The sequence below is a fragment of the Tiliqua scincoides genome, chromosome 4 (genome assembly GCF_035046505.1).
Source record: "Tiliqua scincoides isolate rTilSci1 chromosome 4, rTilSci1.hap2, whole genome shotgun sequence".
Lineage (NCBI taxonomy): Eukaryota > Metazoa > Chordata > Lepidosauria > Squamata > Scincidae > Tiliqua > Tiliqua scincoides.
This window is the reverse complement of record NC_089824.1, coordinates 9,459,379-9,603,557: the sequence shown is the minus strand read 5'-3', so window position 1 is coordinate 9,603,557 and position 144,179 is coordinate 9,459,379. Positions and strand designations below refer to the sequence as shown.

The 144,179-nt window shown below is 44.9% G+C and overlaps 1 protein-coding gene across 1 annotated transcript; it reads right to left on the bottom strand.

Moving 5' to 3' along the window:
- Nucleotides 1-40,160: 40,160 nt before the first annotated feature.
- Nucleotides 40,161-128,003, bottom strand: ZFAT (zinc finger and AT-hook domain containing). Its single transcript, XM_066623885.1, has 15 exons — nucleotides 127,850-128,003; nucleotides 125,028-125,294; nucleotides 108,867-109,040; nucleotides 102,023-102,176; nucleotides 99,065-100,503; nucleotides 97,805-98,037; nucleotides 85,860-85,947; nucleotides 83,396-83,545; nucleotides 80,029-80,202; nucleotides 76,643-76,731; nucleotides 70,387-70,525; nucleotides 64,564-64,682; nucleotides 60,831-60,954; nucleotides 58,667-58,797; nucleotides 40,161-41,205 (listed from the first exon to the last, which is right to left on the bottom strand). The coding sequence occupies exons 1-15, from the start codon at nucleotides 128,001-128,003 to the stop codon at nucleotides 40,960-40,962; spliced, it is 3,681 nt and encodes a 1,226-aa protein (XP_066479982.1). The 3' UTR covers nucleotides 40,161-40,959.
- Between the last annotated feature and the right edge of the window lie 16,176 nt (nucleotides 128,004-144,179).

Genomic DNA, 144,179 nt, shown 5'->3' with positions numbered 1-144,179 from the left:
CTTGTTCCATCTACTCCAGCTTTTGATTCCCACAGTGGCTGAACAGTATCTCTGGGAAGCTCTCAAGCAAAAGGTAAAGACTTATTTGTTTTATTGTCTATTTTCATCTTTCAAATTTTTAGACCATGTTTCACCTGGGGCACCCCAGGCTGTTTACAAAACAAAGCACAGAACAACATTCGGTGAACATACCACACGCAAATCACAACTGCCAGTGACAAATCAAAGACCAACGACTGAGCAATAAACCCAAACAGAAGGCCAGCATATCACACAACCTACCCTCCAAAGACCCACACTAATAAGATGGTCTCTTGTAGTCTTTAAAAAGCAAGAAGGTAGCATCCTGGGAGGGAGTTACACACTCTTCAGCTTGACACAGCACATGGAACAAGTCCCCTCCTACCCAAAGACCATACTTGGTAGGTAAACTCATTCAGGAGTAGTTGGTCGGGTCTCTTACCTACCAACGTCCCAAACCAATTAGGATTGTAAAGGTAAGAATTAGCACCTTGAATTGCACTTGGAAATTGGGAGCTAAAGTGCCTCATCTCAAAAAAAGACATAGTGGAAATGGAAAAGGTGCAAAAGAGAGCGACTAAGATGATTACTGGGCTGGGGCACCTTCCTTATTAGGAAAGGCTACAGTGTTTGGGCCTCTTCAGTCTAGAAAAGGGGTGCCGGGGGGACGGGGACGGGGACGGAACATGATTGAGACATACAAAATCATGCAGGGGATGGACAGAGTGGATAGAGAGATGCTCTTTTCCCTCTCGCATAACACCAGAACCAGGGGACATCCACTAAAATTGAGTGTTGGGAGGGTTAGGACAGACAAGAGAAAATATTTCTTTACTCAGCATGTGGTTGGTCTGTGGAACTCCTTGCCGCAGGATGTGGTGACGGCATCTGGTCTGGATGCCTTTAAAAGGGAATTGGACAAGTTTCTGGAGGAAAAATCCATTACGGGTTACAAGCCATGATGTGTATGCGCAACCTCCTGATTTTAGAAATGGGCTATGTCAATGCCAATGCAAGGGAGGGCACCAGGATGTAGGTCTCTTGCTATCTGGTATGCTCCCTGGGGCATTTGGTGGGCCGCTGTGAGATACAGGAAGCTGGACTAGATGGGCCTATGGCCTGATCCAGTGGGGCTGTTCTTATGTTCTGTTTTAGCTCTTTAAACTGAAATGACATTTCCAGGGGCTTTTAATGGCCTTTCTCAGCCCTCTTTGTTTTCAATCTCCTGGCTTTGTGTTTTTCTCTGTTTTGTTGCTGCATTTAGCTTGTTGATCATGTTTTTAATATGATTTCAAGAGTTGTTAACAGCTTTGATCATCTCTTTGAGAATAAAAACCAGGATACAAATTCTGTTAAGACATCAGTTAGTAACCAAAAACACACATCTAGGTTCAGAAAATAAGGTTTTCTGGCTATTAGCCATGTGGGAAATCAATCTCTACCAGAGAAACAGCTTCAGGCTGCTCTCCTTCAGGACAATCGTCTTAGGGCGCAATCCAAACCTGCGCTGGAGCAGGCAAACCAGGAGGCTTGTGCTGCATCCAACGCAGGTTCGTTGGCTGCAGTGGCTCAGCCAGGGGCAAGGAGAATCTCTTCCCCTTACCCCTGGGTAAGGGCTGCTTGTCCCAATAGGTCTCCTCGGACTTGTTACTGCCTCAGGAATTCCCTGCTCTATCATATTTGAAAGCACCAGTGTTCTTCAAGTATTGCTGCTGAGAGAGAGAGAGAGAGAGGCCCACAAGGTGAGGTGACCAGGAATTGGCAAAATAAAGAGACAGAAAGCTGGTGACCAAAGGGGGCTGTGGGGTCTTACTGATCCTGGATGTTGGCTGGCATGGTGAAGCTTGGATGGTGACTGGAAGGGGATAGTTTAATGTAGCACCAGCGGGTTAACATTCCACAGGCTAGAAGCAAGGCAAGATGCAATTGGTAAAGGGAGAACAAAGAACATGATGCTCTGAAGCCAAGGGTATTTACAGGTTTTTGCTCCATAGAATATTATGGGATTATAGATGGACTTTATTCAGTCATGGATCCCTATTGCTAGTTGAGGATCCTTACTAGATTCCCTACTAGATGCCTACTAGATTCTGCCTTTTTTTTCCCACCCAAGTGGGGGTACGGTGGCTAGTTGGATGGCTATTGATTTGCTGCTAGACTAGATTCAGTCATGGGGTTGGTGAGGACCATTAAAGGTGTGAAAACTTTCCTTTGTTTTACAAAAGGTTTGTCCCTGAACTTGGAAGTCCATAGGGCATGGCTATGATCACAAGACTTACAATCTGCTGTTCCAGTTGGATTTAGGGATGGAAGGCTTCACCTGAATTTTGGAGGCATGGAAACTCTCTTTGAATTTAAGGAGTAAACAGGTGTCCATTCAAACACTGACCCCCATGGATTAATTAAAGGGGTGGAGATTACATGGTTCAGTGGGGAAGTGTGGGCTTCCGGACCTGTGGATCTGTGACCTCTGGTCTTCAGTCCTGCAAATAACCATGTTAGTGCCCTTTTCCTTTGTTCGCCTGGCATCACGCACCCTGTGCTCAAAGGCATGTCTCCTGTACTCCTTGATTCAAAAGGAAATAAACAGAAGTCAAGTATTGACCATGTGACAGTGGGCAATGGTCCAGAACAGCCAAGGTCAAGTTCTAGAACAGCAAACACAGTCAGATGGGCCACAGGCTGTGTATAGTCAAAAAACCAAGACAGAACGTGGGAGCAGGTGCTTAGCCAGCCTGAGCAACTTCTGAGGGATTGACCCCTGGGAACGGTTGCTGCCATGTCCCAAAAGGCTGTCTCAAGGCACAGAGCTCAGTCAACCAATCTTTTATGGGAAAGAGCTCTGGTGGCCAAGGAGGTGAGGCAGTGAAACTTGGCTTTTGGGAGCCCCAGTCTGAGATCTCCCCCGCATCCCTACAAACATAGGAAGCTGTCTTCTATGGAGATAGACCATTGGCTCACCCAACTTCTTATTGACTACACCGACTTGCAGTGGCTTTCTGGGCTTCCTCTTTCTCAGCCCTATGTGAAGATACCAGGATCCTTCTGCATGCAAAACACATGCCCTTCCACTGAGCTATGCCCCCCACCCACTCCAGGTTAATTGTCACAGACCATAGTGTGTTGGCAACCTTCAGTCTCAAAAGACTCTGGTATCGTGCTCTGAATGGTGGTTCTGGAACAGCGCATAGTGTGGCTGAAAAGGCCGATTTGGGAGTGACAATCCCTTCCACACCGGGAGCAAGTGCAGTCTGTCCCTGGTCTGTCTCCCTGGCTATGGGCCTTCCTTCTTTGCCTCTTTGCCTCAGACTGTTGGCCAAGTGTCTCTTCAAACTGGGAAAGGCCATGTTGCACAGCCTGCCTCCAAGCGGGCCGCTCAGAGGCCAGGGTTTCCCACTTGTTGAGGTCCACTCCTAAGGCCTTCAGATCCCTCTTGCAGATGTCCTTGTATCGCAGCTGTGGTCTACCTGTAGGGCACTTTCCTTGCACAAGTTCTCCATAGAGGAGATCCTTTGGGATCCGGCCATCATCCATTCTCACGACATGACCGAGCCAACGCAGGCGTCTCTGTTTCAGCAGTGCATACATGCTAGGGATTCCAGCACTTTCCAGGACTGTGTTGTTAGGAACTTTGTCCTGCCAGGTGATGCCGAGGATGCATCGGAGGCAGCGCATGTGGAAAGCATTCAGGACGCAAGCTCTGTAGACCTGGATCTTGGTATGTTCCGTCAGCTTCTTGTCACAGACCAAGCTTCTTATCACAGACCAAGCTTTTATATTTCCAGTTAGTAACTCCAATACCTTCCAGTTCAGAAAATTCACAAATTTGCTCCACATTCCCAGGCCTAAAGTGTTTGGTGTGAGTGGCTGTTTGAGGATGGAGCTGGAGAAACACCTCATTTACTTCTGCCCAGCTAGGGTAGAAGAGGGTACAGTTCTGCTGGGCACGAGGGAACAGACAAGGCCCCAAATTGCCCTTTCATCCAGCACTGAACAATCACAGTGGGAGACAAGAGATTGACTGGTGACCCATCATAGCAAATTCTACCTTTGTTGTATGGCAGGATTATAGCAGGTCCCAATCAATCGATCAAGCACCCTAACCTAATTTGGCTGGCACAGGTGCAACTTCAGGTTGACAAATAACACACCACCTCATTTTAATAGGTTTTAATTAAAGGAGGAACATTAACATGCAGAAGCCTAATTTACCATATGTCCTGGCAATAATTGAAGGTCAGGAAAAGGGTAAGTGTGCATTAGATCAAAGGAATGAGACTCCTTATCCCTAATAAAAAACATTCGTGTCAACAGACTCCCTGGGCGAATCGACCATCATGGTCACAACCAGTCCTCCAGCATCTGGGATTCAATTATCGGCAGTGCAGCAGGTCTGTTGATATTGCTTCGAGCTCTCCTGCCTCAGGATTGTAGCCCTCACAGATTTTGCAAGGTGATCCAATTGAAAAAGTCGGTACAAAGTAAATGGATACTAAAGAAAAAAAATCATGTGGGGAAAGAAAATGGCAGAACCTTTTTACAGGAACTTGCACAGTGCCAACAGGAAACCTATTTGTTCATCCCATTGTAGCTGATGGGCAGCACTGCTGGGCACCAGTACACACTGTTGAAGCGCCAGCAGGAAGGCTGTAGCCTTCCATGCACATCGTTGCCATGCTGGCTGCCTAATGGAGGAGGTGAACCAGCATGGTACGCAGGAGGAGAGCAGAACGGGGCAGAGAGGGTCCAAATGGGTGAGAAGTGGGAGAAAGGGGGCTGGGAAGGGGTGGATATGGTGTGAACTGAATCCTGTCCTCCTCCCTGCAGCCTTCCTGCCCCCTTTCTTTCCTCAGATGTGCACCAGCGAAACCACTGTCACTGGTTGAAGAAGACCCATTGTGAGGCAGGAGGTGGGATGTAAATCCCCTTTCCTTTCCAGAGCCTTCTGCTCTGCCCCACCACTTGATCCAGAGTGTGCTTTTTCAGTATGGCTGCACCAGCAAGGGAGGGAGGGAAGGATAGGATTGGGCTATTAGAGCAGGAACCAGTTTTGGAAGGGGGCTTCATAAGCACTTTCTCCAAGCATTATATAATGAGGGTGACTCTTTTCTTATTTATTAAGTAACTTCACTGCCTTTTCTGCAAAGAAACTTGTAAATCACAGTCTCTGCCTTAACATCTCATGAGCCAGATACCATTTAGTGCAGCCAAAGATGATACTCCCTGCAAAAAGTATAAAACAACAACCACTGAAGCCATAAAATCTCACATGCATTGTTAAAGCCATGGAGCAGCAGGCTTGAAACCTAATTATGGAAGCCATAACATTTTCCCCATTATAGAGGTCAGGGAGCACTTTCTAAATAAAAATCTGTTCACATGATGGTGGCATGAGATCCATGGAGTGGCCAGGCTGACCTCTCTTTGGAGAGTACTCCAGAGTAAGTAGTATTCCAGTATCCAATGTATAGATGGCTATAATTCCATGGAAGAGTAGAGCAGGCTTTCCAATCATAGAAGAGAAGCTCATCTTACACTTGCACATGAGTGCACTACTTCAAGGGGGGAACTGTTAGCAGCATTTGCCTTGACTTTCAGTTTTTCCAAACACAGGTACAGATCTTCCCAAACAATATGCTTTTGAGGACAAAGACCTGAAGGAAAAGAGAATGGATTTATGCTACATCGAGCCTCTCAGCTGTTAATGATTCAGTGCCTGAATGAATAATCTTGGCTATATCTCCCTCCAAGATTGATGAGTTGTCGTGCTGGTATTAAAGATATTTAAGAATTACCATCTGTGATATAAATCATCCAGCCGCTACCAGGACACCACCATGCATAAAAAACTGGGGGTGTGAAAAATGAGAAAGGAGATGGGTGTCATGTTCGGTTACTTTTGACCTTAGAACAGTTGATGGTTAGCACCAATCCTGGCTTGATTTTCCCAAGCAAAAGGCAAATTGCTTTACAGAACACCCAAATGGCATGTAATGAAAGATGAGATACTGTAAACATTTAAATTAGTCTGTCTACTTGCTGTGTCCAGAATCAATGCATAAATGTCAGCCATTAGCATCTGAAATGCAATCGCCCCATCTAATGAGAAGCCTCTGCCTTTTAATTTTGTTGCGGCTTTCCTTTTGGTTTTTCAAATGGCCCCAGTGCTCAACCAGGGCTCCAAATTTCATGGAGGAACATTCAGCTTCACTTCTTGCAGACGTGTGCCATCACATAAACCGCTAGCTCAGTGGTTCCCAAACTGTGAGCCAAGGCTCCCTGGGGAGCCACAGAAACCAGCCAGGGGATCCGTGGAATCCTTGTGAAAAACCCACCGCCCTATACAAAGTCTAAGATTGTAGCCCTTAATAAGGAGTTGCAGTCAAGGGTCCAGTAAGCCAAGGGAGCTGTCAGTCTAAAAAATTTGGGAACCGCTGCACTAGCTAGTAGACTCATAAGAGAGACAGACATAGAACATAGCTAGCTAGTGCGATCTTATGTCTGCCTTGCCTCCCATGTTTGCGGTATGACAGTATGTTGCCCAAACAGAGCTCCCGAGTTGGTGGTTTGCTTATGGTACAAGATTAACATTACACGCAGATAGAATCTCTACCCACTGCATTGCACTGAGTGCTGCTGACTTATTGTACACTTCTGAAAAACTGCTTTTTTCCTTTAGAAAAATCCAAGCAAATAATTCATATTCCACAATACTTTTGCTGTGTATTCTTTAGACCAGCTACTTTCAAACTTTTTCATCTCATGGCACACTGACAAGGCACTGTGGGCCCAATCCTATACAGTGCGCACCAGCTCACTGCCAGCGTGCACTGTTGCAAACATGCCATAAGGCACGTTTGCAGGCCCTAGCGCTGGTGGAGTGCTGGCTTTGGGCTAGTGCTGGCCGGCAATGGGCAAGCACCAGAGCTCCACTCTTTGGCGGTTGTGTGGACTATCAGGCAGTGAAGAGATAGGTGGGGGCATGGAGGGAGGAGGCATTCTGGGGCAGGGGGAGGTGGGCGGAGGGCAGGGAGAGGGCGGGGAGGAGTTGTACCAGAGGGAGGGAGGTGGGACTGGTGGAGTTGAATTGACAGTGGACATGGAATTGGGTAACCCCATTGTGGGGCTACTCTGCTTATCCGGGGGATGGAGACAAAAGTCCCCTTCTCCCCAGGAGCCGCCGGCACTGCCCATGATGTGAACAGGATGCAGCCGCAGCCATTTTCAGTGCCACATCAGCCCTGGGTGTCAGGAGCACAGGATTGCTGTAAGTTGTCAAGGTACAACATCAATTCTTTAACAATTGGCAGGGCACACTACCCTGCCAACTGGGGGGCTCACGTCCCCTAATGACCTTACTAATAAATGACCCTCTCCCAAACTCCTGCAGCATACCTGCAGACCATTTGTGGCACACCCATGTGCCACAGCACAGTGGTTTAAAAACCGCTACTTTAGACATATTTAAATGAACATATTTTAGACAGTTAAAAAAAATATTCAGGACTTAAGCACTTTCACTTTCCAGTTTCCAGCCTTTTTCACAGAGTTGTTTCACTGCTTGTAGCGAACCGGCAAAGCAGCCAAACCCGCGGAGCTCAGGATAAATTGGGAACAAATTTAAAGGATGATATGATGACCTCCCTCTTTTGACTTAGATCTGCCCAGATTTGTAGCTTGAAATAAACTGGGTCATTAAATTAAATGTGGCCTGGCTAATGAGACATTTGGTTTAATTACATGAGAAAATAGCTTCTAATCATTGGAGGGTAGCTTTTTTTTCTTCTCAATCTCTCTTTTTTTGGAAAAAACAAATTAACTGGGAACAGGCTATCTGCTAGCTTTCTCAGCATGGGAAAGCTTCTATTAGATTCGTCATTTGCGACACCATCAAAAAAGTTAACGCAAAGAATTCCATAGGCATCTAATACCAAATAGAACTGTTAAAAGATGACATTAGACTTAGAGATTTTCACTGTGAACAGACGGGGTCTGTGTGGGTATAATTGGCCCGGGTGGCAAGCTGCATCCATTCAGTGGCATAGCTAGAGGAGGTGCAAAGTATTAAGTTTTCCGAGTGGTGAAGACCAGAAGAGATTGTGAAGAACTCCAGAAGGATCTCTCCAGACTGGCAGAATGGGCAGCAAAATGGCAGATGCGCTTCAATGTCAGTAAGTGTAAAGTCATGCACATTGGGGCAAAAAATCAAAACTTCACATATAGGCTAAAGGGTTCTGAACTGTCTGTGACAGATCAGGAGAGAGATCTCTGGGTCCTTGTGGACAGCTCAATGGAAGTGTCGACCCAGTGTGCGGCGGCAGTAAAGAAGGCTAATTTCATGCTTGGGGTCATTAGGAAAGGCATTGAGAATAAGATAGCTAATATTGTAATGCCATTGTACAAACTGATGGTAAGGCCACACCTGGAGTATTGTGTCCAGTTCTGGTCACCACATCTCAAAAAGGATATAGTGGAGATGGAAAAGGTGCAAAAGAGAGCAACTAAAATTATTACTGGGCTGGGACACCTTCTCTATGAGGAAAGGCTACAGCGTTTGGGCCTCGTCAGCCTAGAAAAGAGGCGCCTGAGGGGGGACATGACTGAGACATACAAAATTATGCAGGGGGTGGACAGAGTGGATAGAGGGATGCTCTTTACACTCTCACATAACACCAGAACCAGGGGACATCCACGAAAGCTGAGTGTTGGGAGAGTTAGGACAGAGAGAAGAAAATATTTCTTTACCCAGCATGTAATTAGTTTGTGGAACTCTTTGCCACAAGAAGTAGTTATGGCATTTTGCCTGGATGCCTTTAAGAGGAGATTGGACAAATTTCTGGAGGAGAAGTTCATTACGGGTTACAAGTCACAGTAGGTATGTGGAAGTTCTTGGTTTTAGAGGCAAGCTGCCTCTGATTGCCAGATGCAGGGGAAGGCACCAGGGTGCAGGTTGTGTTTGTTGTCTTGTGTGCTCCGTGGGGCATTTGGTGGGCCCCTGTGAGATACAGGAAGCTGGACTAGATGGGCCTTTGGCCTGATTCAGTGGGGCTCTTCTTATGCTCTTAAGTTTTGCAGGGAGTGCAAGCAGCCCCTCCCCCTCGGAGCCATTCTGGGCAGCAAAACAGAGGTGTATGCCTCTGTTTTGCTCACACTGCCCAGAATGGCTCTGAAGGGGAAGGGCTGCTTGCACACCGCAGTGAGGCTCCCTGCAAAACTTAGTGCTTTGCACCCCCTTAAGCTATGCCACTGCTTCCATGGCCTATGTGCATGCAGTGTATTGTCTACACAGACCTTGTGTGTGTACAAAGCGCATAAACATAGGTTTGTCTCTGTGATCAGGACCCTTTCTGTAGGCTTCCTTTTCACATGAACAGAGATCTAAAACATGCATAAAGTCTCTGAAGACAATACATTGAATATTCATAGGTTAGAGTAGTATCTTTCAACACAGTCCTAGTCCTCCACCACCAGCTGTACAACACACACACACACACACTGAGCATCTGCCTAGGTTCTTGATTCTCTCTCCCTCCCTCCCTCTCTCTCCTTTAGGGCTGCCCTATTCTTGCTGGTCTTCCACAGGGAAGATCTTTTTTTTATGTTGTACTGCTTTTAATTAAGGTATTGCTAATTGTATTGACTGCTTTTAGTGATGTTGTTTATTGATTGTTTTAGTGTTTTTATTTTGCTTGAGCGCCTATTAATGTGGAAAGATAGCATATACATTTTTTTTCAAATAAATAAAAATAATGAAGAAATAAAGTTAAGAAAGCAGAAGGCCTTCAGCAGATTGGGGGTGGTAGGATTGGATAAGTCAAGTCAAGGGGAAAAAAGGGATATGAAAAAATAATCATTTCTGAAAGTGCCTCTGAGCATGTGAAGGGTGTAACACAAAGTAACTGCAGCTTATTCCCAAACTCTGAAGATTAAAAAAAACAGGGCTTTTCAAGGCCGATTTGAGCCAAGAACTTTAAAAAAAGAGAGTAACCAAATAATGTCAGAAAGGATTTGGTTTTTGGAATCATCTAGCAATACTGACCTCCATTGCCCAACTGGACATCCAAAATTAACACATATTTTAAATTAAATTTATTTGGAATCAGAGTAATCTTTAGGCTAGGAACTTCTTGATTGCCTATACCCAAGACTCCCCCCTGCTATCCCCTTTTTCTAACCACATTGAGGGATAGCAAAAAGGTTCTAACAACTTTCTGGGGACTGGGAGCCATGGGAAATGTAGTTCCCATGGTTCCAGGTGTCCCTGGATCCTCGAATGGGTTGGATGCCCAATCATTACAGAATTCAGAAATTTCCTACTATTCTTTCCTCTACCCTGGTGATTTTGGAAAAGTAGGAAAGTATGAAGAGTTCTTAGGAACCATTGCAAGTTTCAAATGGATTCAATGAACTCTGGCAAAGTCTGAGCCAGATCTGAAATGAATCTGGGGTGGACAAACTGCAAATCCAATGTCCTCCACCACCCCATTTTTAGAGTTTATTCTATTCCTAGGAACATTACAGAAACTTCAGTTTCTTTCCAAGCTTCTGCACTGACCAAAGTATCTTCATTTCTGTGAAGGGCTGGTCTTAGCTAAGCTCCTTTTAATGAGCTCAGGTGCTTCTTGCTCCTTCATCTGGTCTCTCTAGGAATGTAATGTAATTAACTGTCTGGGAGGCGTAGGGTGTCACGAGAAGGCATTAAGCAGTGCGACTTTGTTGGTATGACTTGCGCTAAAATGATTGCCTAGATTGGAAAGTCGGATCAGATAGCCTTTTATGTCTGCGTCAAAAGCTTAAATGAGATCTGAAACTTTAATGGAAAAAGAAAAGCTTCCTGGATGTACATTAGCAGCACTGTAGGTATAAAACTTATTTGGAAATTGATTGCCGGGGCTGTCTCAAGATTTTGAGAGGCATGTTGCAAAATTGGTTAGTGAGGTTTCTTGTGCACTCAAGCTTTCTTTTGGCACTTGCATTGCCATATCTGCATAACATATGAATTTGAGACATTGGTCCATCTAAGCCAGTTCTGCACAGATTGGCATTTCAGATGGGGGGAGAGGCCCTTTCCCAGCCCTATATCAGGGATTGAATCCTGGGCTATCACTGAGCTACAGCTCTTCTGTTACGAATTTAATGGGTGACCCAATCCTACGCAACTTTCCATGCAGTGTTGAAGTCACCCGCAGGGGGATTTGGGACCCTGGAGACCTCCTGGAGTAAGCCTGTGGTGGCCCACAGAGTCTGTCACATTTTGTGTAAGAACGGGGAACGGGGTGTTAAAGGGTTGAGATAAGGGGAAAGACTGTAAGTGATTTGAAGGATGGTGGACTTTTTGGAGAGTAAAGAGAGGTTGGTAAGGTAACAGACTTTAATGTGGAATTGATAACAGGTGCCTGTAGGAGGGACAAAGAGTATTTCAGTTAGTGAGCTGTTGCAGAAAGAGGAAGTCATTCAGTTTCAGCTATAAGCCCTGCTGGTGGTGAGAAGACCAAGTGGACTAAGAATGTAGGCTGGTAAGAAGACAACTCTAGCTATTTAGATGCTGTTTGTTATTTTCTGTGCTGCCCTGGCTTATGTGCTGTTAGTGGAAAACCCCTCTTGTGATGGCCTTATGTAAAGGTAGAAGGATTGTTTGTGAAGTATTGTATGTGTTTGTCTGAAAAATAAAACGTCCTAAATAAAAGCTTCTTTAAAGCAAGTGGACCATGGGTTTGCACTGAGTGGCCAACGGCAAAGCCAACAAGACTGTGTATGGATTTGTAGACTTGGAGATAAATGTGAACAATGCAACAGGGTCTATTTATACCTGTGTACCAGCCATTTCACTTGACCTGGGTTGGAGGATCAAGACTGGGAAGGGGAATAGTATATTAGTGGCAGCACTGTGGCCAACACTGCCCCTTTCCTGGCCTTGATATGCCCTCTTCCCCACCCTGTATCTGCCCCATTCCTTCACCCCCCCTGCTCCATTCTGCTTCCTCTGGGGGATGCCCCTTGTGTTGACTTCTGGTGCTGGTGGGTGTCTCTCCCTGTTGATATGCAGACCCAGCTGTTTGCAGCAGTAGGCTGTGCTGAATGGTGTATCTGTACTGCATTTTGCAACAGCTGTAAAGGGTCTTGTGCTGCCAGACCCTTTTCATTCTGGCAGCATAAGACCCTAGTAGGAACAGGTTAAGTAATCAACTAAGTCACTGAATTGATTTGGTCTCCACGCTTTCTCTCTTTAACAGGAACATTTTTTTTTCCAAAGTCACCCAATGGGGGGTGTGGAGATATAAATCTAATTAAATAAAACTGCAGTTTGGGACATTGGCGGAGATGCTGAATCCTGATCCAGAGTTCCAGTCCATGTTTTGTTAGAATGTATTCAATAATGAAGTAGAACACTTTTATTTTCTTGGGAATAAATTGTGCCTAATGAATGTTTATGGCTAGGAGGAGGCAGTGCTTTCTGCCACTCTCCGCTATGGATGCTCACTCCAGATTCTGTACAGGGCTAGCATAACAAGACAGTGGAGAAGTTTCAAATATTACAAATGAAGCCCTTGGGTAATTAGGCTCAGTGAAGTACATTCCTGCAAAATCAAGGACAAAAGTTGCTTTTAAAAATAATAAAACTGAGCTATTGGAATATTCAGACTTGTACAGAGAGAATAGCTTGAATCATTTGTTTCAACAAGCTCCTTATTGTTTCAAGAGGCTATTTTGATTAGTGTTCCATATTTAACAAGGGACTTGCAGTTGCACTCATTTGCTGATGACTGTGATCTGAAAGGGAAATGCAAAATACATTGATTGTGATTCAATTAGAGCTTGGGCGCATTTGGGGTCACTCATAATAAGGAGAAACAGAAGATAAAAAGAACAAGTTTGGACTTTCCACAGAATTAAATTTCCACAGAATGAAATTTAATGGCCATGATCCAGTCAGCAGAGTTCACACTTAGAAACACTTAGATTTCATCAAGTAGGTCCTTCTTGTCACACATGCAAAAGCCTCTTGGGGTGGAGAAAAGCCCAATGTACAGGGCTTTGAAGCATAACATACAGCTGCCTTTGTTGCCACATCTCCTCACTCCTCAGCTCTACCTGAGGAATGGGTCTGATCTGGACAAGTTGGGTCACATGAGATTAAACCTGCTTCCTCCTGGATACCATTGCAAGCAGTCATCCTTTGTCTACTACCTTTGGGCAAAGAAACTCCTGGTGGTCACCACCCAGGTTAAGAGAGAAATGGGCAATGCAGAGGGAGAGTCCAGAGAAGATGCTGGACCCCTAAATGTTTGTGAGGCAACTGACTTCATGACTTGTAAGCAGCACTCTCAATTCTTTCTCTTTCATTGGCTAGCAGCCCGCTGGATCTGCAAAGATCCACTGGAGCAGGTATGTCCAAGCAGGGGGTGGAATGATGGGGGGGGGAGAGGGTGGAACAGATGATGGGGAAGGGAGAGGGAAGTCCTGGGAGGGGTGCAGTTTCAGTGGCAGCAGTACAGACCAAATCCTGACCTTCTTTCTGGGCCTGATCCACCTTCATAGTTCAACTCCTGATTTTTAGAAATGGGCTAAGTTAGGATGCCTGATGCAAGGTAAAATTCGCTATCTGATATACAGCTTCCCTCATGGGACAAACATGAGCTTCATGCCCATAGCAAAAGGTGGCACACCATAGAGTACAGCCTGGCAACCAACACCAATAGTGAGCACCAACAGAAGCCCCAGACCTGGTAAGTTGGTATGGAGTGCAGGTAGTGGAATGAGATGGGGAGAAAGAGGGATGGGTTGGGGGTGGGGATGTGCTGAGGAATGGGGCTGATATCCTATCTCTCTTCCTGGCCTTGATCCACCTATCTGGGTCCACTTGTGCCAGCAAAATATCTGGCTCAAGGCTGAGTAGACCCATCAGGGCAGTGGAGGCTTGCTCCGGGCCAAGGGAACAAATGTTCTCTTACCTCAAGGAGCTCTCCAGGGCTTGAAACTTCCCCGCAGGTTGCAGTATGCAAACCACTGGTGGGGCTGCATTGGGGTAGTTGACATTGCATTGGATTGGGCTGTCAATCAAGGGTCTTCTATCTGGAACTGGGAGTTGTTCATCACTCAGGATGAAGCAGCCCACCCAACATCTTGGTACTCCTTTGGAAGATCTACTTTCCTCTTCCTTTCCTGAACCTGATAAGCTACACTCTTACCATCACCCAAGGAAAGGGTTGCCTGGGAACCTGAAGATCCTCTTCCCAGCTTCCTTACTTGATTGTCTTGATCCTCCTCTTACCGGTCCAACACAGACCCTAAGCCTTGTTGATTTCACTGAAACCTTGCTGCCATTCCTTGCTCTTCTCTCTGCCCCTCCTTGGGATTCCCCCGCTCTGTCCCTCTTGTTTACTTTGAGACTTGCTTCTCAGAGAAATCCAGTATACTCCTGGGAAATTTGGTATTTTACATATTGGCCACAGGCACCCATTATCTCCTCAGTTCCCTGGTCAGTTAAAGTAATTGGTAGCTGGTTTTTTTTATTTAATATGCTATTCTTTTTGGTTCCCTGTTTATTGTGACCAATTCCTGACAATGAACTTTTTGATAGTTTTATACCAGGTTTGGATTCTGGGTCCATTCTTATGCCCCTTCCTTCCTGTTGTACCAGTGAGCAGGGAGCATGTATCACAGCAAACTATCAACAGTCCCTAGACATGTGTGTTATGGGTGCACATGTACAGGCTTATATACCTGTCCCTAGAGAAGCTATATGGTAACATTCTATTGGTGCCTTCTTGTCCTGCCTGTGAATGTCCCAGGAGACTCTGATTGGTAACTGTGAATGCTGAACTTGCTGAGCCTTTGCTGTGAGTCTAATCCAGCAGAGCTCCTCTTAGCACCTGCACACACAGAGTCTGAAAAGTGTCTGGCAGTTTGTCACCTGGCTTGGCCTCTTCAGGAGAACGGAGCAGTCCAGTGCAATTGTGCGCCATGTGTTGAAGAGAACTGGGTCACAGTCAACCCATCACATTCGATTCCGTCCACCATGCTGTGACTCATGTGTGAATAATGCATTGCACTGGCTTCATTTTCCATATCATCACTGCTCTTTTAATTAGAGCAATGGTCTGCCCTGTTCAGGCACTGGGGTGAGGTGACATCTGGTAAATTACCAGGCATCTTGTCACATGGAAATTGGTGTTAATGACTTGGAGTGATGTTCTCCCACCTCACTTGAGTGGTGTCCAGAATGATGCCACCAGTCCAGTGGAGTAGCTGGAAGGGGTGCAAAGCACCAAGTTTTGCAGGGAGCCTCACCACAGTGTGCAAGTGGCCCCTCCCCTTCTTCTTTGGAGCCTTTTTGGGTGGGGGGAACAAAAGGGAGGCATTTGCCTCTTCTCTGGGCCTTCTCTGTCATTGCCTCCATTGTGCCCCTCCACCCGAAATGGCTTCAAAGGGGAGGGGCCACTTGCACGCAGTAGTGAGGCTCCCTGCAAAACTTAGTGCTTTGCCCCCCTCTAACTATGCCACTGCACTGGTCCCAAGTGAACACATTGCATTTAGCAGAAAGGGCAATGGACTTACAGAGAAATATGAGTAATCTGAATTGGAATAGCATTTTACAATGCTACAGTTTAGGAAAGCATGAAAAATATGTTGGTGTTGTTGGCCACAGCTTTGGAAATCAAGATTCCAGAATAAGTTTGGCTTAATGCTTATAGGCTGATGAAAGAGGCGGATGGAAAAAGTTTATTCACCATTGCGTGAAGTCTGATTCCTAGCTGACGTATAGATAGATGTCACTCCCCAACTCTCTGCCTCCCCGAGGTTGAATAACGTTTTGTAAACTAACACTATCCAGTGCTGGAATTGCTCAATATTGGATGCATACTTCTGGGCTGTAGACTTGTCCCAAGGCTCAGCTGTTTTGATCTCAGAGGGCTCGGACAGGAGATCTGATAAGAGAGTTGACTTTATGTAGACCTTGACTCATATTATTGTTTAACTGAGCAAAGAATCTCAATACAGGGCTTTGAAGAACAGCTGCAAAAATAGACCCTATGAGAAACAGGAAATTGGCTAAGCTGTCCACTGCGAAGGAGAGGCGCGGAAGGAGCACAAATGACGGATTTGGTCCAACAGGAATGGGCAGGCTGGCTGTCCAAGACTTGGGCAGAAATGCTTTCCTTTCATTGATTTCTGGAACTATGAATATGAACAAGCTGAACGTGTCTGCTTTCTTCTTGTAAATTTTGCATGTTGGATTGAATGTAGTTTCTCTTTCAGCCCACTACCTAAATCCCCATGTGACAGCCTCTGCTGCATCTCATGGGGGGCTTTTGGCTGGTGGAAGTATCCCAAGAGTAAGAGGAGTTGGTCCCCTTGCCCTGGGTAAGCCCCAGCAGCCGCTATGGGGCAACTTGGACTTGTGGCTTATCAATTGCTAGCTCATGCCCACGTTTCTCTGAAGGTGGCTCAGGCCTTGGGAGGTGCTCAGTGCCGCTACCACCACCAAACCTGCCCCTCCCTTGGGCCTGTTCCACCCTCCTCCTGCTCATGTTATTGCCCATTCTGCCACCCCTTCCCCATTCTACCCTCCCCCCACCCCATTCGGCCCCCCAACTCTCTCCAACAACCCATGCTGCCTCACCTTGTTCAGTGGGCATCCAGCGTTTGTTGATGTGCACAGCTGGCCACCTGTTGCTTGTGGTGGTGTCCAGCCTTCATGCACTCACCTAGTTGCATTTGCAGTGGCATTAAAGAATGTTGCGCCAACAGGCTGCTGCATAGATTCCTCCAGTGTGATCCTTAAGTAGGGTTGGGCTGTTTGTTATGTTATAAAAAAATAAAATCTAAATAGACCCCCATTAATGGGCATCACTGCATTTTTTGACAGCAAATTCCATAAACAACCAAGCCTGTCCTACGCAGAGAAATGTTATCCTGCGGTCTCTGGGAGATGACTGAGAGCTGGCTACATTGAAACTGAAGGGCCATGCTATATCCGAGATAAGCGTGAAAATGTCACCGAGATTGAGGTGAGAGAAGAGAAGGAAATTAAACAAGCCGCTTGGCTCCAGCGGCACTTCTTGGAGCACAGCCTGTATTTAAAGGCTATGAACCTCCCCCTTTCAGCAGGTTTCTTCCAAATCAGTTAGAAGGTCTAGGAGATCAATCAAATTTATTGGACTTCTGAAGCAGGCCCAACTTCCCAAGTCTAAGGGAGACTCCTAACATGGGTGCCAGGCCTTGATTTTAAAATGCATGCACCTAAGGCAGCAGAAAATCGCTGTGAGCATAGAGGAACTGTAGACTAAGTAGAGGATGCCCTGAAATGGTTTCCTGAAACATTATTGAAATATGCTGTGTCCATGAAGGCAGTGGCATAGCTAGAGGGGGTGCAAAGTACTAAGTTTTGCAGGGAGCCTCACTGCAGCATGCAAGCAGTACCTCCCCCTCCCCTTTGGAGCCATTCAGGGCGGGGCGGGGCCAAAATGGAGACTTTTGCCTCTTCTCTGGCATTCTCCTCTGTTCTGTTCCCCTGTCTGGAATGACTTCAAAGGAGAGGGGCAGCTTGCATGCTGCCACGAGGCTACCTGCAAAATGTAGTGCTTTGCACCCCCTCTAGCTATTCCACTGCATGAAGGACAGAGTATTCTGAAGAGTCACTGTCTAAATACATAAATTAGGCACTTGTATTGCCAAAGGCAAAGATTGCTTTGGATATGGAGGCAATGAACACACCAGTGGATGAAGGAAATGGGATGTATTCAATTGAAATACCAGCCGGATTTATAAGCAAGCAGAACACAGAGAGCTGATGCCATTTCTGCTATTGACAGCACCAAAACAACAATGGGTGGACTCCAGTTGGTGGTATGTGCAGTGCCTCCCCAAGAGGCCCACCAATGTTCCCTGATAAGGGGATACCCATTCAGCTGCTGAGAGCACCATATTCAACAACAAATGACACCTCGTGGCCAGGGTGGATACGTAGCACCTTCTAAGATAGTCTACACTGATGCTCTGTTTTCATAATGGATTAGTAAGTGAGGAAAAATGAGTTGGAGAAGCCATCAAACAAACCCCTCCATTGCAGGCATTAGGACTTGCCCCACATTTTGGTGTACCTTCTCCCCTCTCCATTGTGTGTAAGTTGGATCAAATTCCTTGATGTGACTTCGGGTGGTCATCGTGGCAGCTCAGCAGGCTTATGGAAGCAGGTCCTTCTTTCTTTGTCTGGGGCAACAATTCCCTGGTGATGAATCAGCTCTAAGTGAATCAGCTTTTGGTTCTAGTGGTGTTAAGCATGGAGGAATCAAATCCCACCCTTGTTGCCAGTACTATATAGTGGGTCCATGCAAATAAAGGAAGGCACAGTGATAACAGCTCAATACGTTTATTCCATCTTCAGAACATGACCTGGCAATGAATCTGAATAACATAAGAACAGCCCCACTGGATCAGGCCATAGGCTTCCTGTATCTCACAGCAGCCCACCAAATGCCCCAGGGAGCATGACTGAATCTGACACAAGGCAAACACCCCTGGCTTTTATAGCCTTTAGCTCCGTCCAGACTTCCCATGATTGGTGCAGTTGAAACATTAAATAGAGGGCCACTCGGATGGTAGGATTTCGATCCCTCACCCGATTGGCCAGCCAAAAGTCTGGGCCAATCAGTTATGCAGGATTTTGATCCTGCATAACTTGCATACATAACAGTATGCATCTCAATTCGTGTGCTGACAACTCTCACAAGTTCTTATGCTCCTTTGTGCAGCCAGCCAGTAGAGGGGTTGTTGTTGCCATTGTTCCCGTTAAGCTTTATGATCTCCCTTATTACACCCCCCCTGCCTTGCCAAGCCCCACCCCCTGCAGTAACAAAAGCTGGCTAGGGCCATTTTCTGAGCCCTACTCTCTACACCTCTCAATGGTAACATCACCACTGGGCAACCATATTTGAGATGGCTCCCATTCCAGGGCTGTCTTTGCCCCACTGGGATGCTGTGGCACCATGACGCATCGCACACCCACTGTGTCTTTCCCTTTTCCCTCACTGCAAAATAGAGAAAACATTAGGGACTGGAAGAACTGGTAAATAAGGTCCATGTGGGGGGGGGGGGGAGAGTCAGCAAAAAAGACTGTTTAACATTGGATACCTTTGTTGAATGCCTAACCGGGTAAAGAAACTGCGGTAACTACAGCTTAAAGCTGTAGCAATCCCTGTCTAGCACACTTATGTTTCTGCTGTGATGGACTTCCCAGGTGAACTCCTACATTCTTTCCTTCCATTATTTCTAGCTAAGATGCTCCATCTAGTACATCTTTCTTCTGACAACATTTTTATTCCCTTCATTTATTTTGGCCCGTATTTTCCCATCATCTTCTTATTCAAGCCACAATGCCATCTTCAACAATTTCAGATCAACGCTGATAACATCTGTCTCTCCTTTTTTTCCACTTTGATCCTCTGGCTCTGAAAAGTCAATCTTTTCATAAGGTTGATGAATAGGATATTTTTCAGCCATGGACATCAAAGCATTTTATTAGCTTTTATTGATTTAAGCCCCACAACTCCCCTTTGAAGAAAGCAGATTTTGTTATACCTGGTTTTTTGTTGTTTTTTTAAAAGATGAAAAACCCAAAATGAATTTGAAGCCAAAGCTCTGAGACAGCATTTCTTGTGCTTTGAATCTCAAACTCTTGGGGCTTCTCCACCTACAACTTCATTTGAAGCTACGACTGGGCAGACAGGTAAATTTTAACATCTAGAATTACAGAGTAGAACTCTGTTTTTTTCATATCATTGGCACATGACAAGCCTGGCTTCTCTTTATCCACTAACAATCCTAGACACAGCTACCTGGAATTAAGCCCCACTGGACCCAATGTAGACCTGCATTGGATTGCGCTGTAAATCACATAGTCAATGGGTCTAAATTCTGTCTGAAAGGATGTAAAAATTGCCTCCTGGAATCCGGTTCAGTTTAGTTGTAACTGGTAGCATAGCTAGAAGGGGTGCAAAAGCACTAAGTTTTGCAGGGAGTCTCACCATGGTGTGCAAGTTGCCCCTCCCCTTTGGAGCAGTTCTGGGCCACTAGAGCAAAGGAGATGATGCCTCCATTTTGCTCTAGCAGCCTGGAATTGCTCTGAAGGAAAGGGGCCGCTTGCAGACCATGGTGAGACGCCCTGCAAACCTTAGTGCTTTGCACCCCCCTAGCTATGCTACTGGTTGTAACACGAAACTGCATTTCAGCATTAAGTGTTGGAAGGGGTCTAATCCTCCTAATCAGGCACTCCCCCCTCTTCTTTCCTCTTCTGCACAGGAGGAGAGGCAATTCAAAGTTTCTGTTCATGGGTGCAAACAAATCTCAGTTTCTTATTTTAGCTGGTTTTGGAGAGTGAAGCACAGTTAGTTAACAAACTAGGTATCAAATCAGGAGAAGATCAAATAGGAGCTTTAATTCTCTTCCCCTGCTTTATGTAAGGGGAAGGGGGAGAGAGAGTCAAATGAGTTAAAACATACAGTACATTGCACATATTCCCATTGTGGAATTAATTTTAGAAATTCTTCTAGTTTAAACTAATTCTTTTTCTAAATTACAGAAGATTGTAATGCAGGAGAGAGCCAACTCAAGGAGCCTAAATGAAGGAATGGGGGGGGGGAATCTGCTCATCCCAGATTATTATTGTTATGAAATTAGGTAAAGGGTTTGAGCCTAAAAATATTAGCTGGTGAACCAATTTCTTAAATGCAGAATGTGAGCTGATCAACTGTTCTTACATGCTAGAAGACTAGCTGTCTCTCTCTCTCTCTCTTTTTTTGGCAGCTGTTTCTGTTAAGAATCCAGCAAGCCCACTGAGCTTTCCTTAGCATTTCTTAATGGGCACTAGGGATCCAGGCTATTGCTAAACAGATCTGGGAGATCCAAGGATGTCTCCATTCTGCCTTCCAAGAATGTCACCCCATAGGCCTGAGAGGAGGGGGTGAGGTGTGAAAATGCCAGATGATTCACTCTCCCACTGGAAAGAGTGAATCGCACCTCAGCCCCAGTGGCATAGCTAGGGGTGGTGCAAAGCACTAAGTTTTGCAGGGAGCCTCACCGCAGCATGCAAGTGGCCCCTCTCCTTCAGAGCCATATTCCAGGTGTGTCTGTTTTGCTTCCATCACCCAGAATGGCTATGAAGGGTAGGGGCTGCTTGCATGCTATGGTGAGGCTCCCTGCAAAACTTAGTGCTTTGCACCCCTGCTAGCTACACCACTGCTCAGCCCCTTCCCTCAGATCCACAATGTGACATTGTGTGCGTGCACACGAAAGGTCAAGCAGTTTGGGATTCATAATGAATTCCAGTGAAAATGTATTAAAATGCCTCTGAGCGATTTGATTTCCGCTAAACACGCACGAAACACCCTGCCCCTTCGCATGCAGAGTTCAGAAGGCCATACAGAATGGACAGCAGTGTTGTTCCACAAGCCTGAGGCCCTCACAATTACATTTAGTTCTGATTTCCCCCCAAATTCCATCCTGCAGTTCCTACAATTAAAATACACAATGCAGGATGCAATGGGAGGCATCAGGGAGTGTTCTTGCTATGAAAATTGGGATGTCAAAAATTCATCCCAAGTTTCACCTGTGAAATGCTGGAAGGGGTAGTAAAGAAGTTAGAGGTATTAAAAATGACTATGAGAAAATACTACCCTGGACAACCCACATTTGATAACCCAGGCCAACACACATTTTGCCGTCTTATAGGTTAGACCTATTCCTGGGTATATTTGGGGAGTTGAATCCAAAGCTGGCATTGGTTTTGCTCAATTGGCTCTAGTTTGGCATAGCCATCTTATATGCTGACATGATGCCATGGTGATGCCTTCCTCACAAGAAAGCTGCTTGAATCCACGTATAAGGTGGCTATGCTATCCCTCCCAAAACTTGAGCCAATTGGGAAAAACTGAAGCCATTTTTGAATTTGGCACCCCAAAAATATTCTAAATTTTTGATGTCTTTCAGATGTCAAAAATTCAGAGGTCCTTGGCAACTAAAAAAGTGGGTCTTTCTTTCTTTCTTTCTTTCTTTCTTTCTTTCTTTCTTTCTTTCTTTCTTTCTTTCTTTCAGGCCTGAGTAACTTACAACACAATCCAATGGTTACTTACAAGTAAGTCCCACTGTGCTCAGGAAGTCCCACTTTGCTGTGTACATCCAGGAAGGCACATTTAGGATTTCAGCCTCATATGCTAGTGTAATGGTGCTGATTGTGTAAAATAAAAAAGGGGAAGGGAGTAATGTAACATTTCTATTTGTATGCAGCAAGCAAACACCCTACTTAGATCTCTGAAGCATCCAGCCTCGACATCCTGGAAGGCAGGACTAGAACCTGCTGTGATGTAGTGGCTCTTTGAGAAGATCTGCCACCTCCGGGTATGTGCTTTTACCACAAGAGGCCTAAGTTCTGCTGAAGCTTACTCATTAAAACGCTCCTGGATTAGTTTATGGTAAGAATTTCTGGGATCCTTTTTTTCCTTTGTATTCAGCTCTGTACTTGAGAGGCCGAATCCCCTATTGATCGAAGGTGATGTAAAGGACATATTTCAATTTACTTGATCGATTAGGGCAGCAGAGGGGAGCCACTTGCTTCTAAATTAGGCATTTCTCTTCAGTTGGCTCTTAAATACATCTTTCAGTCATGAGATGCAGTGTCTCTAAAAGGAGAGATCACGCAGCAAATTCATGGATCTGCTTACATATAGAAGAACTTGCTAGTACCCACAAAAAGATGGACAGTTGTCTATCTGGGCGTATGTTACACAATGCAATCTATACATTGCATTACCTTCTCTTACCCAGGCACCTTTCCTAACTTTACCTCAAGCTGGTTATTTTGCAGATTAAGACTTAGGGGATCCATTTGCACCATGCCTCCGGCATGCCTCTATCCACTCTAAGCATGGACTTCTAACCACCTGGTGAAGCAGGTGAGCACCTGAAGTCTAAGCACTTGCGTAGCCAGAGGTAGAGATGGGTGACCCATTCCTGCCTCATATCAGATTGTCTCCCCTTATCTTTTGCACTGACCACTTAAGGACAACCAAGACCCCCAGTCTCTCCCTTCCTTTCCTGATTGGCTTAGGACAGTGGGTTCCCAAACCTTTTAGCACTGGGATCCACTTTTTAAAATGACTTTCTATCAGGGGGACCCCCCCAAGTGTTACAAGCATTAAAGAAAATAGTGTTCCTCTTACTAGATGCTCAAGCCTGTTTTTATACTTTTTACTATAGTGGGTGGGGCAGGCTTCTGGAGCATTTGTTGAGCTCCACATTCATTGGATGGGGACTTTCTGGAGGCCATGCATTCCGCTGGGCCTGGCCTTTGATAAGAGCCGAGGCACGGTCATCTACTCATGAGTAAACATGAAAGTATGGCTCAGTTCTGTGCTTTCCATAGAGCTCAATACATTTTCCTTGTCAGCTTTGAGAGGCAGACTTCTCAAGAGTTTGTTGGGGCCTGTGTTTATTGGATCAGGACCATTCTGTTGGCGTTGTGTACTCCTTGCCCTAGAGCAGGGGTTTCTAAACTTTTCAGCCAATGGGCCACATCAAATATGTGGTACAGTATCAAGGGCTGGAAAAAAAATTAAATATAAAATGTAAATACATTAGAGATGGAACTTAGATGAATGAATAAATGATTGAATGGGTTCAAATGTCCAAGCACCAACACAGCCCAACTTAAATGGACCCCCATTCCCCCACCCTACAAGCACAACTCCGGTTGTGCTTGGTCAACTGGGCCAGAGGCTCTCAGGGAATCAGAGGTTGGCCACGGGCTGGATAGAGGCTTTCTGCAGGCCACATTTGGCCCCCCCGGGCGGGGTTTGGAGACCCCTGCCCTAGAGGCTACTGCCTGTTTTATGAATGCCAAGGGGTGTGGCTATAGTGGTGATTGGGCAACAGTGTCCCCCCAAAAAGTAGCAGCTTGTTTAACCTTTGATGCACACAGCCTAATCTGCCCCGTCAGTTTCACAACCCAACATAATTGGGTCCTAAGCCATATTTTGGGAACCACTGATCTAGGAGACACCATGCTGCAGGCCAGCACTAAAGGATCTGCCAGGGAGGGAGTTGAATATAATGCTGTTTAATAAGCTTGGAGCGTAACCAGTACCTGTGCAGAACCTGCATTAGCAGTCAGTCTAGTTCTGCTTGGAGGAAGGGAGCTATATCTGTTGTGAAAGGCAATCACAAATAGTTTCTATAGTCGGAGCTACTCTCTTTGTGTACGACCTACATTTTAGAGCCGTCCTGCAACTTCCCTGCTAGTCTGCCTTCTTTTCAAAGCTTCATGTCAACATTTCTCCAGACATATTGAATTATTGGTACATTCAGCCCAGCAGGGGAAAAGACGCTCTAAAGCTGATCAGAATCAGGAGTGGGGGAAAAAAATTCTGGTTTGTTTCGTACATCTGTAGCTACTGATAGATAATGGAATCCAGGCGCCTTGCAAGAAATCATTACTGGAGGCTGCCTCAAGCAGAAAAACCACAGAGTGATTTTTTTTCATAGACAAAGTTGCAGGTCGAGCAGGGAGATTTATGTGCAGTTCCTTTGTGCCTTATTTGTGGCTTTTGGAATGTTAACATTCAGTACAGGTAGTGCCTCGGTATCTGCAGGGCTTCTGTTCTCAGACCCTCCATGGATACTAAAAACCGTGGATAATGAAATCCATAGCTTTGGCTCCTTTAAGCCCCCCAGAGGTGACCAGAGCTGCTCTCCAACTGGAGGGCTCTCTGAAGCCCACAGAGGCCACAAGCATCCACCCACAGCCTCTGAGGGCTTCAGAATGGCTGCTTCAGCAAAACAAAAAAAACCAAAAAAAAAACTGATGGGAAACCAGAAGTATTTATGCCTTATAAGGCATTCTGAATCCAGCGGTAGCCCCAGGAGGGCTTCCCCGGGCCTCAGAATGCCTTATAAGGGCAAAAACATCACTTCCACTTTTCCTCCGGCAGTTGAATGTTTTGGGTTTTTTTTGGCTGAAACTGCCAAAAAAAAAGCCCTCCAGGGTGCTCAGACTGGGCGAAGCCTGGTTCAACGTGGGTCTGGTTGACCCACGTTGAGCCAGTTCTGCAGATACAGAATCCACAGATATGGAGGCCCCACCTCTATTTTTAAGTTAAATATTCTACTCCACCTTTCTACTCTCAAAGATTCTTGAAAAAAATTCCACGTTTCCTCATGGAAACCAAGATAAAACTTGTGTGTGTGGGGGGGGGGGGGATGACCATGACAAAAAAAAATGCACAACACTGACACATATCAGTAAAAATCACAGTAGTTTTACAAAATGAGCAACACAGAATCAAAACAGCAGGAGAGAGGGAAAATCAGAACAGTAAATAAGCTAATGTTAATGGAGAGCTTGGGAAAGAGGATGGTCTTAGCCAAATGTTAGTAATGAGGAAGCCAGGCAGACTTCTAAGGGGAGAGCTTCCAAAAGCAGAGCTGCCACCCCAAAAAATGCTCTTCTCTCAAACACTCCACACATGGAGGAGGAATGGGATTGCACACCTGCAGGTGGCATAAGTCCCTTTACAGCATGAGCAAGACCCAGCCCCATTACCACCATGCTTTAAAAGCTTGCCCCCCCCCCCACGCTTTAAGGGCAGGGTGGGATAGGGCTGCAAGTGGACACTCTTCATAATTAGAGTCCTAAAAGGGCTATAGTTTGATTCAAACATCAGATCAAAGGCCCTGTAAGTGCTCTAGTTCCATGAGAGGGGCTGGTGCTTTGTGGGAAGAAGATCCCAGATGTGGGCCAACATCTCTAGGTGGAGCTGAGAAGGACCTTCTGAGTGGACAATACCGATCTGACTATGTTTCATAGGCTTCTTATTGGGGCTTCTCTGGGGGCTACATTGGCTGCCCATTCGTTTCCGGGCCCAATTCAAGGTGCTGGTTTTTGACCTTTAAAGCCCTATACTGCTCTGGGCCAGGATATCTTAGAGACCGCCTACTTCCACACAATCCGGCTCGTCCTCTTAGGTCATCAGAGAAGACCTTTTTACAAGTGCCGCCGCCTAAGGAGGTACGTGGGGCGGCGGCAAGAAATAGGGCCTTCTCAGTAGTGGCACCAACGTTATGGAACTCCCTTCCCCTTGACTTGAGAATGGCTCCCTCTCTTGAGACTTCTCTGCGAGGCCTGAAGACCCTTCTGTTTAAACAAGCCTTCTGAGCTCATGGCCTTTTTAACATCTTTTAGTATTTTTTACAGGCCTGATTCCTCTATGATCTGCTGCTTTGTGCTCTTTTTATCTGACTACTGTTTTTATGGAATCTGTTAATGTGTTTTTAATCTGTTTTTTATCTGTTGGTTAAATTATGTTTTTAATCTGTTTTTAACATGTTGTAAGCTGCCCTGGGTCCCTTTTAGGGAGAAGGGCAGGGTATAAATAAAGTTTATTATTATTATTATTATTATTATTATCATCATCATCATCATCATCATCATCATCATCTTTGTAAAAGGTCATCTGAATGGAGTCATTTGAAAAGAGTTAATTTATACATCACTATAATATTCTGATATTGGCATTTCTAGATTTCTTTTGTTCATAGCTGATTCTGCTGGCAATATTTGGCCATTGATATCTTGCCCCTAACACAGGGGTCGGCAACCTTTTCGGCAAAGGGGCTGGATGTTCAGTGATGACATCATCGCCAAACTTTTGGGTTGCCAAGCTCCTGGATGCAGCTGCTCAGAGCTTGGCTTGGGAGGCAAAACCTCCTGCCCAGTGTGCTGTATGCCGGGTGGGGAATGGCAGAGCTGCTTGCCTGGGATTGCAGAGTCCTTGTGCTACACAGTGAGCTATGCAGGCATCTCTGCCATTTTCTACTGGGCACACAACAAACTGGGTGGGAGGCTTTGCCTTCCAAGCCAAGCTCCACACGGGCCGCACGACTATGGGTGTTGGGCTGCATCTGGACCATAGATTGTAGGTTTCCAACCCCTGCTCTAACAGGTAGTATATGAATCCTTATCTTGAGCATAAGGGTTCATATATCCCAAAGGGATAATTACCAGCAATAATTGGATCTCGTATCTTTGAATATCTTTAGCACCTTCTAGAATCTTTCCCATATTTAATTTCCATTTTGCAATTCTACCAGATATGGAAAAAGCCCAAACAAAAACAACAGCCCTGAGTACATGTTTACTACCCAGCATAACAACATAAGAAGAGCCCCGCTGGATCAGGCCAAAGGCCCATCTAGTCCAGCTTCCCGTATCTCACAGTGGCCCACCAAATGCCCCAGGGAGCACACAAGACAACAGACACAACCTGCATCCCGGTGCCCTCCCCTGCATCTAGCAATCAGAGGCAGCCTGCCTCTAAAACCGAGAGCTTGCACAAACCTGCTATGACTTGTAACCCGTAATGAACTTTTCCTCCAGAAATTGGTCCAATTCTTGCTTAAAGGCATCCAGGCAAGATGCCAGCACTACTTCCTGTGGCAAAGCGTTCCACAGACTAATTACATGCTGGGTAAAGAAATATTTTCTTCTGTCTGTCCTAACTCTCCCAACACTCAACTTTAGTGGATGTCCCCTGGTTCTGGTATTACGTGAGAAGGAAAAGAGTGTCCAACATACATCACTAACATTTCCAAACACATATTACAGCATCTGGAAGCAATTCCTGCTATTGATCTGTTTGTTTTTGTCATACTTCTGAATTCAAATGTATACTTCTGAAGACAAATGTATGCCTTTGGTTAGTATAAATAAATAAATAAATCCTCATCCTCACCATCCTCATGAGTGGTATATTAAACTGAAGAAATATACAGGCAGCCACTTCCTACCTTTCAGGAAAAGCCAGTGACATTTTAAAAATACTATTTTACAGCTGTTCATTTAATAATTCATGGGGGATTGAAATGACAAGAGAGCGCATGCTGGTGTGCGTGTGGGCGGACGGCCAGCCACAATTTACTCTGCCTGAGTGACAGCGGTGGCTCTGGCAGGCTGCCTGTATCTTTGTCTGTCTGCCCACAAGATACTTTGCTGTCCTTCCTTTGTCATTCAGAGCCAGAGAGCGCAGTGACAGGTGTGACGCTGCCTGTCATCCTTCCCACCTTCCGATAACAAATAGGTGCCACGTCCAAGTGTGCACACAGTGCTTCTGTCCCGTCTCTCCCCCCCCCCCCCAGCAATGCCCTGTACATTAATGAGACTTCATTGCTGCTGAGTCTGCTCAGGGAGCCAAATCACAGCGGTTTCTCCCAGGCCCCATATCAAGAATGACCATTCTGAGAAATGGTCACCCTTCAAATTTCATAAGCTGACAGCATAATGATGTCCTGAGGGAGGAGGAATGAAACTCTGCCATTTCTTAGTTATAACTAAAAATGCAAATAGAACTGAAATTCAAAATCTGTACTTTTCACACATTCATTCATTGTTGGCAACCTTCAGTCTCGAAAGACTCTGGTATCGCGCTCTGAATGGTGGTTCTGGAACAGCGTCTAGTGTGGCTGAAAAGGCCGATTCGGGAGTGACAATCCCTTCCACACCGGGAGCAAGTGCAGTCTGTCCCTGGTCTGTCTCCCTGGCTATGGGCCTTCCTTCTTTGCCTCTTAGCCTCAGACTGTTGGCCAAGTGTCTCTTCAAACTGGGAAAGGCCATGCTGCACAGCCTGCCTCCAAGCGGGCCGCTCAGAGGCCAGGGTTTCTCACCTGTTGAGGTCCACTCCTAAGGCCTTCAGATCCCTCTTGCAGATGTCCTTGTATCGCAGCTGTGGTCTACCTGTAGGGCGCTTTCCTTGCACGAGTTCTCCATAGAGGAGATCCTTTGGGATCCGGCCATCATCCATTCTCACGACATGACCGAGCCAACGCAGGCGTCTCTGTTTCAGCAGTGCATACATGCTAGGGATTCCAGCTCGTTCCAGGACTGTGTTGTTTGGAACTTTGTCCTGCCAGGTGATGCCGAGGATGCATCGGAGGCAGCGCATGTGGAAAGCATTCAGTTTTCACACATTACACAGCAGCAAACCAAGGTTGACTATTGAGTGTGCACTCAATGGCTCCAGCAGCCGATCCTGGCCCCATGACTATTTGCATGTAGGGTACATTAACACATTGCAGTGGGAGTAGGGGGGGGTATGATTAAAGAATGTAATGAAGGAACATCCAGGGAATGTTCTCCTGACCATTCCAGACTGTCAGCCGAACAGGAGAACCCGGTTGGATTGGACCAGTGATGGCAATTGTGCTGTGGCTCCCATCACCTTTGGCTTATTTTCAAGTTGAACCCAAATTCATGGCCCGGCAAAGCTTTGGGCCAGCTGGAGCAGAAATAATGGTGCTCCCCAGTGCTTTTTTTGTGAAACTCACAACTTGTTAATCTTTTATTTATTTATTTATTTTTAAACCAATTTTTATAGGAGAAATAAAATATTTTTTATGTGCTTCCCCCCTAAAGATGAACTTACTTCTGAGTAGACATGCATAGGATTGGACTGTTGATCTCCACATCCCCTGCCCCCTAGCTACTTTTTCTACACACGGGGAAAAATACTGTACAGGTGCACTTGTAGCGTGTAGTATGTAGTGTGGCACTACTTCGAGGAGAGGAAGCAGTGAATGGATTCCGAAAAATGGCTTACATGAGTTCCATGTAATAAAATTAAGCAACTGTGGGAGTAAGAACAAAAAAGGAATTCTTACACGAGAGGGGTCCTTAGGTGCACATAGAAACAGCTACGTTTGCAAACAAGCGATTAAATATGGTTTAATTCAGGTATCAGAATACTCTGTGTCTTTGGGAAGGCGCTTGGCATGCAGTTGTATGTTCTCTGCTGCCCTGAGCAGCTGCTGTGCATTGCTGGAGAGGAGCTGCAAATGCTGGCTGGCGGAGGGCATGCTTATGGGGGAAGGATGAGGAAGACCTCTGGCAAGGCTGGACAGCACGTTGTACACACGTAGAATCCCTTTTCACCTGCCCTTAGCATGTGAAAACGGGTGCAGATATATATCTTTGCCAGGATTAAAAGCCCAATCCTAGGTATGTCTACTCTGAAGTAAGTCTCATTCTAGTCAATGGAGCTTACTCCCAGGAAAGTGCATAGAATTGCAGCCTAAGAGCCCAATCCTATGCATGTCTACTCAGAAGTCCACTTTAGTGAATGGGGCTTACTGTGGATAGGATGGCAGCCTTAGAGTCCAATCCTGTGCCTGTCTACTCTGCCTCTGTTTTGCTACCCCCCCTCCTGGAATGCCTCCGAAGGGGAGGGGCCCCTGCAAAAAGGTGCCGGAACTCCGTCCCCCAGCATTCCATTAGAAAAAAAGCCCTGGTGCTCCCACTATAGGAAATGGAAAAGAGGAAGACACCAGGACAACGGGCTCTGGTGACTCCTGAGAAATGGAGCCCCCAAACTTGCTCCATCAGGCCTTTGGTGCTGACAAAAATTGTTTGCTGTTTTATGACTGCTGCAGTAATGGGTTGGTGGTTGTGATATTTATGCCTTGCTGTTTTGTTCTGCTCTTTTGGAGAGTTGTTAACCACCTTCAGGGATGGAAAGGTAGGATATAAATATTATGAGAAATAAACACACTCCAATAACAGGGCAGGCATTTTCTCCAGGCAGAAGAGAGCACCAAGAGAACCACTGCTTCCTTTAACTGAATGTGAATGCATTCGTGCACAAGAGAATGTGCCAATGAGGGCCAAAATTTTTGAACTGGACAGCCCCTTGCTGCTATGGGGTGCTCACAATATTGGAAGGGATTGAAACGTTCCCATAAATACATGCCCATCGCTGAAATACATTCAGGTTGTATATAGTCAAGAGCTCTCTGCAGACGTTATAGCAGTGGTGTAGCTAGAGGGGGTGCAAAGCACTAAATTTGCAGGTGCCTGAACGTGCCATGCAAGTGGCCCCTCCCTCTCCCCTTCAGAGCCATTCTGGGGGTGGGTGGGAGCAAAACAGAGGCAGAACACCTCCGTTTTGTTCCCACCACTTGAAATTGCTCCAAAGGGCAATTGCACATTCAGGCACCTGCAAAACTTAGCGCTTTGCACCCTCTCTAGCTATGCCACTGCATTATAGCCAGTGCATGGAGATGGGTGAAGGGGGAGGACAGGAGAAGGGAATGTTCTGGTTAGCTAGCAGCCCACAGTGATGCACCACTGGCCAAAACGGTTGTGAATATTCTCCCATCCTGGTAACTGCAGTCAAGTTGGGGAGCTGCATTTGTTCACATTTGACCCTTCTTACTCTTACCTCTCTAATCTCATCCTTCCTCTTCCATTGTTCACTCTGTTGTAAGATGAAGGGCATGTCCCAGAATCAGGACAGGATCATAGCTACACAGCATGTGCTGTGCAATGAAGTTCCAGCTTCATTCCCCAGCACCTCCGGTCTATGGAGCCCAATCCCTACGGCTTTCCAGGACCTCAGCTTGAGAGCTGCTAAGTTATAGTAGACAGTACAGGGCTAGATGGACTAATGGTTTGGCTCACTATATGGGAGCTTTCAAAGTTCACCTTTAAATTGTAAGCTCCTTGGGGCAGGGACTTGGTCACTAGCCTATTGTATTGGCAACCTTCAGTCTTGAAAGACTATGGTATCGCGCTCTGAAAGGTGGTTCTGGCACAGCGTCTAGTGTGGCTAAAAAGGCCAATCCGGGAGTGACAATCCCTTCCACACCGGGAGCAAGTGCAGTCTGTCCCTGGTCTGTCTCCCTGGCTATGGGCCTTCCTTCTTTGCCTCTTTGCCTCATACTGTTGGCAAAGTGTCTCTTCAAACTGGGAAAGGCCATGCTGCACAGCCTGCCTCCAAGCGGGCCGCTCAGAGGCCAGGGTTTCCCACTTGTTGAGGCCCATCCCTAAGGCCTTCAGATCCCTCTTGCAGATGTCCTTGTATCGCAGCTGTGGTCTACCTGTAGGGCGCTTTCCTTGCACGAGTTCTCCACAGAGGAGATCCTTTGGGATCCGGCCATCATCCATTCTCACGACATGACCAAGCCAACGCAGGCGTCTCTGTTTCAGCAGTGAATACATGCTAGGGATTCCAGCACGTTCCAGGACTGTGTTGTTTGGAACTTTGTCCTGCCAGGTGATGCCGAGGATGCGTTGGAGGCAGCGCATGTGGAAAGCGCTCAGTTTTCCACTAGCTTTTCCACTAGTTTTCCACTGGTCACTAGCCTAGATGGGTTTAAAAGGGGATAAAATAAATCCAGGAGGACTGTTACATTTTAATTATTTTTTTTCCAAATGTCACAAATGCCACATATATTGATGGCTCTGTTTGAATAAATATGGTTTCTGTTATCCGAGTCAGGGCGCTCTAAACTATTCAGCCGAAGGACCGCATCAAATATCTGGTACAATGACAAGGGCCAAAAAAAAAAAATTAAATATAAAATTTAAATAGATACATTAGAGATGGAACTTAGATGAATGAATAAATGAATGAATGGGCTCCAAAGTGCAGGATTTCTCCAAGCACCAATACAGTCCAACTTAAATGGGCCCCCATTCCCCCACCCTACAAGCACAACTCCAGTTATGTTTGGTCAACTGGGCCAGAGGCTCTCAGGAGATCAGAGGCTGGCCACAGGCCAGGTAGAGGCTTGCCGCGGGCTGCATCTGGCACCTGGGCTGGGGTTTGGAGACCCCTGATCCAAGTGATTGATGGTTTGAAGCACACACAGCCCCTTTTTCTTACATGTGGATCTCAAAATCACTTGCATCTCTGCACAAATCTCAGGATGTCAAGTTCCAAACGGCCAAAGTTTTGCTGTGCCTTCTGTTCGCTTTCCTTCGCACGAGCAGGTGGCGAAAGTTCATTCTGTTGTGAACAGTCGATTAAAGCTGCCGAGGTTTCTGTTGGCTGACAAAGACACTTGTTGCTCTCTCTGCTGGGGGCTCGCAAGCAGAAAGGTCATCCGGCCTCCAGAGCAAGCAAGATGAAGCTCGCGGAAGTCGCGGTTTGACGGAGGTGCTGCGTAATTACTTCTGCGAACTTGCTAAAGGATTAAACTGACTTCATTAAGGGGACTCCAGAGTGAGCCAACCATAGCCATTGTTTCAGAGTAATGAATATGCAGATTAGAAAATACAGAATAGAGAGGACTTTTGTTGTCTTCTGCATTAAGGCAAACATTTAATTGCACAGTGTCAACAGCAGTTCTTGCCTTCTAGCACCTGTCTGTTGATCAAGGCTTACACTCCATCATCTTTTCTCTGCACAGAGTTGGGGAGCATCTGTACGTTTTCCGGGCTTTAAAAGACAACTTCCTAAGTAGCTGTTCTTCTGATGCTGTCATCTACTGGGGGGAAGATGAGCACAACCCCAATTAGAGCTGAGGTATAAGTGATCCATGTAACTCCTTGCCACAAAATGTGCTGTGGGTATAGTTGCTAGCTTAGATGGTTTTTTTTTTAAAAAAAAACACCAGACAAATTCATGGAGCAGCAGAGGTTTAAGCTAAGGTTATTAAGCCATCATAGCTAAACATGGAACCTCCATGTTCAGTTGTGCGTGCCAAATGTTGGATTAGGTCAGCACCATTCTTAGACTGTGAACTTGCCATGTGAAATTGCCCTGGAAGCAGAATGTGGAATTGTAAAAGGTCTCCTCTCCCTTTGCACCAGAAAAAAGCTTCTTTTCTTCCAAAGAACAACATGGTTTTCTCATCAATAGGAGCACGTCCATTCCAGCCTTGGAGAAGAATTTATGGCATCAGGGGCTAGGCCCGAATGCAATTTGCAGGAAATAATTTTTCCCTCCATCCTGTATTTTGAGCAAATGGGGATATAAAAGTAACTTTTACGGTGGAATCTAAAACCGTAATTTATAACTTTGTCCAAAATGTTAGTTTACTGGTACTCATAAGTTACTGACAAACACAGTTCAGTTGTAGGCAGTGCAGAAACGTTCAGGAGTGTGGGGGGGATGGAATGGAGGGGAAAACAGGCATTGCAACATTTGTGGCCCTAGATCAGGGGTCTCTAAACTTTTTGGCCGAAGGGCCGCATCAAATATCTGGCACAGTGTCGAGAGCCGGAAAAAAGATTAAATATAAAATTTAAATTTAAATAAATACATTAGAGATGAGACTTAGATGAATGAATAAAGGAATGTCATATGTTCAAATGTCCAGGACTTCTCCAAGAATGAACACAGCCCAAGAAATAAAGCACACACTTAAATGGATCCCCATTCCCCCACCCCAAAAGCACAACTCTGGTTGTGTTTGGTCAACTGAGGCTCTCGGGATCAGAGGCTGGCTGCAGGCCAGATAGAGGCTCACCACGGGCTGCATTTGGCCCCTGGGCTGGGGTTTGGAGACCCCTGCCCTAGATGAAGCAAAGAAGGCATCCAATCAACTTGTTCCATTCAGCTTTTCCTGATTAACAGCCCAATCCTGAACTATTGTGGCGTGCAGCTACTGCAGCACCGAAAACGGCTACTGCTGCATCCTGTGTAACTCGGGCAGCCGTGGGCGACACCTCGGGAGTTTCGTCCCCTTCCCCCAGGTAAGGGAAGTAGCCCCACAATGGGGCTACTTGATTCACCACTGACCAAAAGGTCGGCGGTGAGGGAAGAGCGTTAGTGTCAGGCGGCGAGCCCCACACGAACGCTCAGGATCCGGTGGAGCAGAGCTTCACTGGTCCCGCCTCCCTCCCTCCTCGCTCCCTCTCTCTGACACACCTCACATTGCCCTCTCCCCACCTCCCGCCCGCCTCCCCCCTCCCTGGAACGCCTCTTCCCCACCTCCCCCTGCTCCCGCTTTCCTCTTCACAGCTTGGTGGTTTGTGCAACCACCGAGTAACAGAGGCTGGGTGCCTGCCCAGCGCCGGCCAAGCACAGTGCATGCCGGCGACAAGCTGGCATGTCAAGCCCAGGATTGGGCTCTAAACCTCGTCACATTAAACCACTACTAGACTGTCAGCTGGATCATACAGTCTCTGTGTGCTGCTGTGAAGTTATGATAGTGGCAGCCACTGTGGCGGAATGAAGAAGGCTCAGGGGGACTGGGTGGTTTCTGGCAGAACTGGCGTGCAAGGGAGCCTATCCCTGTTCCCTCTCTCCTTATGCTCTTTACACTTTCCCATATGCTCTTTACACTTACACCAGTGAAATAGCTGGCATAGATCCAAGGATACCCATTGAAGAAACAGAGATTTACCTTGAGACTCACCTTGAGACCTGCCCACTACTGCAGGATGCAGCTTGTGCTCTGTTGCTACAGCTGCGCTGGCTCTGGGGGATGTTTGGGGTCTGTGTTTTGTTAAGCCATTTCTACCTAACATTGCGTATACACAACAGGGACCAAATGTCTACACCTGTGGGCTGGGCAAAAATGGGTTACTATAAATGGGGAATTATATGTTAAAGATCAGATTTCCATAGTATCAGCAAACAATCGCTTTTTATTACGTTAATTTACCGTAAACACATGAGTATCTTAAGAAGGCACTTACGAGAATATGCCAGGAGGCAACTGTATTTAAATTTAATTGGTAAATCACAGAATTTAAGAGGCAAATATAAATCAGTAATAGCAACTGCATCTGCACAACATCCCCAAGAGGGAAGTTAAGCTGAGAAAAAGAATGGTTGACCCAGCAAGCTTCATGCTTGGAGCTCTGGTTTCCCTGCTCCAAACCACAACACCACATTGGCACACAAAATTAAGGTGCTGTAGGCAACTTGTCAGTCTAAGGAGGCTCTTTCCCTGTGACAAAAACACAGTTGTGTATGCATGCACATGATGGAAGTAAGTACGTAAAGAATTCATTATGGGAATAAAATAAAGAGTGCCAACTACTGCCATAGCAATTTCCAACCAGCGACAGCTATTTACAACCAGTGTGCTGCAGCACATTGGTGTGTCGCAAATGATTCCCTGGTGTGCCATAGGAGATTGGAGAAGGGTCATTTATTAGCAGGGCCATTGGGGGATGTGAGCCCCCCCCCCCAGCAGCATGGTGTATGTACCTTGTAGAAAAAAAAAATTGATGGTGAGCCTTGACTATTTTAGCGCCTTGCTGGTGTTCCATGAGATGCAAAAGGTTGAACATTGCTGGAGTAGAAGGCAACTCTCCAAAAAGCAGGCCAAGTGTTCTGACTTCAGGGCAAACAGCTATTTAAAAAAAGTAACACTTGCACCCGTTTACTGTTTGGCCTTGCTTTTGCACAATTCATCCCATTTAGTCAGGAAAAGACAATAATTTCCATACTCAATCAGCGAGGATGCACAACTACCATTATCAGGCTCAAAACAAGCCAAGCCTTAAATTGCAGGAGGTGTGCGTGACAGTGATATATTGGAATTTTTCTTTTAAATTACACCTGCCAGGGCCAGTGGAAGTGTAGAGTCAATTTGAAAATAATTTACTTGAAAATGTGTAAACCATGCGTGGCAAATTAGTTTGCCTATTTTTTTCCCCTGCAGCCAGATATTAACACAAGCAATTGCTTAATTGATTCAGAAAGGTTCTCCTGCTAATAGTCTGAATTTTGCTGCCACTGACAATGGGTTTTACGGCCAATGGGCCAGGAACAGAGTGGCTGAAGTTTTTCAAAAAGGAGACAACACATTTTGCAGCTGTTCCTCCTGCTCTCCGATTTGCAAAGAGTAATCTTTGCAAATGAACAGTGAGGTTTAATTGGAAACCACAATGCACATTCATTTGTTGCATTAGATCCAAGTTTCTCAGCAGTGTACACAAATTATAACAACTGATCCCTGTCTGGTTGCATTGAACAGAGATTTCTCGCTTGCAAAAAGTTACTTCATTTGCAACAAACTTCTGAGAACTACAGAGGTTGGCATCTGAAACAGCCAGCATTATATAGTTCCATATCACAAAGGCAAAATTTGCCACCTTGGTACTTAAGAGAAATGGGTATCCCATTCAGGGTTCTGAAGGGATAAATGGTAGTGGATGGAGAAAGACAAAGAATTACTTAGCACAGACCAGATGAATACCAAATTCAAGAGTGGCAATGGCAGTTCATAAAAAGGTGTCAATGTAATATAATGGGTATAGTATTGGACTATGATTTTACCTGGGTTCAGATAGCCTGGCTCAGCTACTTAGTACACTGTGATCTTGAGCCAGTCTCTTACTGCGGTCCTGTCACCAGGTTTTAGCAATCAGCCACACCAAAGAAGCACACACTGCAAGCTATTGGGAGGAGGGTGATTAGGCAGCCTCCAGGAAGTAAGGAAAAATATTGTATTTACCTCTTGGTAGGCTGCCCATCACCTATGGGTCTCTTAAAGCCTATACCAGCTATATAGCTGATGCAGGTCCAAGGAGAGCCAGGGGGTGGCAAAGGCAGAAAAATGTGTGACTGCTGCCGGTAATATTTGGGGCTTGTCTTCTCATTTTTATCATGGACCTTGCACAAAACATCAGTGTTTCCTCATATCCAGATTTTTCTTTCTATTTTTATGTCTTATCTTTTTTGGACACAAGCCTAACCAGGTCTACTCAGAAGTAAGTCCTATTTTGTTCAATGGGGCTTACTCTCAGGAAAGTGTGGTTAGGATTACAGCCTTTGAAGCTATGATCTTCAACTATACTTACATCTTTTTTATGCAATATGATTTACATTGTGTTTTCTGTAATTTCATTTTCTTATATGACTTCCAGGTCAATGAGACTACTTTGCGTTTTAAGCCCATCCTAAAGTGTTTGCATTCCCTCCCAACTTTGTGTCATATGCAAATTTGACACACACATAGATCTCTTCAAGCAGAGTCACTGAGCATATGGATGTATGCAACTGCCAAATATTGAGTAGACCATGGGTCATCTGAATGGGAGTTGCTCTCCGTGGTTTTTGATGCCTCTTTTGCAGACCTACCTGGGGATGCCAGGATTGAACCTAAAACAGGTGCACCATCAGTGAGTTACAGTCTTTCTCTTTCCTATTCTCCTATTGGAGAGCTACTGTTTAATTTACTGGAGAGCAGTATGCTCTTTTCTGCTGTAAGCAGAAAGCAAGTAGATATCCCTTCTTGATCCAATATCAACAGAATTATTATTACACTTTGCATTGAGTTTTTCCACCATTTTCCCACCTGCTTATGTGCCAGTCCACATTTTCAAGCTTAAAATTCTTGTGCTCAGACAGGTGATAATCCCACTAAGCTCAAGAGGCCTAGTTCCTGCAGGGACAGACACTTGCAGAGTGAAGGTTTCCAAGATCACGTTTGCATATTTGCAAAGAAACATCCTTCAGGCAACCAAAGACTTGAAAAAGGATTTATTGGGAGGCTTTATGACGGGAGAGAACTTGTTGAATGTACAGAATCTAATTTAAAACTCACTTTACAAAATGTGACACATTCACGTTATTAGTAATTTTTATACTTGGATTTTTTTCAAAAAAAAGGTTTTCTCCCAGGAGTAACTGGGGTGTACATGATGAAGTTGCAGCTATACACACATGGACCACAGTCCATTAGACACACTTCAGTTGATTGAAGTCACACTCAGCTCTGTGCTGGATTGTGGCCATGAGATTTAATGAGCACATTTCTTCCAGTTCATATTCTCTTATGTACACAGTCATCCAAGCCATCTGATCATTATAGTTACAAATGAGCATCCATTTTTGTACATATTAACAAGAATGAGTCCTTGGGGCTGACACGGCTGGTTGCACATCAATGGATGGCATTTAGCAGAGCTTTTAGAAGGCTATGAAAGCTCTTCCCCATTTTACTAAATGAGTTGAAAATCAAAACTCATACAAGCTTTTGTCAGGGGCACATCAGGGAGCTGCAGCATTAATCCAAAGCATGTGTGCTTCTATCCAGACACCACTGGTATAGAGAGCACTCTATTGGTTTAAGTGGAGTGACAGTATTTATTTTGATTCTGCAAACATTTAAGGGCTAATTCAAATGTACCAATTAAAATTTGCGCAGAAAAGGTCCTGAATGTAGTACAGTACATGGCATAAACATACACGCTATGACTTCTGACTAGCACACGAACACAACCCATAAGAATCACCCTCTACCACGTGTGTTTGTCCCGTATGCTCCACTCAATTAGAAAGGTCCTCCTCCATCTTCTCCCACCAACAGAAGCGCAGTGGGTAACCAGAAAGGGCAAGACCTTTTCAATTGAGCCATGAACCCTGTGGAGTGCCCGCTTTGGGAATCCTCCCTGCTATGCGTTTGGCTTCCGTGGGAGGCCATTCAGGGAAGCCAACTGCCAGTTACCATTGCTTTTTGCTGGCTTTTTCTACTTCTGTGAAGGGACTAGGACTCCTTTTCTTGCTAACCATTTTTATTATTTGCACAAGCAGCAACTGTCTCAGGCCATTCCTGGGTTTTCTTGCGTGGTGAACAGCTCAAATTTTCACTGCGCTGATTTTTCAGACACACTCACTACAGGGTTCCTGAGCTCTCTTCAAATGCAATATAAGAAGTGACCTGCAGAATGAACATTTAACTCAGAAGTCCTGTCCATTTCTAGGAAGCAAAGGTAGATTCTCACAGTCACTTTTATTTGATGGAGAGGGCAACTAGGAGGGGGAAACTTTCCACATGATTATCTTGGGATGTGGCCCAGATCACAATTCATCATAGCCTTTCAAAAAAACTCAACCTCCCTAAAGCAAATTGACCCAGGATATGCTATCAGAATATGTGAGAGAGAAGGGCAATATGACATTAGCACTCCCAGCACACCTTTATACATCCTCTTCTTTACTGATGGTGAAGTGTTGAACTATTTTTAGGGACCAGAACTAGTGACTGAAAGACTCTTATGGTTCTTTGGAAAATCAACATCTATCTCATTATTTAAAGAGACACTAAAGAGGTTAGACATTCTGCAGACCATCTTGTTCCATTCAAGGGAGAACAGAAAGGGATTAATGCAGGTCCAAGCTGCAGAGCGACACCTTTTTTTGGTGGGGGAGGTGACTCCTGTGACTTTCACTGCTTTCTTGTCTCTGCACTACTACTCCATACCTCAAAATGTCAACCATTAAATAAGACACATAAACCTGTAAGCATGTATGTTAATCTAGAACGCTGTGCCCAAGCTTCCCCTCCCCCCCAAAACCCACAAACAAACCTTTTTTTTCAAAAATATATCTGAAGTTATTGCTTTTGCTTGGAAATAGAAAAAAGGGAGACTGTGAAATAATGTTTCATGGATAAAAAAAGGGGGAAAATTATGATATAAACCCAATATATGTGTCAAACATAAAACACTTTCATTGTAGCGGGAGCTATACACAGAAGACACATAGTGGCAGGAGCTTTTCACTTGTTTGAATGAAAATTTGGAATTCTGGGAAGGCACTTGCCAATTCAGGGGCCTGGGTTTGAGATTAAAATGTGCACAATCTAAACACAAACACATTTTCTTCAGTAATGAACTTGGGTCATTGACAATTCTGTGACAAAGCAAAAATCTCCCAGAAATCTTAAAATGCTGGTCTGTGAAGCGGGGGGGGGGACACACCACAAAGAACAGAGCACTGAAGAATAGCTGATCCTGGATGAGCCGAGGATTGATTTACACAACCAACTTTTGGAACTGTTGGGTAGCCACTTCACAGTAGGTTCCAGATGAAGCTGGTTCTTGTGAACAGTTTTGCCATGTGACCTGCTATACTTGAGCCTTGCCGATGATCAGTGTGCTTTACACTATTCAGTCTTTTTAAAGTGCATAAAAGGCACCGGCATAGCCTTGTGAAGTGCTGTCCGATGGTTTTCTCCCTGGCTTCTTGACATGGGGATAGCGCAAAGGTTTTTATTCATCCCTGCAGGAAGTGGTTATGACCGTTCAACATCTCTGTACATCTCTGCACTGCAGAAGGCTTTGCTCAGGTCTGCCATTAACTATACATTGGAGATAAAATGTGGTTTGGTTTTGCCACTACCAGAAAGGCTTACCTCCTTTAGGAAATTTATCTAGGCTTTCTGTATGGATTGTTCCTGCTCTGCTGCCGGTTCTTCCACCGACTGCATGGCTTCTTGTACATAAACAATCAGTTCCGAGGCCTCTCCGCCCTGGGTGTAGACAGTCACCGTCCCAATCCCTTCCACTTCATCTGATGAAACGACCAAATGGTGCTGCTCTGCCAACTCCACTGAGGCCTGCTGCAATGTTTCTTGAATCATGACTGTGTGGTTGGCTGACTGCTCTTCTTCTGTCACCTATAAGAAAATGGCAAAAGTGATAAAAGGGCTCATAGCATGACCTTTAATTTTATAGCCAAATTAAGAAGATGAAATCATAATGACAATGCCTAAGCGCCACATGTCCTAAATTGATGGTTCTTCAGGAGACTGCAGGATGAGCTTCAGTTAAATGACAAAACAGGCTTTCCTGCTGTTGATTAAAGCCTCTCCTTTAGGCTGTTGATTACTTGGCTCGTCTATTCTAAAGCCACAAATGAAAGCCTTGGAGGTGCACAGAAACCACTCAATTTTGGTTTTGACATGTTGGGCCTGCTTTGGTTCATCTCTGAGCAGAGATCTGTACAACATGAGACCCACAAAACCAAATGCAGTCCTCCATCATCCTAGTTTTGTTGCAGTTTGTGAAGTACTTGGGAGACTGCATAAGATGGCTAAAGGGATGCATTGGACTTCAAGGTCACCAGTGGTGTGTGCCTGTTCAGTTGTTTAACTGAAGCATGCAGCACGATCTCCTGAAGAACCAACAAAAGAGTCCCTGGTTAGCTACCACACATGGATGTTGGGTTGCACTGATGAGTCACAAGTTGTACAGGTCTGTGCTCAAAGATGAACTGCAAAAGACCGAATAGGTCACAGCTAAAATTCAAAGTTTTCCATTCATGTACAAGACTCCCATTTGTGGTATTAGAACCGGAAACCCAATGAAACCATAGTCAATGCAAGAAAGTTCTGCTTCCTCACGCAGTTCCCTCTTGCTGGGCTTCAGCTCCAGAGTGGTCAACCTGTGCCACAAGTGGTGAAAGGGAAGAAGCAGTTTACCGGTCTTTGCTTGATTGGCGTAGAGCGTGACGCCACAGGCTGCTTCCGACGGTGGGAGAGGTCATTGCATCTCATTGGGCAGCTACCGCCCGCCTTAAGCTGGGCAGTCCCCAGCCAGTAAGATGTTGCCTCGCCACAGTCCGTTAACCTCATGGGGAGCGTGGGGTTTAGGGTGAAAACCGACAAGCGGATCGACAACTCTGCACCAGGCAACAGAAAACAGAAAACTCCTGCCCTAAAGCTGGACACCTGGAATGTTAGGACAATGACACCTGGCTTCTCTGACGACCTGCAAGAAATAGCTGCACGCACAACAGCTGTTGACATGGAGCTGAGCAGACTGCAGATGGACATCGTCACCCTTCAAGAGATGAGGCTGCCGGATTCAGGATCTGTCAAGGAGAGAAATTCCTCATTTTTCTGGCAGGGAAAACCACCAAACAAGACCAGGCAACATGGCATTGGCTTTGCGGTCAGAAATACCCTGCTGGAATCCATTATCCCACCTTCTGCAGGAAGTGAAAGAATTTTGTACCTACAGCTCCACTCATCAGCAGGACTTGTCACTCTCATCAGTGCATATGCACCGACTCTGCCATCTCCAGCAGAAGCTAAAGACAAATTCTATGATGACCTGGCCACCACTATCAAGAAAATCCCCGAAAAAGAGCCATTGTCGGCGATTTCATCCTGGGCGATTTCAATGCTAGAGTTGGTGCTGATCATAGTTCGTGGCCCACTTGCTTAGGCCAGTTCGGCACTGGGAAGATGAACGAAAACAGCCAACGCCTGCTAGAGCTTTGCTGTCATCACGGTCTCTGCATCAGCAACACATTCTTCAACACGAAGCCCAACATAGAGTCTCTTGGAGACTCCCAAGATCGAAGCACTGGCACCAGCTCGACCTGATTCTCACCAGACGCTCCAATCTTCCCAGCGTCAAGATCACACGCAGTTATCAGAGTGCTGCCTGTGACACTGACCACTCCCTGGTGTGCAGCAGAGTGAAACTGCAAACTAAGCGACTGTATCACACGAAAAAGGAAGGAAGACCTCGCATTGGCACCAGCAAGACCCGGGATCAGGGAAAAGTGGAAGAATTTGCACGAGTGCTTGAGGATTCTCTTCCAGGCCCAGCTGATGCAGATGCATCCAACAGATGGGAACATTTCAAGAATACCGTTTACAACACTGCATTTTCCATATTCGACAAGAAGACCAACAAGACAGCACACGGGTTTGAAGCCCACTCTGAGGAGTTGACACCAGTCATTGAGGAAAAGAGGAGAGCTCTAGCAGCATACAAAGCCTGTCCCAGTGAGCGCAACCTGCAGGTCCTCCGAGCTGCTCGCAACAAAGTCCAGTAGACTGCCAGGAGACGTGCTAACGACTACTGGCTCCAACTCTGTTCCCAGATACAGGTAGCAGCTGACACAGGCAACATCAAGGGGATGTATGACGGTATCAAGCTGCCCCTAGGTAAAACACAGAAGAAAACTGCCCCTCTGAAGTCTGCCACAGGCGAGGTCATCCAGGACAGGGCGCAGCAGATAGAACGCTGGGTGCAGCACTACTCTGAGCTGTATTCCTGAGAAAATGCAGTAACCGAGGAAGCGCTGAACAACACTGAGTGCCTGCCTGTGTTGGAGGAGCTTGACAGTGAACCAACCCTAGCAGAACTTCACATGGCCCTGGACTCCCTCGCCTCTGGCAAGGCACCTGGGAAAGACAGCATCCCTGCTGAAGTCCTAAAATGCTACAAAGATCATCGCCACTGAGCTGCATGAAATCCCCTGCCTCTGCTGGAGAGAAGGTGGAGTACCACAGGACATGAGGGATGCAAACATCGTCATGCTGTACAAGAACAAAGGCACACTCCAGGACTGTGTTGTTAGGAACTTTTTCTCTGCTCTGTCTCTGCTGGAGAGAAGGTGAAGTACCTCAAGACATGAGGGATGCAAACATCATCACGCTGTACAAGAACAAAGGTGACAGGGTGACTGCAACAACTACTGCGGCATCTCTCTCCTTAGCGTTGTAGGAAAGCTGTTTGCCCGAGTTGCACGAAAGAGGCTCCAGGTACTTGCAGAGAGCGTCTATCCAGAATCGCAGTGTGGATTCCGAGCCAACAGGTCCACCACTGATATGGTATTCTCCCTTAGACAGCTGCAGGAGAAATACAGAGAACAACAACAGCCACTCTTTATAACCTTCATAGATCTCATGAAGGCTTTCGACCTGGTCAGCAGGGACGACCACTTCAAGATTCTCCCAAGATCGGGTGTCCACCCAGGCTCAAGTGCTGGGTGCTCCATCTCAAGTGCTCCATCAGCAGCCATTCTGGGAGGGTTGCTGAAAGAGAGAAAAGCGCTTCCCTTTCATTGTCTGCCATGGAGACTGCTGTAGCCACTGGAGGAGATAAGTCAGCAACGAGAGTGGGAAGGGGTCAAAACGAGGCAGGGAGGAGGGAGGAACAGGTCAGGAAGGTTGCGGGAGAGGGTGGATTTGGTGGTGATCATGTGTGCTAGATCCTACCCCCTAATTTTGTGGCCTCCCCATTCCTTTCCCTTCTTGGACCTGCACCAGCTAAAGAGCAGGCACAGGTCCCAAAAAACCCACTGTGGAGCGTGAGGCTTACAGAGGGGCAAGGAAATTTAAATCTTGCGTGTCCCCCCACCCCAAAGCATCCCATCCCCCATCAATGGATAAAGTACAATCTTTTTTGGTATGGTTGCACCAAAGGGGGGGGAAGGAAAGGATTCAGGCCCAAGCCATGGAAAAGTCAGACAGCGACATTTGTTCTGCTGGAGCTGTTTATCTCCCCACCAACCCCTAGAGCTGGTTGCCACGGGGGGGGGGGGGGATTTCAACAGCAAATTACATGGATATGTACATTTAATGCACACTGGCACAAACACACGATTATTTATCTGATGCCAAAATCAACAATTTTTTCCTCAATGCACTTTTTTTTTTAAAGCTAAATATTCTAAATGTTTCAACCCTGTTCATTGTGGAGTTTTATTCACATGTCTATAAATGCCAAAACATTATACCTTAATTTTTTTTGGGGGAGGGGGGAGATTTCAACTCCCCCAACAATATGCAACTTGCCAAGCACTCATATCATAACCATAAACTCTATCAAGTTAGCTCATCAGGCAAGTAATTGAAATATGAGATGGCCCAAGGCTCCCATCATTTGCAGAGTTTGCTTTCTGAAATAGTAATAGCAATGAAGCATGAACATGGGGGAGAGAGAAAGGGGAACAAAAGGCAAGAATAATCATAATTTTTCTGTAGAAAAAACAAATGCAATTGTTTTGTGCTGAAAGGTTTCTTATGACACAGCCGTGCTCAACAGAAGGTCATTTTATGTGTATGTTGATCAGTATATGCCAAGCTAGCTGTGCCATTTAATTGATTTAGGTTGGCTTTGGCTTTTTATTTTGCTCAGAAAATATCTTTTATTCAGGTTGGTTTCTAATTAATTTAATCTGAAGGGGGGGGAATTGAAAGTTGGTAAATATCTAACACGACATGTCACAGTTGACAGAATGTGACTGATAAGGTGTGCAGGCGGGGCAGGCCATCTAACACAAAACCCCTTGCATTCTGGCAACATGCTTTGGATTCCTTGTCGCTACCAACAGCGTTATAGAGCTGATGGCTAGCAGCTTCACAGGGGGAAAAGCAAAGGTGTGTGCAAAACAGGAGCAGACAAAATCAGGCTAAAGGCAAAGGAAACTAATTACTGACTTGTGTTAAAGATTACCACTAGCATCCAACTACATTTATCTTTTATTTATTCGAGAAGTTAAAGAACAGCCCTGCTGGAACAGTAGCCCTGAGAGATAGGACTGGGATTCGGCTGGTGTACTACCCACCTTGCTGCCTAATTACAAACAATACTGGAGCATATGGTCCTTTCAGTACAATTTAGTGGTCAGCTAAGGAGGAGCCAAAGTGTGCTAGAAATGCATTTTTGTTTTAGTCACAAGCATAGGACATTGTATTGTATTGGCAACCTTCAGTCTCGAAAGACTATGGTATGGCGCTCTGAAAGGTGGTTCTGGCACAGTGTCTAGTGTGGCTGAAAAGGCCAATCCGGGAGTGACAATCCCTTCCACACCGAGAGCAAGTGCAGTCTGTTCCTGGTCTGTCTCCCTGGCTGTGGGCCTTCCTTCTTTGCCTCTTAGCCTCAGACTGTTGGCCAAGTGTCTCTTCAAACTGGGAAAGGCCATGCTGCACAGCCTGCCTCCAAGCGGGCCGCTCAGAGGCCAGGGTTTCCCACTTGTTGAGGTCCACTCCTAAGGCCTTCAGATCCTTCTTGCAGATGTCCTTGTATCGCAGTTGTGGTCTACCTGTAGGGCGCTTTCCTTGCACGAGTTCTCCATAGAGGACATTACAATGTCAGTATATCACATTCAATAACTAGCACAAGGAAATAGTGATGGCAATCAAATGCAAAGCCCCAACTGGAGCCAGTGGGGACAAGAAGCAAAGGATCGATGAGTCAGTCAGACTCAGGCTTCAATCCTATCCACATTTACCTGGGAGTAAGGTCCAATGACTATAATGGTACTTATTTCTGAGTAGACAGGAACAGGATTGGGCCCTCAGTGCCCTTAATGTGGCCTGCAAGCTGCCCACCGAGTCTCAGGGACTCCGAGATAAATGTTTAGAATTTCACAAATTGCCCATATATATCAATTTATAGCAATGGACATAGACAAGTAGCCAAATGAAAACATATAAGGTGTAATTGAAATAGGTAGGAAAACCTGTTTTGCTTCCTATTCATTTTGTTGTTTGCCATCTTTGCTCAGGTGGAGGGGGAAGGGGGCACTATTTAGTTTGAGGCAGGGTATCACTAAACACCTCTGCAATTCATTCCGCAAACAACACTTTGCAGCACGTATATAATCCCCAAGGAGATGAACTACACAGCCCAGGAGAGAGTGGTATTGCGAAGCTGCTGAGACTTGCAAGCAAGTGCAATGTATCCTGAACGGGAGCTGAAATTGGCTTGGTTTTGTTGAAAGCCATACATAATTTTAAATGCAGTTGAGATGCACAAATAAATAACAAGGAGAGGAAGATAAATAAGAACGCTGTTGACACAAAAGAGAAATGAAACCGGAATCTCATTTGGCACAAGGGTGCCAAACGGAATGCTTATTCAATTTTATATTCTCTTGAAAATGAAAATGGCCCATAAAGAAAGTTAACAATCTCCTACCTGCCTTTATCTGTATGTTTTTATTGGCTTTGTCATTCAAAGTAAAATGATGAATTGCTTTTACTGGTGGCGCTCCTTGTTTGCTCTCTCTAGTGGACATCTATCCCTAATCCTCTTAGCGTGACAAATTGCTGTGCTTCTCTGGGTGCGCACACTTCAGATCAGCTCAGCATTTATATGACTGCTACTCGATTTCTTCTGGAATGATCCACTGGGTGCCATCTTCCTCAAATTTTGCTTTTATATCCCTCTAACCAAAGGCAGGAAACAAAACAAAACAAAGGCAGCAGAGATGCTTGGCAATTCCTTTTTAATGGCATATAGATTCTTTTCAAGGTGAGCATCCATCACCTCCCTCCTCTCTGACAAACACTTAACATGTTATAATTCTTTCCCTGCCTTAGACAGAGAGGTACATCTCATCCAGTGCTCTTCTCATATTTAGCAGGGAGACAGGAAGTGTCTCTTTTCACCCCAGTGAAGTATCTACTCTAGTGGGCTAACATAATGGCAGGCTTGGGGGGACAGGGAATCAGAAGCCCCAGGCGTGTGCACACTGTGCCCCTGCTGTCTCCACCCGCTGCGCTGCCCCACCTGCCTGTCGGAGTCATTCTGCTGGCAGGTAAAGCCCCACGTGGCTCTCCGAGACGCTTGAAAAGCCCTAATCTAAAAGAGTCTTCCTGTTTGTTGGAACTTTCAGATTTCGCTCAAAGCCTCAGAAGGCTTTTCGAGCACTTTGGAGCATCGTGTGAGGGTCCATTACCCCTAGGTAAGTAACTCCTTGGGGGGGGGGGGTGGAATGATGCAGGAGGCAGGCATGTCACAGACCAGGTTCGTTATTGGGTTAACGCACACTAGAAAAGTTTTTTCTTCTGTATCCTTAGATAATGAGCCCTTTTGGCACAGACCATTATTGATCTGATTTTTTAAATATTAAACAGCTTTGCGAAATTTCTGTTGAAAAGCTGTATATACACATTATTTAATTTTAATAACAACAGTATCAGGAGAGGGATTTTTCAAGTCGACTCACTATCCCCACTGTTGTTAGAGGAATTAACGAGATAACAAATAAAACAGATCTGAGTTATCAAACATCCAAAACATCTCCCAAGCGTTCCCACCTTCTTTACATGGATGATCTAAAGCTAAATGGAAAGTCAACATCTGAAATAGAATCGCAGTTAAACACCGTCCTCACATATAGCAGAGATATAGCAACGGAGTTTGGTTTAAACCAGCCATTTTCAACCAGTGTGCCACGAAAAGTCCACAGGTGTGCCCCAGGAAATTGGGAGAGGATCATTTATTAGTAGGGCCATCGGGGCATGTGAGCCCCCCACTGGCATCACAATGTGCCTTGTCAATTGTCAAAAAACCGAAGATGTGCCTTGAGCATTTTCAAGCCATGTCAGTGTGAGATGAAAAAGGTTGAAAATCCCTGATTTAGACAAATGCACAACCCTAACTATCAACGGGGAAAGTGGTGAGAACCAAAGGAATACACTACAAGCATTTAGGCATTCTTCAGGCCAAAACAATTGAACATGTAGAAGTTAGTAATGAATATATTAGGAGGGTGAAGAAGATCTTGAAATCCAAACTCAGTGCAGGAAACACCATCAAAGCAATAAACACCGGGGCAATTCCAGTCATAAGATACACAGCTGGTATAGTAGACGGGACCCAGGCTGGGTTAGAAGTGCTAGACAGGAAGACCAGAAAGGTGGTGACAATGAATCATGCCCTACATCCAAGAAGCAATGTTGACAGACTATTTACACAGGAGCAGAGGTGGGTGTGGCATGTTACAAGTGCACTAAATTGTACAAGAAAAGGGCATTGCAAGAATATATAAAGGATAGTGAAGAAGACGCATTGAAGCTGGTTTACCAAGAAAACATGCTGGTGGACGAACATTATGAACTTTGCAGAAATGGACAAACGGATGGCTTTAGTTAGAGAGAAATTAATAGAAAATTTTTATGATGAATTGGAAACCAATTATTGACTTTCTGTATGAAAGAGGGAATAATGAGTTAATGAGCTGCGAATCTGAAGATTAGATTTTAAAGGGCTGTTGGAAATACAACATATATATGGGTGGAAGTTTAGATTATTAAGATTAAGATGTAAGTAATTAGAATATTCGACTTCATTCATTCTACATTATTAGAGGTTTTCTTTATCTGTATGTATGTATGTATGTATGTATGTATGTATGTATGTATGTATGTTTTTCCCCTGGGGGCTGGGGATAAGAATAGGCCCTCAGTTTGGCAGTACTTGTCGTAAGAGGCGACTAAACAGCCACCGGGTAGATGGGGCTCGTCAGCCTGGGAAGGCAGCTCATCTGAGAGAAGGAAAACTCTGATCCCAAACCTCCACTGCCTTGTGGCTACATCCAGTTATGGAAAAGGCTTCAGGAGTCAACCTCGAGGCAAAATCCGGAGCCGGAGTCCCTGAGGCAGTTCATGGCTGAACACAGTCACGTTCTGGCAACTCCTGTGACGCCGCTGGAACCAACCGTATTGGCCTTTGCCTTTCCATTGGACCATTTCAGCGACGTGGAGAGGGGGGATTTGCTGCATGGGTAACAGCCTATCCTCCATATCTACTTTACCCAGGCTTCGCGCACTGGAGAGGACACTCTGTTCCAGAACCACCATTCAAAGCGTGACACCATAGTCTTCCAAGACTGAAGGATGCCAACAATGTTTTTTAATGTTGCTGTTTGTTTTTTCTTTTCATTTTATTGTGTGTTTTCTTTTTTTCTCTTTCTTTTATTATAATAAAGTTTAATAAAAAAACATGCTGAATACTGGGGACAGTGATACAATAACAACAAAGCTGGCTTATAAAAAGATCAAATGAAGATCAAGAAAGAAAAATGGCAAAGCAAAGCGCTCCATGGCCAGTACATAAAAGTTATTGCAGGAATTGCTTACAACAACAAAACCTGACAGTGGCTAAGAACAGGTAGATTGAAGAAGGAGACAGAGGGATTAATTTTGGTTGCCCAGGACCAGGCACTAAGAACAAATTTATTTAGAGCCAAAATTGAGTGAACATCTATGGACAACAAATGCCGCCTGTGTAAAGATGCTGATGAAATGGCGGACTGCCTGGTCAGCTGCTGCAAGAAAATCGTGCAGACTGACTGCAAAGAAAGGCACGACAGAGTTGCAACTCTGTCATTAGGAAGGGTATTGAGAACAAAACGGCTAGTATTATAATACTGTTGTACAAATCTATGGTAAGGCCACACCTGGAGTATTATGTCCAGTTCTGGTCGCCACATCCCAAAAAGGACATAGTGGAAATGGAAAAGGTGCAAAAGAGAGCGACTAAGTTGATTACGGGGCTGGGGCACCTTCCTTATGAGGAAAGGCTACGGCGTTTGGGCCTCTTCAGCCTAGAAAAGAGATGCCTGAGGGGGGACGTGATTGAGACATACAAAATTATGCAGGGGATGGACAGAGTGGATAGGGAGATGCTCTTTACACTCTCACATAACACCAGAACCAGGGGACATCCACTAAAATTGAGTGTTGGGCGGGTTAGGACAGACAAAAGAAAATATTTCTTTACTCAGCGTGTGGTCGGTCTGTGGAACTCCTTGCCACAGGATGTGGTGATGGCGTCTAGCCTAGACGCCTTTAAAAGGGGATTGGACAAGTTTCTGGAGGAAAAATCCATTATGGGGTACAAGCCATGATGTGTATGCGCAACCTCCTGATTTTAGAAATGGGTTATGTCAGAATGCCAGATGCAAGGGAGGGCACCAGGATGAGGTCTCTTTTTATGTGGTGTGCTCCCTGGGGCATTTGGTGGGCCGCTGTGAGATACAGGAAGCTGGACTAGATGGGCCTATGGCCTGATCCAGTGGGGCTGTTCTTATGTTCTTATGCAACAGGAATTCACTGGAACATGTGTAAAAAGTATAACTGCCTTCTGGCAACAACTGGTGAAGCCACAAAATTGAAAAAGTAGTAGAGAATGAAGAAGTCAAAGTGCTCAGGGATTTTAGAATAGAAACTGACAAACATCTGCCACACAACACACCAGACATAACCATCATTGATAACAATACGAAAGTCTGGATAGTAGACATTGCGGGACCTGGTAACAGTAGAGTAGAAAATAAAGAACTGGAGAAAATCACCAAGTATAAAGACCTGCAAATAGAAATTGAAAGACTGTGGCACAAGAAAGCAAGAGCAATCCCAATAGTCATAGGGGCCTTAGGGTGCTATCCTTAGGGTGCTACAGCTGGAAAAGCACTTGGATACCATCCGGATGAGTACACACACCATCAGCCAATTACAAAAGGTCGCCTTACTAGAGACAACGCATATACTCTGGTGATATTTGAAGCGCAACATCACAAAGACAAAAAAAAAGCTACCTATACTAGGTCCTTTTGTTCGTATCCATTCGATAGGAACGCTTGAGTTACATTTCAAACATCTGAACATTAACAGAATTACTAGTGGTCAAATTAAAAAAAAACACACTGCTTGGTTTGGCACACATTATTTGGAAATATATTACAACGTCCCTGGACCCTGGGTGGAGCTCGAGTAGTAATTAATGCCAAGTCCAGCTAAAGAACTGGCAGCTGTGACATGAGAAATAATAATAATGAGGACGGGGTAGGCAATTTTTTTTAAAAAACAAGTGTACCTTAGCTTAGCAAAAGTTGCAATATATTCCAAACTCATAATTGCAAAAGAGGTGCATGCATCCAATGAACTTCGTGGCTCACCTTTGTCTTCTCCACTGTACCAAATGCCCTTAGCCCTCACTCACGGATCGCTAACTTACAGCCGAATACTAACTGCAAGATAGATGGATTCAGAAAAGCATGATAACAACACCTTTCCTCTGCTTTACCTTTGCTGCATTCAGTTGGTTTAAAGCAGCTTTTTCTCAGCCTGATTTATTTCTGGTATCAGAGACAGACTGGGGAAAATGGCTTAAAACAACGGAGCACAGTTTGGTGAAGTGGTGGAGGGCATGACTTTTGCTCTCCTCCTCATACTCTTTCTAAAAAATAGACCCAGTCTGACCCCATTTATATGTGAATGTGGCAGGCACATAGGTAAAATATACGTAACTGCTCCGTCCAATCTAGTTTGACCCTGAAAAGAGAAAGTGTTATACGCAAATGTGAAAAAACAGTTTGAGCAGACCGTGGCGGTTCTGTACGTGGAAAAGCTATGCAAGTCATCTCTAAAACGGAGAAGAAAACTGCAATGATAAACTTTTAATTTAGCTTCCCTCTCCATTAAGGACCATCGTCTGATGGTGCTTTGATGTCAGGATGTTCTGTGGTTTTCTGTGTCCCCTCCATCCCTTGCCCCTACCACCACACCCTCTTCCATGGAGCAGAAAAATGCAGACCACAAGATACGGACAAGTTCTGCTAGACACTACAGAGGGGGAGCTAAACTTCTGGCTGCAGTCTTTCCAGGTAGTTCTATGTTTAGCATAATGTCAAGTTTGGTCTGTAACAAATGGTTCTGAAATCCAAAACATGTTTTGTTCAAGAGAAACAGGACAGAAGCTGCTAAGCAAGACTCAGTGAGGCAATTAGAGGACAAAGGTGGAGGTGCAGAGATAGGCGACACTGATAGATTGCAGAGACCTTGAATATTTTTCGTTCTTACAATTCATTAGACTAGCTGAAGGTCACAAGGCTAGAACTGCAGAATACCATTCTAAAAGAAAAATCAAATACATAACGCAGGCTTTAAAGCCCCATTGTGGTGAACAACGAGGAATTCAGAAAGATTAAAAATGGACCCAGCACCAGTTGCACAATGAATTACATTCTGCAAGGTGAATACAGGCTGTTTCTATTCTCTTTGTTCCTCCTCCCGACCTATTACCTGCTGCAGTTTTCTGTCGCATTTCAGAATTTGACAAACCATGGGATGGGGAAAGCTTAGACATGAAGTTGTAAAAAAAAAAAAAAATACAGTGGGGGGGGGGAACTCAGGTGCCGAGAAGAGTCACTGTGAAAGTGCTGGGCAGTAAGTAGAACTGCGGGGTGGTGGTGCAGCTTTTTCGGGGCAGGGGAGAAGAGGATTGAGACCAGGAGGGGGTGGAGATGGTGGCAGGCTCTGTTGCTGTATCCTGTGCTCTTTCCCTGGTCGGGCAGCCTGACATGGGCCTCCTCAAGTCTGTGCCTGCTCAAAGCAAGGAGACCCATTGGTCCTAGGAGACCCACTGGTGCCATGGCAGCATTATCTGGTCTCTCTTAACCCAAGGAGACTCCCAGCGCTAGCCTGGTGCCCATATGATGCAGCGGCAGTCATTTTGGTGCTGCTGCGGATAGAATTGGACTGTCAGATGCTCTGTGTTTGAAGGGATCTTACACATATTCTCCATAGTGAAGCACACTAGTTTTACATGCATTTGGAACTCACACACCTCAGCACTGGTGACATGTGCAAATTGCCCCTTTTGGAGGTCACATAAGAAGCACAAGTAAAGGATGCATGTCACAGGTCGTGTCCAGAAGTCACTTCTTCTTGTCACTTTGCTGTTCTAAAGTATTCTGTAAGGCATTTTAAAATGCATGCTGGTGAAACTGAATGCTGTTGCTTCACGTTCTCCTATTTAGTCCCTCAAAATTCTGGACAGGATGCATCTTCTCACATTTCAACAACAATATTTTAGGAAGCTGAGAATCAAGCAACAAAGAATAGCTTGTGCATTTATTTAGCTCAACTTAATTGAGTTTCTGCAAGGCTAGTCAAGGAATTTTTTGAGTCCTTCTCAGCTAATTTGGTTCTCTCAGGCTGCCAACCCATTTCCCTGACTCATCACTTCTGCTGAGCAGAGACACCTTCGGGAATCGGGAGACACGTAAAGGAGAAGAGAGACAGAAAAGCTGAGAAGTGGGAATGGGCAGAGGCCAGGTTTGGGCCCACCTGAAATCTGCACACTGTGACAACTGTAAGGCAAGCCAGACTCCCTTTTGAGCTGATGTAGTGTTGCTGACCCAGATCCAGCTGTCACACAATATAAAATCAGTGGCGGGAACAGCAAAGAAAAGGAAGACCATGCTAATGAATTTAGAATGCAGTGAGAAAAATGTTTCCCCTGAGGGCTGGGGATAAGAATAGGCCCTCAGTTTGGCTGTACTTGTCGTAAGAGGCGACTAAACAGCCACCGGGTAGATGGGACTCCCTAGCCTGAGAAGGAAGCTCATCTGAGAGAAGGAAAACTCTGATCCCAAACCTCCACTGCCTTGTGGCTACATCCAGTTATGGAAAAGGATTCAGGAGTCAACCTCGAGGCAAAATCCGGAGCCGGAGTCCCTGAGGCAGTTTATGGCTGAACACAGTCACGTTCTGGCAACTCCTGCAACGCTGCTGGAACCAACCGTATTGGCTTCTGCCTTTCCATTCGACCATTTCAGCGACGTGGAGAGGGGGGATTTGCTGCATGGGAAACAGTCTATCCTCCATATCTACCTTACCCAGGCTTCGCGCACTGGAGAGGACACTCTGTTCCAGAACACTATTCAGAGCGCGATACCATAGTCTTTTGAGACTGAAGGATGCCAACAAGAGAAAAATGCCCTTTCCCTGACACCAGCATAAGGATTTGAGCCCTGGCAACCCCTGGCATGACAGCTGTTGGGGCAGCCACAGAATCTCCCAACCAGGAAACAGGACATAACAGGCTTCTTACTGAGGGCTGCAACAGCTACCTTCATTGGTCCCAGTACTATTTCTGGTTGATACTCAGCAGCTAGGTTGTGTGGTTTCTGTACTACACGTAAGCCTAAGATTTGCTGAAACTGAAGGGGCTGACAACGGCACACGGCACTGCTGTTCTGCACAGAATTGCAGATTAGTTCTTAAAGATTCTCTGAGCTTTATACCAGTCTGGCTTCTAAACATTTGAAATATTTTGCCATGTTTCGTTTTGTACACACATTTTGATATATCACAAACTTCTAGTTCCAGTCAAACTTCCTGCTTTACATAAAAACGTTTTATGGAGATTAGCATAATGTTACCAATACAAAGATTTAAAGTAAAAAGCTGTAGAGTAAGTTCTTTAGCATTTTATTTAGGATTTTTTTCCTCCAGTGTGTCTGCACAGAGAAAAGTTCAGAATTTTTAGTAGGCACTTGTGAAATGCCTTTTTCTGAACGCTTATGGGTATAAGAAAACATAGAGTTTATTGAAATGTGTTTTTATGGCAAACCATAATCGTACATAAGAACATAAGAACAGCCCCACTGGATCAGGCCATAGGCCCATCTAGTCCAGCTTCCTGTATCTCACAGCGGCCCACCAAATGCCCCAGGGAGCACACCACATAACAAGAGACCTCATCCTGGTGCCCTCCCTTGCATTTGGCATTATGACATAACCCATTTCTAAAATCAGGAGGTTGCACATACATATCATGGCTTGTACCCCGTAATGGATTTTTCCTCCAGAAACTTGTCCAATCCCCTTTTAAAGGCGTCTAGGCTAGACGCCAGCACCACATCCTGTGGCAAGGAGTTCCACAGACCGACCACACGCTGAGTAAAGAAATATTTTCTTTTGTCTGTCCTAACCTGCCGAACACTCAATTTTAGTGGATGTCCCCTGGTTCTGGTATTATGTGAGAGTGTAAAGAGCATCTCCCTATCCACTCTGTCCATCCCCTGCATAATTTTGTATGTCTCAATCATGTCCCCCCTCAGGCGTCTCTTTTCTAGGCTGAAGAGGCCCAAACGCCGTAGCCTTTCCTCATAAGGAAGGTGCCCCAGCCCCGTAATCATCTTAGTTGCTCTCTTTTGCACCTTTTCCATTTCCACTATGTCTTTTTTGAGATGCGGCCACCAGAACTGGACACAATACTCCAGGTGTGGCCTTACCATAGATTTGTACAACGGCATTATAATACTAGCCGTTTTGTTCTCAATACCCTTCCTAATGATCCCAAGCATAGAATTGGCCTTCTTCACTGCCGCCGCACATTGGGTCGACACTTTCATCGACCAGTCCACCACCACCTGTATGACTTGTCTTTATGAATACTGAAAGCTCTTATTCATTACACAGGCACACACAATTTCTTTTCAGTTACTATCTGAAAGTCTGATTCTCCCAAAGCCCAACTAAATCCTTCAGATCAAATATGCCCTCAGCAATACCCCTGCAACCTCATTGCCTCCAGTAGCTTGGAGACGGCTACTTCATTATGGCTTGATGCTCAGACATGGAATGAAATGCGGGTCAATTTTCTCAGCTGTATTGCCTTAAGGCTGATTTAAACAGCCATTTTTGCCACTATGCAGCAACCTCCCTTTGGAAGAAATGCAGCTCCTCCGAGTGTGGAGCCAGCTCCAAGAAAGGAAATACACATCACACAGGGCTTCATGTGACTCTGTTGCCTCTGTCTGGGTGCAGGGGGTTGCCTGTTTGAGAGTGCTCCTGTGTCAAACTCTCCCTGCATATACAATGCTGATATGTGAAAAAGACAAGGAATGAAAATCTTCCTTCTATGGCAGCGATTTTCAACTAGTGTGCTGAGCACATTGGTGCGCCGTGACAGTCCTGCAGGTGTGCTGTGGGAGTCTGGAGCATGTAAATTGAAAACTGCTGAAAAACTCTTTCGGGTTCTGTAGTTCCATTTCTAGGACAACTGTCTGTAGTGATGAATTATCTGTCCCTCTTCCTCTGCTGGCTCTGACCTGGAAGAGTCTCTCGGAAGCAACATCACAAGAGGCTAGAACCGTAGAGATCTGTTGCGAGCTGCTGCTCAGGCCACTGGGACGGCTTCGCTCTGCTGCTGGAGTTCCGCCGACGGCGCGGCACGCAGATAGCTGCCCAGTTGCTATGGTGCCTATCTGCCAAGGTCGGAGCGCTCCCACTCCCGGCGAGAAAGAAGACTCAAAGGCAGAAGTTCTCCACCACACTCCTCCTTTACTATGTACAAATATTTACAGTCCAAATAGTACATACAGCACACGCTTCTCAGTTCAAACGGACGTAGTCTTCGGCTCAACACTACTCTGCATCTCCCACATCTCTGCATGCCCCTGCAGGAACTTTATACTTCTGACACCCAATCAGAGTGTAGGAAATACTGCACAGTCATGCTGACTATGCAGGTGCTGTCACACGCACACACACTCACATGATGTCACCTGATGCACATCACCTGATGTTGCATCAGCTCCAGGTTCCCAGGGTGCTGTGCTGGCTTGCTGTGGCCAAGGCTTCAGGCCTGCTACTATGCAGCCAGTAAATTACATGTCAGTACTGGGGATCAACCCTTGACAAGATCAGTGTGCTTTGAGAAGAAAATCACTGTTCTAATGGATAGGCACTTTCTAAGTTTATATGTTTAGGACACTGTTCTGTTTAAAGATCGCAAAGCACTGTCCAATTAAAAACAACACAAGCATCTGCTTTGCGTGTAGGAACTGAGCTGTGGAGGTACGCCTACCTTCCCCTCCACCTCCATTTCAAGCTGGTACAGTCCCACAGTGCACACACACCTCACTGCACTAGCATAACAGGCCTGCAATATATATGTTAACATCTAATGCTGAAAACAATTCCCCTCTTCACTCAATCCTTATACTGTGTCAAGGGTCGAGCCCTTGCCCAACCCCTGCCTTACCTGGCAGCTGGCCAGTGACAGAACTGCCGAGACACAGAGCCGTCGCCGCCTCGCCAGCTGACCAGGCAAGATGCAAGGCTACTGGGTGGGAGAGACAGTCTCCCCAGGGCTCACCTGACCAGAGCAGTGAGCAGGGCAGGATCTCCATTAGACACCAGAGAAGAGAGAAACAGGCTAGGGCTGGGGCCCCTTTAAGCCTGGGGAGGGAGGAAGAGGAGGAACCAAGAGTGTGGCTGGGCATGATAAAAACAGGGAAGCCAGTGATGACAGTCAGTTGTGGAGAGGTAAGGTAGGAGGCTGAAACCCCTGCCTGAGGACCAAGGACTTGAGGCCCTGTCTCCAGGGAGGAGGACAAAGGTGTCGTGAACCCCCTCCCCCTAGTTGGGTGAGGCTTCCCCTGCAGGGAGCCCCAGAAACACAGACACCCCCACCCAGGGGACCCCAAGAGGCTATCCAGTCGCCCCTCAGCACCCTACCGGGCAACTCCCAGAGAGCCCCTTCACGGGGCAACCCTCACACAGAAAGTGATCAAGTTGATTACAGACAGATTGAGGCACACAATTCAGTGTTGGCCAGGAGAGTGCTGCATGGATGGTCCACTACGTAGCTGCCTAGGTAAAGAGGTAGCAAATCCACTCATACCAAATCTCTAAAAATATGAACAGTTTATTCACAGATACAAAAGACTGACCCTACAAAATACCTATTTGGTACAAAAGATCACACACATGCATGCACACATTCCACCAGAAATGAAGGTGTTTTTACCTGCTTCACAACAGTCACAGTTCCAGGGGCCATAGCGACCACAGAGGCAACAGCAGCTGCACTATGAGGCTCTGAACCCAGCTCTATGATTTGCTGCAGGATGTTCACAGCTGTGGGGTCTAGTCGTTCTCCTTATCAGACAGAATCAAAGAGAATGACATTATTAAAACCATACCAGCTCTAAGATGACACAAACTGACACGTGCCCTTTGCGCAAGCTGTTTTCCTTAGTTCCCATTGTCATCTTTGCACCTTCTGCCATGGTGTTAATGAGACGTTCAAGTAAGGGATCAAGGGATCAGGGACAAAAACAACAAATAATCTTCTAGTATCTTAAAGACGGCCACGTTTATTAAGTCGCCACAGGCCAGAACCAACTTTGGTAGCTGCAAAGTGCCATTAGGATTGTAAGCCCTATAAGCAAGGACCAGGGAGCTTAATACTCCCTGGATGTAAAATGCTTATTAGCATAACCTTATACTGTATTTTCTTCACCAACATCATTGCCACTTGTAAAACTATTTATTCCCATATAAGGGCACTTTTGAACATACTTTAACCAGCTTTCATGAGCAGTAGCGCTGAGCTGAAATCTGGGGGAAGCAATTCTGTGAAAATCATTTTTAGAACTGAAAGAAGGTTTTCTCTTGCGAGATCATTGTGAAAAGGCTGAGAATCCATTTAAAATTCTTATGTTGATCCCAGACTAGCTAGGGTCATCCATATGACCAGAACAGAAAACATTACCCACATTCTAATGGGCTTCATTTACCCCCAGTGCCACATAGCTAAATTTGATTAGCTACAAAACACTGTGACATCATCATACTTTGAACCCTATTGGGCTGGTATATCTTGAAGAAGAACAAAATAGAGGGGAAAATGGATGCCCAAAAAAGCAGCAGAAAAAGAAAACAGTTACTGCAAACAGCCAATAAAAATGGATTGAAGGCTATTTGGGGCCAAGTTATTAATGCCAACCTAGAGCACATTTGGCTAAGCACTAATGTGCAGTCAGTTTGACAGTCAGAGTATTAGGAGTCAATAGTTTTGAGTTGGCAAGTCACATGCACTTCTAACAGCCCAATCCTATCCACACTTTCTTGGGAGAAAGCCCCATTAACCCTATGGGACTGACTTCTGAACAGACATACATCGGATTGGGCTGTAAGTATGATTTATTTATCACATTTTTATACCGCCCTTCCTCCAAAGAGCTCAGGGCGGTGTACACAGCTGCTCCCCTCCTTTTTTTCTCACAACAACTCTGTGAGGTAGGTGAGGCTGAGAGAAAGTGACTGGCCCAAGGTCACCCAGGAAGTTTCATGGCTAAGGGGGGATTTGAACCTGGATCCCTGATCCAGGTCTGAATCTACCTCCCAAACCACTACACCACCCTGGCTCTTGTACCACTCACTCCTGCAGGAGGCGAACACTGGTTTTCAAAATCTGGAGAAAGAGCAAGAGAGAAAGCCCAAGCAAACTGATGACCTTCCTACTATGATGTAACGAATAGACTTGTGCAGGAGGAATGTGGAAGCCACAACCGGAGATTGTGCATCCTCAGAAGAGAAGCAAAGGAGAGCAGAACCAGTCTTCGGAAAAGGAGGGGGGTAAACCTCAACAGGGACTTATTTTTAAAGTTTATTTCTTGCCTAAGAGTCTGTGCCTTGCCCTCATCTAAGTCATGTTCCTTTTCAACATTACTTCAGAAGCAACTCATGCTCTCTTTAGGTGTTCTTTAAAATGCCTGCAGCCACTGCAGGATTTTGGAGGAAGCTGCGTTGCTGGTACCATACTGCAGCCAAGAAGAGTTTCTTTTTCAAAGCTGCTCCAGGCATGGTGTGTTTGACAAAATGAAGAAGATACTATATCTCTGATATTGCTCCTTTTCAGATACAGCCTACTGCTGATGCCAGGTTGAAACCAGGAGTGTCAGTTCAACTCTTATCTCAACTATGAACTCATGAGGTCGCCTTAGGCAAGCTGCTCTCCCTCTTTCTCTCTCTCAAGACTCCCATTTGCTGGGGCTAATAATACTGAGCTATTTTACAAGGTTGTTTTCAGGATTACTGAGATAATGTACATGATGCACTTTTGAGACACAGGATTGATCCATTACTACTGTGGAGTATTTATTTTCTCCTTGAAGAAAATATTTTACCATTTTCTGAGGTATATCGCAGGTCCTGTAAAGCAGCTACAGCAGCCTGAGTTCCTTGCACATCTTCAGCTTCTGTGATATGGAGATACTGTGTTGATGTTTCTTCGGAAACTTCTGTGGTTGACTGCACAAAAAAGTCAACAAATGCTGATCAAATAGGGAAATTAATTATGACATTTGTCATGATTAATAAATATATGACAAAGATTCCAAAATATTCATAGCCACTATAAACTAATCACTGAATTTCTTTCAAGTGGCATAATGAACACTGTTTGTATGTTTTGTAGAACATCAAGAGCTGCAATCATAATTTTCACATTATTATTAATTTAAGACTACTAACATAGTTTCAAATCTTTTATTTTATTCACACAGAGACAGATAATTTTTGATTTTTCAGACATGGGAATGAAACTCAAAAACATGTGCAGACTTTCCTGGGAGTAAGCTCCACTGAACACAGAAGGTCATACTTTAGAGTAAATATGCATAGGATCACACTGCACAACTGAGGTATAGCAATTTGCTTATGGTCATCCAAGGAATCCTGGGTTCACCCCCATTTAAACCCAAATTTGACACTCTGTACTACCTTAGTACATTGATATCAGTATCAGTTAAACAGCACTCTCTGGAGCAAAAGTGGGCAGAAGTTAGTGATCTACTAGTAGATTTCTGGGTGGTTTGCAGTAGGTTGGAAAGGGTTTCCAACTACTAGTAATTGAACAACAGGAGAATTGTAAGTTACAAACAATCCTGTGCCATGACTGTACTTGTGATAATTTCTCAGTCTCTGTGGGCATGTTCCTAACTCACTTTCCAGCACCAACATAAGAGCAATGAAGCTCACTGCTCATTGCCTTCTATTTTAATCTAGAAACAAACATTCCCTTACTTTGAGGAGGCCTCCATGAGTGACACCCAACTGCAGGATGCAGCACATGTCCCATTGGCACAGCTATGAAAGTGATGGAAAGTGGGTTAGGATTTAGGCCTATGTTCCTCACCTATACAATATGAGTATCACTTGGTTCCTGACTAATTGTTCCTGATTAATTCCTGACTAAGGAATTGTCAGATAGGGGTTAAAAGAGTTTTCAGACCTAATTGACAAATTAAAGATCAATAAGTCACTAGGCCCAGATGGCATCCACCCAAGAGTTATTAAGGAACTAAAGAATAAAGTTGCTGATCTCTTGACTAAAATATGCAACTTGTCCCTTAAAACGGCCACGGTGCCAGAAGATTGGAGGATAGCAAATGTCACACCAATCTTTAAAAAGGGAAGGAGAGGGGACCCAGGTAATTATAGGCCAGTCAGCCTAACGACTATTCCAGGTAAGATGGTGGAATGCCTCATCAAAGATAAAATCTTAAAACATGTTGAACAGGCCTTGCTGAGGGAGAATCAGCATGGCTTCTGTAAGGGTAAGTCTTCCCTCGCGAACCTTTTAGAATTCTTTGAAAAGGTCAACAGGCATGTGGATGCAGGAGAACTGTGGACATTATATATCTGGACTTTCAGAAGGCGTTTGACACAGTCCCTCACCAAAGGCTACTGAAAAAACTCCACAGTCAGGGAATTAGAGGGCAGGTCCTGTCATGGATTAGGAACTGGTTGAAGACCAGGCAACAGAAAGTGGGTGTCAATGGGCAATTTTCACAATGGAGATAGGTAAAAAGCGGTGTGCCCCAAGGATCTGTAATGGGACCGGTGCTTTTCAACCTATTCATAAACGACCTGCAGGCAGGGCTAAGCAGCGAGGTGGCTAAGTTTGCAGATGACACCAAACTTTTCTGAGTGGTGAAGATCAGAAGAGATTGTGAAGAGCTCCAGAAGAATCTCTCCAAACTGGGAGACTGGGCAGCAAAATGGCAGATGCATTTCAATATAAGTAAGTATAAAGTCATGCACACTGGGGCAAAGAATCAGAACTTTACATATGGACTAATGGGTTCTGAGCTGTTTGAGACAGATCAGGAGAGAGATCTTGGGGTGCTTCTGGACAGCTCAATGAAAGAGTCGACCCAATGTGCCAGCAGTAGTGAAGAGGGCTAATTCCATGCTTGGGATCATTAGGAAAGGCATTGAGGATAAGACAGCTAATATTGTAATGCTGTTGTACAAATCGATGGTAAGACCACACCTGGAGTATTGTGTCTAGTTCTGGTTGCCACATCTCAAAAATGATATAGTGGAAATGGAAAAAGTATAGAAGAGAGCAACCAAAATGATTACTGGGCTGGGGCACCTTGCCTATGAGGAAAGGCTACAGCGTTTGGGCCTCTTCAGCCTAGAAAAGAGACGCCTGAGAGGGGACATGATTGAGACATACAAAATTATGCAGGGGATGGACAGAGTGGATAGAGAGATGCTCTTTACACTCTCACATAACACCAGAACCAGGAGACATCCACGAAAGTTGAGTGTTGGGAGAGTTAGAACAGACAGAAGAAAATATTTCTTTACCCAGCATGTAATTAGTCTGTGGAATGCTTTGCCACAGGAAGCAGTGATGGAATCTGGCCTGGATGCCTTTAAGAGGGAATTGGACAAATTTCTGGAGGAAAAGTTCATTATGGATTACAAGTCATAGTAGGTATGTGCGGGCTTTTGGTTTAAGAGGCAGGTTGCCTCCGATTGCCAGATGCAGTAGAGGGCACTGGGACGCAGGTTGTGTCTGTTGTCTTGTGTGCTCCCTGGGGCATTTGGTGGGCTACTGTGAGATACAGGAAGCTGGACTAGATGGGCCTTTGGCCTGATCTAGTGGGGCTTTTCTTATGTTCTTATGATTGTTTTGAGCAAGTCTTTGTGCAGTTCTCCAAGCTGATTTTAGAGTTTTTTCTTAGAATCCCTGACCTATGGTAACTCAGACTCAGGCAGGTACTACTGGTTATCCCAATGTGGGGGAGCAGTAAGTGATTGGACAAGTTTCTGGAGGAAAAATCCATTACAGGTTACAAGCCATGATGTGTATGTCAAACCTCCTGATTTTAGAAATGGGCTATGTCAGAATGCCAGATGCAAGGGAGGGTACCAGGAGGCAGGTTGTGCCTGTTATCTGGTGTGCTCCCTGGGGCATTTGGTCGGCCGCTGTGAGATACAGGAAGCTGGACTAGATGGGCCTGTGGGGCTGATCCAATGGGGCTGTTCTTATGTCCTTATGATTGGCCCTGCTTGCCTGCACCTACACCTGGTGAGCCACTTGGTTTTTAGTTAAAAAGCCACACAGATGCAGAAATATGAAGTTTGCCTACCTCTGCTTTAGAGAAAAAAGGGGGGAACAATGCTCATGCAGTTACCACTGAGAACTGGTAACCACTCTGACAATGTCATCTTACTGGGCCAGACATAACCAACTCCCCAGGGATGCTCTGCTTGCAAGGCATCTGGACTGGCTTTGACAAAAAATAAAGAACATGGGAATGGGCTTACAGATGGTAGGGGCAATCAACAAAACCATTATTTATTCTTGCCAAAAATTCCCTGTATGCTTTCCTGCAAACAAAAGCTAAGAGTTCAGGATACAGAAGTGTCAAGAAAAAAATGACAATGAAAAAAATGTTCTTGCCAGATGGATAGGTAGGTAGAGATAGATTAAAAGAAGACATAGGCAGTTCAACTTTTCAGTTCAGAAAGCTGTGCATGCAGCACTACTAATTAATTTTTTTTTTAACACTCTAGGAGAAGTTTGAAATTTTAGGGACATCTCTAGCAGCTCGATTTTACCTCCCACTTTGTCTCCCCTTCGTACTCCACTAATTTGAGTCCATGCTTGTTTTTGAAGTGTCTGTTGAATTCCCATTTTGTACCATACACAAAGTTGCAAACTGGGCACTTAATACCACCTAAAAAAGAAAAGAACAACATAAGTTCTATCAACACAGATTTTGAAACTGATGGGATGTCGGAATTCTCTCACTGTTGTTAAATAAGACGAAAATGTCACAGGCTACCGATGACTGGCTTCTTTACCAAGTTTAACAGTTTACAGAACTTGCATTCATGAAGTACTGTGTGCCCCAAACCTTCCTCACCCTTCTATGAACACTTGGCCATGTTGCTGGATCACTTCCCAAAGTGAAATGTAGACTGTTAACAAGCAGCAAATTGTCAGTTATGAATTATCATATTTATTTATTTATTTATTTATTTATTTATTTATTTATTTATTTATTTATACTGGCATTTATATACTGCCTTTCTTTGGTTGTCAGATTTCTCCTCAGACTTTAATCCAAGGCGGTTTACAAAGGCAGGCTGTTCTAAACCCCCGTAGGGATTTTTGCAATTGAATAGTTCTAGTCTGCCATCAGGAAAAGGATATTAGAGATTTATTTTTTTTTGCTTCAGGCTAGGATTGGCACACTGATAAAATATCGTCATATTATTATGTATTATTAAACTATCATAACCAGTTGTCAAATATTCCATGAAGCGTGTCATGGTAATTTACTTTTTATTTCAAATGAGCAATATACATATTAGCTGATAAGGGTAGGTCATGAAGTGAACTTTAAAGTCAGAGAGTTCAAAATGATTCAGCTGAAGCCCCATTTGTGTTAAATCTCCTTGGGGTCATCTTAAGGGAAACGGGAACAAGCGAACAATAGAGGGGAGATCTAAACACTGGACCACAGGCCTCTCTCACTGCATGGTCAGCAATTTGAAATGGAACAGCAGAGTTGTGAGAACTTGCCATGGGCATGTCTTCTTCAGTAACATCTTAGTGTCTACTACAAAGTGATGCATCATGAAGTTAAGGTCTCACACAATGGAATTTCATCAGCAAGGTAGTTAAAAAGTAGAGGGAGAATGAAATCATTTTCTCTGTTTTACTTGGTAAGTCTGAATTGAAGTGAGGCTCTTTTGTTGACATTTATTAATCCTCAAGGATTTCCTTCTATTATTATCTTTAGTCACCTTGTACAGTGCAGGCTGCCTGACTTTATGCTAAACTGGAACTGCTTCTCTGTTAAAGGTCTTAATATGCAGCCGTGAATGACACTTCAAGTACCTTTGGCACAGGATAGGACAAAGATATAATCAGGTACTGAAAATGAAATGAAATATTCATTCTCTATCACCCTCTTAATAAAAACTCAATTAGAAGAAAGACCTTTCTATATTTCTTTTAAATTAAAATTACTGTAACAATAACACCCTGTTAATTAAAATGGCCACCTTTATCATAGCTACTTTAATTAAGAAAAAACAAATGGAGGTATGCAACTGAGCTGGTAGCATAAAACTGTGTGTCAATTAATTGACATCACAGCTAAAGAAAATTAATTCTATCCAATTCATTAAGTACCTTGGCAATACAGAAGGGAAAAAAGGTCACTGAATGCTATTCCTTATCTGCTTTTGACACTAATGTACGTAGTCAAATCATTTTGGAATATTTCACATTTCTGAAACACCCCTGAAAAAAACCCCACTACACTTCACCAAAAATGATTAACATACCATCCTCTGGAAATCACTACCCTCCGTGCCTCTATAATGATATAATAATGCTTTGGTGTGAATAGTTGCCCACCCAATGGTTTTATTTATCATTGCTGTTAATGATTTTATTCATTGTCTCATATATTGTATATTTTTGTATGGACTATATAAGCCGCCTTGGGCATAGGAAAGGCAGGTCATAAATCTTTTAAAAAATAAGAGATTGCAGTAAGAAATCAAAAATATCCCTGTGTGGGTACAGACACACACTTATTTTAGACTGTACAGACTTATTATGTACACTTATTGTGATTGTACAGACACACACTTAGTGTGATTGTACACTTATTGTGATTGTACACTTATTATGATTGTACAGACACACACTTATTTTAGAGTAGTGGTTCCCAAACATTTTAGCACCAGGACCCACTTTTTAAAACAACACTCTGTTGGGACTCATCTAGCTTTATCAGACTTTTAAAAAGGAGATCTAGAAAAAAAAAATATTTATTTATTTATTTGTAATAATAATAATAACCAGAAAAAGACCCTCAAACTTTATCTCTCTGTATTCACACATTCTTGCCAACTGCAGGAGCTCAGCTCCTTGTGGGGCAGTTAGCAGCTAATCTAATTATTCAATAGCCTCAGGGCTTGAGACAATTAGTTATCTGATCTTTCCATTCCCCTTTGGAGACTTACCAAAAATCAGGTCACAACCTACCAGTTTGGGAACCACCATTGTAGAGGGCTACTCTACTATCAGTTTCCCACAATGACCTTCCAAATTGATGGAAGGTTATCCCAGTCCTAACCAGTGCTGGTGCAGCAGGGTCATTTGGTTCACACTGTATCCAGCATTGGGAAGGAGCAGTCTTACGGTCTCTTTGAGGTAAAGGGACACGCATCTCCTTACCTCAGGTAAAGCCCCTGACTATGCAATGGGGCTACTCAGAACTGCACCTGCCAAATGGCTGGCACAGGTCCAAGAAGCCAGGTGTAATAACAACAACAACAACAACAACAACAACAACAGGTATTTATATACCGACTTTCTTGGTCTTTATTCAAGACTTTATTCAAGGCGGTTTACATAGGCAGGCTTTTATTTAAATCCCTTATTAAATAGGGATTCTTACAATTTGAAAGAAGGTTCTTTCTTTCAAGAACCACTACATTCAGGTGTTTCATTCCGATCTGGCTTCACATTCTGGCCTCCATCCTCCCACGCTCAGAGCAGATGGAATAGCTCGGCTTCAGCTTGTCAGCTGCTCCAAGGTGGCACGGTGCCGGTGGCCTCGAACTGGCGACCTTGTGGATGTTATCTTCAGGCAGACGGAGGCTCTACCCTCTAGACCAGACCTCCTGCCCACCAATGCAATGGTGTACCTTCTGCACACCAATGGAGAGGCCTCCACAAGAAGAGTTTCAAATAAGCATCTCTGGGGGATCTTTTAGATATGGGTGAAATGTCCTAACTTTGTTTATTATATTCCTACAATCAGAATGTGCGACTTTATCAGTCTCATATCCTAGCCTAATCTTACCCTAATCCCCTCCCCCACAGATGCACAGTATCTGAGAGAGGGGGTCAGTTAGAAAGGTCTCCTTGGGGTAAGCAAATCTTTATTGCAAAGATGTATATCCTGTCTTTTTTCCACTAGGGAAGTCAAGGGAGCTTAAAGAAATCATTAAAACAGCTCAATGCAATTCAAGGACAAAATATGATAGTAGAGAAAACATACTCTCCTTCTCCCTCTCACACACACACCCAAAATGTAGGTAAATATTCCACGATATTTGCAAAATATAAACAGAGGGATAACAGAAATCAAAATCAGGAGTAACTGGGAAGCAACTTTATCTCCCCTCCCTTAATTCACTGAGTCTTGAAGCGCACCAAAGGAGAACTTCCATCTATATCAGCGTTTCTCAACATTTCCCCCCCTGCTGTATCACTTCACATGGTCCACCTATTGGAAGTACCATGGTGATTATGTCATTGCCAGTTACTTCCAGATTGGGAGGCCAGACGCAACACGACAAACACAGGTAAGAGGCTCAGGGTGGACAGGAGGGTTTCTTTGAGTGTGCACAAAGTGCATGCTGGATCTTTGTCTGCTGAGCCAATCCTCCTACTTTTGCTTGTCCTAATGCATAGCAGGTCTTTCTTCTAGGTGGTGGGTACCACCAGACACCACCTCAAGTACCACTGGTGGTACAGTGGTTGAGAACCTCTGATCTAAATCTTTCTATTCTGCTGCATGTGAAGATATCCCCATTTTCAGACTTGTCTCTGATGAAGCAGACTATTGCTTATGGGAGTTCATACTGTAGTAAGTGCATTCATCTTTAATGTAGCACAAGACTGTTGTTTCCAAGAGTCAACCCTGTTTCCCCCACCCTGCAATATCTGGATGCCTATTTTGTGTTAGTTTTGACTCTCCTTCCCACCTGTGTGACAACAAAAGAGGAGACTCAGCATAAATGCTTTGGGCTTGTGTCACCATTTCAGCGTTGTTGGTACATAGCCCTTCTGATAGACATGAATTGTGTGTGTGAGTAAATAAAAGAATAATTTGGAAATGCTTTCAGAAATGTCACGCTTGGGAGAATTATGTTTTATTCATTATCTAGAGCTGCAACATTATTCTGAACTCTATTCTACTGTAACAAAAAGGGGAAATTTAAAATCCCTACAAGATGCTTTTTAAAGAGGGAGAAAAAGTTATCTTTTCACCATTCACTAGGTGGTTAAAAACTAGGAAACTAACAGAAACAAAATAAAAAAGCTCTCCCTTAAACAGATCAGCATTTTAAAATACAACACAATCTAATTTGTTTTTCATTATTTCCCCACTTGCAGAAGTGTCATACACTTTCTTATGTCCTGAATCCTTAAACCATTTCATACTCCACAAGTTTCAGACTGTGCTGTCAGATTGCCAACTGCACAAAGGCAGAACGTTCCTCAGGAGAGGAGAGAGAAGCACACGCATCTCCTGTGGTTGTATCCAGCTATTGTGCTGTTCTACAACTTAACATAAGAGGAGCCCTCACAAACCAAACCAAAGGTTCACCTGGACCACGACCCTGCTTCCAGCTACAGTCACTCCGATGTCTCTGGGAAGCCCACAACAGCATGAAGGCAAAAGCTCTCTCCAGAAAGATCAGACCAAAGGTTCATCTAGTTGGGCATCTTTTAGATCAGTGGCTCACAAACCACCGGGACCCACTTTTTAGAATGAGAATCTGTCAGGACCCACTGGAAGTGATGTCATGACAGGAAGTGACACCACTAAGCAGGAAAATTTTAAACAATCTTACTCACATTTACCCAGGAGTAAGTCCCATTGACTATCATTGTTAAAAGCATATACATAGTAGCCTGTTAAAAGTACAGATGTGTAACATTTCCCCAAATGCAGACACATACCATGGTAGCATCAAGTCTAATCTATTAAAAATAAAATACTGAAATGAATGGGGACCCACCTGAAATTGGCTTGCAACCCACCTAGTGGGTCCTGATCCATAATTTGAGAAACACTGTTTTAGATCCTTTCTAAGAAGAAAGGTCCCAATGTTTGGGGCTCTTCAGTCCTGAAAGAAGGGGGGGGGGGCATGATCAAGAGATATGAAGTAATGCATGGGATGGAAAGAGTGGATAACGGGAAGTTCTGTTCCCTCTTGCACAACACCAAAACCAGGGAACATCCACTAAAATTGACTGGTAGAAAGGTTAGAAATATTTGTTTACTCTAGTGGGTAATCAGTGGGCATTGTACAAACACTAGAATATTCTGTTAATGAACACATGGAAATCTGTACAGATTTCAAAAGACATTTACAAAAGGATATGAGATTCCTGCAAGTGGTCAATCATGTGGATTTGCAATTCCTACCTAACATCTGCAACATGCTTTTTGGTCATGAAGCAGCTCTAAAAGGCATTCCCCATGAAGGAAAAAAAATTCCTTGGATAGTCACCACCAGAAAAGCTAAATCCTCTGTAGCATTTTCTCTATAAGGGAAACAAATTCCTTCTGCATTCAAAGTGGTGTGTGCTCAGGATGCTTTTAAAACAAAGAGGGTTACCTTGCTGAAGAAGGGCGTCTGCAGCAAGTTCTCCAGAACCTGCATTAACATACTCCTCATTGGGATGTTTCCTGTTGTAATGCCTCTTCAGGGAACCAGATATGTTGCAGGAATAGTGGCAGTGTGCACACCGGAAAGGCTAGAGAAGGGAAAAGGATATGATTAGCCATGCCTGTTTCCTGTGTTTAGAATAGTACCCGAGCTCGGCGATTCAGACTTCTGGCTTGGTAATAATGAGATTTAAATCTGTCTAGATAAGTACATTAACAAGCTAATTTGTTCCATAATGTAACCCTTCTAAAACAACACATGAAAACTCATGTCTCTGCAACTCTTATCTCCAATTTCATTACCTTTTTATGCCCTGCAAAGTTTTACTGTATGAGGTGAGAAAACATCAGCACTGATCAGGGAACTATTTATTTGCCATGGCTGCTAAATTCTGGGCTCCTCCATAAAAAGATGAATTGCCAAGCCAGGTAGCATCACTTATTCCGAAGTCGCAAAAACAACTGTGGCATTTTTAGTGACTCTATAAATTACAGGGCAATAAAATTAATGCCCTGTACTAATTTAGTGGTATACTTCTTAGTGCAGATGGGGAGGAAAGTAGAGCTTATGTCCCATTCACAACACACAGATGCCGCAATGCTGCGTGAAGTTATGGGCATACGATTCCTGAGGGGCTTGAGGTAGAATTCTGCAGTCTTCCAGAGGCCACAGAACTGGTATCACAAATGCCAACGCCATATGGAAGTGGTTGCTGAGAGCCTTTAAAAAAAATCAAGGCTGCAATGCTGTGCATACTTTCCTGTGAGTAAACGCTTCTGATCTCCATTGCACTCACTTTCAAATGAACACGAAAACTGTAGGATGGAGCTATGTCATCTTGTTGGTCGCATCCATCCAACCACTCTATGTCCATTGGTGAGGAGGCAGTTCTATGCCGCATAAAGCACTTTCTGCCAGCATCTGGGTAGTGACATTGTCACAAGAGAGGCCAGTGCACAGGAAGTCCCTAATGCAGTTCATGCAACAGCTGACGGGTTCAGAGAGCATCACTACTGCCACGGAGACATGTCACTATCTGTTGGAGCAAAGGGGAACATGGATGCAGGAAGTTAAAGCTAACTGAGCTATTCTGCACTTGCAAAGAGGATGTCTGCTCACTGCTCTGAAAGCTCATTAAGGAAACACAAACATCTTTTTGAATGTCAGAGGAAACTGTGCCTTCTATTTTAATCTAGAAAGCACAGAACAACTGTGCCCCGTGTATCCAAAGTCATGTAGCTTTAACAGCCAATGAAACCCTAGCGCTAGTCCCACCACCTTCTGCCACCCACCCCCATATTCCACCCCCATCCACCGACACTACTACCCCTCCACTGCCAGTATGCATCTCACCATCTTTGTTGTCCTGCTCCAGATGCACCACAGCTTTTTGTGAAGTGCCAGCCCCTTCACAAGCAAAGCTAGAGCAGAAGCAGGCAAGCCCTCCCTACTCTCCAAGTGTGCAAGGAGAGGATGGGGTAGCCAGATGGAGAAGCTTGACAGGCCTTGGTGGGCTAACATGCCACCTCCTCCAGTCCAATATCCAAGACAAGGGGTTCAATTAACTCATGACAGGCTGCCCTTGCCTGGCATCTAGCAACGAAACATCCCATAAATTAATACAATAACTTTTTCTCTGCTGACTGGTGGTGCACTGGTGGTGCTTTTCCTAGCTAACACAGGCTGGCAGCTGCCAGCCTCTGAACGGTGCTAGATCATGATGCAGTGTTACTTTGAGGAAGCTTCAAGGGACACCCTGGTGGGGGAGTGGTGTCTAACAGCTGAGTGGACAAGGAAGACCACTGCTACTGGTAAATTGCCTTCAAAACGTATTGCCTGGTTTTATACTTCCATCTGAAAATTGCCAAAAGCAAATTTTCCTCCATGGGTAATGCTCCCTTTTCACCACATGCTAATGGAGTGGCAAAGATAGGAAGGGCACATTTTCTGAATTGTAATTGTACTTAAGCTGTGTGCCTTTTCGTAAACTTAGGAAACCCATACTCCTGTTGAGTCACTTTCGGGCCAAACTAGACATAGGGACTAGAATACATTGATATTTAACTAGAATAGACTAGTTAACAGACTAGTAACTAGTTAATAGACTAGTAACAGACAGACTAGAATACATTGATATTTAACTGCTTATCTCATTCATATCTGGGCAAGAGGTGTGGTCCAGAGGTTTGAGCTGTCGCCTTGCCTGAAAAAGCTAAGCAGAATCAGTTCCCGGATGGAAGCCTGGAAGGCCACTGGCATATCTGTGTGGAGGAGACAGCCGGCAAAAGGACAGCATCTCTGAGAAGCGGGTCTGAAGCACGGTTGCAGCTGGCTGCGCGAGCTTGGAAAGCACAAGAGATGGCAACCAGGATGATGACTGCCCTGTGAAAGGAAATGTCTGGCGAAATGAAGGTTTCTATGAGATTTCTCGTGGAATAATGTTTATTAAAAATCTCAGTGAAAAATGGATTTATGTTCAGCCTGCCTATGTAAACTGCCTTGAGTCTATTGAGAAAGGCAGTGTATGCATACGGTGATCAAAATAAATGTATATTTAAAATTGTGATGGGTTTCTGCTTTTGAAAACACAAGGAGTGAGCAGCTGAGAGAGCCAAATGCTCCCCTCTCCTTACCACCTACTCCAATACTACAGGTATTGTTCTCAGCAGCCTGGCTCTGATACTGGAAATGAGCCAAGTGGAAGAGGAAAATACTTCAAACAAGTATGAGGGATGAAGGTTAGGAAGGGGGCAGGGTTCATGTCCTCCTAGCTGCATGCCCCTTTTAATTTAAAAAGCAAATACCAGCCCACTCTCTATTTCAGATATGAATAGCACAGACATATGAACAAACAAACAAAGCATGGCTGCCCTTAGCTGCATGTCCCTTTTAATTTAAAAAGTAAATACCAACCCACTTTCTATTTCAGACATGAATTGTGCAGACATATGAACAAATAAACAAGCATGGCTGCCCCAGTCACATCTAGTTTGGCTCTTAACTGGAGAACCTGAATCTTTCAAAATAATGCCCCTTGGCGAGATGATGTCCTGGGACACAGGCTGTAAAGCGCACATGGTTTTCCTGAGCAGGGATGGACAACTACATAAGCTGCTAGAGCTATAAGAAGTTTCAGTGAATTCCTGGAGGACCAAAGATAGTTGTTTCCTTTTTTCATGTTTGACAAAAGCCCCAACAGTACAAAACACCCTTTTCAAAAAGCCTATCTTGCCTGAAAGTATTCTTTCTTTGGAAGAGGATAACTTGGGAAAGAAAAATGACTCTGCAATCTTTGAAGCCCTTTCTCTCTGCTTCTGACGTGTTCCAGAAGAGATAGGGAGCTTGATCAGACATTATTTTGTTGATGAGAAAGTCAACAGAATTTCAGGCTTCCATGTTCCCTTCTGTTGCCATCCTTCATCATATATACAAGATAACACTCAATCTGCGAAGTAGTCCTTTATATATGAGTAGGACCACTATCACATCACAATATGTCACTCCCTTTAAATAAAGGGGCACATTCGTCTATGTTAAATTGCCTTTTCGAAAAGCAAAATAAATTTTACCAAGGCAATATGTGGAATTTCCAAGATTATCTTTGCACTTCTTTTTACTTTGTTCCCTAAAATTTCTCTCCAAATAACTAGTTTAAGCATCACAGCCCCCAAGCAGCAGCTGCACAAAAACACTTTTGCTAGGCTGTGTTTCATGGAAGGTGTACCGTCTGAAAGCCCATTGTCACAATGTCTGTTGTGCTGCATCTCCACATCAATGTGAAAGCAAACAGGACTGAATCAATGTAGATGGTTTTTAAACATCTCCCCCATCACAGACAAGAGGGGCTGCAGCACTTAAACCAGCATTAAGGGGCAAAGAGGGAGATGACTTGCTCCGGTCACCTATTAGGAGGTTAGTGAAAAGTAAAAGGTGCTACACGCTTTTTAAAAGAAAGAAATTCTTTGAGTGAAAACTGGAAAATAAAATACCATTGTTCAGAAATACCATTGTTTCTTAACACAGCAGAGGAACTTAGATTTCAGTGCAATTCCAACTAAAACTGAATCTTATGCTTTGGAGAAATTAATCATTTTGCAAAAATCAATCAGTACAGATGTCCTACAAAATTCCCTTTAGAGATTTCATATAAATCCATGTAAGCTTTGCTGCCTGGAATATCAAACATAATGCCTCAACATTTCTGAAGCATATTTTGGTTACACAACAACTCTGTGAAATAGTTATTCACATTCCCTTTTTACCAATGAGTAGAGGTGTTTCCAGTGAGTAAGATAGGATTACAGCCTAAGTCTTCCTGAACACAATGGGCTTACTTCTGAATAAAATAAAAAGCTGTTTTCAAATACCTTTACAAATGGGGAACAGAGGATGAAAGATAAGGTCATGGGCTGGACAGTTATCTTTTGTGAACACACCCTTTATTATTATTATTATTATTATTTCCTTCTCCCAGGAAATGAGGTTTGGCTCCCAACTCTGCTTCTCTCCTTGAAATCAGCTACAGGCTAGCCCTGCAGTTTTCAAACTCCAGGAGTTTGAAACCCACAGTAAGTTCTTGCAAGGGAGGGGGGGAGGCAGTGGGGGCAGGGGGAAGGTAGCGACACGATCCCCAGAACCGTGCCGCTCAGGGGGCTGCAGGGGCTTGGTTGCACTTACTACAGCCTCCTTCAGCCTCCTGAGGTGCGGGGAGCCCTGACCAACTGTCCGCAGCGCTCCCCGATGCTTCCAAAGTGAAAGTGGGGCAATCACACCCTGCCTCGGCTAAACTGGAAGTGGAGCGCGACTGCTCCACTTTCACTTCTGACGGGGCTGCAGGGACTGGGGTGCACCCACCAGTCCCTGCAGCGGCCTTCCTGGGGTGCAGGCAGCCCTGCGCGAGCCTCTGCAGGGCTCCCCAGTTCAGGGAAAGTGAAAGTGGAGCGATTGCGCTCCGCTTCCGGTTTTGCGGAGGTAGAGCACGATTGCTCACTTTCACTGCTGAAAAGAGGTAAAGAAGCCAGGACCCACAGGCTGGGGCGTCATGACGCCCCAGTTTGAAAACCTCTGGCCTAGTCTCTGGGTTTGTTTCAAAACTTTATCTACCTTTTTGTATCTTGCTTTTAACCTTGGAGACTGCCTGGTTGTGGCAACCTAACCCCACAATTCCTGAAATACAGCACAAATAAACCAGCCAAAAAAGGACAGGTAACCATGGTCCTTGGCACAGCCTTGCAACTGACTCACAAACCCCTCTCTATCCTTCTTATCTCAAGTGAAGTGACAATGAAGACACACTTAGTGCCTCTATCACTCTCCTCTTCAGCATGAGTGTTGTGAGCATACTGGGCTGCTTTTAAACCCTTTTAGGGGATGCCCGAGGTCAGCTCCAGGCCTCCTTCTTAGGCAGATTCCATTAATCATCATGGCAACGACTCAAATCCAGATTTTCAAGTGCTTGTGAGCACCAGCTGTGTCAGTAAAGAATGATCATTTTGTGGGAGAGATCAGCTCTCCTGCTGCAAGGGAGTGTAGTGATTTCACGGCCGGCCGAGTGGCTTGCTCCTTCCCTCTGTAGTTCAGGTTGTAAAGAATTATAATTCAACCACAGCCTTTTGACATGTCCAAAAACTTGGGACTCTCCCTTGCCTCCTTTCCTTTGATCCCCGAGGTCTTTTTCTCTCTCTCTCTCTTTTCCTGCTACTGTCAAATTCTTGGTTCTTCCCAGTTCCCCCCAGGGAAACCTTCCTGATTGGCCCATGCCCCTTCTCTCCCCCTTGCTTGCACCATCATGCATCCCCTTTGCCTTCCAAGGGTTTCCTATTCTCTTTCTCCTTTCCATGACACCAAATGCTCCTCCTTTCTTTGAGGCACTTACTACGAGTCCCTGAAGCTTGTATTGTAACTGGGCCCAGATATGGCTAACTTTGCTGGCATCTCCTATGAAAGCCAGTAAAATGTCAAGTAGGGACTATACCCAGACTAAAATGAAAGAACACATGTCCTTCTTTGATCCACAAAGCTCTTACATACGTTTTAAGCTCTCTGCTTCTATTTATCGATCTAGTAAAATCTAGATGCTGATCCTGCAACTTCCGGCTCAAGTTTGCAACAATTATGCCAGTTTAGAAGCAACACACTGCAACCATGACACCTAGTTGGTGATGCAGCCATTCACAAAACAGGGTCAAAATAGGCCACAAAATACCTTGAATGAAGCATGCTGTTCCATGTGACGCAGGAGTTGTGGCTTTTGGGTAGCAGTATAATCACACACTGTGCACTTGAACTGTTTCCCTGAAATAGAAAACCAGATACAAATCTGATTCACATTTAAATAGAGAATAATAGTAAAAATAAATAAACTGGGTGGGAGAGGGACATGCTTTGGTTAACAGTTTCTGTCAAGGCTACACCATAGATGTGATGTGAGGGAGTCATGACAAGAAGATTTAAACTTCTTTTTTTAAAGGGGCCACAAAGAGAGGAAAGGATCACAGAGACTGCAGTGAGAAACGGATGCTTTCCCAAGCCATTTTTCCTACTTACCCATCCCATCTGCTATTTTCTCACAGGGAAATAGCAGCTTTAAGTGTCTGTGGAGATTTAGACTGGCAAAATAGCACAGGACAGAAAGGACACAAACGTCCTAGTCCACCAAACCTTCTGCTTCCCCAACCCTTATTCCAACCCCCTTCCCTGCAGGTTGCTTCAAAATTTTTCTTTTTTAAAGTAAGCAATCTGAGCATTGATCTCTATTAGTGATGTCTACTTTCCTTATTTATGCATACTGAAGTTGTTACTTCAAATTCTCCAGATTCTCCCAGGGTAACAGCCTCTAAAATTTGACTGCAGGTGCAACTTTCCTCCCCCTTTAATAACCCTCCCCCGAGCACAGCAATATGCGAGAGATTCCCTCCCACGCTGTCCCTTTTTTAATAGCTATATATCCATCAATCATTTATGTACTCAATTTTATGCTGCCCAACCTTGCAAACTGCAAAGCAACTCACAATACTTAAAGCATCCATCTTGCCTCCTTCTTGGATGCTAATCTGGCATCCCTTTTTTATTCACTGGCTTTTTAAAAAATTCAGACAAAATTAAGTCAGAATTTTAGTGCGATGAGGGCATATTAAAACCTGCACAGAGATCTGTCCTCCTCCTGTTCCTCCTTTAAGCAGGACACAGAAAAGCCACTTGAAATCCTTTCAAAAACAGCTGTCAATGACATAAAAGCGAACACAGAAGCACAAGCTGAAAAGGTAAATCTACCCCAACTTGTCATGAAAGCATAGTTGGCTCCTCTAAATTCTTTGTGAAATTTGGGGGCAGCTTATCAAGAAGATGACAGTTTGATGTTTTAAAATGTTTGCTGTCTAATTAAACTAAAGAAAAAAGCAAGCTCTAAGCTTTATTAGTTATCACAAATAGCTGCCATGCCATTCTGGAAAAAAGGAAGCAACACAAAAGTGGAGCAATGGACATAGATGGCAGCCAGGGTTAGGAGATGGAATGCAGGACTAGGCTCTTATTATTACTGCTCTTCCACAGTCCTTTGATCTCTTTCAACAAGGCAACCCCGTATTCAGTGTTCCAAAATAGGCAACAACTCTAAGCCAATTTTTTCAGCCTGTGCTGAAACCTCTGAAAATCTACATAGCAAGGCTTCCATACAAGCCAGCCCAGCTGCATCGAATGTCACTGTGTGATGGTCTCAGTTCTTAGTCAGCAGCTGGTCTGGCGTGGAGATGTTCCACAGCCAAGAGTCACTGGCGTCGCTAGGGCGGTGGAGGTCGTACCGGGTGATGCGCTGGGGAGGGTGACGCGCCCTGGGAGAGGCCGCGCTAACTTCGCGGCTTTTGGAGCTACCCTGTAGTGCCATACACCATTGGATGTGGAATGTCCAGTGGAACGCAATGAATTGAACCAGAATTGAAATAGCTCCTTTCCTTCAAAAGTCATGGCCAAAAAGATGGAAGGAAAAAATGCATGGAACCCTATGGAAAGTGATAGTGAGCTTCATAGCGCGTTTACTCACGAGTAGGCGTACTTGCTATAATCCGTCGGAAAGGGCAGGCTGAGAGGAATCCAACGACACCACAATGGTCCCGATTGAATGAATGCAGTCCCCCAAAACACAAGAAGGATGTCCCTGCCTCCTTCCCAGCTGTGTCTATTGAGTAAGAAACGAAGCCACGTGGCCACGTTTACTCACGAGTAGGCAAACTTGCCTTAGTCCAGGCAAGGACTGAGAGAACTCAGGGCAGGCTGAGAGGACTCCAAGGACGTCAGAATGGTCCTGATCCAATGAATGCAGCCCCAAAAACACAAAAGGAAGAAGGAGGTCCCTCCCTCCCAGCGCTATGGAAAGCAAAGCAGCCTCAAGGTCGCATTTACTCGTGAGTAGGCGGACGAGCCTTGGCTGGTGGTCAGGTCAGGCAAAGTGGAATGTGAGGACATCAGAATGGTCCTGATCCAATGGAGCTGGAGTGCAACAAATGCTCCAGAACGCAGCCTCCCTCCCACTAAAAAGGACAAAAAAAGAGGCTTCAACTGGTAAGGGAAGTTTTCTATTTTGCACTTGCAAAGCCAGGTGGGTCTTTATCTTGATAAGCCTGAAATAGAAGAACTTTAAATTGGGCATTTGGAGGGCTGGAAATCTCACTGATTCTTTTTGGAGGGTTGTTATTGTAGGCAGACTACAGAGTAAGCTCCATTGACCACTATGGGACTTAATTCAGAGTAGACATGCATAGGATTGGGCTCACAGGCTGCAATCCTACCCATACTTTCCAGAGAGTAAGCCTCATTGACCACTATGGGACTTACTTCAGAGTAGACATGCATAGAACTGGGCTCATAGGCTGCAATCCTACCCACACTTTCCTGAAAGTAACCCCCATTGATCACAATAGGACTTACTTCAGAGTAGATTCACTTGGTGGAACAGGACTGGCTCCCCCTTATTTAATTATTTATTTTATTTTAATTTAATTATTTATAATTATTTATTTTAATTTGCTTGATGATGTCACTTCTGGCCATGACATCACTTCCAATAGGTCCTGAACAGACTGTCATTCTAAAAAGTGGGACCCATTGCTAAAAGTTTGAGAACTGCTGCAATAAGGTGTTAGTAAGTTGACACATGTGTGTGTTTGTGTGTCTCTACAAGTTTTCAAAGTCACTAAAATCAGAATTTGGAGGAATAATACCATCATGTTATAAATTAATCAATGCGTAATTTCATCCAGAATGCAATGAAACAAACCATATTGAAATATCTATGTTCTAACAAAAGGTACAGCCAAAAAACCAGTGGGGGCGGGGCGATGGCACATCACCACGCCCACCACCTGGGGCATTGCCCTGTCTACTGCATGGGGTGACGTGCAGGCCTCCCGCACCGGTTGACTCAAATCCTAGTGACGCCACTGCCAAGAGTGGCTTAAGGTGCTCTTCCCATAAGGTGAGCAACATCTAAAAATAGCTCATTAGTCCCACAGAAACTGCTTTTCCAAATCACAAGCAGAGGGAGGTCAATATTTAGCATCCAGTCTGGAACTTCAGACTTAATAAAGAGGCACCCACCATCAGCAGTGTGGAGGAGTTTGTGGCTCTTCAACGTGCCTTTGGATTTGAACTTTTTCCCACACATATCACACAGGTGGGTTTTCTCAGTGCTGTGGCGGTTCATGTGAGCCTTCAGGTTGCTTTTGCTGCGAGTGGCATATTCGCAGAGAGAACACTTGAACGGCTTGACACCTTTAAAGAAGAACAAAAGCAGATCAGTGCTTTGTGAAACTTGTCAGTCAAACTTAGTTAGGGAAGGACAGGCACTCACAGGAAGAGAAGAGGACCATCTCATCCATTACACTCACAATCAAAGGAACACTTCCATGTGGTTGCACTCCATGCAGGGCGTGTAGAGACATCTGTAAGCTTTTATCAATGTTAGTACTGTTTGTGCTGACTGACAGTGGTTCACCAGGGTTTTGGAGGTGCCTTTCACAGCCCTAATGAGAAATGACAGGCTCTGAACCCAGGGCATTCTCCAAGCAAGGCAGATTTCCTACTTCTGAACTATGATCCCTTACCATAGGGTCCTTGACTTCCCCTCCCGCAAGCTGCAAATGATTGTTGCCAGCTGAGGCCAATGCTTGGTGCTAGCTGAGTCAAGGTGAGAAAACTTTGTAATTATTCAGTGTTCTCCACGTGATAAAGAAGCAGCAGAAGAATTGGGTTCCTGTTAATGCCAAAGTCTGTGACTGCACCTTTTTACCAAGTTGGGTCATGTGTCAAAGAACAACTATAATTTAGGAGGATGACAGAGATTTCTCACCTAATGTAACCCTGAGATTTTCATGTGACCCACTATGAATCAGGAGCATGTTCAATATGCACTGATTTTTAAGTAAATGAAAATAACTGCCTACTGATTTGTACCTAGTTTCAGTTACAATCCATAGAAGTTTTTCTTGAATCATGCCCCAATCCTATCATCCCCCTGCCACTTGCACCAATGCAGCTGTGCTATGGAGGTGCATGCTGCATCTTATGGTGGGCTTGTTTTCCTACTTTTTTTTTTTTTTTTTTTGGTATTACTTATTCTGTTTTCTGTCTTTCTTGTCTATGGGCCCAATCTTATACTCTCCCAGAGCTGGTGCTGACCTCCAGTGCCAGTTCTGGGTGCCGTAAACATGTCATAAAGCGTGTTTACAGCACAGGGAGAGCAAGGTGTGCTGGTGCTGGACCCAGCGCCAGGAGGCCAATGCTGGGGGAGCACCTGTGGTAAGGCACACCGCTGGGTGGCGGTGCAGGGTTTCTGGGTGGGAGAGGAAGTGTTCTGGAGCAAGGAGAGGAACTGGGGTGGGATGGGGGTGCGACCGACAGAGTACCCTATGCTAAGTGTCAAGCTGAAAAGCCCCTCCTGTCTGTGCCAGCAAAACAGCTGGTGCAGACTGAATGACAGCCCCCTTCCCAAGGAGGCCTCTGAAGGCCCCAGCTGGACACAGCAGTTACCATTTTGGCATCACTGCACCTGATGCCGCCACGGCCATTTTAATTGGGCTGCCCTCTTCCTAACTTCGGCAAGTCTTTCCAAAATGCCTTGTCCTCCCACTTCAGGTCTTTCCAAAATGCCTCAAAAAGCTTTGAAAATTTGAAACCAGAATGAATTATGCAGATAGAGATATGTAAATCTTTTGCTTGCTGATGGGAATAACTGGATTCTGGGTGCAGAGTTTGCACAGTGTACCTTTGGGGTTGATAACATCTCAAAAGAACAACTAGGTAACAGCAGCATTTTAATTTCATTTTTTTTGTGAGGTATAATTGTGGAGATTTATGATTATTCAGAGGTAACTGTAGGCATTGCTTAGATAATTGTAATAATTTCATTTCTCCTTTTGCAAATAGATACGTGTTAGGAAAGCACACTCATTAGGCCAACTGCAATTCATTAATTCAAAAAACAAAAGGGATGCATAATATTAATTACTGAATAATTATTTATCTGCTGAGGCAGAAAATCACACAACATGTAGTTTAGAGCTAGAACAGCGGAATATACAAACTCTACTCTGCTTTAATTTCAAAATAAGACTTAGCAGTCTTGCAAAACTTGCAAAAGCTGAAAGTGTGCCTTTGGTCTGCTTTAAAAGCACTACAACAAAGGAGAGAGAAAAAATCACACTGTGAGTTACTAACACGTCAATTTACGGACTCAACAAACTAGAAATGAAACACATAAAGTTAGCAATGGGGCTCAAAGTGTAAGCTCTGTGCCTGCTGAACGTGCAGTAGAACTTCACACTGAATGGGTTATCCTTCTAATAGTACAATCCCAAGAACGTTTACTCAGAACTAAGTCCCACTGTATTCAGCTGAGCTTACTCCCAGGAATGTATATGTAGGATTGCAGCCATGTTTCTAATATGCTCAATGATGGCATAAGCACAGTTACCATTTCTCAGCTGTTGCTCTATTTTTCCAATAGAAAATATTTGTCTATGATTAGCAGCTACAAGCCCATCAAAGAAATGGGGAGAGATATTCAGCCCTGCCCTATGTGATTTTTACTGCCCCTTTTCTTATCTTTTTACTGCCCCTTTTTCTTATCTCTCCAGTCTGCAAGCTTTTCGGATCAGAGGACATGCCCCCTCCTCTTTTAGTCTGGAATTTGGCTAGCTCCATTAGCAAAAGATAACTGGCCTCTGTCCCCACTCTCCTTCAAAGTGACTTAGCCAGCTTCTGCATCTTTAGCATTTTGCTAATGAGTAAAGGAAAAAAATATACTTTAAAGCCAGTCTGAGTGTCATTATCATCAGCTCATTCACTTCACTTACCAGGGCTGGGAGGGGCTATTGCCAGAGCAACCACGGTGACTGCTTTTATGGAATCCTGCCATTAAGGTACCCTAGCAAGGCCCTTCTGCGCATCTCACTGCCTTTTAGGTATGGTTGGCAGGGATGGACAAGGGGATTGTTTCTGGGGTGCCCCAGGAATATGAAACTCTGTCCCTGGAGGGGACATCCTCCCTCCATCTTTGCCAGTGTCCACTGCAAACTGGAGTGTTCCCATTTCCAATAAGTTTTTGACCACTGTACAGCTTAAAACTTCATTTTGCTTATACAGTGATTCTCTATCGCTTCCTTTTATCTGCTTGCATATTTTTCAAATTCTTTTGCTTAATTGTTTTAATTCTGTAAGCCACCTTGAGCAGTTCTGAAACAGGAAAAGGAGAATACAAGTGTTCAAATAAATAAAACAGATTGGATGAGTAAAGGTTATTGGGCACTTGGGCAGCAGCAGACCTCCCAAAGAATCAGTCTGCAACGTGAATTGCCAGCATGGCAAGCCTCTGGCTTTCCAACAACAATAGCCACAGTATTGGCTCTAGTGATTAACAGAGGCATGAACGTGCCCGAAGACAGGAGCTCCTTCTGTCCTTTGTTACCTTCGTGAGCCCAGATATGGCGCTGAAGGTCTGATCCATTCTTCATGAAATAAAAATTGCAGTAGGGGCATTTCACTGCTCGCTTCCCTATCAGGCCTTTCAGCTGAACCCTCCTGCCAACAATCTCGGAGATGGTGTTCATAGAAACCTCTGGAAAAAATAAAGGAAGAAATCCATAATAAGACAACAGGCTCTAGCCTTCTGGAACATGGGCCAAGAATAATAAAACAGAAAATATTGAGATTGCCCCTTGCTGAATCTTCTAAGTAGCTTTCCTGCTGCTCATTCCCCTGTTGCCTAGATTTCAGAGTCTAAGGAAGCAGCCTTATTCATTTATGACATTTCCAATATTGGTCATTGTTTTTGTGCACTGTGCACCTCCACTGTGCACCTTCCTATTTTAGTGACAAATTAGAGTCTGATTGCGCCACTGGTGCAGAAACCATTTTCCGGCAGGAAGCTGTCTCAGGCGGCCAATACCTAACAAGGCAGCTTCGCTAACCAAATATTTATGAGCTTCAATACCCTCCGAGATGCATATAACATTTGTTTAAATTTTCAACCGGGATTTTTCAGAGGAGGCAGATACATCCAGGCACACGGCGTAACTGCAAAAGGCCTTGGAAGCCAGATGTGAAATTATAACAGCCAGACATAATGACCTTATAAGACTGAGGGCGCAGTCCTAACCCCTTATGTCAGTGCTTTCCAGCACTGGCATAGTGGTGCCAATGAGACATGTGCTGCATCCTGCAGTTGGGTGTCACTCATGGAAGCCTCCTCAAAGTAAAGGAACGTTTGTTCCCTTACCTCGGAGCTGCATTGCCCTTATGTCAGTGCTGACATAAGGGGTTAGGGTTGCGCCCTGTATTGTTCAATCTCAGGCACGTGTAATCATCAACACAGTCACATATCTTGCAAAGAATGCATGTGTCGAATGGATTATGTAGGGGGCTAAGGGCCCAATCCAGACTCGATGCTGGGTTGGTGCAAGTCCCTTGTGACAGCCTGGGAGTGTCGTGAAAATGCCGTAAAGCACTTTTGCGCCACTCTAAAGGGAGTTAGGCCAGCGCATGGACTTGTGCCAGCCTCTCTGCACCTCCGCAGGCCTTGGGGATAGGTAGGTTTGCGTCAGCTGAGCTCGGCCGATGCAGGGGTCGGGGGCGCATGGGGAGGGCAGGGAGGAGGAAGGCATTTCAGGGCAGGGGAGCGGGCGGTGGGCATTCCCAGGGTGGGTGGGCGGGGAGTGGGAGGCAGAGCTAGAATCCGGTAGTTATGCTGGATCCTAACCCCATTCCTGGGCAGCCTGCGTAAGTCCTGGGCTGCTTGAATTTGCGCCACCTCTGGAGCGGATCTGAGTAGCCCCACTGGGACTGCAGTGGCTCTCCCCGGGATAAGGGGAAGCGATTCCCCTTGCCCCTGGCTGCAGCCCAAACCTTGCACTAGATACTTGCACTGTTCCAGAGCAAGTTAGGACTGCGCTGCCCAGCATATAAAACCATGGCAAGGACTTTGGATTTGAATTGGAAATTTCACAAGCTGGATGCAGACTATTTGTGCTCATGTCTTGGAGTCCCCTTCAGGTACAGAAGGAAAAATGGGTATGCAATGTCAGCTCCTGAGATTTGCAGGTACTACAGGCTTGGTACAAATTCTAACATAGCAGCATCTTCATCCTGTTCCAGTGTCTAGTTCAGCAATTTTCAACCTTTTTCATCTCATGGCACACTGGCAAGGCACTAAAATGGTCAAGGCACACCAGCAGTTTTTTGACCATTGACAAGGCACACTATGCTGTTAATGATCTATGCTGTTAATTAATAAATGACCCTCTCCCAAATTCCCACGGCACATCCGGGGACCATTTGCGGCACACCAGTGTGCCATGGCACAGTGGTTGAAAATGGCTGGTCTAGCTTCTCCAGTTACTAGCTCAGGCTTCTGATCTCAGGAACCCTGAGCTAAAGAGCACACATTCTTGGTTCTTTACACATGTGAAACCAACTCACACGGAAACAGATCATTGATCCATCTGGTAAATTAGCCTACAATGACGAGAAATGGTTCTCCAGAGTTCCAGGCAGAGGTCCCCCTCTGAGAGCAGAGCTGATTAAAATTCTAAACCTAGGACCTCCTGCATGCAAAACAGGTGCATGACTATTCAGTCCCAGTCCATCCTGATTCAAGTGTGGCCATCCATGATTTTGACCCTGACATTAACGTATTTAGTAAGTGACAATTTCCCCATTGCTTGTCCCCATGTTACAGAAAATTTCACCTCCCTCTTTTCTAGACATCAGGATGCACAGGAGCTGGGCCAAAAACAAGATGGCAACCCTAATCTTTCACCTCTTTTCTATATATACTGAAGAGCACTTACAACACAATAACATTCAATTACTCTGCCTCTTCTACTCCTTCACTATTATACTACATTTAACACAGTTAGCATGGCTTATCTTACCTGGGTGGTTTGTCTTTATGTGTGATTTTATAAGTCGGTCTTCAGAAAATGATTTCTCACACACAGGGCAGGAATAACTCTTTTTGTCCTTTAAATGAAAAAGAAAAGATTATCAGTTTGTTGAGCTGATTGCTAAACTCATTACAGGCTGAATAATATATGGCTCCCAAGAAGGTAATAACTAGAAGGCTCAGATGCCATTATAAAAAGCAAGAACAGTTACCATGATGAGATATACCAAAGGAAATGCAAAAATTAGGCTTTGTTACCAAGTTATTGATTTTGGAATCATTGGGAGCTTTGGATTATAGTACACTGGGGAAAAATACAGCATTAAAATATACTTATGATGTAGCTAACTACCCAAGATAGAACAGAGATGTCTACAAGTTCTTCCTAAAACAGGATCGACAGAGTGGGAATGAGGTGCCAACATGGATTTCAGACTGAAGGTTGAGATACTTTTGAATGTTCTTTGGCATATCAACCCCCACCCCCCCACCCCAAAAAAAATTAAATGGGAAACTAGTACAGAAGAGAAAGGGCAGGGCTAAAATAGTTTTCCAACACACTAGCTGTCAGGTTGCAAAATGGGTTTCTTCTGTAGCATTCAAAAGATAATTTCCCAACTGTAGCCTGAGTTGGCAGGCAGCCCAATCCTACCCAGCTTCCCAATTGGCGATACAGGGGTGCCAGCACAACTTCCACTGCATCCAGAGGGGGAGTTTTGGCTGCTGGAGGTCTCCTTGGAATATGGGAACATTTGTTCCCTTGCCCTGGGGTAAGCCTCAACAGTCACTATGGGTCAACTTGGACCTGCACCAGCTTGATTACTGGTGCATTGATCTGTGAAGGTAGATCAGTCCTGAGAAGGGGGTCAGTTGGCATGCAGAACTGGCTCTTGCCGCTTGGGGCAGTGGCCAGACTGTACACACTGCCCTAGTTGTGTCTGTGACAAGTGTAAAGGTTACGTTGGCGGAACGCACATTCTGCTATTGTTCTTCAATAAGATTGAGTCGGCAGTTCACTCCATCACCTCATTCTGCTGCATGGGAGCAGATATCCCAGCTGGGATATCACTGATCACCAGCAGTTAGCAACACAGCCTGGTTAATTACTAGCTGAAAAGGAGCTGTGAAGAACAGGAGTATCTCATGCCAGCAACTTCCTGTTTCCACATCTGTGCAGGTGGCAGCTTCCCTGTGATCAACAGCCAGGGCCATCTTAACACCCTTGCCCACCTGAATCCACCTGAGCCTTGGATCTGCCTTGAAGGATTTTCTTTCTGATCTGTCTTCACTGGAAATACAATTGGCAGGTACAAAGGCAGGGCCTTCTCAGTAGTGGGGCCACTATTATGAAGTTTCTTCTCTGGTAAGTTCCAACAGGTTCCTCTTTCAGATGGACTTGAAAACATTTGTATTCAGAGGTATATTTGGAGCATAATCTTATCTGCTGCTCAGGTTTTTATAATAGGATTTGGTGTTTGTATTAATACTCATGTTCCTGGGCTGATCTGTGGATCTTTTATGTAGAAAAGCAAGACTGAAATGAAAGGAAAACATATATATAACAAGAAACTGGGGTAGGGTGTATTCTGTCTTTGCCACAATGACACAGACTTGAAGGTGTCATGCTGCCTTGCTATAAACATCAGTTGGTGACTGTATCAGGGAAAATACCATTCCAAAGGAGACATAGTCTCCACGCAATCTGACACGGTTGTAGTTATCTTGCACTAAGCTTATCAAAATAATCTACCTGGGCTAGGTGAATCCACCATAGATTGACACAATCTGACTACTATGTGCTCATTGCCATGATCGAGCAACACACGTTGTGTGAATAAGGAAGTAGCTAAAGTTTAATAAAGGAGTACCAAGACTAGGGGCAGCTTACCCAGCAACAGGTAATAAAGATCAGGAGAACATATGGTGCTTCATAAAAGGGTTGTTGTTATTATTATTATTATTATTAACAGTATTTATATACCGTTTTTCAACTAAAAGTTCACAAAGCGGTTTACAGAGAAAAATCAAACAACTAATGGCTCCCTGTCCCAAAAGGGCTCACAATCTAAAAAGATGCAAAAAGAACACCAGCAGACAGCCACTAGAAAAGACACTGCTGGGGTGAGGTGGGCCAGTTACTCTCCCCCTGCTAAAAAGAGGAGCACCCACTTGAAGTGCCTCTTACCTAATTAGCAGGGGTTCAACATATTAGAGGGAGCAGCTTGCCCTCCATGACCCCCACTCCAAGGTCTTCAGAAGTTCTGCTCCAACCTCCTTCCCGTCAAGAAAGGAGATATACAAGAATGAAGAACTGCATCCCAATTAGAGTTCTGTAGTTGGCAAGAACAAACAGTTTTTTTTTGAGGGACTACTAAATAATTATTGAAACATGAACGTGTCTTCTAGGGCAGTGGTTCCCAAAGTCTTACTCAGAGTTTTGGACTATGGTAAGTAGTTGCAGGACAGGGTAGGATGAAGCCCTAAATCAGTGGTTCCCAAACTGGTGGGTCATGACCCACCAGGGGAATCGGAAGACCATAAATAGGTGCCCCAATGATCACAGTGCCATGGGAGAAAGGTGATTTTAAACTTATCGGGGGGGGGGGTCACAGAGGCCTCCAGGAAGGCCTTGGAGGCTTGCAGCCCCCTATTTGCTGTAGCAGAGGTCTGCAAGCCTCCAGGACCCTCCCAGAGGCCAGTACGACCCCCCCCCATAAGTTTTAAATTACGTTGCTCCCAGCAGCACCACAATCACTGCAGCACCGTCGTGGCCTCATCCTGCACAGTCACTATTTACCATAGTCCAAGTCCAAGTAGGACTTTGGGAACTACTGCCCTAGATGAGATGTTAATGTTTCAGTTTGTTTTGCTTGGCTTTGATAATGCATTTATAGATACCCTAGACTTTTTTTGAACCAGCTGACTGTTGCATAGTCAATGTAAGGTCCAATAATCAGCTGGACATAGTTTAGCATAACATTGCTGCTGCCAACTCAGCCAGGCCTGGGACTCTTCCTCCCTCCCCCATGCTTCCGCTTACTGAAGGAGGCACCAATGTTGTTAGGGTTCAGTCTTGGTGCCTTTGGGGTCAGTGGAGGGTCACAAGAGGCTGGCTGCTCCCCCACAACAGCCTCTATGTAGTTCTGATGCAGGGATGGAGTTCAGGACCATTTCATCTCATTGTCATGTTAGGGAATAAAGGGAAGCAAAGTGGAAATGGACTGTAAGTCCTAAGTGTATTCTTTCAATTCACACTTGTGTGCGTGTGCACAATGGGACCCAACAGTTCACAAAATATTAAGAACCTTAAGTATGTTGCATTGCCAGAGCTAATAATTTCTGAACCAAATGGATGAATTTGAGGCTCTAGCTTAATTTTGAACATATGGTGTTAGCTCGATGAAAGCTCCTGGGAAACCTAACAGGCTGGAAGAGACGTGCTGCCGCAGTTTTGCAAATGCCAAGATTTGCTTTCTGAAAAAAGTGAAATGCCACATGAGGTGCAGAGATAAAAACATGTGGGTCTGGAAAAGAGGTGGCAGAATTTAAAGTCTTTAAGCAAAAGGAAAGAAAGAGAAGCTTACTGCAAATTATGGGGTCTTAAGTATGCCAGGTGGCATGCTATACATGAATTTAAATGCACTTCTTTGGAAAGGCATACATTATTATTATTATACATATTATACATATTTTCAACATGTGGGAGACAGAATTCTAGGGCTAAGATTATTAACCAAGAGCAATCTAAAAACTGGGATTAATACTCATCTTTAAAATATCCTCCATTCTGCAATTCCTTCTGCAACATGAAGCTTGAAGTTTGAACCTGCCTGTCCCCCCCAAGCAACTTTCTTGCATTAACCCAAATACAAAAAGGTTATGGATGCATTCATGTACTCCAAAAAAAAAAAAAAGGATCTCGTACGAAAGGATAGTCAAGAGCAGACACAAAGGCTGCACATCTGATATAAAACTGCTTGCTTTTTTCATACCAAATACTGAAAACTTTAGGCCTATCTGGTCCTAATAAACTGGGCAGGAGGTCTGGTCTAGAGGGTAGAGCCTCCATTTGCCTGAAGATTAACATCCACAAGGTCGCCAGTTCGAGGCCACCGGCACCGTGCGACCTTGAAGCAGCTGGCAAGCTGCAGCTGAGCTGTTCCATCTGCTCGGAGCGTGGGAGGATGGAGGCCAGAATGTTAAACCAGATCGGAGTGTAACAGCTTGAATGTGGTGGTTCTTGAAAGAGAGAACCTTCTTTCAATTTGTAAAAATCCCTGCGTGGATTTAATAAGCCTGCCTGTGTAAACCGCCTTGAATAAAGTCTTGAATAAAGACCAAGAAAGGCGGTATATAAATACTGTATATTATTATTATTATTAAACTGATTTGGGGTCCAGTCCCATTCAATTTCCCAGTGCGGATGAAGCTGCAATGCAGCCTCAAGATAAGGGAACAAACATCCCCTTGCCTTGAGAAGACCTCCATGACTCTTCCCCCACTGAAGGATGCAGCACACACCCTGTTGGCATGGCTGCATCAGCGCTGGAAAATTGGATAGGATTGGGCCCTTAGAAACCCTCTCATTAAGCGCTCCTTACAAGACAAGCTGATCTGCATGATGCATATTTTAAATTGTATGTAGTATTTATTATTTTTAATTTTTGTGTAACATAATGATCAAGGAAGAATATATCAAAAAGTCTCTGATCTCCATGATGAGAAATCCTAAATCCTAAACTGCTTCCAAATGTGAATATTGATGAGGAAATCCAAGGAGAGGAAAAGAAAGGAGATTGGAATACATGAAGGAAGGACGCTGCTAGATCAGTAAAGGAAGGTAAACATTACATACTTATGAAGAGCTGGAACTGAAATAAACAGAGGAAACTATGGCCCTATGCATAGAACTAAGCAACGTAAACACACAAATGGATAGCTGAAGCATCAAAAGATGATTTGTATTTGAATGATTCCTTAGATCAAACACAAGAGGCACAGTTTTCAAATGTCTTCACATTACCTTGAACACAATACTTTTTTTAATGGAGGATGTTCACACATTCAGCTGAGAGACATCAAAGAACCCAAGAGATGTCTCCACATGGATGAACTGTCACAAAGTTACACAAACCCACACCGAAGTTACTGTCCATAAGTAAACAGCATTTTTGTTCCACAACTGTCAAAAGATGTAAACACACAGAAAAACAGGCAGCAGAAACATTGCATTGCTCTCTCCTCCTGTTCTATTACAAACTTTAAGAACAAACAAGAGCACCCACTTCATGCCATCATCAACCAAATAAGGGCATGTAGCAAGAGCTCTTCTTGGAGGCTTTGCCATGGCTATGGAACTTCCTGCCTCTTGGAAATTTGCCAGATAAGGCTTGAACCCTATTCAGAATGATCCTTTCAGCTGTGATCTGGTATGAAGAAACAGCCCCCTGGATCAGACCAAAGGCCCATTAAGCCCAGCATTCTTTTTCCTTCAGTGGTCCACCAGCTGCAAAGTCCACAAGCAGGGAAGAAAGACATAAGAACATAAGAACAGCCCCACTGGATCAGGCCATAGGCCCATCTAGTCCAGCTTCCTGTATCTCACAGCGGCCCACCAAATGCCCCAGGGAGCACACCACAACACTCAATTTTAGTGGATGTCCCCTGGTTCTGGTATTATGTGAGAGTGTAAAGAGCATCTCCCTATCCACTCTGTCCATTCCCTGCATAATTTTGTATGTCTCAATCATGTCCCCCCTCAAGCGTCTCTTTTCTAGGCTGAAGAGGCCCAAACGCCGTAGCCTTTCCTCATAAGGAAGGTGCCCCAGCCCCGTAATCATCTTAGTCGCTCTCTTTTGCACCTTTTCCATTTCCACTATGTCTTTTTTGAGATGCGGCCACCAGAACTGGACACAATACTCCAGGTGTGGCCTTACCATCGATTTGTACAACGGCATTATAATACTAGCCGTTTTGTTCTCAATACCCTTCCTAATGATCCCAAGCATACAATTGGCCTTCTTCACTGCCGCCGCACATTGGGTCGACACTTTCATCGACCTGTCCACCACCACCCCAAGATCTCTCTCCTGATCTGTCACAGACAGCTCAGAACCCATCAGCCTATATCTAAAGTTTTGATTTTTTGCCCCAATGTGCATGACTTTACACTTACTGACATTGAAGCGTATCTGCCATTTTGCTGCCCATTCTGCCAGTCTGGAGAGATCCTTCTGGAGCTCCTCACAATCACTTCTGGTCTTTACCACACGGAAAAGTTTGGTGTCGTCTGCAAACTTAGCCACTTCACTGCTCAACCCTGTCTCCAGGTCATTTATGAAGACATACTTCACTCCCTCCACCGCTCCCTTGCAAGTGATAGTGAGAAGCACCGTGCCACTGAACCTGGAGGGTGCACAGAGCTGCCATAAACCCCAATCCTCAACTCCCTGCACAATCCTACCTAACCCACTGCAAGGCCACACTGTGGCATTTGTGACAGGTGTAAAGCTGTTTACACTGCTGGAATGCTCATTCTGGCAGCCTAAATGGCCCATAGGATTGGTCCAAGAAGCAGTAGCTTTTAATAGATCTACTCTTCATGAATGTGTATAATCTCCTTTTACAGTCATCCAAGCTAATGGCCATCACCACACCTTGTGGCAACAAATTCCACAAACTAATTATGCACTTTGTAAATAAATCTCATGCTAATTTGTTTAATTGGATGAATACTGGTTCTACTATTGTGAGAGAACTTTTCTCTCTCTCCACATCATGCAGTTTTATATCTCAATTATGGTCCCTTTAATTGCCTCCTCTCCAAGATAAAAAGCCCCAAACACTTTAATCTTACCTGTTGCTCTAACCGCCTTATCACTGATGTGCTTTAGTGATTTTTAAATGGATTTCAACAGAGTATTTTAAATGGACACTTGATCATTTTTTAACCCATCATGCGTGTTCGAAATGGGGGCAGCCTAAACACTGAGATTATACACTTATTTTCAGAAATGTACCAAAAGAATTTTTCAAAATGAAAGACAAAAAATAAACCAAGAGAAAAGTCTTATTCTTGGGCTTTGAAAGTCACCTCTATAGTTCAAGATCTTCAACAGTGATGTTTTTTGTCAGATACACACACATGCTGCTTTTCTTGACACAAAGCAGACTTGGAATATGCCTGTCAACCTCAAAATTCACAGAGAATGCCCAGCCAAAGTCGTCTCTTTAACAGTTGTTAATACCGGAGATTTTCTCAGTGGTTGTTTTGGTTGCTCACTGTTCAAGCAGAATATTCCCACTACTCCCTGCGCTAATCCTTCACAGTAACCCTGCCCCTCTTCCAGATGTCTCCTCGGAATTCCTTGGTTGGAGGTCTTGCGTTCTTGAGCCCCCACTGGCCATCAACTGGAAACCCCAGAGAAAGTTCCCATCACAAATTGAGGCTTGTCAGAAAATCCTTGTCAGATGCGGCAACAAAGCCTCTGTCAAGGACTCAAATGGGTCCCTTTGCAATACTCCATGTCACATTCTCAGTGCCTACCTTGTCCCTCAGCAAGAAAAACAGTAACAAAGCCTGTGTGCTTTATGCATTTCTTGCTTTTTCAATGCCTTTGAAGACTCCTTGAAAGACATAAACAGAGGCAAAACTACTGCAAGGGCAACTTTTATTCTTTCTACTACTGATAATTTTCATAGTGCTTTGCACATTGAAAGTGCTTGATCTGTATTGTGTTCCTTACAAGCCTAAACATACAAATGAGGAACTGAGCTTGGGAAATAGCTGGCTGGTTCCCAAAGGCTAGCTCTTCACCCTGACATTGCTAGTTTCCCATGTGTAGGGAGATTTTTTTCTTCTTCAGAAGAGCATTAAGTCCTAAGAACAGGTGATCCCGGCTGGAAAGCCTAACCAGTTCAGCATTCTGTTTCCTATTTTAATCAACCAGGCACCTCTGCAAAACCTACAAACAGGGCGGGCAGGCAACAGCAGTTGGTGTTGTTCCCCCACAACTAGTGCTGCCTGGTATGTTCCTTTTATTTTCCTCTCTCTCTTCCCTTCCACTAGCAAGGCCTCCAGTTTTTAAACCCTATTCTCCCAGGGAAACCCTTCTGATTTCCCTGTGTCCTCTTTAGTGCACCACTACACCCTTCCTTCTCCTCGTAAGGATTTCCTCCTCCTTTCCTACCTTGAAATCACTTATGATTAGGGTTTAAGCTGAGTGAGCGAATGCAGTATACAGTGATAAAGTAGATATAGGTTTATCACCTCAGTGAGAACCAGCCGATTGTATTACTTATTGATACATTTGAAAATGAGGCCTTTATTCAACAAACGCTTGCATACATCTGCATGCCTACATTAGGTAGGGAAATATCACACAAAACTTCTTCTAAAAGCTGTCTGGTATCAGAGCACACTGGTTTGGGGAAAACAATGGTGAGATTCATTTATGCACTTTGGCTGAGAGGCAACATTTTCAACCCCATCTCCCTTTTCATTGCTGCATTTATTTCCCTGTTGCCTTAAAATATTTGATTACCTTTGTACCTTACCTGTCTGAGAAAAGCCTGTTAACCTGCTGAAACTAATCTGAGCAATGGAAAGGCTGTACAAAGGTTTTCTACACATTTTTGCCAACACTCTGCTCTGAAAAAGTATTGCTTCGGCATTGGGATGCATCTCAACATGGCAACTAGTATGTCTACTATTGGTGATAGGTCTCCCTCCTTGCATTTTGAAAACTCAGATAAAAAACAGGCAGGAGAGTTCATGTGATGGAAGCAAATAGTTGAGAGTTCTGCCATCCCCAGTTTCGTTCCTGCTTTTCAGGGTGTTTTCATACTCAACAGTAAAAAGCACATTTGAACTACTTTGTGCTTTGTGAGTTCCTTACAAATGCTGTTAATGTAGGAGAGATTGGAACAGAAATAGAAGGCATGCTTCGGCTGATGTAGATTTTACATTTGCATTTAAAGCAAAACTGATTTAAGACTTACAGGAAAAGTGCTTTCAGACTTCTCCCAGATTACAAAGAGACTCATCAGCAGCCATTTTCTACATACCTTCCTGCTCATTATTTCAAAACAAAAAAGTGAAATGCCAAGAGGAGACCTTAGAGCTGAAACCCAGGATGAGGAGAACCACACAGTACAGATCTTACTAGTCTGTGTCATTTCAGTTTACAAGAAACTCAGTGCTCCTCCATATTAAAAAAAATGGCGGGAAGGATCTTCCCAGAACATAGAAAACTAACATGTCAGGGAAATGAGATCCAGCAGTCTCTTCACTGATGTACTAGCTTTCTTTTCTTTTCATATGGAACTTTTTTTTTTTAGAATATATATATATATATTCTAAAAAAATATTTTTCTAAAAAAAAAATGCTTTTCTCCTTCTAAATCCCAACCTTGTATTTGTCTTTGATTGTGAACCCAAAGGGGTGATATCACAAAATAACACACACTTATGTTGTCCTATGCTGAGCCTTTAGCATAAAAGTGGAGTATCAGCCTAACCCAGAGCGATGCAGCATAAGTAACTCAAGGGGGGGGGGGGGAGAAGACTTTGGGTGCCTAATTGAGCCTCTGTGGTTCCAGGTCTATGAATCTAGTCATTTCATGAAAATGTCTCTCGTGCACAACTTGACTTGCTTAAACCAGTTAAAGGTTGACACGATGGGAAGAGATGATGCATAGCACCAGTGCCAGGTTCTTGTTTACCAGGAAGATCAACGGATTAGACTGCTTGGGACATATATCAGAACAGTACTGTAGCATAAACAAGGAGGCCAGCAGCACTTTAGAGGCTAATCATTTTACTGAGGCATGAACTTTGGTAGAAAAGAGTCTACTGTATCAGGTGCTCCAAAAAACTTTCTGAAACCCATTCACAAAAGTGCATGCAATTTATTCAGGTGCCACAAGAATCTCTGTTGTTCAGGCCATTCACAATCTGCATCATCATGTGTGGGTTCTGACTAGATAACAGTGTAGTTTTAAAAGCAAATATTGCCAGGTTACTTTGCTACAAGAGTTATTACTAACATGGTATTTTGGCCACAGCAAAAATTCTTATATGATGGGTCCGTTGTAAACACTACCATTTTTTGACATGGACTGGGCCTTTGGAAAAGGAAGAAAAAAAGAGGGAGCATTCATTCCCAGTGACAGAGGTCTGATGGTTTCATCTTGCTTTCTCTCTCCTCCCCAGGGCTGATGCAGTAATCTTCCTTGCTATTTCCAGCGGACGTACTAGGCTTTCAAATCTCAGATAACCTGTAGGTTATTAATTGTTTTATTTATTGTTTTATATATTGAAAGTTTGTCTTTTATGGAACTCTGTAAGCTGGCTTGGGCACTTTCCCTGGCAAGGGAAAGGTGGGACACTCACACCATTCACACCATACATAGTGCCTTGTGTTGCAAATACGGAATGAAGAACACAACCTCAAAACAAACTTAGGTTTTCTCTGCAAATCAAATTTAACTGGAACATCCTCCTCCAACACAAGTGAAATAATACTAATAAAAATAAGACAAGACTAGGTGCATTTATAGATGGATCTCTTCCTTTTGCTTTGAATTCCCTGCTGCTTTCTGAAAAGCCACCCTGCAGATTCTGAAACCACAGTAGTTAGTCAGAGTAGGAGGTGAACTATTCTGTTCTTTACCAATTCTTTTAAAGGAATTCTAACTGCTGGAGATTTTGGCCAACAGCCTACCTCCTGTCAGCGTAGAAAAGATCTGAAAACATTAGATGCATCACATTTAACTCATGCTTTTAGGAAAGCTAAAGAAACACAAACTGGAAGCAAAGGAGATTTTTAAAAATCTATATAATTTTCCCTCCCCCCCCATCTCACTTCATAGTTGATTACCCTGTTGTCCTCATCCTTTCCATATGCCTTTCCATATGCCTCCTTCATTCTAGCCTTTCCCAACTTCAGGTTATTTCTGCTGCCATTATTTCTCCCTCCATCACATGAACAATCCTTTTCTCTCTAATGGTTCCTTCCCTATATCATTCAAACACATCATTGTTTCCCCTGTTCTTAAACATGCATGCACACATTTGATCACGCCTCCTTGTCCAAGCACCACCCAATTTCTCTTTTACCCTTTATTTTCAGAGTGGGCTGGTTATACCTTTTGTCTCAACTTTTACCCAACTCTGTTTTTGACATTTCCAATTTTAACCAACATGGAAAGGACATAAACAATAAACATATCCCATTACAACAAAGGTGAAGGTACTGAGGGTCCAATACTATGCTTCCCAGTACCCAGCGTCGTCAAAATGGCTTCTGCTGCATCCAGTGGGGCTGGGAAGCAGCGTAGGGTCTACTCAGGGTAAGAAAGCTTATGCTCCCTTACTCCAGGTAAACCCTTGGCAGCCCCGATGGGTCTCCTTGGACCTGTGCTTGCTGTTGAGTGGGTGCAGATTCAAGGAGACCCAGGTCTCCCAGGGTGAGAGGGAGATCAGGATATGTTGGCAGGGTCTGCCACCATCTCCGCCCTGCTCCCTCCCCCATCATGCCTTCTAACCTTCCTCCCCCCCACCCTGGAACACCTCCCCCCACGCCCCATCTTACCTCTCTGCCATCTGGCGCTTTGCACAGAACACTGGGTGGCACACTGCTGGCCTCTGACCAGTGCCTACCCAGTGCATGCTCGGGCTGGACTAGCTCCAGAGCTGGGCAGGTGCCAAGTCCTACAAACATGCTTTATGGCATGTTTGCAAAAGTGTGTGGCAGCGGTGAGCCAGTGCACACTGTTCTTTATTGGGTTGTAAGTTGGATGGAGGACTTTAGGGAGTAGAAAATATTAGAACCATACACCTTCAGCACATGTCTTGTGATAAGGAACCATGAAGTCATGCTTTGCCACCCTCCCTTTAAAGGTTTGTATGGACTGCAAAGGATTCAGACTCACCATTTCAGTATGCACTTTCAGGTGTGCTTGAAGCTTATATTTATCTGGGGTGGAATAATCACAGTCTTTATTGGGACATTTCAGCAGAATATTACTGTGTTTCTGGATAACGTGTCGTTTAAGGCAGTTTTTGGTGATGGAGGAATAGCTGCACTGGGAGCAGTAGTAGAGATGTTCTCGTGTGTGCGTACGAACATGCATGTCATAATGCACCTGGTACCAAAATAATTTGCCTGAAAACAAAACAAGGTAAGTTAAGCAGGTTCACGTGTATTCTGCGTAGGTACTGTGCAGCAGACAGAATGCCAGTCAGTTTTGGGAGGCAGGGCTCAAATCGTTACTCCATCTCAAGAGTAAAGTTAGGAAAAACTGTACTCTACCCAGATACTGTTATGATGGTTGACTGTATATAAACGGCAATACCCACCATGGGTTTTTGGGATAGGACTGGACATGAAGCTAGTCCCCTAAACTAACCACTGCAGCACACAACTGCTGGGGATAAAGTCTCAGTTCTCTGCTGGTCTACCAGTCTCTTGGCTTCCAGTAACATTTCTCCACCCAATTTACTTTGGCTCACGTATACAATTCTTTGGGAAAACACAAGTTCTGCAAACACCAGTACAGCACAGGTCAGTATAGCATAGACTCAAGACCTGGGATGGAATCGCTGCTTGAAACCCTGATCTTCCACTGAACTGAGTATCTCTCCTAGGCCCAGGCATCTTTGCTGGTTCTATTCCCCATGGCGACACTTCACATCATAATTTTTTTTGTCTCTTCCTGTTCATACATCAGCTCCCTGGCGATGTCTGGTCCATGCTGCAAACCCTTTTCAGATATGCAGTTTATCAACCCTGTTCAATGTCCCTGTTCTCACCTGTTCCTGCTTCTCTTTTTTGCCCTGCAAGCCTCACCAGGTTCATGGCCTCACCAGGTCAGCTGCCTGCTTTCCTTCACATTCAGCTGACTTGCCAAATTGCCTTGACTGGAATATGGCCAAGGCCTGTCTCTTGATCGGAATTCTTTGCTTTGCTCTCTTGGTCCAAATGCCTTGGCTCAGTTTCTTTGGCAAGAAGGAAGCCCCCCCTCAACACTACTGATGTGAATATGAATAAAGAATTGAACTTAGGCTTTTCCTTGATACAGAAGGTAAATAGCCCCAACCAAACCCTTCCAGCTGTACTTCATGTAATCAGGAAGAAATGGGACTAGATTCCATGCAGTTTTATTGCCTCCCCGGTCATGCCTATTCCTTACCGCAGTATTCACATTCCAAGTCTCCATACACCTTTCTGATCTTCTCACACAAGGCTGTGTTCATTTGTCTTTTTTGCAAATTGTCCAATATCTGCATGAAGGCTGCAACTCCAGGCCGACTATCAGAGGATGGTGTGCAAGACTCTGAGCTCTCATTAACAGCTACATTGGAATCTAGAACAGGAAGTGGAGCAGAGGAATCTACCTTTTCAACTGCTGATTCATCCACTTCCTGCTCATTAGGACAGATGGTTTGGCTCTTTTCTTCAACATCAGGACTGCACTGTGGCTCTTGGTGATTCTGATTTATTTCAGAGCTTCCATTATTTGAAAGCTGAATTACTTCACCTTGCACATTTGCTGGATGGTCTTCCTTTCCAGTAAGGGATTTTACTTCCTCTGAACCAGAAGATGCATTTTTCATCAGAAAACCATCAGAAGCATCAGGTGTATGCAAGTCTGGGGATACAAATTCTGTTAGTGGCTGGCTTGGTGGATCTGTTGCAACTGGAGGGTTTTCACATTCTAAAGGAGAGGCTGTAGACATTTCTAGGTTGCCATCAGAGGTATCATTGAAGCTTCCCTCTGTGGCACTCAATTCCCCTATGCAAACAGGCTTCTTGAGTATACAAAGCGCCTTAGAGTTTAAGAGTGAGAGTTCAGCTGCAGTCTGAGACAACTGTTCTCCAAGGGCTTCCTGTTGGATATCCCCTCCTGGCTCAAGCAGGCAAAAGCTCTGATTGATGGAACTGTTAAAAACAGAAATTTCTGGCAAGTCCCCATGTACTTCTTTGATATGTGAGCGGAGCCTGATAGAGCTGACAAATTTTTTTGAGCACTTGGAGCACACGTATACAAACGGGTGCTTTCGGACGTGAAGCTCCAGCGCTTGGTACTTGGTGGCTCCGTGGCCACACAGTTCGCATGCAAAGGGCCTCTCGTCCCCATGGACAAGCATATGCCTGTCACGATCCAGTTCGTTTTTGAACTTGCGCTCACAGATGTGACAATCATAAAGCAGCTGCCTCTTGCCTTCCCGGGTCATCAAGCGGAGCTCGTCAAACACGTCTTTCACTTTCTTGTCTTCCAAGTCATGTGCCTCCTTGATGTGCTTGATTAGGTTCTTGACATCTGAGTATTTCTTCTTGCAGAAGCGGCAGTGCTGCTTGATTTTCTTGTGGACTCGCTCCACGTGAACCTTCAGGTGGCCTTTGCTCAGGCAGGTGAAAGGGCAATAGTCACAAGCAAACTTCTCTCCTGTGTGCTTCCGCAGGTGAACATTCAGGTTGGCTTTAATGGCACTGGCATAGCTGCAGAAGGAGCATTTGTAGGGCTTCTCATTGGTGTGGATCCTCAAGTGGGCCTGAAGAGAGTGCTTAAATTTGAAAAGCTTGTTGCAGTATTCACAGGTAAATATTTTTAACTGAGTTGCTCCTAACCTAAGAAGAAAAGAAACAAGACATGAATCATTTACAACACAAAAACAGGTATGTGAACATCTACCAATTGGCTGCAACACTATTGCTGAACATCACTATGTACAGATGCCCATTCTTCCTATCTCTGCTGAACCATCAGTTGGGGGAAGGAAACACTTTCTGTTCCGTTTTGCTCTGTATCCTTCCTCAGAGAGGAATGGATAAGGAAGCCTTTTGCTGTTTCTTGGAAACCAGAGGGCACTCAGCAACTTCTGGGTTGAGATCAACAGTGTTTTACTTGGGGATATTAAGTGGAATCTTAACAGCAGCAACACCAATATAATTTTTAAGAAAGGCACATACACCATATTTTCAACCTTAATGGTTGTGAAAATATTATTACGCGATGTCTACGATAAATGTTCTTCAAATGCTACCACTGATCTGGGATGAAACCAACACTGAAAAGGAGCTTGCACCTGAACAAGTGCTTAGAGGAGAAATATACACAGACAAAAAAGATCCTAAGATAATGGCTACATGGAGTGATCACTATTTCTCTCCTATGATCAACTGCAAATCCTATGCAATCCTTCCTGAATCAATTAGTCCATATATGGACTAATGCAACACTGAGTGATGACAGACTTCCCCACTTCAGCTCACTAACTTTCTCTCCTGCCTTGGTCTCCCTTTCACTCTCTTGCCTGAACCATCCCCTCTACCTGTAGATTACGTCCCCAGAGACTGTCCTCAAACTGCCCTACCTCAAACAAATTAATAACTCGAACAATTGTTCCACATGAACCCATCCACTGAATTTGATACCTAGCTTCCATAATAAAAGTTCCAGAAAAGTGATTGGTGGAACACACTTGGTGTGACTCAAAATGTTCAATATTTTGAAGTACCCTTTTGTATATACTGGAGTCAATGCTACTCCCAGAACAACCATCTGGAAAACCAGTTTTCGGTTGTTTGATTTCCCCTGGGGGCTGGGGATAAGAATAGGCCCTCAGTTTGGCTGTACTTGTCTTAAGAGGCGACTAAACAGCCACCGGGTAGATGGGACTCATCAGCCTGGGAAGGCAGCTCATCTGAGAGAAGGAAAACTCTGATCCCAAACCTCCACTGCCTTGTGGCTACATCCAGTTATGGAAAAGGCTTCAGGAATCAACCTCGAGGCAAAATCCGGAGCCGGAGTCCCTGAGGCAGTTCATGGCTGAACACAGTCACGTTCTGGCAACTCCTGCGACGCCACTGGAACCAACTGTATTGGCCTCTGCCTTTCCATTGGACCATTTCAGCGACGTGGAGAGGGGGGATTTGCTGCATGGGTCACAGCCTATCCTCCATACCTACTTTACCCAGGCTTCGCGCACTGGAGAGGACACTCTGTTCCAGAACCACCATTCAGAGCGTGACACCATAGTCTTCCGAGACTGAAGGATGCCAACAACAAGATTCCCCTCACTACTTTTTAGTTGTTTAACATTCCTGCCTGGACTGAAATAGAACTTATTTGACAAATGAAAGTTACCGGCTTGATTTCATTGGTTGTTCATAAGGAGTTTGCTGAATGGCATACTCCTGATACCCTCTTCGCTGGGATGAGTCTGAAGCAGTAGACTCCGGGTTGGTTGGTGGTTCTGTTTCTGGAAAAGTAGCCTCAACTGGAACTATCTTTGTAGCTCCTGAAAGGAAAACAAAAGCACACAAGTAATTTTAAAAATAGCAACTGCACTATGATGCATATATTCAAGGACCAGGTGATAGAATGCCATAAGCAACAGAAATATTGATTGACTAATTGCTGAATGAAATATGTAAGTGATTGATTGTTGGTTGGTCTACTATCATGCATATTTAAAAGCAGGAAAGCTCTACAACAGTGTTTCTCAAACTGTGGGTTGGAACCCACTAGGTGGGTCACGAGCCAATTTCAGGTGGTTGATTTTCATTTCATTTCAATATTTTATTTTTAAATATATTAGACTTAATGCTACCATGGTATGTAACTGCATCTGAGGAAATGTTACAGACCTGTACCTTTAACGGGCTATTCTGTATATACTTTTAACAATGATAGTAAATGGGACTTACTCCTGGGTAAGTGTGGGTAGGATTGCAGCCTAGGATTGTTAAAAATTTTCCTGCTTGTTGATGTCACTTCTAATCATGACATCACTTCCGGTGGGTCCTGACAGATTCTCATTCTAAAAAATGGGTCCCGGTGCTAAATGTGTGAGAACCACTGCTCTACAAAGATCTAGTTTGCTCGCGTTAGCCCTCAAAATTGCAGCACTTGTGAAAGGTCGCCCTTGCCTAAGGGCAGAATTATACATTATGAGAAAAACAGGAGTTTCCTAACTCCCATGTTTCCCTTGTTATGCTAATGGAGTGAGGGAGACTGCATAGGGAACAACTGGCAAGTGGGAATGTTTAATCTTTTCTCTGACTACTGATACTATTCAAGAAATCCCCCCCCACACACACACACACCAACATTTTTCTTCCCTAGCTAAGCTCTGAGCCCAGAAGCAAACCCAACTGCTTCAGCAGAGTCTGCAGAGAGAACCAGAATACAGAGGAGGGGCATTTCTCTCCCCCAACCAGAGAGTCTCCCTTTATGAGTGCTCTCACGCTGGCACTACTGTGCTCTGCTTGGGTTCAGGAACACAGACCGACAAAGTTAACATGAAGCTGAGCCAAAATAACAGCTTACCTCCCTTCACTGGCAACTAGTTTCCATCACTAACACCACCCTTCCCAGTGGGTTATATCATGATTGCATCACATTTCAATTTATAAAATTAGGGGCTTATCTAGAAAGGCCACAATAGCTTCCTTTCTTCTACACTGCATAAATGGAGTGAACAGAAATGAAGGGCAAACAATTACGAAGACACAGTGATAAAGGCAGAATACCTGGCAAAAAAAGATAAAGCTGACATTTAAGGCTAGAACAGAAGAGTTATTTAATAAACAACGGAGGATGCAGTCCTTCCAACTGATATATAGGCTTAACACACCCTCATCACTGATCACTTTCTTCCCTGCTTGCCCATCATGTAATTTATACCCATTCATTTAACACTATACCTGCACCTCTGACCTCAAAGGTAAGGATTAGAACTAAGGGGAAAGTAGATAGCTAGTGATGTTCTCTCTTTCTATCCACTGTTCACGTCTTTTAAGAAAGTACATTTTTATTTTAGATTTTAAAATTGAATTTTAAAAAGTTAAAGGTAGATTTTTTAAAATGGTTGTAGGATACCTGGTTGACTTTGGAATAGGAAAGAAAAACCATCAATCTCAACAGAAGGACTGGACTGAATTGCGTTAAAAGAGGATATGGAACTGCTGATGGCTTCTGCTATGGAGGGGAACTAAATAAACGGTGAAGATGGGGAAGGGAGGGAATACGACTGAGGGCACTGGAGATGGAGCGATCAAAGACAATTTGCCTATCAAAACTGCAAATTCCTTTTCATAACCAGATTTTAATCTCAAGGTGGTAACATAGGAAGTTGCTTTAGTCTAAGGCAGACAATCAGTTCACCTTCTGCATGCAAAACATATGCTCAGCCACAGAGTTACAAGCCCTTTCCTGAGGTTAACATGCTAGAACCAGAATACAAGCAGAGTCTAAAGCTTTCTCTTTCCTGCAAGTTATCCACATGGTATTCTGCAAAGTTATGGGATTTCCTTTGCACCATTTCCTTCATTCCGATGCTCCTAAAGGCAGTGACGTTTGTCTTTTCCTTCCATATATGACAGACCTGAACAAAACTGTTCATAAAGATAAATATGTTTGCTTGTCTGCAGCCCTATGTTGCATACCAAGGGGGAGGAAGCTTTGTAAGGTTGGACTATTGTGCACTCACACAACTCTGGAACTATATAATCCTGGCATGAATCCAAAGTAACAGCTCTGACAAGGAGAAGCACAATGCTATCAGCACCAGCTATAGGTGACAACCACAGTAAGAGAACCCTAAATTAAGCCAGAGATATGCATCTGCATGTTTCTGCTCTGGTGGAAATCCACATAATATAAATTACATTGGCTGCCCAGTGGCAGTACCTAGGTGGGGGCAAGGGCTGCAAATGGCCCTGGCACCAGGTAGTTATTATTAATTATTATTATTATTATTAACAGTATTTATATACCGCTTTTCAACTAAAAGTTCACAAAGCGGTTTACAGAGAAAAATCAAATAACATAACTAAATGGCTCCCTGTCCCAAAAGGGCTCACAATCTAAAAAGATACAAATGAATACCAGCAGACAGCCACTAGAACAGGCAGTGCTGGGGTGAGGTGGGCCAGTTTGGCATCTGGGGAACGGAACTGCAACCCACTCTCTCCTACTGGTTTTTTGAGCAGTTGGGAACCGCACAGCCACTGTTGGTGCAGTTCTGCGTCAATCTGAGAACCACCCTCTACTTCCTCTCTTTCTTTAAAGAGTAAACAGCGCCTAGAATGGCTGCTCCCCTGCAGCCACTCTAGTTGCGGCTGTCAACTGTGTCTGAGGATTGCCCTGCAATCCTCGCCTTAAAAAAGGAGAAGAAGAGGAGGGTGGCCCTCAGAACAGCTGGGAAACTGGCCAGACAGAAGCAGTGTGCGTCTCCTCCTATTCAGAAGGAGCTGTGCACCACTTCAAGCTCCAATGGGAGTAGAGTGAAAAGTTCTACCTGCGTCTGAGCCACATCCTCCCTCCCCCCATTTTCTTCATAAGGAGGAAAGGAGAAGGTGACTTTGAAGCAACTGTGGTGATGAGGGCGTCACTGCAATTACTTTCAGATGGGGGGGGCAAACAAGGAGGTGGCCCCTAGTGGAAAACTCCCAGGACTGCCACTGCTTCTGCCATATCCTATTTCCCTTCCCTGGCCTGAGTTCCTGACATGGGGCTGCTTGGACTTGTGTCACTGATTTTGCTAGTGTGATTTTGCTAGTAGCCACATGGATGCTGAAGCTTACCCTAGGGCAGGGGTCTCCAAACCCTGGCCCAGGGGACAGATGCGGCCCACGGTGAGCCTCTATCTAGCCCGCAGCCAGCCTTGTGTCCCCTCAAAGCCACTGGCCCAATTGACCGAACATGATTGGAGCTATGCTCTTATTGCATCTGGAGGGTGTTCTAAGGGCCAGAGAGATTGAATGAGCCCATTCATTCATTTATTCACTCATCTAAGTTCCATCTCTAATTTATTTATATAAATTTTATATTTAAATTTTTTTTTCTGGCCCTCTACACTGTGCCAGATATTTGATGAAGCCCTCTGGCAAAAAGTTTGGAGACCCCTGCCCTAGGGGATGGGGATGAATGTTGTCTTCCGTCAGGGAGACCTCCAGCAGCTTCAATTCCCAAGCTGGATGCAGAAGAGGCTGCACGGGTACTGCTGTATTGCAATGGAAAACTTTGGTTCGGAATGGGGTGTGACTATAGTGGGACTTACTTCTGTGTAAACTATACAGGATAGCATTGCTAGTTGCAGAAAATGAAAGTGTACTGAACAGCTACTATAGAAGCTGAGTAAGCATCTAGCACTTTTCTTTTTTTTTAATTGAGACATTCTGTCTGCATAGTATACCACTCTCAATATCCTGGGAAGAAGTCTACTAATACTCTGACTTTTTACTCTCCATTCCTTCAATTCATAAAAAATCTTACATGGCATCTTCTATTAAGGTTTTATTACAGAACATCTGAAGAATAAAGGAGCATTTGTGCATTCATCTCAGAAGAAAGGTTGCCACTGACTGTTAATAAAAATCCTGCTGCTTAAACAATATGAACCTGCTTTTTTCTGTTCAACTTCCTGACAAATCTAGTGTAGTCAGAAGAAAAATGCATGATTTTAGTATATATGCCAACAGCAGGCTGCATAAAATAAACCCTGTTTTCACCTGGTGAAACTCTCTAGGGCAAGTAATTTATTTAAGCAATGTCTTTAGGTACTTGTATAAAGAGGAAAAAAAAAACAGCCTAAAAATCTCTAGACACACCATCAAGGAAGTCAGTGAGGACAAGTGAGACAGATAGGAAATTATCATTAGGCACTCATTCTGAGACATGCAAAGATGAAGAATCAGGCTACTCCTATCTCTCACTGCCATTCAGACCAACAATCTGAAACATAACACTGCATGGGGCAAGCAGAGGGGAGGGGAGGGGGGTAGAATACAATATGCCTGTTTCTCAGACCTCTCAAAGGCCTAATAACAGCACAAGGAGTTGTTGTTAAGGCAATGTACTTTGTCTTTTGTCTCTCTACCACATCTCAAAAGTCTTTTGGCCAAATTTGCAATTATTACTGTGAGGCCTCCCTGTGGGGGGAGGGGAGGGCCCGCTCAACTTTTCCGAGGGGGACCCCCTTGTGGAGGCCTCAGAACAGTTCACCAGAAGAAGGGGGGGTTGTGTCACCCGGTTCCCCCTCTTTGGGTTGGCAGCATTTGCCAGTCAGGAGTAGGGGCTGCTAGCAGCAGATCCTCCTGCCTGCTCTTCTGACTCCCAACTGCCTTGTCATCCCTGGCCTCCAGGTTTATGTAGGGCAGACCCCTCCCCTTCCCTCACAGGGATGGTACAAAAAGGGCCTGTCTCTGGGACTGCCCTCCCCTGGGATTAACACAACTCCTCCCCTTCCTCTCTCTGTTTCCATCCCACCTCCTCTCACCTGGAGCTGCCAGGGTTGTTCCTGAGAGGGCTGGGAAGGCTGCTGCCTCCGCTCTGGTCTCTGCCTTTGGGGGGTGGGTTGGACCTGCCCACCTGGGTCCTGCAGCTCTGCAGACGACTCAGGGAGGTCCAGATGTGGGCTCCTGATGTCACAGCCAGGTGCCCTGCCCGACAAGGCAGGTCCCGGCTGGTTGGGCGAGGGAGTGCTCCCCTTCCCCCCCAAGGCAGGGGAGGGGCGGTTGCCCAGCAGCCAAATGGCCTGCGTCCTGTCTCCCCCCTCCCTCCTCCAAGGCGGGGGGCAAAGTGGAGGTTCGGCATGCAGTGTTCCTCTGCTGTGCCTTGCCGCCCACAAAAGTGCCCAGGCAGCCTATGGGGAGGTGGCCCCATGTTCCACCGGCTTCCTCCCTGATCCTCTGGCTCAGAAGCCTTCTCCCTGGGTAAGCTGGGGACTTGTGGGAGAAGGGGAACCCCGACAATTACTCATTTAGGATTGGGAAGGGATGTTATCATGCAAGATCTGTACAGGTTACTGAATTCTGGGACTACATAGAATTAACATATGCTTGTAGCCGGGGAAGGAGGGGAACGTGCGACAGCCTCGTACTTCCTCGTGTTTGAGATCTGCCCTGGGGATCACTCTGAGTTCCCTGAAGAATTGCAAAATACAAATACGAGTAACAATTTATTTTATGCTATACTACTATACACTAAGCCCTTAGTTAAGTATAAGTTAGGTTCTAGGGATCTGTATTTAAATACATCTGGGTCTTGTTACCCTGGGGCTATCATGCCTGGAGTCACCTCCATTTAGGGCCTACTTTTTCTCAAACAGCATATATACTCTTCTGTACCCCCCCTAAAGAAGAGTAAATAAGATCTGAGCAGCGTGACGCTGAGCCGGGTCACCTGGAAGTGGGGTTAGGATCTGGTTCAAGTGCCAGATCCTGGTCCCACCCACCACTTGGCCCCAGCCCACCCACAGGCCTGCATGCCCTCCCCTCACCCTGGAATGGCTCCGTTCCGCCCTTCCTCCACCCTCCCCAGACTCCCGCACCGGCCCAACTCAGCCAGCGTGAACTTACCGGTCCCAGAGTTCGCTCTGGCATGGGGAGGCTGGTGCGTGTCCTTGCACTAGCCTCCCCAACTCACAAGGAGGCACAAATGTGCCTGATAGCACATTTGCAACACTCTTGGGCCAGCGCAAGTAACTTGCGTCAACCAAAGGGGTGCTCAGGATTGCACTCTCTCTTTCTCTCTCTCTCTCACACACATTTTTCCTGCATCTTTCATTTCCAGATTCCTAATAACTAGGAAAACAAAAACCAAGATTTTCAAGTTTCTACAGCATCCTTCTGATTCTGTACTGATCACATCCCCTGTCCATCACAGCAATGCAGAAACTCCTGCACTTCCTCATTATGTAGCTACATGCAAAAAAAAAAATTATGGTAAATGTACATCTCTGCCCGATCTGCCGTGGCACTGGTGGGGGGGGAGTTCTAGGTCTCCAGGGATCACTGGCAAAACCATGGGGAGCCCCAAGGTGGCCTAGGTGTAGCTAAAGGCTGCTCTCTGAAAGGAGTCAGAGTAAGATAAGGGGAATAAGGGAAGCTGCTTCAGTTCACAAACATTTGGAGATGTTCATCATCTTTTAATGAACTTCTACAGCAGCCGCATTCCTTTCATACAAGTGACCTGTTTTGGATACCTGGAATAGCTTCATGGGCTGTCAAAACCACGCTTATAATAGGATTTTTCGCTCCTGAGACCTGATCTTCTTCCTTTGCTGAAGAGTTCTTCTCATTTCTCTGTTGTCGTTGCCTCTTTGGTGCTTTTTCTCGCTCATCTTCCCTCCTGTCAAGGTCAACGTCAGAATCATTACCTAAAGAGCAAACATCAAAAATAATGTAAAAAGATGATAATGTATCTTCTCCTTTTGTGCAGCAGCATAGATCATCAATACATTGGCAAGGTATTCCATTCTTTTGCTGAGAAGGAACCCAACTTGTAGAAGTTAGAAAAGGCCTCTGTGCCTTGTACCAAGGGATGGGGCCAACTGCTCTAATGCCAAAGTCAAGAGAAGGGAAAATATTCTGGGACAAAAGGAAGTTTAAATCAAAGACTGCAAGCCAAGGAAGCAAGGGGGTAACAATACCACATGTGAATCGACAAGATGGTGCTGTTTGCAAAAGATGGGACATGCCATGTGAATTACATTAAAAGTAGTGTTGAGTGCATGAATAAAAAGAGGGCTATTGTGGGAGACAGAGGAACTGGCAACAACCACACTGATGCTGGCCTACAGCAGCCACCTCACATCTGGGCAGCAGGCCCCTCCCATTATATATCACACACAGTGGCCCAATTCAGACATAACAGGAAACTATGGTTCCCCATTGCAAGAATGAGATTTAGCAGCCACAGGCTTGTGCACTTCTCCCTCCTTTCTCATCGGTTTCTTCTCATATGAAAGGAGAGTGAAAGCTTCCAATTTCAGTTTGAATTAAACCACAACTTCCCATTATATATGAACCTGGGGAACAGTTAGATAAAACAAACCAAGATAAAACCATGGTTTCAGATTGTGTTTTATTACTTAACTATGGCTTGAATCAAGTTCATACCAATGAAAAACTGTGGTGCAGTTTACATCAAAAGTTCAAGTTTTCACTTTCATGGCTTCCCAAAGTTTGTTCTCTTATCAGGAAACCATCGTTTCCTGTTATGTTTCACTAGATCAGGGGTGTCCAAAGTTTTTGGCAGGAGGGCCACATCAGCTCTCTGACACTGTTTCTGACACTCTGCTCTCAGACACTCAGCTCTCTGACACTGACAGTGTCTCTGACACTGGGGAAAAAAGAATTAATTTACATTTAAATTTTGAATTTATATAAGTTGACATAAATGAATACATTAGAGATGCAACTTATATGAATGAATGAAGGTCTTGCAATAGCTCACGGCCTATAAAAGACCTTGCACAAAACAAGGCCAGCCTTTCCTTTGCTGCCGGTACTGCATCATAGACGTGAAACAGCAAGCAGTGGAGGGAGCCCTCATCCCACAGCTCATGCGAGAGGTCAAACAGTTGGCCGTCATGCTGAGAGCAGTTGCATCAGGCCAGTGCAGGCTCCACGGCAGAAGACCTCGGGCAGATACCGCTGCCCGAACGGCCCCTCCTAACCGAGGAGTTAAGTCAGATAGAGGTTAAAAGAGAAGATGTTTCAGACCTCATTGATAAATTAAAGATCAATAAGACTATGAGGAACGCATGGCCAGCAACATTAAGGGGAATAATAAAAGCTTCTTCAAATATGTTAGAAGCAGGAAACCCGCCAGAGAAGCGGTTGGCCCTCTGGATGGTGAGGGAGGGAAAGGGGAGATAAAAGGAGACTTAGAGATGGCAGAGAAATTAAATGAGTTCTTTGCATCTGTCTTCACGGCAGAAGACCTCGGGCAGATACCGCTGCCCGAACGGCCCCTCCTAACCGAGGAGTTAAGTCAGATAGAGGTTAAAAGAGAAGATGTTTCAGACCTCATTGATAAATTAAAGATCAATAAGTCACCGGGCCCTGATGGCATACACCCAAGGGTTATTAAGGAATTGAAGAATGAAGTTGCAGATCTCTTGACTAAGGTATGCAACTTGTCCCTCAAAACGGCCACGGTGCCAGAAGATTGGAGGATAGCAAATGTCACGCCTATTTTTAAAAAGGGAAAGAGGGGGGACCCGGGAAACTATAGGCCGGTCAGCCTAACATCCATACCGGGTAAGATGGTGGAATGCCTCATCAAAGATAGGATCTCAAAACACATAGACGAACAGGCCTTGCTGAGGGAGAGTCAGCATGGCTTCTGTAAGGGTAAGTCTTGCCTCACAAACCTTATAGAATTCTTTGAAAAGGTCAACAGGCATGTGGATGCAGGAGAACCCGTGGACATTATATATCTGGACTTTCAGAAGGCGTTTGACACGGTCCCTCACCAAAGGCTACTGAAAAAACTCCACAGTCAGGGAATTAGAGGACAGGTCCTCTCGTGGATTGAGAACTGGTTGGAGGCCAGGAAGCAGAGAGTGGGTGTCAATGGGCAATTTTCACAGTGGAGAGAGGTGAAAAGCGGTGTGCCCCAAGGATCTGTCCTGGGACCGGTGCTTTTCAACCTCTTCATAAATGACCTGGAGACAGGGTTGAGCAGTGAAGTGGCTAAGTTTGCAGACGACACCAAACTTTTCCGAGTGGTAAAGATCAGAAGTGATTGTGAGGAGCTCCAGAAGGATCTCTCCAGACTGGCAGAATGGGCAGCAAAATGGCAGATGCGCTTCAATGTCAGTAAGTGTAAAGTCATGCACATTGGGGCAAAAAATCAAAACTTTAGATATAGGCTGATGGGTTCTGAGCTGTCTGTGACAGATCAGGAGAGAGATCTTGGGGTGGTGGTGGACAGGTCGATGAAAGTGTCGACCCAATGTGCGGCAGCAGTGAAGAAGGCCAATTCTATGCTTGGGATCATTAGGAAGGGTATTGAGAACAAAACGGTTAGTATTATAATGCCGTTGTACAAATCTATGGTAAGGCCACACCTGGAGTATTGTGTCCAGTTCTGGTCGCCGCATCTCAAAAAAGACATAGTGGAAATGGAAAAGGTGCAAAAGAGAGCGACTAAGATGATTACGGGGCTGGGGCACCTTCCTTATGAAGAAAGGCTACGGCGTTTGGGCCTCTTCAGCCTAGAAAAGAGACGCTTGAGGGGGGACATGATTGAGACATACAAAATTATGCAGGGGATGGACAGAGTGGATAGGGAGACGCTCTTTACACTCTCACATAATACCAGAACCAGGGGACATCCACTAAAATTGAGTGTTGGGCGGGTTAGGACAGACAAAAGAAAATATTTCTTTACTCAGCGCGTGGTCGGTCTGTGGAACTCCTTGCCACAGGATGTGGTGCTGGCGTCTAGCCTAGACGCCTTTAAAAGGGGATTGGACGAGTTTCTGGAGGAAAAATCCATTATGGGGTACAAGCCATGATGTGTATGCGCAACCTCCTGATTTTAGGAATGGGTTAAGTCAGAATGCCAGATGTAGGGGAGAGCACCAGGATGAGGTCTCTTGTTATCTGGTGTGCTCCCTGGGGCATTTGGTGGGCCGCTGTGAGATACAGGAAGCTGGACTAGATGGGCCTATGGCCTGATCCAGTGGGGCTGTTCTTATGTTCTTATGTTCTTATGTTCTTAAGTCTCTGGAGGGCCAGGGGCTCATTGGAGACTGGGGGCTCCCTGCGGGCCACACTGGGAGTCCTCAAGGGCTGCATGTGGCCCAAGGGCTGGGGTTTGGGCACCCCTGCACTAGATCATTGTCAGCTATTGTCTATCCTGAACTACTGTCCCTAGACAAGAATCCTGGGACTCTTATGTTCTTTGCAAGCACAGACAACTGGCCAAATACAAGAACTACAACTGATAAAGTGAGGCTAGAACAGTTAATGGCAGTCATGAGACCCCAGTCCAAAGTCTGCTCCATTTGGAGCTATCATTAACATTCTACACCAGTGGTTCTCAAACTTTTAGCACCAGGACCCACTTTTTAGAATGTGAATCTATCAGGACCCACTGGAAGTGATAGCCAGAAGTGACATCCTCAGCCAGGAAAATTTTGAACAATCCTAGGCTGCAATCCTACCTACATTTACCCAGGAGTAAATCTCATTGACTATCATTGTTAAAAGCATATACATAGCAACCTGTTAAAAATACAGACCTGTAACATTTCCCCAAATGTAGTCACATACCATGGGAGCATCAAGCTTAACATATTAAAAATAAAATATTGAAATGAACAGGGACCCACCTGAAACTGGCTCGTGACCCACCTGGTGGGTCCCAACCCACAGTTTGTGAAACACTGTTCTACACTATAAAAATCTTTCTTTTTTTCAGTTCTGGGTAACTTATGAGGTAACTTATGAGATAAGCTTCTGGGTAACTTATGAGACATTAAAACTCTTTTTACACATGCATTGGATGATATTTCTCCCCTGATCTGATTGCATATGCAGGAACAAAGGTACAACTGGCCTCCCTGCCCATCTAGCATATTGGATCTGCCTCCAGTTTCCCTGGACAGCCATCTGGACTACTATATTCAAATGTGGATGATGAACATAAAGGCCAACACATAAAAGCCAAAATCCAGTGATCAATGTCTTTGATAAAATTTTATAATTAGCAATGTAATTTTACATAGTTCTACAGAAAGTACAGAAAAGAGGTATATAAAATGATCATGGCCTTGGAACATATTTCGACAACATACCAAAAGAGATTGATTGGGGGAAGGGATAATATAAAAGCCAAGAGAATATGAAAAAAAAAAAAAAATCACTGGTGCAGGTACAAGCTGACCTATAGCAGCTGATGGGACTTACCAAGGCAAGAGGACAAATGTCCCCTTATCCCACAGAGACCTCTTGCAGCCAAAACGTGCTGTTGGGACTCAGCCAAGGCCGTGACAGCACCCTTAGGATTATGCTGTTGATCTCATAGCAACTGCAATGCACTCAAGAGATTTGGGGAGGATGCAGGCATTATCAGATTGATAATCTTACCATTTCAGATTTCTCTCATATCTTCTACTTTTGCTTCTCTGCCCATCAGTCAGACTAGATCTAACATGTACAGTTTTAAGGATGAATGGCTAATGTTCATAAATTTTTGAAATTTTAAATGGGTTAGCCAGTAACAATGGTAAAAATGATTTTTTTTTTTTTTTGCTAATTATTTTATTGACAGTGATTAGTCTCTCTTACATTGGTCCATATTCAGTCTCTAGTATCTCTGGTTAAAAGGATTTCAGGTAGCAAATGATGGGAAAGGCATTTGTAGAGCTACTTCTAGTCAAAGTATTCTGAACCAAAAGCACCAATGTTCTGATTATGAGAGAACTTATCACTAGGTTCAATACGTTGTCAGATTTCAACTTAATGTTCTAAGAAGGTGTTTAGAGTTTTCTGAATAATGAAACCAGCCAAAACGTAGACAACAATCAATTAATTTGAAAAAATCCACTTGAATTGATGGGTCAAACTGATCAGAAGTTCTCTGTACCCCACCATGAGCCAGCCTGGTCACTCAGCTAGTAGTTACAGCCACTGTCGGTCTTCTGAAGTGAATGCACCTGACTCACTTTATAGTGAGTGTCTGGTTTCCAGCAAACTGGATGTCTTACTTTCTCCTCTGTCCTTTTCGCAAGCTGTTTGGAGGGGAACAGCAAGCCAGACCCACTTACAATGACTAAAACAAACCTGTTTTTTTTTTTTTCCTGAGAGAAGGGGATGTGTTTGCCTCCTCTCAGCGGCCTGATTGAGATGAATAGTCTTTATTCTGCTCTCCCTTGCTAAGGCACATTAAGCAATCAGTTCGAACAGCTGGCACTTTGATTTGGCAAACTAATAAACTGACCTCCTGCATCCAGATCTATGCGATTTAAATCCCAGTGCGGCAGGCACACAGCAATTTGTTGCTATGCTGCATCTGTATTTAGACAGCATTTACAGAATGTTCACATCTTTACTGATGAGGAAGGCGGTTGTCAATGACACGTGAATCAGTATGTTCAACAGCACCACATGCTAGATTGCTTCAGCTATCGAGATTCTCTATTTGGGGTCCCTAATTGGTGCTTCTGTCATGTGCCATGCATTCTTAATTGGAAGGGCTCCCTGGTGAATCTTCTGCACATTTATTGGCCCCTTAATTGGCAGACTTTGAACTGTTCTCCACCACAGCTTTTTTTTTTTTTTTAATGCTATTCACTTCTCTACTGTACTTCTGAAGGATACTAGTCATTGTTGGAATACAAATAGGGTCTGAGAGGAGAACAAACAATTATTTAGGGATCTTTGCACAAGAGTACTTCACAAATGCCAGGGCTACAGAAGTGGTTAGTGTTTAAGTGGGTCATTTTTAAAATTTTGTTGCTGTTTGTTAAGTAGGCCACCATCTCCTTCTGCAACTTCCTGCCTATCCACTCAAATCGTAATGGAAGACTTTGTTCCATTTCCCGCCACCATCTTCCCCCATGACCTTCAGATGCCAGATCCAATCCCCCCCCCCTTTGCAGGCTTACAGTTCAGCTGGCTCTTAAATTTTACTGCCGAACATAATGCCAATCTAAACGAATAAGGGCACAATCCTAACCAACTTTCCAACACTGGCTTAGCTCTGACAAGTGCCAGTGGGGCATATGCTGCATCCTACAGTTGGGGGATAAGCCCCGATGGTTATTCAGTCCTAGAAACTGTAAATCAGAATCCAAACTACCACTCTTTTCACGACTGTGAGAGAAACAAAAAAGGCTGCATTTTCCCGAAATATGAGGCTGATGGGAGGTCATCAAACCTTGTGAAGTTCTTAATTTTGGAGAATGAAAGAAATCATTTGATGGAGAGAGTATCCTTTGTGAGGTACACCTGATTTCCAGGCCGTTCACTCTCCCAGGGCAACTACCCTTTCCCAGCACTCAATACCCGCCGAGGGCACATTCCCTGATCCGCAAAAGGGGTGAAAGATCCAGCTGGCTCCCCAGAATAACTGTGGGCGCTCTGGATGCGGTTGCCCTCCAGCAGCCAGTCCGTGTCAGCACCATGGGGCAGGTGGAAGGCGTGTCCGTGGGTGGACGAAGGCAGGGGCACCGCGTACTCCACAAACCACTGGTCCGTCAACTTGGGCAGGGTCTTCCTCGTAGATGAGCCTCATCAGTCTGGACAGGCAGCTCATCTAAGACAAGGAAAACTCTGATCCCAAACCTCCACTGCCTTGTGGCTACATCCAGTTGTGGAAAAGGCTTCAGGAGTCAACCTCAAGCCAAAATCAGGAGCCGGAGTCCCTGAGGCAGTTTGTGGCTGTACACAGTCACGCTCTGGCAACTCCTGCGATGCCGCTGGAACCAACCGTATTGGCTTCTGCCTTTCCATTGGACCATTCCAGCGACGTGGAGAGGGAGGATTTGCTGCATGGGTAACAGCCTATCCTCCATACCTTCGTTTACTCAGGCTTCGCGTACTGGAAAGGACACTCCAACTTTGCCATACGGCGTCGGCACAACACGGGAAGCAGCAGTTACCGGTTATAAGTCTTCGCTCGATTGGCGTATAGCGTGACGCCAGGGGCTGCTTCCGACGGTGGGAGAGATCATTGCATCTCATTGGGCAGCTACCGCCCGCCTTAAGCTGAACAGTCCCCAGCCAGTAAGGTGTTGCCTCGCCACGGTCCGTTAACCTCACGGGGTGCGTGGGGTTTAGGGTGAAAACCAACAAGCGGATCGACAACTCTGCACCATGCAACAGAAAACTGAAAACTCCTGCTCTAAAGGTGGGCACCTGGAACGTAAGGACAATGACACCTGGCTTCTCTGATGACCTGCAAGAAATAGACGACGCACGCAAAACAGCTGTCATCGACATGGAGCTGAGCAGACTGCAGATGGACATCGTCACCCTTCAAGAGACTAGGCTGCCAGATTCCGGATCTGTCAAGGAGAGAAATTTCTCATTTTTCTGGCAGGGAAAACCACCAAACGAAACCAGGGAACATGGCGTTGGCTTTACGGTCAGAAATACCCTGCTGAAATCCATCATCCCACCTACTGTGGGAAGTGAAAGAATTTTGTCCCTGCAGCTCCAGTCATCAGCAGGACCTGTCACCCTCATCAGTGCTTATGCACCGACTCTGTCGTCTCCAGCAGAAGCCAAAGACAAATTCTATGATGACCTAGCCACCACTATCAAGAAGATCCCCATAAAAGAGCCATTGTTCATCCTCGGCGATTTCAATGCTAGAGTTGGTGCTGATAACAGTTCGTGGCCCACTTGCTTAGGTCAGTTCGGCACTGGGAAGATGAACGAAAATGGCCAACGCCTGCTAGAGTTTTGCTGTCTTCACGGTCTCTGTGTCAGCAACACATTCTTCAACACGAAGCCCCAACATAGAGTCTCCTGGAGACACCCAAGATCAAAGCACTGGCACCAGCTCCACCTGATTCTCACCAGACGCTCCAGCCTTCCCAGCATCAAGATCACGCGCAGCTATCAGGGTGCTGCTTGCGACACCGACCATTCCCTGGTGTGCAGCAGAGTGAAACTGCAAACAAAGCGACTGTACCACACGAAAAAGGAAGGAAGACCTCGCATTGATACCAGCAAGACCTGGGATCAGAGAAAAGTGGAGGAATTTGCACGAGCGCTTAAGGAATCTCTTCCAGGCCTGGTCGATGCAAACGCATCCAACAGATGGGAACATTTCAAGAATGCCATTTACAACAACACCTTGTCCATATTTGGCAAGAAGACCAACAAGACGGCAGACTGGTTTGAAGCCCACTCTGAGGAGTTGACACCAGTCATTGAGGAAAAGAGGAGAGCTCTAGCAGCATACAAAGCCTGTCCCAGTGAGCGCAACCTGCAGGTCCTCCGAGCTGCTCGCAGCAAAGTCCAACAGACTGCCAGGAGATGTGCTAACGACTACTGGCTCCAGCTCTGTTCCGAGATACAGATAGCAGCTGATACGGGCAACATCAAGGGGATGTATGATGGTATCAAGCAGGCCCTAGGTCCAACACAGAAGAAAATTGCCCTCTGAAGTCTGCCACAGGCGAGGTCATCCAGGATCGGACGCAGCAGATGGAACGCTGGGTGCAGCACTATTCTGAGCTATATTCCAGAGAAAATGTAGTCACCGAAGAAGCGCTGAACAACATTGAGTGCCTGCCTGTGCTGGAGGAGCTTGACAGTGAACCAACCCTAGAAGAACTTCACGTGGCCCTGGACTCCCTTGCCTTTGGCAAGGCACCTGGGGGAGACAGCATCCCTGCTGAAGTCCTAAAGTGCTGCAAAGAGATCATCGTCACTGAGCTGCATGAAATCCTCTGTCTCTGCTGGAGAGAAGGTGGAGTACCTCAAGACATGAGGGATGCAAACATCATCACGCTGTACAAGAACAAAGGCGACAGGGGTGACTGCAATAACTACCGTGGCATCTCTCTCCTTAGCGTTGTAGGAAAGCTGTTTGCCCGAGTTGCACTAAAGAGGTTCCAGGTACTTGCGGAGAGCGTTTATCCAGAATCACAGTGCGGATTCCGAGCCAACAGGTCCACCACTGATATGGTATTCTCCCTTAGACAACTGCAGGAGAAATGCAGGGAACGGCAACAGCCACTCCTTATAACCTTCATAGATCTCACGAAGGCCTTCAACCTGGTCAGCAGGGAGGGCCTCTTCAAGATTCTCCCCAAGATTGGATGTCCACCCAGGCTCCTCAGCATCATCCGATCCTTCCACAAGGACATGAAGGGCACTGTTGTCTTCGATGGCTCCACATCAGATCCCTTTGACATCCGAAGCGGCGTGAAGCAGGGCTGTGTTCTTGCACCAACCTTGTTTGGGATTTTCTTCGCTATCCTGCTGAAGCATGTCTTTGGAACCGCAACAGAAGGCATCTATCTCTGGACCAGATCAGACGGAAAGCTCTTCAACCTCTCCAGACTGAGAGCAAAGTCCAAAGTCCAGCTGAAATGTCTGCGTGACTTCCTCTGTGCCGATGATGCAGCTGTCACTACCCACTCTGCCAAAGATCTCCAGCAACTCATGGATCGTTTTAGCAAGGCCCGCCAAGATTTTGGACTGACAATCAGCCTGAAGAAAACACAGGTCATGGTTCAGGATGTGGACTCACCTCCCTGCATTACAATCTCTGCGCATGAACTGGAGGTTGTCCATGACTTTGTGTATCTTGGCTCAACGATCTCCGACACTCTTTCTCTCGATACCGAGCTAAACAAACGCATCGGTAAAGCAGCTACCTCGTTTTCCAGACTCACAAAGAGAGTCTGGTCCAACAAGAAGCTGACGGAACATACCAAGATCCAGGTCTATAGAGCTTGCGTCCTGAGTACACTTTTGTACTGCAGCGAGTCATGGACTCTTCGCTCACAACAGGAAACTGAACGCTTTCCACATGCGCTGCCTCCGACGCATTCTCGGCATCACCTGGCAGGACAAAGTGACAACACAGTCCTGGAATGTGCTGGAATCCCTAACATGTATGCACTGCTGAAACAGAGATGCCTGCGTTGGCTCGGTCATGTCGTGAGAATGGATGATGGCCGGATCCCAAAGGATCTCCTCTATGGAGAACTCGTGCAAGGAAAGCACCCTACAGGTAGACCACAGCTGCGATACAAGGACATCTGCAAGAGGGATCTGAAGGCCTTAGGAGTGGACCTCAACAAGTGGGAAACCCTGGCCTCTGAGCGGCCTGCTTGGAGGCAGACTGTGCAGCATGGCCTTTCCCAGTTTGAAGAGACACTTGGCCAACAGTCTGAGGCTAAGAGGCAAAGAAGGAAGGCCCATAGCCAGGGAGACAGACAAGGGACAGACTGCACTTGCTCGCAGTGTGGAAGGGATTGTCACTCCCGAATTGGCCTTTTCAGCCACACTAGACGATGTTCCAAAACCACCTTTCAGAGCGCGATACCATAGTCTCTCGAGACTGAAGGCTGCCAACATATACAGTTGGGGGGCAGTCACAGAGACCTCCTCAAGGTAGAGCAATATTTGTTCCCATACCTCAGAGTTGCATTACCATTAGTGCTGCAAAGTTGGCTAGAATTGCGGCCTAAGTGGTCTAAATCAGTACAAGACAGTTGCATAAGCTTTGCTTATCAGAAAGCAATAAGAAAAGAGATGTAGCACAGGTGTTTTGGGAAGCAGAACAAGAGAAGTGATGGAATGGAAGGACACAGAGTATTCCATTCTGATAGTGCTTAATACATTTGACAATGAAAGAAGTAACAGAAAAAGAAGAAACAATGTCAAAGAGACAATGAAGTCCATCAAACGCATTAATATGCCTAAGATCAACCCTGATCATTTCGTCATGAAGCAGGAAAATGACAACTGCAGTCAAGGAGCGCTTCACAGAAGTCTGGTGTATCTACCCACAACAGTCCAAATCATTTTTAATGCAAAGATTTATACCTGAATTTTGGTTTCCACAATTACCTTACTGAGTTGGATTCCACTTCTTAAGTTCTGAAGTTTGAACACATGCACAAGGACACAGACTCCCACCCTGTGTTGCTTCAAACCCAGAAAAGCTTTTATTAAAACCCAAATCTGAATTTTCAATTTACATAATAAATAAAAATGCAAGAGCAAACTAAATACAGTGGTGCCTCGCATAACGAAATTAATCCGTTCCGCGAATCCTTTCGTTATGCGAAATTTTCGTTGCGCGAATCACATTTTCCCATAGGAATGCATTGAAACCTAATTAATGCGTTCCTATGGGCACAAAAGGTCAAAACGAAGTCAAATTTGGTTTACAAAGTGTTTATTATGTGCTCTTTAAAGGCATACATACTGCACAGAGGATTTCTAAAATTTGAAGCATACATGAAATTTTTAATTTTTAAAAAATTTGTTATGCGAAGCACGGACCTAAAAGTTTTCGTTATGCGAAGCAAGTCCAGAAATTTTCGTTATGCGAGTTACCAAACTCAATCGAAAAACTTTTTTGTTATGCGAGTTTTTCGCTGCGCGGGGCATTCGTTATGCGAGGCACCACTGTATTTAGTATAATGTGTAGATCTGTCCCTCCCAGTCTACATTTCTACTAGCAAAACCTGTTTTAGCTTTAGCTAAAATAACAAAGTAGGCCACTTGCAAAATTATGTGTTTACCCATTTCATTTCATAAGGGCACAATTCAGAGGGCGGCCTGGGCTGACGGGGGAGGGGCGGGTGGGATTACTGGCAGGCGTGTTGAAAGCGGGGTCAGGATCACTTAAGCCAGATCCTAGCCCGATTCCTAGGCACTTGGGCCAGCCCCGGGTTGCTCAGATTTGCACCACCAATTTAGGTGGCACGGATCCAAGTAGCTCCATTGGCGCTGCTGCAGTGTTAGCTGGGTTAAGGGGAAGTATTTTACGTTGCCCCAGGTTGGCCTGCAGTCAGCCCCAAATTTACACTGGATACACTGCAGGCCCACCGGCCTGCCTGTTCCAAAGCAAGTCAGAATTGTGCTGCCTGAATGTTAAGCAGCCTACCATTCAAGCACCACACTACCAAAAAAAACCAAAAGACCCTCACTCTAAGATTTCTTTAAAGGGAGCAAACAAGGCAGTATGAGAATGCTCCTCAAAAACTCCTGAACCACCTGAACTACAATACAGACATGAGGGAAACAGCACTGAAATGGGGCCATTATATTGTACAGTCTTTGGCCTAGCATTCCCCTATTCTGATAGTATGGCCCCTGCATATCTCCAGATATTTGTCCAGGCTTCTATATGCAACGGTAACAAGGGAAATTGCACAGAACTGGCATATTTTAGTATGGGTGGCTTGCAGAAAACCAGCACATTAGAGCCCTGAAAGATGCCCCATGGACACCTGCCCTAAATAACTGCTCTGTTCTTTATGCCAGTATTTAAAAGCATACAGAGAGTGGTGCCAAGAGATGGACTGGCTTATTTTTCTCAGAAAAAAAGTTTCTTGTTCACTTGCAAACAGAGAAGCCCTTTTCTGATATGGAAGAAGAAAAGTAATTCCAGCTGGAAAAGGCTGCCAGTGACTTATGTATGAAGCTGTATCCAGTTCAAGTTTGGGTGTTTTAATGCGCAGTGGGGCTCAAGGACGCTTTATTTTGGTAACAGAGACAAAGTTCATTTTTTAAAAGCCATTTATTTAATTGAAGCCCAATCCTATCAACTTTCTAGCACTGATAAAGCTGTACCAACGGGGCATGCACTGCATCCTGTGATGATGGTGGGCCGTCATGGAAGCCTTCTCAAGGTAAAGGAACAAATGTTCCCATACCTCGGGGCTGCATTGAGGCTGCATCAGTGCTGGAAAGTTGGATAAGACTGGGCCATCAATTATACTGCAGATGTTACTGTAAACTGAAGAGAAAAAGAGCACCAGAAACCAAAAACAGCAATGCAATCCAATTTAAGAGGGACCAAATAATCTCTATAAAGAACGTGGTGTCCTGCTTTCAGTTGGTTTATGGCTCCTTTCTGAAGCCTGCTGATTCCATAATCTCCCACCCCCTTCTTAACACAGGTGTCACTGTATAAAGTAGGGGTCCCCCAAATTTTAGCTGCCAGAGTCACATTGCTCAGTCTTGCTCATCTGATGGGTCGGAGCAAGCAAGTCATTGAAAAATATATACTACATACATTTGATTCCTTAACTCTTGTCAGGGGCCAGCCCACCCAAGATCCCCTGACTTACTTGCAGGGGTTGGGAGGGCAGCACCCAACCCCGAGCTATCCTCCAGGAGAGCAGATGGACCCACGCTACCCCTGCCACCCTTGGAGGGCCACTGGGAGGTGGCAGGCACTCACCAAGGCTGGGCCTCCAAACCGCAGTCCCAGCAGGAAGGTCGGGCAAGGCGCAGCCTCCCCGACCGTCTCCAGAAGCCAACCAAGGCTTTAACCAGGCTTTAACCAGGACGGGTAGCGGGAGGAGCAGCCACTGCTCATGCTCTCCACCCACGGCCAGGATGCTGGGAAGCCTTGCAGGTTCCCAGGACGGCCTGTGACGATGACCTTGCCAGCGGCAAACACACATAGTGGGCTCCACCCTCTGGGCAAGGCCACCACATGCCACATGCCACGACAGCGGGGCAGGCACCCTCTCCAACAGGCCTGAGGGACGGAAGCACCCCCGCCATGCCAGGCAACCGCCTGCCATACCATTAGACAACAGGGAATACGCAGGGAGAGAGGAGGCTGGGGTCCATTTAAGGATGTCTGGCAAGAAGGGGGAGGAGTCAGGTGGAGCTGATAAGCTCATAAGAACAGTCCCACTGGATCAGGCCATAGGCCCATCTAGTCCATCTTCCTGTATCTCACAGTGGCCCACCAAATGCCCCAGGGAGCACACCTGATAACAAGAGACCTGCATCCTGGTGCCCTCCCTTGCATCTGGCATTCTGACATAGCCCATTTCTAAAATCAGGAGGTTGCGCATACACATCACGGCTTGGAACCTGTAATGGATTTTTTCTCCAGAAACTTGTCCAATCCCCTTTTAAAGGCATCCAGGCCAGATGCCGTCACCACAACCTGTGGCAAGGAGTTCTACAGACCAACCAAAAGAAATATTTTCTTTTCTGTCCTAACCCTCCCAACACTCAATTTTAGTGATGTCCCCTGGTTCTGGTGTTATGTGAGAGTGTAAAGAGCATCTCTCTATCCACTCTGTCCAACCCCTGCATAATTTTGTATGTCTCAATCATGTCGCCCCTCAGGCGTCTCTTTTCTAGGCTGAAGAGGCCCAAACGCTGTAGCTTTTCCTCATAAGGAAGGTGCCCCAGCCCAGCAATCTTCTTAGTCGCTCTCTTTTGCACCTTTTCCATTTCCACTATATCCTTTTTGAGATGCGGCGACCAGAACTGGACACAATACTCCAGGTAAGTATATGGACTTACCATCGATTTGTACAACGGCATTATAATACCTTTTCTAAACATCCCAAGCATAGAATTGGCCTTCTTTACTGCCACTGCACATTGGATCGACACTTTCATCAACTTGTCCACCACTACCCGAAAATCTCTCTCCTGATCTGTCACAGACAGCTCAGAACCCATTACCTATATGTGAAGTTTTGATTTCTTGCCCCAATGTGCATGACTTTACACTTAGTGACATTGAAACGCATCTGCCATTCTGCTGCCCATTCCGCCAGTTTGGAGAGATCCTTCTGGAGCTCCTCACAATCACTTATGGTCTTTACCACTCAGAAAAGTTTGGTGTCGTCTGCAAACTTTGCCACCTCACTGCTCACCCATCTCCAGGTCATTTATGAAGAGGCTGAAGAGCATTGGTCCCAGGACAGATCCTTGGGGCACACTGCTTTTCACCTCTCTCCATTGTGAAAATTGCCTTCAAGCAGGTCTCAATCCAGGAGAGGACCTGCCCTCTAATTCCCTGACTGTGGAGTTTTTTCAGTAGCCTTTGGTGAGGGACTGTGTCGAACGCCTTCTAAAAGTCCAAATATATAATGTCCAAGGGTTCTCCCGCATCCACATGCCTGTTGATCTTTTCAAAGAATTCTAAAAGGTTTGTGAGGCAAGATTTACCCTTACAGAAGCCATGCTGATTCTCCCTCAGCAAGGCTTGTTCGTCTATGTGTTTCGAGATTCTGTCTTTGATGAGGCATTCCACCATCTTACCCAGTAGCTGCATAAAGCTTGGGCAGGCCAGTGATGATGAGGAGTCTGAGGACAGGTGAGGTAGGCAGTGCAAGGGAAGATTGCTTGCCTGGGAGCCACTGGCTTGCCTCAGGACCAGGGCAGGGGACCTGGGTGCATTCAAACCCCCCCCCTTGGAATTTTCACAGTAGAAGAAAAATATTTGCAGTTGTGGAGCTGCTTGCTGTCTCTTTCTTGCTCTTTCAGCTGGGCTCTCAGCTAGAGTGACCCAGTCCAACAATTGCTTCATCCAGCAGGGGGAAGATGTGTAGTAGTGGGCAGAGAGGGGGAGAAAGAGGAATGAGGGAACGATGTAATTATAATGCCAGTGGGCTGGTCAAAAATGTATTGGTTGGCTTGGTATAGAGACCACTGCTATAAAAGCCAGATGAGACCTGATCACAGACCCCCTGTACTTGTCTAACTGACCCTGACTGACAACATATCAAACCCATTTCTAATGACCACATCAAGCTCTTAAAATCTAACAGTAGCTTGTGTATTTGGTAATGGCATAAATACAAATTAAATTCTAGCTCTGAATGTGGCTTCCCCAGTGAGCACACATCACTCTTCTCTATAGCACAATCTATATCTTCAAAAATACTCACCAAGATCACCTTCTTCTTCCATGTCTTCATTTTTAACAATAATGCAGATGTGTTTTCTTAGCTGTCGTGAATTGGAGAACTTTCGGTTGCACTTCCGGCATTCCAAGTTGCCTGGGAGAATTTCTGCCAGCTCTCCACTTTCCTCAGGCCCAAATACAGCATCCTCACTGGGGGTACAGTTACTGCTTTCTGTCAATTCTTCATCAGCATAAAACTTCTTGGTTGATCCTTTTGGTCTGCCTCTTTTCCTCTTCACTACTAGAAGCTCTGCGAAGAAGCATTAAGAAGGGGTGATAAAGCAGTTATACATGAGTATTTCAGGGTTGAATTAGCATCTAGAGCCCTTGTTCCCAAACTGGTGAGTTGCAACCCACCAGCCAAGAGAAACCCTGTTGCTGGCAGCTTAAGGGGTGGGAAGGAGAAAACACAGCAACGCCATTGCCAGGATCGTGCCTGGGGATGAAGGGGAGGTTAAACATTTGGCAGCACCGGCCTCTTGGAGGGTGCCAAACCCAGTGGATGCCTCCACAGGGCTCCCCAAGCCTCTGATTGTCTAAAAATTGAGACTGTGACCCACTTCCAGGGAAGTGGGAAGGGAAATTATATTCATTTTCCTGTTTAGGTAGAATCATCATCATCAACTAAGTCATTCAACCTTTGCTGTAGTTTTTGCTAATAGCACTAGTGTTAATCTTCCATTATAAATTATGAATAGTCCCAGTTCTATCTTTGTGCAAAATGAGAGCTATTATCTGAAATGAATCACAGAGAAAAATTTTGGGCAAATACCAAGATAACATTCAGCCAACCAATCTGCTGAATGACTGAAGGGTTTTATTTTTTATACCCTGGCAGCTTTTCAAAGAAAACTTCAGGAGCTCGGATTCTTGATACTAGTTAGTTACAGAGCATTATATGGAAATAAATACCATTCTGATATTATTGCCAGTGTAACGCTGTAAGACCCTAGCTACCCAGTAAATAAAATTTGGCCTAACTCTTGAATAGAGTTAAAGGAGGCAAATGTTCTAAGGCAATTGAGGGAGAAAGAAGAGACAGTTCAGTTGTTTAATAGCATTGATTATGAGATGTTAATAGTACAAGATACAGTTATTAATTAATAAAATACTTTTTTCATTATTTAGTTTTTTGATAATTATTCATGTTTTTAGAGGTCTTGTGTCTTTTTAAACAAACAAAACACCCCTTCTGCCTGCCTTAGTAATTGCTTTCCACCTTCTTAGGGAGGTTGAGATTCACTTGAGCCAAGGAAATCTTGCAATTCACTAATTAAATGTGATCACCACAGAATGAATTACTTCAATCTGGCATTTCAGTAAAAGTTCATACACAATTCATACACAAGCCCCTTAACTCATACACAGGTGTATGTGTAATGTTCATACAACAAAGCTATTCCAGGGTACAGGTTGCTTGCATGAGAAAACTGCATGCAAAAGAACTGAAACACAATTTAAGAACCTACAAACAAGTCAGACACAAAGGAACTCTATATGAATTAAGCATTTTTTGCACATGCCAAATTATTATATTGCAAACTGGTTCATAGCAGCAGCCAGAGGTGCTCATGAATGTAAGGGGCTGCCTTATATTGAGTCAGATCATTTGTCCATCTAGGTCACTACTGGCTACACTGACTGGCAGTGGCTCTCCAGGGTACCAGACAGAGCTCTTTTCTAGGTAAACCTGGAGATCCAGTCAGGGACTGAACCGGGAACCTTCTCCATGCAAGGAAGGGCTTTACAACTGGGGTGCTGCTTTTCTCCACCACCTTTTGGAAGAAGAAAAGTTGAGTATGCATATATTGCTACAGCTTGATTTACGAAGTTGTACAAATCTATGGTAAGGCCACACCTGGAGTATTGTGTCCAGTTCTGGTCACCGCATCTCAAAAAAGACATAGTGGAAATGGAAATGGTGCAAAAGAGAACGACTAAGATGATTACGGGGCTGGGGCACCTTCCTTATGAGGAAAGGCTATGGCGTTTGGGCCTCTTCAGCCTAGAAAAGAGATGCCTGAGGGGGGACATGATTAAGACATACAGAATTATGCAGGGGATGGACAGAGTGGATAGAGAAATGCTCTTTCCACTCTCACATAACACCAGAACCAGGGGACTTCCACTAAAATTGAGTGTTGGGAGAGTTAGAACAGACAAAAGAAAATATTTCTTTACTCAGCGTGTGGTTGGTCTGTGGAACTCTTTGCCACAGATGACAACTGGCCTGGACGCCTTTAAAAGGGGATTGGACAAGTTTCTGGAGGAAAAATCCATTATGGGGTACAAGCCATGATGTGTATGCGCAACCTTCTGATTTTAGAAATGGGTTATGTCAGAATGCCAGATGCAAGGGAGGGCACCAGGATGAGGTCTCTTGTTATCTGGTGTGCTCCCTGGGGCATTTGGTGGGCCGCTGTGAGATACAGGAAGCTGGACTAGATGGGCCTATGGCCTGATCCAGTGGGGCTGTTCTTATGTTCTTATGAAGTTGCTTAATCCATACCTTTTTTTTAAAAAGGGGGAACAGCTTGACATGTGAAGTTACATGCATTAAGCAAACACTTAAATCATTTAAAAATAAATCCTCTGATGGAATGAAACCATCAAAGCCTTTTATGCCCCACAGAGACATGTAATCACCCATTTGAAAATGCCATGAATTAGGCATAAATCTTTAGTACTGCTATGAGTTAGGCAGAGGGTCTTGCCATTCCAAGTCCCAATCAATTTTATAAATTTAATGAAACACATAGAACAGTTGTAACAACAGTTTTTATCCTAGTCAACTTCTGCTGATACCTTCTCCACTATTATTTAGATTTGCAGGTGTCGTGAGAGGTTGGAGGGGAATGATGATGTCGTCCACCTTAATCCCTTCCTCTGTATGCTTCTTGGAGACATGAGACAGCAGCTCAGATTGGCTTGGGGAAAATAAGTTGCAGAGCTTACACATGAAGATGGATCTGTTCCCTGGAAAATACAAAAGAAATTAAACTGACTTGCTAACATATTGAGATTGGAAAAGTTCATTTGAAAAGACAAGAGTATTCAGATTGCAATTTCTTTAAAAAATTGGCTCAACCACGGAAAAGCAACAATGGCTGCTACACAAAAAGTACAGCACATCATCTGGTGCTGGGAGGTTCTTAACCACTGTCTGAAGTCAGTAATGGGTTGGATGACTTGCAAAACAGCTAATGGCTGCTTTGGATGGGGCAGCATTCCCCTTGAATGAACAGGTTCACAATTTGGGGACACTTAGACCTAGTTTTGCTCTTTGATGTTCAGTCAGCAGCTGAGGGCCAGAACATGTTAGTGTTTCCAATGGCATCCTTCCTAGATGAGTCTCACAATGCCCTTCCTCCAGAGATGCCAGTCATGAACCTGGAACCAATTGCCGATGATATGATGATGTGTAATGCAATGATGTCATCGGCACTTACTTCTGCGCTTGGGAAAAAGCCTCAAAATCAGCACAACACCAGCCAGGGAGAGCAGGTGGGCGCAAACAACACTGTGCACAGCCCTCAGCTAACGACACAGAGTATCTGCTATCTGCTGCGTTCATGCTACTGAGTGGCTTGGTCAGACTGCGTTGACCCTGGAGACTCGTTGTGATGCCCCAGGATGTCGCGACACAGAATTGGTGAACCTATGGACTATGGTTATCCACACTCTGCTTCACCAAGAGTGGATTTCTGCAAAACACTTTACATGGGCTACCCTTGGAAAATTCAGATAATGAAGAACTTAGATGCTCAAGTTTTGACTTGTCATTACTAAACCAGCTTCACTGGCTGTTGATTCATTTCCAAATGTGAGTAAAAGTGCTGGTTATTACCTTAAAATGCAGAATGGCTTAGGATGAAGGCACCATCTCTCTGCCCTACAATGGGGGTTGTCAGGAGTCAGTTGGAGGGTCCTGCAGATTCTGCCACCAGTGGAAGCTTGGTTTGCAATGACCCAGGAGAGGGATGCCCCCATGGTGGTATGCCATATAGCAGTGGTTCTCGCACATTTAGTCCCAGGATCAACTTTTTAGAATGAGAATCTGCCAGGACCCACCGGAAGTGATGTCATGACCAGAAGTGACATTATCAAGCAGGAAAATTTTGAACAATCCTAGGCTGCAATCCTGCCCACACTTACCCAGGAGTAAGTCCCATGGACTATCATTGTTAAAAGAATATACATAGTAGCTTGTCAAAAGTACAGGTCTGTAACATTTCCCCAAATGCAATCACAGATCATGGGATCATCAAATCTATTAAAAATAAAATATTGAAATGAATGGGGACCCACCTGAAATGGGCTTGCGACCCACCTAGTGGGTCCCGACTAGGTGAGAAGCACTGCCATATAGGGAATTTCTTGCCTCTAGGAATCAGGTTGGCTCTTCTGCCTAGATTTCAATGGCAGTTGAAAACACACACATATATATATATATATTTTGCTTTGGGGGGAGGGGGCTGCTTGCTTTACGGTTTGGGTTTGTTTTCTGCTGCCTTAATGTCTTGATGATTTGATGACTGTCATGTTTTGGTATACTTTGATGGCTTAATTGTTTACTAGCTTACTGCTTCTAAAAACAAATGTACTGTAAGCTGCCCTTCATCCAGTCATCTTTTGTCTGAAGTGGAAATTGTGTGGGTCTGGGCTTGCCTTTGCTACCCTGCATGTTTTTCTCTCACTTTCTCTCAACCTTAGTTGCCTGCACATAAAATCAGGATGATAATGAACTGCTTCACAGGTTTGTTGCAAGGATGAAAGGGATCAGGGGGAAAAAAATCATACTGATGCTTTATAAATAATTAGCAATAATAATAAGGCTTATTATGATCCCTGTAGCAACTCAACAAATATACAATAGGTAATTGATAAATCAGTTGATAATTAGTCTGGGGATCAACAGGACAATAACTGAAACAGCCAATTAAGGGTAAAGGATCAAATAAGCAATATTCCAAATTAAACATGCACGGAACTGATGATGAGGCAGTGGGTAATTAATTAGGAGAAAAGTCAACAGAGCAATTAATTATACAATGAATTAAATATACAGAGAATCAAAGAAGCTGTTAATCAATTAAGTATGCAGGTATACCAAGAGCAAGTACGTTGACGCAGTTGGGAAATAATCAGCTTGCTGCACACCATCTTTTTCTCAGGCCCTTCCAATCTAAACCAAATTTACTCTTCTGGCACTTTCTGATTTGATAAAAAAGCATTTTGAAAATAAAACTAATCAACTGCTATCAGTGTAAACTCTCCCCATATTTACTCTCTTTGCTGCAGCTGATTGTAATGGTTCAAAGACTACCACCATTCAAATACATTTCATAAATAACAAGAAATGTGACAAAATTGCAATTCAGGATTTTGCTGGTACTGGTTACTATATACAGCGAGGGAAGGAGTTACCTGGACCTCCTGTTCTACAAGCAGCATGTAATCAGTTAGATTCTGAGGGGCAGTAAAGGGAGGTGGGAATAAAGTGACACACCAGGAACAGTAGCAAGTACTGGAATTCTGAAAGGATCAACTGGATTTGAAATTCTGAAATGAAGGAGGTATCACCTCCTTTCTTATTCTGTATCTTCCACCCCAGGTGCAAGAGGGATGCCTGCCTAGATGGAGGAGCAATTTCAACTCCCATCCATCTGTATAAATGTCCCCCTTGGCATCAGCACGAGTTCCAGCCAAACTCATTCCCTCTTAATGTCATAACCCAGGACCCAGACCAACTACTATTAGAAGACGGGTGAGGGGTAAGAAGGAGGGAAAGGCTGGGTTCAGGAACTATCCTAGGAGTGAGCTTCTGAAATAATCACTTTGTCAAAGTCTCCCACAGAAGAGAAGCCCTGGACACCACCAATATTTTTCTGTCTGAGAAAGCAGTCATATCCTGTTTGCTTTATATGCAAGACTTTATATGCAAGACTTATCTCTGGCTCCTGCTGAACTTACTCAGTACATCCCTGCAGTCCCCAGGCTGGAACAGGAGTGGGGTGTGTGTGACCTTTTCACTCATCATGGCTACACAAGTCCCCTCAACTGCTCCCTTACTGCAAGCCTGACTTTGCTCCCTGCCAGTCTGGGATCTGTGAGTAATTCAAGCTGGAGTCAAACAAGAGAATGGGAACAATGAGATAAGAGAAAAGAGGTGGAGTGTGTGTGTGAGAAAGAGTATTTCTGTTACAGTAATCTTTCATTTCACTTCTCCTGGATTCACAGATCCACACAAGGATCTCTGCACAATCAGCTAGCCAAGAGATGGTTCAGATGGCAAGGGAAGGAGAACAAAGTTCACCGTATTTAAACGTAAGGGAAGGAGAACAAAGTTCACCGTATTTAAACATAAGAAAAAACTGAGGTTCATTCGAAGAAGTTTTCATTTTCCTCCTGCCATGTGTGATGGAGAAGGAAAAAGGAAGGAAGCATCAGAGCTCCAGGCTCCTGCAATGACGTCCTCATAACAACAATGGTTTATTACAATATTTGCATAGTGACAGTGTAAACTCTTAGCAAAATCAAAAGTAATAAAATCTGCTAAAAGGTTATTTAAACAAAAAGTCAGACTAAAAACAGATAAGTACATATAATGGCCATAACTAAAAAGCTCAACTGACAGAAGCCATCATTACTCAACCTTCACTTACTTACTTTGGTAAACTTTTATTGGCATATTAGAAGTCCACAGACAATAATAAATCTAACATAGCAGATATATACAACTTAACCAGGTATATTAAACCTTCACTTTGGAGGCTTCACTTAACCGGGTATATCAGCCTTCACTTTGGAGCTCCGTTTAGTCTGACATTGTTGGATGGCTTAGCATGATCACCGTTTACTGTATAACCCACCCATAAACTATTGGTAACATGCCACTCCCAATCCCCCAGCCTACAAATTCTGATCAGTGGATTAAAACGATTAAAACTTTAGTTGATCAATAAACTGAGTACACTTCTGTACTGCAGCGAGTCATGGACTCTTCGCTCACAACACGAGAGGAAACTGAACGCATTCTACATGCGCTGCCTCCGACGCATCCTCGGCATCACCTGGCAGGATAAAGTTCCAAACATCACAGTCCTGGAACGAACTGGAATCCCTAGCATGTATGCACTGCTGAAACAGAGACGCCTGTGTTGGCTCGGTCATGTCGTGAGAATGGGTGATGGCCGGATCCCAAATGATCTCTTCTATGGAGAACTCGTGCAAGGAAACGCCCTACAGGTAGACCACAGCTGCCATACAAGGACATCTGCAAGAGGGATCTGAAGGCCTTAGGGATGGACCTCAACAAGTGGGAAACCCTGGCCTCTGAGCGGCCCGCTTGGAGGCAGGCTATGCAGCATGGCCTTTCCCAGTTTGAAAAGACACTTGGCCAACAGGCTAAGAAGGAAGGCCCATAGCCAGGGAGACAGACCAGGGACACACTACACTTGCTCCCAGTGTGGAAGGGATTGTCACTCCCGAATTGGCCTTTTCAGCCACACTAGACGCTATTCCAGAACCACCATCCAGAGCGCGATACCATAGTCTTCCAAGGCTGAAGGTTGCCAACTAATTACTAGCAATAAACTGGGGCCAGTTTTAACTAGTGATGGCATATTGTAATTGTGAGGAGGTTTTAAACCTTAAAGGTTTGCTTTATTTGTACTGTATTTTGATCCTGGCAAGAGGAAATAACAAGAAACATTGTAAATAAGGTTTTTAAAAAATTATAAGGGCATCAAAAAGTAAAGTTCTTCTCTGGTACTGTGTCACACTACTCCTGTGTACTTACACCTACTAAGATTTTGCTTATTAATGTTTAGTATCATTAATCTCTGACCCTCTCAAAGAGTTATTGTTTACCTGGGCAGTAAGTTCAATAGCAAAGTCTCAAATAGTATGTGTGCACCAGAGCAAACAGAAGCAGCTTACTCCCCACTGCACTGGCAGTATGGGAGAGAAGTATGTACTTATTGCTGAAGTTGCTGTCCGAAGAGATGATTGCTGTGTTTGAGCTTCTATCACAATCTCACAAAGGCACCTATACTGAGGTTGAGTATTCTGCAAATGTGTTTAAAATGCAAGTGATCACTCTCCTTTCATCCAATCAATCAATGAAAGTTATTGAGCAGGCTGACAGTACTAACAATCAAACAAAAAGTTAAACATAGCACTTAGCTATTACCATCACAGAGTAGAAAAAACCAAATTGGGTGAGCTAACAGCAACCTCTAGCGGCCACATATAGCAGCCCAACTGCAAAACTAAAGAAAACAGACACATGAGGAATACTTATTCTACAGCGATCTGGTGTGTGTGTTTGGGGGGGGGGGGTGTAGTCTTTTACAAAACTTTCTGGTGTTTTGGGAAAGGTATGTGAAGTAGATGAAACAACAGAGTAGCTGCAATGTATACCAGAAGCATAGGGTAGAAGAACCAGTAAGTCATATTGGGAAAAGGTACAGATCGGAAAGTTAAAGCAAAGTCACAAGGGACAGGGGAGGCAAGAAAGCCGAGAGAGGAACATGAGGCTAAAAGTGTTAGAAAAATAGCACTGATGTAACAAACTGGCATAGTGTAGCAGCTAAGAGCTTGAGTTATAAATCAAGACATTTGAAAGTTGATTCTGCCATGAACTCAGTCGGTGGTCCTTAGCACAATGTTCTCTCCTAGCCTCAGCTCCTCCCCATTTGCACAATGATAGTAAGACTGATCTACCTTGCCAGGCTGTCACAAGGATGACAAGATAATACATGTGAAGCGTTCTGAATGCTCAAACATTATTTAAAACAGGAGATGCAGGAGGTCAGTCTGGCCTAGCTGTTCCATGTCACTTCCTAGAAGCCATTTAACCTATTGCCATATGAGCAGGTGATTGGGCCTCTGGAAACAAGCCTGCATATAGCCAGAGACATACCTTCAGGCACTTCAGGACTTAGTATTGTTATAAAAATCCTCCTTTTCTCAACATATGTGCAGTCTAACCTAACTCCACTTTGGTTTCTGGCTGACATTTCTGGGATTTGGATTTTGGCTGGCGTTTCAAGTCTAGGCAGGACTTGGCTCTGCAAGGGATGAGGTTAGGCTGGACTCTTAGGAAAGGTCATGCCATTTAAGGACCATTAAGGGGAAGGAAAACTGTATTACGGTGGAGGGGCATCTGCATGTCTCCTACCCGCCACGGTCTTGCAAATTTGAGTCCCCATTCTGATAGACTTTTGCTGCAAGCACAAGTCCTGCTGCATAATAAATTTAGTTTGAGCTGCCCAGGGGCTGGGCAATCTGAACAATTTTTTTTTTTTTCAGATTTCTCTGCTAAGAACACTTTCCCATCAAGACTATGGGTGAATGAATTGCTCTTGAGTGACTGATGCCTTCCAAATACTCAAAAGCTTCCTTCTCTAGTTCTGAATAGAAAGACTGTCCAGGGAAACTGTCCCATTGGTTCTCTCAAAAATGAAGTTTTATTGATTCTGGGGGAACTTTCCTGCTTGGAAGGAAGGGTGTGGAGCCCAATTTTTTTAAAAGGGATGTCCTTTTAAAAGAAGAACCCTGCTTCCTTGGTTGAAAAACAGAATATGGGGGGAAGTCCAGAAAAAAAAAATTCCCCTGTGAAAATTGGAATGGAGTATCACTGGATAGTATTATGCCCAAACCAGAAACTATCCTGTCCTTTGAAAGGCAAAGTCTCATAGAGAAACTCCAGTTCCTTTCAAACAGGCATGTGCTGCTGGGATTTCTGGACTCAGGAAGTCAGGTATACTGGCAGCATGGGAGGAGGGACTGGCATGGCTTAAGCCACAAAGAAAGACCTAGATTGCAGTGAACATTTGGCCACAAATCCAACGTGAGTCAAAACCTATGGATGTGACTTTTCCCCACAGAATAAGTATACATTTGGTATGGATCTTAGAGAGCTGTTATAAAGATTAGGAGAGAGTGTGTATGTGAAGTGCTTTACCCACTTGTCAGGTGAGAACAAAATGTCCCTGTATAATAGCAAAACGTAGTAAAGGCCATTTTTAATATCAACAAACAAAATACACATTATGACTTTTTTTTTTTTTTGCTTCATCATTTCAGTGCAAACTTCTCAGTAGTTTCAGATTTATGACATTGGCAAAGCCTAGTACAGGGGTATCAAACATAAGGCCCAGGGGCCGGATGCGGCCCACAGAAGCTTTTTATCCGACCCTTTGTTTCTCCCAGCACCACTATCAGCTGCTGAGGTGTGCTAAGGCGTCACTAGTGAAAGGGCTGCCCGCATGATAATTGGGCTCTCCTATCTTGAAATATGATCAGAATTTGCTTATTTTCTCTTCTGTCATCTGCAGCTAATGCGTTCCTAAGTGAGAAAAAAGTGCTTTTTTCTGGTTTATGATCTGTTTAATGATATCACTGCCTGCCTAATGACATCAATTCCAGACCTCAGTAGGCATCATGAGTGCTATAGGCTCACTGTATGAAATGAGTTTGACATCTCTGGCCTAATAAGTTCACAGAAATGTTAGCTTGTGAATGTCTAACCTTGGCAACAAGTTCCAGAAGGAAAACTATGCAAAAACACACAGTAAAAACAACAGAGTCTTGAAGCTCCATAAAAGTCACCCAAGTTACTGCAGCAACTAATCCAGATAAAAGTCTCTCAGTGTCATCCTTGCCGATGAAGGATTCTGGTCCATGCAGATGCTTCAGAGGGTCCACTGGCCTTTGAGGTACCTTCCTTGTCAAAAGACAACAGGCCGTTCTTGTGGTGCCATTACAGAGAAGGCTTGTGACAACTGGAATTCCTTACTGATGGAATTAAGAACTTCCCCCTTTCTCATGATTTTACAGCAAGGGCTCAAAACATCTATTTACTCTCAAGTGTACATGTGATGTGTCATCTGTCTGTCCCTGTGCATGCCATTATTTTGCTTTTATTTACTGTTATTTTTGTACATATTGTGGGGGGGTGCGTTTAAAGTCTGAAACTGTAACTTGCCTCAGGCAACTACTCTGACAGAGGAAAGATGGGGTATAATTTTTTAAATAGATAAATAATCTAGTATAGCTGCAATACTATACACACTGGGTTGCAAGTCCCATTCAGCGCTCATGCACCTTCCTTCTGAGGAAGCATGCATAGAATTGCACTGTGTCTTGCCAAACAAGGAAACAACTAAATGACTGAAATCCAGTGCTGTAGCTTGAGGGTGTGCAAAGCACTAAGTTTTGCAAGGAGGCTAAGTGTGGCAAGAGACCCCTCCCATCCCTTTGGGGCCATTCTGGGCAGCAGGTGCAAAACAGAGGTGTAAACACCTCTGTTTTGCACCTGCTGCCCAGAATGGCTCTGAGGGAGAGGGGCCGCTTGCACGCCACACTGAGGCTCCACTAAAATTGAGTTTTGGGAGAATTAGGCCAGATGAAAGTATTTCTCTACCCAGCATGTAACTGGTCTGTGGAACTCCTAGGATGTTCTGGAACACCACTGGAGGTGGTGATGGTGTCTGGCCTCGATGGGAACTGGACAGGTATTTGGAGGAAAGGAAAGGTCCATCATGGGTTACAACCTCCTGGTTTCAGAAACAGGCTAACCAAAACACCAGGTGCGAGGGAGAGCACCAGGATGCAGGGCTCCTGTTGTCTTGTGTGCTCCGAGGCATCTGGTGGGCCTCTTGTGAGAAACAGGAAGCTGGACTCAATGGGCCCCTTTTGGCCTGATCCAGCTGGAATTTCCTCATGTTCAGCCAGCCAGCCTCCAACTCAGGCGAGCCCCCAGCCCAGCCTCCAAGCCAGGCCCCAGTCCAGCAGGCAGGCCAGCCTCCAGGCCAGGAAGGAAGGCAGGCAGTCCACCCTCCAGGCCAAGCCCCCGTCCAGCCGCCAGGCCAGGCCCCAGGCAGGCAGTCCATCCAGCTTTCAAGCCAGGCCCCAGTTCAGCCTCCAGGCCAGGCCCCCAGCCCAGCACAAGGAAACAGGCACTTCCCTTCCAGTGACTCAGCCTGACGCAGCAGCTGCATAAACACCGCGGGGGTGCAGAGGCGAAAGGCGCCTGCGCAGAAGAGGCCTGAGGAGGGAAGCTGGGAAGCTGGCAAGACTGGGAGCCGAGAACTACTTTTCAGCGCGGAGGAACAACACTGAGACTCATCACGACGCGCGGAGGGACTACAAGCGACGCTCAATGCGTTTCCGCTTTCCATTTGGCTCCGCCCCCCAGCACTTCTGACAGTCCGTCAGTCAGCGCACTTTCCACCTATCGGCAGGATCATGAGCAGCTCGGCCCCGCCCTCTCGGGTCTCGTTCCCTCCGCCCACTACCCGCGCGCATGCGCACGTCGGGCTCCCGCCCCTCCCCCACCCCGATGACACCGCTCCCACCCCCGCCCCCGCCCCTTACCTGCCGACGGGGCCTCCATAGCAGGAGCGGGGAGGGAGCTTCGGCGCGCTGCGCGCGAAGAGCGAAAATAACAACGACAACGGGAAGGATTATGGCGAATCTGCGGCGTCCGACACGGCGGCGAGTTGTGACGTCAGAGGGAGTGGGCGTGGCCGGGCGGGGCGGTACTCACGTGCCCTGTGAGGGAAAAGCCGTTGGGAACGGCCGTTGGGCGCGCTCGCACGCCGCCTCCCCGACCACGCCCAACACACTGCGCATGCGCGAGGAGAGCTAAAGCTTATAAAAGGCCTGTGCTGCTGAGGACAGCAGTCAGTGCTTGGCGGGAAGTCGTTGTTTACTGTGGAGGAGGCGGAGTACCTATTTCAGTCTCTAGTATTCGTCAGGCTGCCTTCAGGACGCTCAGAGCCCAACCCTATGCGTCTCTACTCAGAAGTAAGCCCCATTATAGTCAATGGGGCTTACTCCCAGAAAAGTGTGAATAGGATTGGACTGGGCCCTGACATGTCAAACCAAAGCATTCATTTTGGGTCCCTGACTGGAAAGCTAAGGGTACAATCCTATCCACACCTACCTGGGAATAAGAGCCATTGACTACAATGGGACTTACTTCTGAGTAGACATGCCTAGGAGTGCACATGCACATCACTAGCTTTCCTCCCCTTGCCATTTGTTCTGCCAGCAAGGCAGCTCTTTCACCCCAGTTCATGGAGGGCAGAGCCTGAGGGGCATGCACCTGGGGTGCTGTGCCAAGGGGGCAAGCAAGGAGTGGCGTAGCTGGAGGGGGTGCAAAGCACTAAGTTTGGGGGGAGCCTCAGCGTGATGTGCAAGTGACACCTCCCCTTCAGAGCCATTCTGAGCAGAAGCAATACAGAGCCATATGGCTCCTCCTGCTCAGAACCCTCCTGCTTTGCACCCCCTATAGCTATGCTACTGCAGGCAACAGTGGCCCCAGGCTCTGCCCTAGTTGCACACTCCAGTCCATCTGCTCAGGAGGCTCCCACTCTCCAGCGGGGGGGGGGGGGGAAATGGGGCCTGCAGAGTGGCCATCCTACTCATTGGTGCAGGGACGTGGGGAGGCATCCTTTGAAAAGCGTTGCTGCCGTGGGAAGTACCCAAGCACCCACAATCCATGTGCTCTGTGCGTGGGTTGTGGGTGCTTGGGCACCTCCCACAGCAGCAGCCCTTTTCAAAGGACACCAGTAGGGACACTCTGCCTCACTTCCTCCCCACCCTCCACATGTCCATGTTATTGGGATCTCTGTCCCATATGATTGTGCATGAGGACATTGGGCTCTTCTGGTACCCTATGCAGTGACATCACGATGGCATGCTCCAATGCCTCCAAAGCACCCACCCCCTCCTCCAGAGAGAGCCCAGCAGAGATTGCCTTCACTGCCCCAGTTGCCAGGGCAAGATGTTACACCTCTGATGGAGGAGATCCCTTCACACCTGGTGTTTTAAAGTGCAGCAGGCAGGCTTTCATGTTTACACACCACACTGAAACACAAAGAAATCTGTAGATTTTACATCTCTTCAAGGCAGCTTAGAAACCTGTTTTGAGTGCTTTTAGTCGAAGCAGACTTAGAAAAAATCAATAATGTCCTCATAGTACGATTGGATGATCACCACCATCCAGTGCAGCAAAATGCAAGCAGTTCCCAATATCCTCACCCATGAACACCTGAAACAGAGATCACAATAGGCAGGGGAGAGGACAGTATATATATTGGCAACCTTCAGTCTCGAAAGACTATGGTATCGCGCTCTGAAAGGTGGTTCTGGAACAGCGTCTAGTGTGGCTGAAAAGGCCAATCCGGGAGTGACAATCCCTTCCACACCAGGAGCAAGTGCAGTCTGTCCCTGGTCTGTCTCCCTGGCTATGGGCCTTCCTTCTTTGCCTCTTTGCCTCAGACTGTTGGCCAAGTGTCTCTTCAAACTGGGAAAGGCCATGCTGCACAGCCTGCCTCCAAGCGGGCTGCTCAGAGGCCAGGGTTTCCCATTTGTTGAGGTCCATTCCTAAGGCCTTCAGATCCCTCTTGCAGATATCCTTGTATCGCAGCTGTGGTCTACCTGTAGGGCGCTTTCCTTGCACGAGTTCTCCATAGAGGAGATCCTTTGGGATCCGCCCATCATCCATTCTCACGACATGACCGAGCCAACGCAGGCGTCTGTTTCAGCTGTGCATACATGCTAGGGATTCCAGCACGTTCCAGGACTGTGTTGTTAGGAACTTTGTCCTGCCAGGTGATGCCGAGAATGCGTTGGAGGCAGCGCATGTGGAAAGCGTTCAGTTTCCTCTCCTGTTGTGAGCGGAGAATCCATGATTCGCTGCAGTACAGAAGTGTACTCAGGATGCAAGCTCTGTAGACCTGGATCTTGGTATGTTCCGTCCGGAGAGGACAGTACCATTGCTCTTACCCTCCAATTCTTTAAACCAGTGTTTCTCAAACTGTGGGTCAGGACTCACCAGGTGGGTCATGAGCCAATTTCAGATGGGTCCCCATTCATTTCAATCTTTTATTTTTAATATATTAGACTTGATGCTACCATGGTATGTGACTGCATTTGGGGAAATGCTATAGACCTGCACTTTTAACAAGTTACTATGTATAATCTTTTAACGACGACAGTAAATGAGGCTTTTAATAGTAAATGGGATAGTAAATGTGATATCTGTACTTTTAATAGGCACTATGCATATGCTTTTAACAATGATAGTCAATGAGACTTACTCCTGGGTAAGTGTGGGTAGGATTGCAGCCTAGGATTGTTAAAATTTTTCCTGCTTGCTGATGTCGCTTCCAGTCATATCACTTCTTGTGGGTCCTGACAGATTCCCATTCTAAAAAGTGAGTCCCGTTGCTAAATGGGTGAGAACCACTGCTTTAAGCCATTTCTGCTCAATGTTGCATACATGCAACAGGGATCAAATGTGTATACTTGTGGGCTGGGCAGAAATGGATTAAGCTAGCTGCCTGTTCAAAGAAAGTTATAAAGGGGGACCGTTTATGTCCCGCTCCCTGCATTCACATACTCAAAACAGCTTACAAGTGTTGCTAGTTAAATAAATCAATTCCTCTTGTTTACAGCTTTGTGCACAGTTCCTTAAACATAGCACATAAATTGCAGCCCTCAAGCATTTAATCCTAACCATACTGAACTCTTTACATGTCAAGTACAGCTGCTTTAAAGGGCATTCCATTTATGCAGCAGAAACAGCTATTGGCGTCCTTCAGTACCAACTGCCTGACACATTTAAGTCAGTCCCTCTGTCCTACATTGTGGTGAAAACACCTGATTTTGTTTCCCATTCTGGACTTTTCTAGCATGTCAGGCTTCAGTAGAACCTCCGCATTCTGAAGGGGCTACTAAGTCTTTCAAAGGCAGAAGCCAGGTTTGCTCTATTTGAGCATTTCATTATCTTCTTTTCCTATATCAAAGACCTGGCTTTACTTATATGATTATAGCCTGCCACCTCTCCAAATAAATGGAGCCTTCAAAGTGGTTCTCTGTACTACAAAGCTCACCTGATTTCCAAAGAGCAAAAAACTCATATGACATCCTTCCCCCACCTAATCTGACAGGTGAAACCTGGTTAACACTCACAGATCATAAATAGTACGGTTGCACATTGGTCCAAGTGCAATGACAGAAGTTTCTGATGCCTCACAGGGGTTTGCCCACTCCCCTAGCTGCAAATGTAGATACCAGAACCTGGAACAGCATAAAGTAGGGTAGGGAAAGTCTCCAGAAAATTTGCACCAGGGTTTTTTGTTTTACTTGACACTTGCCTTTTTAACATCCATACCAATCTTTGCTGCCCTATTTCCATTTTCTCCTTTTCTGATTGATCAGTGCCTTGTTTGTATCCCCTGAATCGTTCCCTCCATTGTTTTGACTTGTCTTTTAATAAACTTTAGTTTTACTGTTTAGGTGCCTGGGCTCTTTTCACACAAGAGGGCACATAGTGCCTCATCTACGAGACTACTCAGATTTTGCTACTATATGGTTTTAAGGGGGCCCAATTTTTGAGACTTTTAACCTGGGACATTTTCCTTAAAGCAACCATTTTTTGTCTGTCCATGCTTTATAGCTTTTGATGGTGGCAGTGCAAGCCCTCTTTCTCCAGTTCAATCTCAGTTTACCACCTCTCCTCCCCAAAAAAGTCTGAAGTGTGGAGCAGAGAGGTGGGTGATATCTCTCATCTCCAGCCACTGCACCAGTGTTGCCCTCCATCTTCTTTGCAGATGCTGAAATGGAAAAACTCCTAAACGCGTAAGAGTAGATTGTGTTATGAGTATATTGTGCTATGCATATAAAGTACTAATCTAACAAAAGGGAGGTATGTCTACCAACTTCAGTAACTAAGAATATCTTAATGGAGGACAGTAGTCCCTGCTTGCCGTCCTTATCCACCCTTTTGACAAGAAGCAGCTTTTATTTTCTCACAAAAGCTTACCATAAATTGTGGTGGCTCAGCATACACTTCCAGGATCCACTCCAGAGGTTTCCTCTGCACAGAAGTTGGTGTGCATAGGGAAACCCAACTAACTAGACTACCCCCACTTCCTTAGCACCCAAGCTTGACCTGGATGGTACTGGCCCTAAATTATCAACAGGGGTAAGGAAGACAGCACTTTGTTCTATCTAGACTTTCTATCTAGACCAAGGGAAAGTCTTGGAAAAATAACCAAAAACTTTATTAAGAAAAATGGAAAAAAATTTTTTTAAAGGAAACAGGAAGTGAAAAAATGGATTAAGGTGTCTGCAATTAGACATAAACCAGGTTTTAAGAGGTAAAATTGAACACAAATCCTAATGCAACTCTCCAAACAGCCTTTCCTGTTTGGTATGACTTACTTAGGATGCATCTCCATTGTCCTGTACTTCACCTTCCATGACAGGAATGTGCATGCTTCAACAGTGTCCACATTAACCCCAATAGTACTATAAAAGAACCACCTAGATGCAAACTAGCCAACTCTTTATATGGACTCCTGGCTCCCAGTTATACTGTTCTGATTGGCTGATCCAAAGTCACAAAACACAAGGTCAGATCCTTGAAGCTCCCACATGGTCATGTGGATGGCCAACAGCCAGATGTTGGCTAAACTCAGCCAGGTCATTTCTGCCTGGTCCATTGTTTCACCTAGTTCCAGGCCAAACTTTATGGTCTTTCCCAATACAAATGTTAGCTAAGCAGATTATAGGGGTGGCAGAAATGAAGGAGCTGACATCCTCATGAGCCTCATGTTCCCCTTATTTTGTTTTTTTTCTATTCAGACTATGGGTCCCTCATTCATCACCACCTATAATTAAAGACGAACAGGCAAAATGATTCCAAACAAGACACATTGGTCCTAATACTGAGAACAAACAGCCCATACAGTTATTATAAATACCCCAGCAACATATCGCCTGGAGTTATGGAATGATACGAGAGAGCTGAAACAGCATGGTTGTAGCACATGAAAAAGCAGCAAACATATTGTGTCAACATTCCGTGTTTCCTGGAGCAATGAAAAGCTGTCGCATGACAGTTTCATTTCCCCCGCATGGGGAAAAAAACCACAAGAGACTTATGGTGTTTGGGGGATATTTGTTTTATTTCAAGCAATGCAAGGAGAACATAGTAGAGACAAACAGGTCTCTCCTGCAGTAAGTCCCCAAGGAGGTCTCAGCCAACTTTTTCTTCTCAAGAACTGAACCTCTGCCTCGAAATTGTTTTTTCTTTTTGTTCAAAGGAGTGTTCTCCTTCTGAAGGTGAATTACTGGTCAGCAGGGAAAACATCCCCCAGTCAATAAGGTTTCTTTATTAAACTCTGAGCTACCCATTGAGGAATAAACCAATCCTTTCTCAGGTATTTGCAAGCCACTCTCTGAAAAGATGGCTTGTCTCCCATCCTTGGGCCAGTCACTTTTTCTCAGCCTCACCTATCTCACAGGGTTGTTGTGAGGAAAAAAGGAGGGTAGCAGCCTTGTACACCACCCTGAGCTCTTTGGAGGAAGGGTGGTATAAAAATGTGATAAATTAAAAAAACAAACAAATAACTCCACTGGAGGAAAAGGTCCTCAAATTATATTGGTCACACTAAAAAAAAAAAAAAAAAAAGAACCCACATCTTGCTGGAAAAGCAGACAGGCCATTGCAATGTTTGCTGGAGCCTCAAATACTATAAACATGGACAATATTAATCAAAATTCCATAGTCTAAATGGGATTTTAGAAAAGCAAATATGGTCACTTTGAAATTCCAATCCTGGATTCAAAGCAGCAAACATCCAGCCTGCATTGACAAATGGGCTTGAGAAAGAATGATTCATTCTCCTACCTGTATCCCCAAAGGAATTGCAGTACAATTGTGAAATCCCTGTCAACACACACACACACAAAACAGGAGTTATGAATAAGATACACATTTCCTGGCATGAATGGAATCTACAAGGCCAGATTTAGCACAAACTGCCTTAAGGCTACACTAGTGTGTATAAGGGGATAAGAATAGGCCCTCAATTTGGCTATACTTGTCGTAAGAGGCAACTAAACAGCCACCGGGTAGATGGGACTCGTTAGCCTGGGAAGGCAGCTCATCTGAGAGAAGGAAAACTCTGATCCCAAACCTCCACTGCCCTTGTGGCTACATCCAGTTAAGGAAAAGGCTTCAGGAGTCAACCTCGAGACAAAATCCGGAGCTGGAGTCCCTGAGGCAGTTCATGGCTGAACACAGTCACGTCCTGGCAACTCCTGCGAC

What these genes read in the sequence shown, in the direction of transcription:
- ZFAT (XM_066623885.1), bottom strand. Translation starts at nt 128,003, where the DNA reads ATGTGTAAGCTCTGCAACTTATTTTCCCCAAGCCAATCTGAGCTGCTG. An exon ending in TGAAAGTGCATACTGAAATG is followed by an intron (nt 85,948 to 97,804) that starts GTGAGTCTGAAT and finishes TTTCATTTAAAG; the next exon opens with GACAAAAAGAGTTATTCCTG. An exon ending in AACAGCATGCTTCATTCAAG is followed by an intron (nt 70,526 to 76,642) that starts GTATTTTGTGGC and finishes TCCCTTCTCTAG; the next exon opens with CCTTTCCGGTGTGCACACTG.